The sequence below is a fragment of the Chanos chanos genome, chromosome 6, assembly GCF_902362185.1.
Source record: "Chanos chanos chromosome 6, fChaCha1.1, whole genome shotgun sequence".
NCBI lineage: Eukaryota > Metazoa > Chordata > Actinopteri > Gonorynchiformes > Chanidae > Chanos > Chanos chanos.
Window position 1 is genome coordinate 27001515 of NC_044500.1, and position 144179 is coordinate 27145693.

The 144179-nt window shown below is 40.1% G+C and overlaps 1 protein-coding gene across 1 annotated transcript; it reads right to left on the bottom strand.

Annotated features, from left to right (window-relative positions):
* Window positions 1-36608: 36608 nt before the first annotated feature.
* Window positions 36609-100040, bottom strand: cdh22 (cadherin 22). The gene is made up of 11 exons (XM_030778201.1): window positions 99810-100040; window positions 93384-93678; window positions 80847-80966; window positions 77583-77750; window positions 74818-75005; window positions 74219-74475; window positions 71388-71524; window positions 65345-65466; window positions 51267-51384; window positions 44655-44906; window positions 36609-37126 (listed from the first exon to the last, which is right to left on the bottom strand). The coding sequence occupies exons 1-11, from the start codon at window positions 100038-100040 to the stop codon at window positions 36609-36611; spliced, it is 2406 nt and encodes an 801-aa protein (XP_030634061.1).
* Between the last annotated feature and the right edge of the window lie 44139 nt (window positions 100041-144179).

Below are 144179 nucleotides of genomic sequence, written 5' to 3' on the forward strand. Positions count from 1 at the left end.
ATTCAAATATAATGCATATGTCATCTTACATGGATTTCTTATTCAAAAATACCACATACATATTATTATACTACTTTTCATTCATCTTCATAGGAAAAGAACTACTGAATCATAAATATAATACACTTTATCTGTTTTGTTATATTCATCGATATTATGATCTATTTGAATATTTTGAACCACAAACTCATTTAATTATTTATTTCATGCACTTCTGGAGTTATCTGCAGAGAATACAGAGAGTATAAGGAGTTTGAAGCCATGGGAGAAATCCTCATATCAAACTGTGTTTTTGTTTTGTTTTTTTACCAGCTTTAGATCTGATCTGAGAACAGGATGGAACCTTCTGTATACTCATGGTGTTGAACAGAATGGAACATTCTATACTCATGTTGTTGTTTTGAATCTACTGTATGTCCTTGACTTTGCTTAGCAACCGTATTATCTAACAGAACCGACCAAGCCAAGAGATACATACTGAACATCGAATTATACAGAGCTGAGTCATTCCTTTTGTCAAGTTGCATTATGAGTTGCATTTTGACCAACGGTGCACTGATTAAACTGCTTCTTCACCATGCTTGGATTTCTTAACAAATCTTGGGTATTATTAAGGAATGCATTTTTTTTATTAAGGACATAATATCCAAAGGTCATCAGTTCTTTTCACTGTCTTGTAATTACAGCTATATGCTACATATGTTCAGTTCATGTGTCACAGCCTGCACCTCCATTTTGGACTTTTAGTTTGATATGTCTTTGTGCTCTTGTTCTGTGTCTGTCTCCGCCCCTCACCTGTTCCTGTTTGTCTCATTTATTAACCTTGTTAATTTCTACCAATCATGCTTTGCCCTGTTGAGTTCTCCCTTGTATTTAAGCCCTAGTGTTTGCCTTGTCCTTTGTCTATCGTTGTTTGTGTTTTAGAGCACACTGTTATGCTGCACCTTTTTGTTATCGGTTTTGTTTCAGTTTGTACTTGTACTTTGATCTTCATTTTAAGTAAAGTCCTCCGTTTTGTCACTTTCATCATCGTGTCTTGCACATGGGTCCTGCACCACACCACCAGCGTGATATCATGTAAAACTATAGCAGGCTTCACACATTGTACGGAGGCTTACTGGAGTTGGTTCAGTCTTCTTAATTCAGTCTTTTCAATAAATTTCATTCATTTAATTCAGATTTCGCTCTCAGTACTTACTGTTTCTGCCACATCGTGGATTATAGTTTCAAAGTATGGTAAACAAATGATATCAATAGCAATATAAAATTACTGTTATATAAAGTCAGTGTTTTATGTGTGAGAACATGGGAATGAGATATTCAGTGGTCATCCTGAGACAGAGTCTTTCATATGACTTGAAAGGAAGAAGATGGCCAATTCCCACCGCCCCACACCACCACTCACCCCCATGCAATAAATGTACATTTTGTCTGAGCAGTGCACTGCCTAACCTTGACTATAATTGCTGACCAAAGTCATTCAAATATGGTCCTTAGCTCGCACACACACACACACACACACACACACACAAAATATAATAATAATAAATGAGAAAGAATAAAGAGATAATCTCAAACAGCAAAGACTTCATCAGCAGAAGGTGAGTAATATATCTCTCTCTTTAAAAAAAAAAAAAAAAAAAAAGAGGGGTGGGTGTGTGGGTGGGGGGGAGTCCTTTATGAGAAAGGGAGGTGTCTTTTCAATGGCAAAGCTATTATCTGTCAGACAGTGAAGGTTAAAGGCAACAAGATCCATGGGAATCAGAATTAGAGAAGAGGTCACATTCACCTAAGGAAAAGCTTCTTTTTCACACATCATATCTCAGTTCATAACAGATGATCAGTGTCATTATGAATGATGAGACTGAGCCTGTGGTTATTTAAAAAAAAAGCTCGCAAAATGCCGAGCCCTCGGTTGCGTATTCATCCTTTAGCTAGATACAATCTTCTAGATGTAGATGAGCTGAGAAAGAATGGGTGGAAAAGAGATGACTGAAGGTCTAATATAGGTAGGGTCATACAAGAGGATGAAAGAATTCTGCTGAACGAAAGCACACCTCCAAGGTCTGACAGCCATGTTTCAAGGAACGCCATCAGTTGCATTAATTGTGTGTTTCATAGCAACACATGCTAACCAATTTTGCTCTTTTTATCTGAAAAAAAAAAACAATTAAAACAAAAACAGTGAACTTAGACAGCATCTAGGTAATAATAATAATAATAATAATAATAATAATAATAATAATATTTTCCTTAATAATTTTTTAAACTGTTGTCTCACTCTGAATCAGACCTGATCTTTTGGTACGGTTGGTTTACAGCCCAATCTGATTTCTTGGCCAGAGGACTAGACTGGTCTTCATTACTGGAACTCTATTGCTGACGTTACTACACTGTACAAGCCAATGGAAAATTAACAGCAGTGGTAGAATACTAATCCCAAGTCCTGGCTTTTACATCATATCTGAATAGCACATCATATCTGAGCATTGCTGCAGGTCATCTGACCTTTGAGATGTGGGTGGAAGGAGAAGCTCACCTTTATTGATGTGTGAGCTCATTATGCCCCTTAATCTTTGCTTCTCATGGCACCTGAGGCACTCCTTCCATCAAAAACATCTGGATTTTTCTTAAAAAAAAGAAACCTTATTAAATGCATTAACTGACACATTGATTCACAGTGCTTTACCATTCCCTGAATGGTCGTATATGTGCTGAAAAAAAGTGCTATTTCTTCTCTGTGCAATGTTTTCTGAGCGACGTTTAATGATAGTCGTCTAAGTCACTCTCACAGGGGGTGGGACAAAACAGCATCGCGTCCTCTTGGTCCTTAAGGCTGAAACACATTGCTTTTACCCCCCCTGTCAGTTGTGAATTAGTATAATTACTGAGTATCAACCTGTTAACATTTGAAAATATTGCTAAACACTGGTAGGCTGACATGTCTGCCCAATAAAAATCACATAGACAATTAATTATAAAGAAAAAACAGTCAAAAACATTAAAGCATTAATGAGCTCTGTTTTAGAGGGATGATTGCTCTGAGGTTTCACCCATGTTGCCTGGTTTTTGCCATTGCCAAAACTCTAGGACAAAAATCGTAGAAGAAGTAATAATAATTATAAAACACTTTAGCTATAATATAGAAGTGTATTGCAGTTGTCATAACAAGACACTTCCTATGTTAGACACACTGGCCAGGTTCTCTTCTCTCCTCCGACTGTCTGTGGTCTTCAGCTGTCATAGTGCAGTGGTGAAGAATGATTATGGTGAGCAGACTCCATATCACAGAAAACACATCATGATGCAACTGTAACAGGCCAATATTTAAAATATGTTTGTTAGTTATAATGTACTTGATTTAGTTCTACAGAAAGTAGCTATATGCAAGTCATGATGAGTACTTGTGGGAGGTGAAAACGGTACATGGTGTTATTATGGTTCAAATCAAAGCAAAATATGTGTGATCTTTGCCTGGATTTTCAGGTCATCAGAATATAATTCCGCTGAGGCCCGTACAGACAGTGTAAAAAGCTCCTGATTATATAATCAAAATGAGTCAAACTGCACTTTACGATTTTTTCTTTTTCTTTCTTTTTTTTTTTTTTAAGACAATGACTGCTTGCTTTATGCGTTACAGAAAAAAAAATATCTAGACTTGAGTGTCAGCGCAGTGTCTGTTTTGTTTATGTCTGTTTTTAATATAGTCATATTAGAATCAACATGAGTCAAGGTGACCCCATAGCACTTCTCATCAGCCCTGCCAGCACATTCCAACATCAGCGCCCTGAGTAGTCCTGTCACCACAGTATGAAAATGTGTCCACAGCCCTCCCAAGAACAAAGCACTGACATGCAGAAAACACATAAATAACCTTGTACCAGATAACCGCAACAACTCAGTGATAATGCTTAATCGCACATGTGTGCATGTGTGTGTGTGTGTGTGTGTGTGTGTGTGTGTGTCTGTGTGTGTGCGTACGCGCGCGCGCGTGTGTGTGTGTGTGTGTGTGTGTGTCTGTTGGAGAGAGAGAGAGAGAGAGAGAGAGAAGAGAGAGAGAGAGAGAGAGAGCGCGCATGTGTGTGTGTGCGTGTGTGTGTGTGTGTGTGTGTGTGTGTGTTTGAGGGGGAATATCCACACATTGAAGGCACAGATAGGAGGTGTATGACTTTGGGAAATGGGCAGAGATTAATAGCATGGAAGGATGGGCAGTTTTAAGAAGTGGATTTTTGACACCCTTTACATTTTTCAGCTTCAAAGAGAAAGAGAGAGAGAGAGAGAGAGAGAGAGAGAGAGAGAGAGAGAGAGAATGCACAATAGAGGTTTTTTTCCACTGACAGTTATTTATATATTATTGTTATGTGACTAGACTTGCATAGGATAGCACATATTATGGGATTATGGACAAATTTTGTAAACCTCAGAAAGCGTGTTTATAAAATATAGACTACTTACAATCTGTCTAACAGAGGATACTGACAGATAGTGATTTGCATTTGAAGATCGTGTTTTTTGTCTGCAGATCGATTGCATTTGCATTCAAAGATCACAGCATGTATTTGGGACTCTTCTCCTCCTCTCAGTTCAAGAAAACGGAAAACCAATGTCAAACATCACATGATCACTGAAGGACCTATTTAAAAGACACACATCCATGTTCAAACACATTTGGGTCCAGAGATGGATACATACCATTTACATGTTGGAGAATTGTCTTATCATACTCCCTTGAAAGATATTTCAGATATATTCAAACCACATTGTATCTTTGCCAAACTAAGAAATACTAAGAGACACTTTTCTCATTGTGAATTGAGGCTCACACTCAATGCTTTTTGCGCAGTTAATATTGAGCTTTTGACAGCGATGTAACTTCAAAGAATAATTACCCTAATACGTTTAAGGTCAAAATTTAAGGTGAGCATAATTTAAACGCTTGAATGCTTTAATGTACCAAAAACACCTACACAAAAAAATAGCAATATTTACTCAAGGTTGTTTGCTTTAGAAATCAGCTATGATCTTAACCTCCTCTTCATCTTTCATAATCATTTCACCCATATTACTCACACGGTCGACTCCGCTCCAGTCTGCTCCGCTCACCACGGCAGATAGGCCGAGAGTGCAGGACTCCCTGACTGGCGTTTAATTGGACTTCCTCACAAGTGGGCAGTGGAAATGAAAATTAAATCAAGACTAATGAGCAGTGAACAATAAAAAGGGAAGATGAATGGTTTGATGGCTGCGAGACAGGCAAGGTTGAGAGAGTCAAATCACTTTCTCACCCTTATAATTTCCTCCCAATTTCCACGAGAGCCGAAGCAATCAGATTCTCTCCTCTCCTCTCCCTCTCTCTCTTTCTGTACCTCTTACACCCGCTCTAGCATGCTCTTTTTTTTTTCTTTTTTTTTTGGAATATGCCATTCTACTTGTTCCATCAGGACCGTCCCTCACAGGATTCTGATGGAAGGCGGTCAGATAGAATCAGACGTGAAATACGGCCTGAAAAGTTGTTTGTAACTGATATGACAAAACCCCTCTCGACTGCATGACAGCATCTGTTTCTCCTTTCATTTCTCCCTTTGTTCATTGAAATAGTGGAAAGGGGTCTGTTTTGGTTTCCTGGAAGGTGTTTGAGGGATATTGTTACATGCTGGTTGAATTTGAAGGATACTGTCACATGCTGTTACATGCTCATTGAGTTTGAATGATACTGTTACATGCAAGGTGGATTTGAGGAATACTGGTACATGCTCATTGAGTTTGAATGATACTGTTACATGCTAGTTAAGTTTGAAGGATATTGTTCCATGCCAGGTGTATTTGAGGGATTCTGTTATGTGCTGCTTGTGTTTTCAGAATACTGTTAGATGCTATGGTAGTATGTCAGTCAACAGTGTCTAAATATGGACAGACCCAAACACCTAAATTCTTCAGAATATAGATATAAATATTGTATCATATGCTCATAAGAGCACTGGAAAATCAGCCAAGAGCAGGTCATGCTTTTTGTGTTGATCTGAATATTAAGCCCACTCACAGAGCATTTGATGATTCCTCCTTTACATTTTTGAACCTTAAAGTATTTAACTCCAGCAAAATACACCTGTATACAAGGAATACAATTCACATATTTACCGATTCAATATCAGAATAAGCCTTTGAAAACACCAAAAAATGACTTGGTCTTCTCATTAGATGTGGACAAGGAAAGGGGTCAGAAATCAGTTGATGTAAGGAAAGTGCTGGGAAACAGCACTCTCACAGGATTCAGTGGAACTGTAAGTGTTTCTGGTAAATGAGCTCTCTGCAACTCAAGCAAATTTACTTTGCCAAATCAATGCATGTTAACCATTAGTATTGTGCACCAACGCAGACTTTGTTATTGGCTAGCATTCCAAATTTGTATTGTCTGCGAGTTATTTGAATAGACAAACCAAAACATCTTTATTTGCACATTTCAATGTTTGTTCTGTTCTGCACAAAATGAATGTTGACAGTAAAACAAACTAATATGTGACATACATGTAAATTGTGTTTATCAATTATTACAGTCCCCCTGTAATTTCCTGTGCCTTTTAGTTCAATTAGACACCAACAGACAAGTTTCATAATGAAAATACAAGCATCTGTTTGGCTAATAATGCTAATATATGGAAATCTCCATCTTTAAATGCAATGCACAGTTTGTCTTAGATATCGCAGGATTGCCAATGACACAGAACAAAAACATCCAAAGTTGGAAAAGGTGCTGAAGAGTAAAGGAATTTAATAAAAAATGTCAAGGGCATTTTTTTTACAGCTCTGCTTCTTGATACAAATAGAACTTTGTCTATACAGAGCGCTAAAGGCAAACGTGCCCCAATCTGGCCTCGTTGTCAGTCACAATGACAAGAGATTTTGATAAAAGAAAAAAAAAGACCACAACATCATATTTATAAACAACACATTACACAAGCTGACAAGACATTGTGCTAGGCAGTAATCAGTGAAGCAAAGAACTTATTCTCTATTTGCCTGCAGACCTTCTTTTTCTTTCTTTCTTTTTTTTTTGCCTGTAGTTTTCCAAGTTGGCAGATGCTTCAGAAATGTCTTCAAACTATATTCAAGGGACGATAACGAGACAGCTTAACATCCCAGTCCCCTTAAGCAGTGCACAGCCAAACACAAGGACACGAAGAAAATTCAACCTATACTTGTCTGTGTTTCTCTCTCTCTCTCTCTCTCTGATTTTTTTCACACATAGCTGTTAACACATTTTGCCTGCTTCAAAAACAAAAGCCAGTATCATAGACACCTGCCCACGCATCAAAACTCTTGTGAACACAGCCATGAAGCATAGAGCGCTTATCCTAAATCAGAACGGGAGATTAGATAATCTGAATCACATTCTTTCGTACGTTGCTTACAACTTCTAAAAATAAATAAATAAAAGTAAATAAATAAAATGAAATGACATACAGTAATGTGTCTATAGTTTTCGGTCCCTTTCATAGACCTCTGGCTTTTCTCCCAGTTCTTTCTCACTGGGATCCCCGCCAGGTCGCCAGCAATGTAATGGAGCTGAAAGACGACAACGACAGCAACGGCAACAAAAAAAATGCTTTCTGATTACTCCAACTAAATTTCCCCCTTTTTGTATGTGTGTGTGTGTGTGTGTATCCTTGGCACGTCAATAAAATGTAATTGGATGAAGTGACGGGGAATTAATGTTCTTTTGCACAAAGCAATCTGCAGGCGGCCAGATGCTTTCCTCTTGGATTAATGCTATTATTATAGCCCAGGCCTCCACCCAGTCAACAATGCCAGATTGACTGCTCTCATTCGGCCAAAAGATATCAGTGAAATATATTTCCAAAGAGGAAAATATTTGTTCTTTCTTTCTTTTTTTTCTCCTCTTTCTTGATAATGGTTAGATAATTATGTTTCTGAGAGGATAACAAAATCAAAAATGCTGTGCTAAGTGGAAAAAATAGGGGAGGAAAGACCAGCTTTGATATCTGTGAAATGGGTTAGTGTTAGAGGACCCTCAGAGACACAGAAAGTATGCAAGGCCTAAGTCAATAGCACCACTAGCTGTGTCCCCCTACATGCTTATTGGATATTCAATTAGCTGAACAAGCTGAATCGACTTCCGTTTGGAACTCCCAGAAGTGAACCCCGCTCTGCAAATGCAAGTGATCAGTAATTGAACAAACTATTGAGAGCAGAGTAAAGTTCTCCTTAATCATGGGCCATAAATGTAGCCTGGAAGAAAATGCATGTGTTTATTGATTGTGCTCAAATGGGAAAAGCCTTATATGCTATTATACCAGAAAGAATAGCCATTAAATTTCACATCCTGCAATTCCTGTGTAGTTTCAAAAACATGCAGTGATTTGGATATTGCACTGTGTTCATACCTTTGCAGTATATTAATGTAATAATTAATAATATTGTTAGTTACTCTTTTATGACAGCATTTTGTCCCAATCATGTTAGGCTGAGAGCCCACTAAATTTCTGTAGCAATTTAATACATTTTTGGTATATACATTTTTTTAACAGATGTGCATTCACAGAATATTTAAATCTCTATAATGGTGTTGAAGCACAGCACAAAACCTCATCTCATATCATTACAAACAGAACTATTAAACGTGAGGACCATTATGGCATGCACTTATATTACATGTATCGACTCTTAACATTTGAGAACAGAGTTCTATAATGTACAGTGTGATATAAAGTATTACCACAACATGCAGTCATTGTACAACTGCTGCCAACAATCATTCTGTTCCCACCGTTACCAACCTGTGCCAAAGAGATCATAATGGGATTCAGAGGAAATGATTTTTTTTTTTTTTTTTTAAATTCTGGCGATTTCCAAGGGAAATTTCAGGAAAAGGCAAAAGGCAGATGCAGGACTGCGGAGAGATGGTTTCGGTGTGATGCGGTATCAGCTTTAATTGACATGTCAGATTACCACCTGAGCTGGGAAAGATAAGGCAGATAATGACGCCAAGTGTTGACTGAGCTCAGGAAGTAACTCCACTTCCCCAATGATCAGACCCTATCAATGTAGGATAGCAATTTGCATGCACTTTCATCTCCTATGGCTCCCATATCTCTGATTCATTAATCAAATGATAAAAACCCCAGCCATCTCAGGAGAAGTCTGCCTCACTCTCTCATTTAACTCACACTACCTCGTTTGGCTCTTTCTTCGGCTACAGTCATCTAGCTCTGGCACAGGAGGGTCTGTAATAATGCAAAAAATTGAAATGAAACATCTGCGTCGCAAAAGGCAGTAAAAAAAAAAAAAGTGCATAGTTGCTACTAGCTGACCGACATTCTGGTATCTATAGCGACGGTTAGTAATGGTAGCTTAAGATATAAGCATAAGATAGGCTAATGATCTTGTGTATCAAAGATTTGCAGATAGGCAAACTGTAACACTGAGATAACTCCATTTTAATCCCCTACCCCCCCCCCCCCCCCCCAAAAAAAAACAAAAAACAAATCAGTAAAATATAGTGTTCTATATAGTGTAAAATAAGGTACTTTATCTGCAAATCAAAAGGAGTAATACTGATGTTTTACCTTTTGAACTTCAAATACTTCTTTTTTTAAAAAAAAAATGTTTCACCTTTAATGTCAACGTTTTCAGGTGATAGAAATGCTAGGTGAAATGAATGGATAACTCAATGACATATCTTTTAAAAAATATATATGCTAAACAGAACAGTACAGTGAGGAAAAAAATCTGCATAATGTTATTATAAATGAAGGATTGTTCCAGCCCCCCTCACCCCCTTCATATCAAGGGAAAAATATCGATTATACAGAGTTGTGCTAACAGCCATCAACACAAGTCAACAATAATCTCATAACCATACAATGAGAATGTTCCAAAAACTAAGATTGACGTGTGATAAATCGGTCAACACTCTGCTTGAACCTCTTTCAATCTACATTGACAGCTTAAAAAAAAATAAAAAGGAAAATTGTTTAGAGAAAGCAAACCTGAAGGGGTTTTCTTTTTATCTATTTCACGGCTGGGTAGGATGACAGGTAGCAAAAGAATAGTATGATTGATTGCCACTTTGCTGTATGAAGAAATTAATTCCTGCAGTGGAGCTGAGCTGTGAGCATGCAGGACTGCAGTGTCTTAGATTATCATAATATGCCAAAGCAATGAGGGAAGACAAAAAAAAAAAACCCTGAAACAAACCACTAATTAAAATGGATGATTTAAAAAGAGATTGCATGCCACATTGCTCCTCCCTTATCAGTGCTGTAGATGGCTAAGATCACAGAGAGAGAGAGAGAGAGAGAGAGAGAGAGAGAGTTAGACGCACACCTGTCCACAACTCATAAACCTTAAACATGACAACCCCCCCCCCCCACCCCTCACTTAGTGGCCTTTTGGTTCACTGTATAAATTGCATCCAGTACAGAAATCAATAAAGCTGCATCAGTGAAGCCCAGTCTATGTGATTAGGCTGTGTCTGAGAATTGCATTGTCAATACATATAGCAACATTAATTGGAGCATCTGTGTGCCATCATCTTTGACATAAGTTTTCCCAGAGGGCATTGGTCTGACAGCTTAAACCTAGAGCTGTTAGATTTTAATTTATAGATAACCCAAGGGTCGAATCCGACTGGATTGAATGCCCTTGTAACACCTTGATGAAATTAGAGGATTGTCCATTGCCTCCAGCTTTCTGGATTACTCTAATTCTACACTTCACCTTGTGTTACCAGCAACCTGTGCTGAAGTCCTTTTAATAAGAAGGTCCTGACACATTAACAAGGCTTCTCAATCAGAAGGAACCAAGCAGATTAATGAGACTGTTTGACCCCCATCAAGCGGAGCACTACCTCCAATGAGCTGCTTTATCAATAAAGCTTTTTTAGTGAAAGACTTTGTTTGTCGAACTTTTACCTGTGCCAAAATTCAGTCAGAGACTTTGCAGTTTGTAATGTTTCTCTTTAAACCGCTTTTTTTTCTCATTCAAATGTGAAATCATTTTAAATATACATAGTCTTGGAGTTAGACATTTTATTTTTCTGCGTCTCCCATTCCAGTGCACTTTTTGTTACGGCTGCTTTAAATGAAATTTCAATAAGATCAACAGAATGTTATTCTGAAAAAGGAGGACAAGGAGAGAGAGCGATGCATACAAACAGGAATTTCAGCACTGTTGGACTGGCCTCTCTTGTAAGCCTCACAAGCTTTTTAATTTACCTCTCTCCTCCTATTCCCTAAACCTTCTGACAAATGTTCATGTTATAAGTGATGTAAAAATTATTTAATGGCGGAAACTTAATGAAGGTACACCACTGGGGCTTCCGAGTCAACCACGCTTAATTAAACAATGAGAGTCATGTACTCTACAGAGACTGTTTTTTTTTTTTTTTTCTTTTTTCCCCCCTCCTTCACTTTAGGCTGAAGAGCCATACACATTACAGTTAATAGCCAGAGGAAAAGTAGGCTGTTTTTTTGCTTTCTTTTTTTCCCCTCAGTTATATGAGTAAACTGAAAACTCTTTTTAAATCAAAAATGAGCATTAGGCTTCAAAATCAGGCTTCGAAGCAGCAGAAGGTTGGTACTTTCCTGGATTTAACTTTTAAACAGACTTCTTTATTACGAGGGTTAAAAAAATATATTCATTTCATGTTTTTTGTGTACTGCAAAGGCACCTGGTCATTATTTGCTTTCGCATCCTGGCAGGATGCTTATAATGTAGAAGGGGGTAACTTTTCAATTCAGATGTGAGAATGATCAGATCTAGTTAGTGAGCATTAATCACCTTATTTAACATTTCTCAGATGCCTTTATGCTACTTGTTTTTGGTCTGGATTTTCTGGGATCCTCCAGAAGAAAACCATCCCGTACACAGCGGGAGTTGTCCTGAGGGCTAGTTAGCCTCTGTCTGAAGCTCATTAAAAGTTTGCTGATTCACAGAGAGTGGGTGCGGGCGGTCTAACAAAGTCAAATGTCAGTGCAGGAAATACAAACCTCATGACCTTTAAAAGCCGGTTTGCCTTTTGTCCCGGTGTCAGTGGCTTTGGTCTGGAGTTCAATATTAGCACAGAACACCCTAAGCAGCAGCAGAAAGCTACTTATGTTCCATTTATCTGCATGCTAATTGGTGCTGAGGAGTTAATCCAGTCTCTGGAAAAAAAAAAAAAAAAGCTCATTTCACTCCTCCACGGTAGTCCATGGTTTCTGAACTATAAGAATATAAGCTTCAATTGACCCTAAAACAGAGGTACTCTGGTCCCATTGATTACCTTCTATGATGCTGATTGGTATTTTTGTTTGAGTGAGCTAAAGGTGTTTGTAGAAAAACATCACTTGTTTTTCTGGAGCCCTAGACTTTCTCATAGTTCTAGGCTGGTTTCATGCCAGTCTACAACTGTCTCAAACACAACACAAAACAAATGGCTTCAGAGGCACCGTCTTCTTCAGTGGAAGACTAAATAAATACATAAATAAATAACTAAACAAATGATAAAGAATCATTCTCAGATGAGTCTACTGATTTTACACCTTACAAAAGGTTAAAGAATAATGAGAAAAATATTCATGCATTCAGGTGTTCCCTTGCATCTAATATATAATAGTAATAATAATAATAATAATAATAATAATAATAATAATAGTAATAATAATAATGCACGCACACACACACACACACACACACACACACACACAATCAAAAACAGCATTGTGTAAGTGCCACCATTTATCTCACGCTGGAGACTTACGACCTTTACAAACCATACACCGAGAAAATAATTATCTTACAAAACAACAGACAAAAGACAAAGGATTGTCCTCAAAATCACAATGTTCTATGTTCAGACAGCGCAGGCAGATGGACAGGAAAAAGGGAGAGATAGAGGGAGATCCCTGTCTGCGTTTAGCCATGGGTTGGATCAAAAGCTATTACAGCCGGCAAATGTCTGCAGCCAGTGCAGCTAAGGAGAAGTGACAACGCTGTCCCCCGGGGAGGGTGACCATGGAGGACAAAGGAAAGTAAAAGGGGGAAAGCCAGGAGGGACGTAATCCAGTGAATAAAACCGAAGAGAGCTCTGATTCTGTCCCTTTCTCTCTCTCTCTTTCTCTCTTTCTCTCTCTCTCTCTCTCTCTCTCTTTCTTCTTCCTCACCCCTCAATATGCTAGAGCTCCTGGAGGATAATTGCTAGATGTAACCGCAGCTCTCGTGGCGTCCGGGCAGGCTGCGGTCCCACAGGACTTGCCGCTGGTGGAAAGGGGTAAATGAGAAGTCGGTTCAGCTCATTAACTTTAAACCCCAAACTTTCAGCAAGTGCTCATATTGAACCGTTCACATTATTTGAGCTGAAGAGATCGTTATTTTACTGTATTGGGCATTGCACAAGAACAGTCCCTGAATGGTACAATAAATGAAAAGGAATATTGGATCTGATTTCTCTCAAACAGAATTAAGTTGTCAGGAATTCAGTATCATTAATCTATTGGTAACTGGGAGTTCTCCTAAAAATGAAAGATTTAACTATATCAACAGGCTCCATGCATATTACATGAGTACAACTGATTGGTAAGATAATAAAATTATGCTATCCTAATTCAGTTAAATAAAGTGTGCCCATTTTAGTGTGATACACAATTTAGCTGTTACAACAAAAACAAGTATCAACATGAGTCACATTTATTCATGCACTTTAACATTTATAATACAGTTTAACAGAAAAGCTATGCAAGGATTTAGTCACAGTTACACATGTATGAAATTTAAAACTCATAATAACTGATAGCTTAAACATGAAATTATAACATGTTTACTAATACTTTATAACATGTTTACGACATAATTATGACGTTTTAGAGATTATTCATAACATGTTAACAGCATAACAACATGTTTAGTAATGTTTTGTATAATGCCTATCTACCCCCAATACGTATCACAATATACCACTTTATTATCCAGTGTGCATAACAACCGGATAGCATATGTCATATCAACACCTGTGATAATAATGAGGATGGCTGTTGATGGCATGCTGAAAATGTTATGGTGAATAATGTTGCCAAAGCCTTAGTGTATGAATCTGTTACTTTGATATGCCATAATTTGATTTGCCATAATTTGACATGCCAAATGAAACTTTTTGACTATTAAGATATGCTGATGGTGGTTAAATGCTAGTAACTTATAAACAAATATCTGATGAAGCTGAGGGGTATAAATGCTGGCTGATGGAGAAGACAAAGTAACACTTTATAAAGTGTTCATAATGAATAAACTAATGAATAAACTGATCCTAAACTATTCATAAACCCTTTATAAGGGTAGTCTTATTGTAAAGTTGTACCAGTTAGGAGAACAATTTAACACCCAAAAATGGAAGAGAGAAAGACAGACACAGATGTGCCAAAACCAACCTCATTGCTCAAGCTCTTGCCTCATTGAAACTGGGCCAAGATAATATTTACAATTCCCCCATCTTCCCTGGCATCTGCCTCACTCATCTGTGACAATGGTCATACTATATTACATTTAACAAGGAAATGGAGGCGCTCTCAACACAGTCATGTTATATTTTAGCCAGACTGTGGTGAACAAAAAAAACACAATCAATGCAAGACATTACAGAATGTATTCCTCAGACAACTGTGACCTCTCCCTATTTGTTGGAAGACACAGACTGATTGGAAAGAAAGAAATCTAAGAAAATTTGGCACTGAGCTGTCAAAATGATCAACACCTTTCTCTGTGTAAACAGCAATATTTACATAACCAGTTTCAGCATTCCAAATGTACATATGAATTCAAAGAGTTATACAGTCCACATTTTTAATAGAGTAAAACCGCAATGTATTGAGATATAGAAAAAAACAAACAAACCAAGAAGAGGCTGATGGCACAGTTCACATCCTTTTACTGATTTAATTATTCCAGCTATATAACGTTACATGGTGAGAAACATTGGTATATATCTTTTACATAAGGATAGAGGCAAATAGCCCCCATGATGTTAACTTGTTCAGTCATACAGTGTTTTTTTTTTTTTCCTTCATTTCTTACTCGGTCCGTGTTGTTCAGTTTTCACAGTGCAGAAATCAGCCACAAGATTATACTATCCAATATCCTCCACTCCACTGTAAACTGAATAGTCATAACGTTCCACAGCTTTGTGACTTCTGCAGAGGCGCTGGCTTTCTCGGTCAGATGTTCCTGGCTGCTATCAGCTCAGCCATGTCCAGACATTGATCCGGGGGTGTTTGGTAATTTTGGGGTGAGTTTGAGTAGTGCTCACAGTCTGGTGGAAATGATTATTTAAAATAATCAGAATTTGTGTTGTCCTCATAATCTATTGTAGCTGAACTGTAGCAGCAAATTCATAAATAAGAAAGCTAACTTATATGTGTCTCATCCACCCCATAAATTACTAATACCTGAGTATTAACTCCACTTTCTAAAGCACTTTCCTTCCTAACACATTGAATCAGACAGGTATACTGACCAATAGCTTACCACTAATGAAGAAATAGGCAGATCATTCAGAAGACAGTGAGTTAGGGAGTACAGTGCATATGTAAACCTATGTGTAGGTCAATCTAACTTTTCGAACATTCAGCAAAATGTTACTTACTTTAGATGAGATTCAGGCATGGATAAAGTAATTCAATTTACAGAAGTGAAACAATGAGTATTATTTTGATGCAAAATGGTTCCTCTTTTCCGAGAGCAGTGTGAATGCATATTCACCACATAAACACTAAGAAAAGGTGTATTGATTTAACTCAGTTCTATAATGATTCTTGACCTTAAAATAACTGCTACTGGCTAAAGCTGAGAGAGCTACATGCCAAGCTTAATGACTGAACTGTTGTTTCTTCGACCTAAATTACTGGGTTTTTTTTTTACTTAAACAGAAGTAGAGTTTCTTATACTCAATTAAAGCAACCACAATTAACACACTAAACAGATTTTTTTTCTGAAAATAATCTGAACATGGTACACCTAAACAGCCTGATAATTAAGGGAAAAGGAAAAGAAAAACTCTGTCTCTTTTATAAAAAGTAGAAGTCTGTCTATTGTGACCTTTTTTTCCCACAGCATCTTATTTCCTGCAAGCAACCCTTCAGGCAGGATGGAAATTACACATTTATTGAAAGCATTAAAAGCACAACTGGCCTTGGACATTAGCATCCCTGTGCCAAAGTTATTTCATAACGTTTTCATATAAACAGAGCGCAGAGTGTTGCTATAATATTTTTACAGAGAAAAGAGGAACAAAGTTCTTCCTAAACCCTATTTTCCTTTACATAATCATCTCTCTCGACAGATTTGTCAGCCTTTGGGTTTTAAGCATTGTTTGTGAGTTGTTTTGGCTTTCTTCGCACAGTTTTCCTGAGAAGATGATGCATGCAAGTTCTGTATTTCAGAATTGTACAGTGCTGTGTTGTCTGATGAGGTTGCCATGAAGAGAGAGTGCAATGCCTCAGGGGATTGGAGTCCCGATGATTTTTTACCATCACCTTCTAAGTAGGGATGAATTTCAACCTGGGAAACAGGTGTGTATGTGTTTTCTCTCAGAGTGGCAGAAATTAAAACCTGCCATGTCATGCAATCTGCCGGGTGGAATGCAAAAAAAAAAACCAAAACAACAACAACACCAACAAAAAAAACCTTCCATATCTTTTGCTTCTAGAGGGTCATATTCAACAATATTAGAGTGACAGGAATGATTCCTGCACAGGGGGAATAATACACCGATTAGACCTAGCTTTATCATTCATGCCCATTCTCTCAGTTTATCTCCAAGTATTACAGAGATCAGCTGCAACTAAAGCATTATCAACAATACAGAGAGAACCAGACCATTTCTCACCCCTCCCACGCAGTCCAAACTCTTCATCCAGGCCCACTCTCCCCCTCTCTCTCTCTCCCTCTTTCACTTCTCTTCTCTTTCGTCCATCTGGAGTCCCACATAGCATTCACTACACCCCATTCATCATCCAGTACTTAGCCAATCTATTCAATAAGAGCCCATCTGCACACCAGCACCCTCTTTGGGACACCCAGTGGTCCTACATAAACCCAACTGTGCTCTGCTGATGCGGATGAAGAGACTATCATGCTTTGATATGGTAAACTGTACATAATTATAGCGCATCAAAGCCTTAGAGGATTTAATATATAGAATAATCTAAAATGCTCGTTAGATTTAGGCCAAGATGCCTTGGAAAGTGACCAATTAAGCCCAGTCTTTAACTCATTTGTGTTCTTTGAGGAGATTCTCCATTCAAAACACAATTTGGTGCAGGATTAGCCGTAATCCATGTTAAAACCATACACAGAAAATACTTTCTAATGTACTCTAAGTATACCATAATGTTTCTCATAAGATGAATTATAATACCTGCTCACCAGCTCATTATGATCATGTATAAGCCTTATGGAAGACAGATATATTTAATATGTAATGTTTTACCAACTTAAGGTCAATGGATAATGACATTCAGTTGTAGACACTGAGTAGAGGGATATGAAAATTACTTTAGAGATTAATTTATTACTGAGATTACATTAAAAGTTAAAAATATATATTAGTTCTCTTGACAGGATGAGTCTCTTGTCAGGTTGGTGCTGTTGATTTTAAGAGTATGATGTACTCTGATGCTTCACCATATGCCGCAAAATCTATTCACTCTGTGACTCTGGACTGTAAAATTCTCCCCTTATCCTCCAATGGGGTTTGTGAGGCAGCAGCTTGCTTGTTCTCAGTGCAAGCCCTGCAGTGGTGGATTGAGCTAATTACTGTTGTCAGAACAGCAAACACTCCCCATTCCCACCTACAGAGGATCCTCGTGCTCTGATACATTATGTACGTGGCCCTATCTAAAGGAAGTGTTTCTTTCTCTCTTAACCCAGCAACCTTTTAGCCTTTTGTGTGTCGAGACAGATTTATACCCCGGTGCTAGACGCCTTGAGTTTGTTTGTTTGTTTGTTTGTTTGTTTGTTTGTTAAGCTACTAAGTGTCTTGGCCGTAGTAGCAGGTACAAACAGTGACAGGATAAGGTTAGTTGAGAAACATCACCCCAGAGCACCCTCTTCCACGCACACACACACACACACACACACGACCCCCAAAGCAAGCATCCAATAAACAAACAACCAAAATTCTCAGAGGCAAAATACAAACAAAACAATTATTTGTCGAGTATCACAACATGCATAAAAAAATGAAAATGTTAACACGAAACTCTCCGTTAAGCGCAAAAGAGCAGTCTCAACATGGTTATTCTTTGTACGGTCGAAGAGAAATGCAAATGTGACCCTTCTTGCCCGCCTCAGTGCCGTTTGACTTGGCGACAGAGAAACATACTGTCCCATTTACAGCACTAATGAGAAAATGTCTCACTAGCTCCTGGCTTGGCTCAAGGCACTTTGTACACGGCGCTCTACAGCAGTAATAAGCCTAGCAAGAACAAAAAAAAACAAAAAAACAACTTCAAGCTTTTCTCCAATTAGGATATTTTTCTCTGACAAACCTAATGCCTCATGACACTGACTGCCTTTGGCATTCTGAGCACGGCTTGCTGGTTTACAGATATATTTAGCAAATTATGAAGATTTTCGTGAGGGAAAACAGGAGGGCCTTGAGGGGGAAGGATCATAGTTGCGAGAGAGATAGTTGCGAGAGAGATGGCTGATGGTCAGATTAGGGAAGGGTAAGGCTTGGCATACCCCAGAAAGTACATACCTAAACGCAAGCATCAGAGGACGAAACATATTCCGCAGGCGGGGAGAGATACAGAAAAAAAAAACCCTACAAATAAATAAATAAATCAAAGAAAATAAAAATATTATATAAAAAGACGAAAAAGATCGCTTTAATAAAATCCATTCGAGCCAATCTTGAATCGCCAGCAGCATGAATTAACATTTCATTCATTCAGAGTTTGAGTTAGTCTCTCTGCTAAAGGCGAGCCAAGCTTTTATAAAACTTGGTGAATGCTCCAGGCTGCTATACTGGCATTTAGAGCTAGTGAAACTCACTCACTCTCTACACTCTGCTAAAAGATACTGTACTGCTCTTTCTCTCTCTGTTCTTTCTTTTTTCAATGCAATGTGTCAGAGACCTTATGGTATTCAAAACAAATTGGAGTATGTGACAGGGTTAAAGTCGTTAAAAACTGGCTATTACAGGGTGATGTCTGCTCATTAACAATGGCAGTTTTCAGGAATACGCTTTCTTTCTTTGGCAGTAACACACAAGTATTTTCACTTAGCCTCACTGAAATATACCTAAATCCACAGGAATTTAGCCAGTTAGGTGATGGCCAACAAGAATTCACAGGAGAAAATTCCATTTACATCTGATATCATGTAGTAAACAGGCTAACAATTCTTGCCAATAAGGAATATTAGCCCTCTGTGTAAAGAGCACCAACGTTTGCTGAGATCAAATGAGATTTACAATGGATTAACTAAAAACTGCAGTAAAAGACTGAAATTGACTGTTACTTTCATAATCTTGTCAGCTTAGGTAGGGTATGGCTTTTACTTCATTCCCATTTACTTACACATTCAATGTGGTTATCTGAGAAATCTACAGGGTGCCTAAACCAAAATACTTGGGTCTTCTATACTGTCTTCCTTGAAAGACTTTATCTCTCTTTCGTGTTGGTACAAGTAAAAGACCATATCTCTATGCTGTCTTTTGTGCAAGTGTTGTATGTGGAGAGAAAGTGTTAGAATTTTATCTGGTGCACAATGTGGCATGTAAATGAAGTCTTTTTAGACAAAGTGTAAAAGTAAAAAACACAGTAGAGCCTCCAGTTCGTCACACAGACACGTTAAAACAAGCGATCAGGAATGCTGCTCCACATTTTCCATTGTTATGTTCATTATTTTTCAATTAACATGAAAATGTGCAGAGCCAGCTAAAGCAGGTAAACAGTGATGTGACTGATTCCAGCAATTAATTAACCAGGACTCGTCGACGATGACAAACAACCGTGACTGATTACATGGGTCCCGGCGTGGTTTATCTGTTTACTGCAGGGCAAAAAAAAAAAATAAAGAAAGAAAGAAAAGAAAAAACGGACAACATTTGACATTCAGATCAAAATGTTCTCTACGGATCAAAGTCTACTTGTTTTTCAGCTTATGTAACTTCTTTCTACAACCAATTCATTTCTTTTTCCCCATTGAATGTCATGTACAACCAGGAAAACGTAGGGACAGTCAAAGTCAGGCAACTCTGAAAGTTGCTTGAATGATTACAGAAACACAGATGAGCATTGTGAGAATAGACTGTGGTTGGTATATTGGGTATTTAATAAACTGGTTTCACAGGTAGCCCATAGAACGTCAAAGAGAAATTGAAAATCAGTGTTGACCTTAAATGTAAGAAAAACTATAATTGAAAGAATGTATATGGGGATCCTCCAGAATTGATTCAAGATTGCTTCTGTGGCTTCACAGTCCATACATCTGAGCTATTTCCAATGGAGAATATTCAGAGAAATGTTCTCTGTCCCATTTGTTACATTTTCCTCCATTTAAAAAAAAGATTAAATTTTTTCTATCTTTTATTCATCATTTACTTCTGTCATCATCAACTCTAAATTAGTTGCCAAACGCCAGCCTCAGGGTCAAAAACCACCAACATATCTTTTTTTTTCTGCTCACTTTTTTATGAGAGAGGGAGTTTCGATTTACTGTTTTAATAAAAGTGCTGTATTTCCTTCAAGCCCTTGTATTTATGGAGCTCTGAGTTACATCCTCCAAACATTAGCTCACAGAGGCAGGAGTTATGGACACATCAGCTCCCATCACAAGCCATGTATCAGTACACTGAAATATCGCCCAAGAATAAGGCAGCATGCAAACCCACGCAAAGGATTAACTGTCTGCTGCCTGACAGAATCAGAGAGAGAGAGAGAGAGAGAGAGAGAGGGAGGTGGGGAGGTTGGGGAGTTTCTCTTCCCTTATTGTCTCACATTTATCTTTAGCCATTAGTCATCAGTCATTTCTGACCCCTGCAACAGGTCCTCAATCACAGAACAGATTCAGAGGCTGGTATTTACCAATGCTGAGCTCCAAACATTGGGCCTCACCTTTCAGTCAGCACCAGTGCAGCTTGGTTCAATTCACTGTCTGAATGTGGGGATATATTACACCTATTATTTCTCCTGCAGGAATAACACACATTATATAAATAAGTAAATAAATAAATAGAAAAAGAATTGGTCTGTACTGTCATTCTAGCTCATACAATGTTTGAAACAGAGCGGCATACAGCAAAATGTGACTCTGGGACACTGGTGACAATTTCTAATAAAGTATTCAGATTATAAAGAAATTGCTTTGCAATTATGTGTCATCACAAGGTCATAAGTGGTGATGGAGGATAACTTTTAACTTCACTCTGGTTTGAACCATAATTTTAGACCATAAAAGTGAAAAGAGCCAGTGTAATATTTTGTAATTAGGTACAACACATACTCCACAGCATGGGCACATTAATGGTAACTGACACACAGTACTGCATCATGCAAAACGTGACTATCAGCGTGGTCATATATATTTCTATTTAATTTATGCAATTCTTCAAGTGATGGAGTTATATTCCATCAGCACGTCACCTCTTGACAGGAGGATCTAACGTATTTTGTTCATTTCTTAAGTCAATTAAAGGCCAAGGTAAAATTTCAAACTTCTCGCTCTCTCTTTCAGCAAGAGCTTGAGGAGACTTAACTGTAGCACACACACACAAAAAAAGATATTGAGCGTGTTTATACCTAATGCTGAGGGCTCATTTTAATGCGCCGTTATGTGGTTCGTGGATGTCTCTGCTCTTTGCCTTAATCTGGCCTGGAGTTAATGAAAGGTGCACGGGCCTCTCGCAAGGAGACACCCGCCTGCCGAGATGCACTGAGAGCCAGGACACGTCCACTCTTGAAAATGATTGAAAAATTATAATCATGGCCCGCGCTGTTTGCGTTGGCAAGGTTCATTTCAGATGTTTGGTCAAGTGTAAAATGAGAGGTGAGGAGAGGGATGCACAAGTGGCTCACCGCGATCAGTAAACAAAAAAAGGGAAAATGACGAGGGAAAAGATCCCTTTGGCTCTGCATATGAGACGATATGAATTGTCGAAAAACGTCGAAGCGCTCGGACAGGCCCAAATAAAATTAAAAAAAAAGAAAAGAAAAGAAAAGAAAAGAAAAGAAAAGAGAGAGAAATAAGAAATTAGGAGTGCAACTTGACGTGATACAGAGAGCCTCAAATTTGTTTGCATGCAGAATTCTTCTTTCAACAGAGACACACACCAAGTAAGACAGACTTTTAAAAAGTTCTTCCAAGACTTGTCTTTCCCTAAACTTGTGTCATGGTATTGAAGCTGTACTCACATTGTTTGGGCAGAATGTAAATTTTCGTATGCAAATACTGCTGAAATGACGTCCTCACATTTTGATTAGAGCTCTATTGAGAAATGTGACAGAGAAAATGAACATCTATTTCAAGTGCATTACACAGCCCTTACCCTACTCCTCCCCCTACAGCTAACAGTGTAATGTCAAACAGTCCATGAGACTATTGTCTGATAAATAATTGAAAGAAAATTACTTTTTTGCTTCTTCCTTCTCTTTATTCATCTGGAGTCTCACAGGATCCGCACAAACCTCTCCTCTCTTGTTTTGGTTTTCAATTAATTTGCTTAATTCATTTTCATCCCGTTGCTTCAGGGCTGGGACTCAAAAGAAAACCCCTTTCCAATGTGCTGGGAGACAGCTCTCTCTCTCTCTCTCTCTCTCTCTCTCTCTCTCTCTCTCTCTCTATGAAAGTCATGTCTCTACCGTTTCCTCTCCTGGGGTCAACTTGGTAACAACCGAAGCTTTGTGTAGTTCTCTTTAGTGCTTTCTGCGTTACGGTTTGTCCTTCACACCCTTTCAAAATAACTTGCAACAAATTCCACTGTGCCTACACCCAGATTACTGTTGTATGACACATGGAATCGTAAAGAACAAGGTGCATTTGTGCCCAGTGTGGATCATAGTTTTTCGGATTAATTGTAGGTTGGACTTTAAAAAAAGAATGTGCAGAGTAATCTCACCACCCAAAGGGACGAACATTCGGTTTGGACTAGAACAAGTATCATTGATGGATTAGAGACGGATACATTTACCTCAGTCAGAACATAACATCTCGTTCCTCTGTTTTAAAGGTGCACAGCACGGGGGTCTGCTTACAAATCCACAATAGTGGAAGTCTATCGCACCTTTGCAGTGCATCATGGGAGACTTCATTCTGGCAAGATTAATATTTGATGTGTCGAAGTGATCATACTATTTGCACAGTTTATGAGCGTGAAAAATCCATCTGACCTGATACAGCAATTATGGCAAGTGGTGCGTGCTTTCCCTCTCTAAAGTACTGCAGACGGCCAGGCCCACCTTCTGCCATGAATAAGGATCAATATTGAATTTATAAAGCCGCGCTGAATCCTAAACAGACGTGCCGGCGGCAACCACAGAGTGTCTTAGCTTCCAACTACATCAATTACTTTCAAACCGCAACTCATCATTCTCACACAACTCATAACCGTTCATTTTGTCAAGTCTGGCATCTCACCGCGTCTGACGCATAGGGTTCTCTTAAGCTTCCCCGTGCTGAAGTATTAATACTGCTATGCATCGTATTAATATAGGCCTATAACTGATACAACGATAACATCCGGGACTCACACTTAATGCTGCGAGACTTTGCAGAAATATCGTTTAAGCATGTTAACATTCATGCTTGAGACCCTTAATGGTTGTTTAGAGACGGCCGAGGCCAGTACAAGATCTGCGAGCTGATGGATGTAATTTACTGTCCTTGGATCACTCGAGATACTGAAAACTATATTAATAATGAAACCCCCCCCCCCCCCCCCCCCCCCCAACTTCCTGTGTCGGCTTTCTGTAAAAGCACTGAGTCAAAGAAAGCAGGAAAGAAAAACATAAATAAATAAACAGATGAAAAGTTCTTCTTTTGTTGACTGGAAAGTGAAGAAGAGAAATTACATGGCCTAATGCCTGGAGAAAGAAAGCTTTCCCTGAATTAGGCTCTTGCATTGCTTGTATGATGTTCTCTAAGTTTCGCTGGTACAACTCATATATCAGTGCTTTCATCTTACTAAATATGAGAGAGAGAGAGAGAGAGAAAGAGAGATAGAGAGAGAGAGAGAGAGAGAGAGAGAGAGAGAGAGAGAGAGAGCAGCAGCTAACGGGCAGGAAACAAGTGCATTTTATTCAGTGACACGTTTGCTGGGTGCTCCTTAATGACCGTTATGTGTTGCAGCTGTCTCTTCAGACCGAGATACTAATCTTCAGCTGATTCATTTGCCATTGTGTTTAAATGAGGATGTTATTAGGAAAGAGATGGCTAATTATACTCGTCTTGTTAATTGCAAATATAATGGCAATTAATAACCGGCTTGAATACAAATAAGCAGAGTAGCAGGGTATTGCATAGACTGTGTTGTTGACACGAAACTGTGCTAGTTCACAAAAATATTTTAATTACAACTCCGTCATTGACTTAAGTATGTCAATTAAACATTTTCTTCAAATGAAAACTTGTGAAATCCTAGCTGAATGCTTGTTTGGATTGTTCTGGAACAAAATACCAAAATCCAAATGACTAATAGGCTAAGTTTAACGCATGGTAAACTGCCGCAGACAACCCAGATTGACAGAACACATCTCAGGCACACGTTGCATGGCGTATGATTTCACAAGGACACGCATACAGAGCATAAATCATAATAAGTAAGTGTTGAATTAATATGCTAATATGGAGATAAACCAAGTGGTGGTTCAGTCTAGTGAGGCATCCATTTAATTGGCATGGTTGTACACGTCTGTAATTAACTGCGAGGCCCAGTATGACAAGCCAGTTATTGATTTCACGACATAAATGTATAACATTAACAACATGAGAATCATAAAATTAATAGTGATTCACTAAACAATAGTCTCTGTTTTTTAAAAAAAATGAAATTTATGCATTGTAAAAATTAGGTCCTTTTTTATTTAAAGTAAAATTCCCCTATCCCTAACCCCTTCCTCTGTGACTTGCCCTTAACTCTGGTACTTTCTCATGGACAACATGAGTGTAATGATCTGTTTACTCCGATCTGGTGGAGCTTAACAGTCACATTCTCATTTGCATATCACTTAAATAAAAAAATGTAGCAATAATAATTAACGATGTACAAACATTCAAAAGTAATTGCATGGCGAGATCTTACGATCTCGTGTCTCTCTCTCTTTCTCTCTCTCTCTCTCTCTCTCTCTCTCTCCAGTTGGATCACTGTTTGCTTATTCAGCAAAAGGCAAATATATACTCTGACCAGCCATAATGAGCCTCCTCTTCAGTGCACGTTAAATTTAGGAGGCCAAATAAAATACGAGGCGAAAACGTGATGTGTTTATGGGTGCAGGTCCGGGCGGAGGAAGCAGCTGGATTTATCTAAGGACTGACGCTGTGAGGAATGTGATGCTCTTACTTTAGTTTTTATGCTAAAACTTCCTTTCGTACAAATGTCTTGAATGAAAAAAGGACAAACAGAAAAACAAAACAATTGGTATGAAATAAAATAGAATAAGAATATTTATATGTGTTATAGCAGCAGCAAATTCAACAAAGGGTGACTTCTCAGAATATATCATGTTAGAAACTTTTGTTCTAAGCAGTTTTCATTTTGAAAGATTTAGAGATTTCATTTAGAGATTTCTTGCATTGTATTTTGAATTTATTTAGAGTTTTCCTCTCAGAACTGGACCATCAAAGCACCTCTTATTAATTTCGCCCCCTGAATCACTCATTTCTTCAACATTTATTTGGGCTAAGAAATAACTGGAGGTCTGGCTTCCTCTAGGGTTTGGTTCTTTGGAACATTGCTCTTTAAAGGAGAGAAGAGCAACATGGAGGTTTTTTTTTGTTCAGCTTAACTTGGGAAGCTACCATTAAAGCACTGTTGAAGTTATACCGGTGAAAAGGTCAAAACCAAGCAATAATTTGAAACTTTCAAAAAATTATAGGATGTTTACTAGAATGCCGTTTTACCACAACTGAACAACAGCAATATTGAAACAGTCTTGGTTTGTCCCTCAGAAATGTCTGTGTCATTTTTCACAGCTGGCTGTGATGTGAGAAGATAAAGGGGCTCTTTGATCAGGTGTTAATGGCACTGATGGATGGACCATGTCCACTGTTGAACTGCAGAGGGAAGACGGGGGGAACCTGAGGTCATAGAGTGTCAGCAAATTTTGCTAAGTCTTAAAAAGGCTACCATTCCTAAGTGTAAATATTACATATGATTTTAAGCAGAATGTTGATTATAAACAAATAGTGGAGGCTTCTCATTGGTGTAGATGGGACTTGATGAGAAAAAGCTGAACAAACTCACAAACTGTCAGCTCTCTTCCAACCTCCCTACACTTTAACAAACAGAGATAAAACTACCTTAACATGAAGCTATAAACAAAATAGAACAACAGCGATTATGACAAAAACCCAAGCTTTACCTTCTGAATTACCCTGGGCTCAGGTGTGTAGGAGACTGATATGAACTCATGAATTTGTGGTATATTCTCCTTGGTCTGACCTGTGTGCTCTCTGAGTGTTGAGGACTTCTGTTCCTTCTAAAAGAGGGTCGACAGTGATTATTTTTGGCTTGCGAAGCCTCTCTGTGCAGACTGCAGATGAAGAAATCAGGCCTGTCCATACAGTGTGGGCTCTCCCCAGTGAGGTTCATCCACTCTGCCGCACTATTAACAGCAAAGATAAATGAGAGGACACTTTTTCTTTTTTTTTTTTGCCTGAAATGAAGTCCAGACTTCTCTCTGAACTTTGGATAGTCTTCATGTTTTATTTATAAACAGGTTTTTTGACTAAAAGGTCCACTGCTGGGGCAGAGTTTTGGACTATAACAAAGCATGTTTTAAAATCTCGGTGCGAAAGGATGAAAGACATCACATAATGAGGGAAAAAAATGCAACGTCACACTCAAATGAAGGTGACATTACAGGAGTAGTTTTAACCCAGATATTCACACTGATGAAAGAGAAGAAAAAGAGAAAGAGAGAGCATAAAAAAATAAATAAATGGAACCTCAGTCAAAATCCCAAACCAGAACAAACCTCAGGGTTGTAGCTCCACATTGTCATCTTACGCCCTCTTAGCCTTACTCAAAATTCTACTTGACTTTAATCAAGTCAGGGTTCTTTCTTTTCATTTATTTCCCCCCAAAAAGTGCTCAGTTAGCGGAAGTCCATTCCACAGACAGAGCCCCTCCCTCCCCACAGACACTCCAGCATTATCCTCATTATTTTCCATAAAGTCATATAGAGGATATCACAGAGGGAAGCTGTAACCTTGCCCACAGCGTGTGTGTGTGTGTGTATGTGCGTGTGTGTGTCCATGTGTGTGTGTGTGTGTGCGTGCCTGTGTGTGTGTGTGTCTGTGTGTGTGTGTGTGCGGGCTGTTTCTGTGGGCAGTCATGCTGAGACAGCTTGTACACAGCCTGGCGTCCAGCCAGCCACGTGTGGCGGGGGGCTGTGACCCCGTTCCCGGGGTGCCTGCTTTGATCAATCCAGACAGGCTTGAAAATGATTTGAGCTACACAGCCTGGCAAATTCTGTTAAACTTGATTGGGAACTGGGGATTCAAAGAACTCAGAGTTATCCTACTCAGACTGACAAATAATCTGCTTTCAGAGGAAAAAAACAGCGGCAAATGATATCTAATGGGATGCCAGTTTTACTAATAGCATCCAAAATTTGCTCTTTAGCTTTCAGGCCTAACCTTTGAGGCCAGATTGTTAATATAATTTCCACCGATGTGCTCTTGAGTACTCAATGCAATTTGTTGACCACTGACTGTCTGTGTTACTCGGTGACATTCGGACATGCCTAAAAAACTGCCCACTGTTCAGTGTCAGTATCGTGAACTGTTAAAATGTAAGAGTTAACAGTTTTAGAAGTATCTGCAGAAAGATGACAAGTTTGAGGAGTAGGACATCGAGGGCAGAGCGAGTTTTTTGATCTGTCAAAAAAAAAAAAAAAGCGGACCAGTGAGATTCTCGTTCCAATTTCAAATTCCCTTCACTCGTCTTTGTCATCAGTCTTTGTTCTCTTGTTCTGCACTTTTTAGCACGTATGAAATTTAATTTACATAATGAAAGACGATCAAATTTACAGTCTGAGAGGGAATAAAAAAAAGAGCGTGTTATTATAAGGAATTTTCTCAGCGGGGGTCTGACAGCAAAAGCTGTGAGAAACAAAAGGGGGAGAGCAGAGGTGAACGAGAGAAACAATGCAATGTAATTACAGACCATCAATAAAAGCGTCAATTCTTGACACATACAAATACGGAGATAGCACGCTCACATTCTTCCATTTAGCAAAGCCACAAAAGATCATTCAACATGGAGAACAGTCTTACAACATGACAATCCTGTTAATCAGAAGTATTTGAAAAGTGAAATTACAATGTCACCGTCTTTATGGCTCGCTTGGATCTCTTCAACCAGCCCCCTAACACCCTTCTCTTTTTGTCCTAAGGTATAACTAATTACATTCCCATTATTATGCTAATATACGGTTTCAGCCTAGAATCACATCTAATTATTCTGTTATTTGTTATATCTCTGTTAGGGGACTGCACAATTGAGGAGGGCTGGGGGTGGGGTATTATGTATGATGTAAAAAACCTATTGAGACCAACTGTGAAGTGAAAGAGAAGATACCGGTGAGAATCTTGGGAAATACATTTAGCTAAATCACTCGCGTGCAATCTTTTGAATGGCTGAATGTTCGTTTGATGATTTCAGATAAATAAATAAACAAACAAACAAACAAATAAATAAATAAATGTGTGTGCACGTGTGCATGTGTGCGCGCGCTTATGTGTGATTGAGTTTGTTAAATGGTGTCTTACAAACAACCTCATTAACAGCGCAAATTTAAAGCCAACAGCCATACCACATGCAAAATTACAGCTTACACTGATATACCACAAGATACTGCAAGTGCTTTAGATTTAAACTCAATAAAATCTCACGGATGAGACAGCCAAGAGGGGTGTCCGCACGCGCTCGGCTGTTTTAAAAACATTAAAGAAAAGCCTACGCACATTTAGTTAAAGACTAATCAACTTAATTTCTCCATCAGCCCATTTCAAAAAATAAAGGCACATTTTCTGTTTCTCTGAGTTAATGAAAGGGATGAATTACCTCACAGCCTGTGCTCTGTGCTAGGCTGTGTTGTTTTTTTACATAATGCATGAGGGGACTGATGAGAGGCCTGGCCCTGGTTCCTGTCCATTCTCCTGACAAATGCCAGAGGTAAGCAGAAGGGAAGGCGAAGAGTGTGAACACAACACCACCTCATATATCCAAAGTGCTCAGAGAAATGAGAGCCCCTCCCAATGCGCCACACACACACACACGCATGCACGCACACACACACGCGCGCGCACGCGCACACACACACACACACACACACACACACACACATCCACAGCTTACCACCCTCCACTGTCTCTCCATTAAATTGATGGGCATATGGATGGGCTGGGAGTGCCTCTGTCATAGCTCTCGAACTTTCCTCTTTAATTACGTTTGCATCCTCTGCCATACACAGTCTTCTGTCAGCCACACTCATACGCAGAGGTCTCATCTCTATTCTCTCACAAAATAAATAAATAATAAATAAAAGTAATTGAAACAAAGCAAAACAAAAAGAAGAGAGAGAGAGAGAGAGAGAGAGAGAGAGAGAGACTACGCCATGCTTTAAAAAAAAAAAAATCAAAACAAGACTCATTGCATGCATCCTCCTTTTCCAATTATTGGATGTGGATATGGTTTAGCACCTAAGTGCAGGACACTGGGATTAAAAGGATTGGTGTGAAGTTGAGCACACATGAATTTTCATCATCTGAGGCTCTTTCAAAACACTCTACTCAGGCAGATATGCACATTTGTTTGAAGAGCATCACCTCTAAACAATGAGGCATGATTTTTTCCTTTCTCCCTCTTTTTGTCCTTTGAGTGACACTTGATAGCCTTTATACAACGGAGAGAATAGGGGAATAAAAACATTTTCCTGTGTTTTTCCTGCATTTGATAAGAAACAATATATAATCCAACAGCTGTTATATATACAATACATATCAAAATTTCTATTCTGTTCTATTCTATTCTGTTCTATTCTGTTCTATTCTATTCTGTTCTATTCTGTTCTATTCTATTCTGTTCTATTCTATTCTATTCTGTTCTATTCTGTTCTATTCTATTCTGTTCTATTGTATTCTATTCTATTCTGTTCTGTTCTGTTCTATTCTATTACACTTGACTGCAGCCACAAAAAGGTGGGATTTTTTGTACCGTCAGTAAATAATAACATGATTACTGACAAGTGAATTAAAAAAAAGGAAAGAAAGAAAGCAAGGCACTTTGCTGATCACTAGCAGGAAATAAAGGTTCTTAGTAAATATGACCACAGAGTGGAGTAGCACTTATTAATTTTCATATGTAATCTTGGACGTTTAATCACCAGTGATCAGAGTTTATTCAGACACAGTGCAGGGTCTGGCTGAGCTGGTCCTGTTGAGTGATTGATCTATTCACTGCCTGATTTTAACTGCTGAATGAACCCTTTACAAAATAAACCAATTGTAAATCACCCCTAAAATAGTCAGAAGGCTAAAACTGTGTAAAACTGATTTCTAAAGGGTTGAGATAAAGATAAGACAGTCCCTGAAAAGATGTAAAGAATCAAAAGACTTAATGTAAACCTGGAAGGTCATCTTCAGAGGCCTGTCTTGTGATAAAAACACTCCGTTCTCCCTGAGTGCATTGATCTGAGATTTGAACTTGTGTGCCTCCCACGTGAAACCTTGAAAATCCAGCCTTCTGTATTGTCTGCCATCCCTACTGTGGAGAATAATGTGTCACTAAGGCTCCCTGGTATGGCACAAAACCTCCTGGGAGACTATATACAGGGAATCCTATTCATTTGATGATGAATTTTCGCAGCAGAAATCACTGATGAAGTGCTATATTACCCAGAAAGCTGACTGGACAATTCTTGGCTCAGTCTGTCACATTCTACCGTATTTGTTCTAGCTAGACTCTGAGGCTTTGCTTACACACTTAAACTCTTTTGAAAATGGCTATTGCAAAGATCATGAGCAAGATCTGGGAATCGATATTTGTCACAGTGGCAAACTCAGAGTGACCAGGTGGCCAAATTTCTGAGACACTAAAGCCTTTCTCTTTCTTTCTTTCTTACTGTCTTTTGTTTTCTTTTGGACAGATATAGAATAATTTAAGAACCAGCTGTGTCCCTGGATTTTGGTGATGATAACTGGTGTGTCCAGTTTATCATTGTAGAATATTTTTGTCTTTGCCACAGTGAAACAGACCAGACATTGTGGAGAAACATTTCTGCTAGATGAGAGAATGTATTGAAATCGATCAAAGCGAGGTTACCCACTCTGCCAATGTATTTGTGCGTGCATGACAAAAAAATAGTTCTTTTTGCCAGTCAGCTGTCTTCTCAACTTATCCAGTGTACAGTGCTTTATCGACCACATTGATTCTCCCCCTTCAGTCAGACGGTACGGCTATGAGTTACTTTCATTGGCTGGATGTCATTGGTTGTCGTGTGAACACTGCTTCATGTTATTCCTGAAAGGCTTGCATGGCTCTCTTAGCACGTCCCTCATTTCTACTGTACAGCATTCATTCTGCACCACTTAGCCAGGACCTAACATCCCTGTGACTTGAGATTGCCTGCTCTTCTGGTTGTGTCTGGTCCCGTGTGCATAGCTCCTGTAGCATTTGCACTGTTTGTTGATGACATCGAAAGCGGGGCCTTTTGGCTTTTACCTCCAGCTCTCCTCCGGTGGTTGGTGCGTACGCCGAGGGCAGATTGTGGTGGACGGGGTTATTTTAGGTGCACTGAATGCCTGAAAACGAGCGATGTCTAATTGTCTTGGCGAACGTGTTCTATCCGCTCACCCCCATTAACCGTGCCCCACTGTTTAATTCACAAAGAAGTGAACAGCAGTGAAGCTTACTCCTGGCTTTGGACTGAGTAATCTAAAGTATTGCCCTTTAACACAAGCTAGCTAGTAAAACTTGTTTACACAGCTAAGCAACAGCATTAAATACAGTTAAAAGCAACATTTTACCTCGTAATTACTTGTGTTTAGAGTAGCCTACATGTGTGGGGATGTTGGTGTAGCTATTTCTTGCTTTTTATGTGTCTTTGTACTTTTGAAGTGATATGAAAAACAGTATGTCTCAGCTCAGGACACCCCATCCCTGTTCAAACCACCAAGCATCAGCAAAAGATCGTATTCCAGACTAATTTTGAATTTTTTTTTTAACCTTCTTCTGTCTATCACTGATGGTGTGATGTTGGAGAACACGATGAGCTGTAAAATAAGCACAGCATGGTATAAATGCAACACTTTACACACGATCCACGGGGAGTGAGACTACTCCAACTGCTTCCTCTCTCTGTTCTTAGATTAGCACAGTGAAATCACAGACTGTACTGTAAGGAGGTACACATCTGTCTCACAGAAACTCCGACATTCGCACAGAGCACTGCGGACTACTTAGAACAACTGGTGGATTGTGAAGAGATATGTTTAATGATAATAATAAAAATAATAATTTATGTTGTTTTGATAATTTACTACTACTACTACCACCACCACCACTACTACTACTACTACTACTACTTCTACTACTGCTACTACTATTGTTGTTTTGTTGTTGTTGTTGTTATTTTAATAACTACTACTACTAATAACAATGATTATTACTATTATTTTAACAATTACTACTATTACTCCTTCTCCTCCTCCTACTACTACTATTACTACTGATTACAACATTACTACTACTAATAATTATTATTATCATTATTATTATTGTTTTTTTAATAATTACTATTACGACTACTATTACTAATAATGAAAGTAATAAAATAACAGTTGAACACATTATGCCGACATAAAGCAGCCTAAGTGTTGCAGAGACCATGGGATCTGGTGTTTATGATACGATGTACAGATGACAGAGCACACAAAGGATGTGTACAAGACTGCTGACAATGTGCAACTGTGGAATCTCCACATGACATATTGTGCTAGGATCACCTTAACCCTACCAATTTATACAACATGTATCTATTAAGGTATTGTTATCGCAGCATTTCAGTGTGTGTTTGTTGAGCGTGATTAGCACCCTTGGTGCATTGGAGTATATGGTTCCTGCCCTACCATCTGTTTAAGAAAACAGGTTCTTAATCGACTCCTGAGCTCCCCACTATCAAACAGCTGAAATCTGCATCTTGGCTCTTCGTGTTTCATGGCACCTCATCATCATGGGAGTGTTAACTGCCGCAGCCACTCCTGGAGCTCTCTCCACATGCTGGCCGCGTGGCCTCCTGGTCCGATGGAGCTAATAACCTCAACTTACTCGATTAGAGCATGTCAGCACCCTGACAATCTGGGTCGTTGTGAAAGGACTGATTCATGACCGAATTCGACTGAATTCCTCATCTCAGTCTGGCGTGTTGTTTTAGTGGAAATACACTTGCTTCATTGGCTGTCACTGTGTGATCACATAGGATGTATGAATTATGAAAACTTTGTTAATATGCAACTGTAGCACACCAAGGCTTAACTGTGTCCAAGATGAAGGGCAAAAAATGGATGAGGGATTAGATAAGGCCAGAAAATAAATTGTAACTGCATTGAAACCTGAAGGAAAAGAAAAACAAACTTGAAAAATATCTTTGAGGAGAATTTAAATATTCTGCTCCCTTTTCAAAATTGATAATTTTTCATACTGATGTTACTCATAAAACCAAACAGCACTTTTTTTGCTCGAAATAAATCTTAGTTTGTCTGCTCTGTCAAAACTTAATTTCATACCTGCTCTGTCGGCATGTCACCTCATGTCAAGCCGGATCCGTTCCGCCGCAGGTTCACATCTCTCACAGAGTGTGAGCAGTCACAGTTATCAATTCAGATGTGAGAGCACAGGGGACAAGTCAGCTCATATGATGTCAATCAAGTCTCTTTCGTTCACACTTAATGACCAGTTCCCCTCGCTTGTGGAGGACACAGAATGGACAGAATGCCTGAATTCTACCAATACATCAATATATGAGCAGAAATTCATGTTTTATGAAGTAAAAAGTTGAAAGTGAAAATCTTCATTCTGTGGAACAGGATGTGAAGCATAAAAAAGGTAAACACATCCTTGCCTTCAGCAGTGCATTCGCTCAGACAATCATACATTTCGTCACTGCTCGAATGTTGTCGCCTCTGACGTCTCCCTGACGAGGTTTTCATTGCTGACCTGAAAGAAACCCTTCTTCCACCCATACCAGTAATGATCTCTCCTCGACAACAGTCAGTGGTAATCTTGGCCAAAGCACACGTCACTCCAACTCACTGTCCCTCCACCAACAACCCCCCCCCCCCCCACGCTTCCAATAACGCATGAATAGCTCGCGTTCCGGAGCATCGCAGCTTAGTAACAAAGTTCTACTGAATGCTCCTATTAGCCTTTTTTATGTCCAACCTCAGGTAAATGACCCTCGATTGAAGTCCTCTGGGAGTGTGTGTGTGTGTGTGTGTGTCACAGGTTTTATCCCAACATGCTCAGAAACACCTGTTTGAATTAATTAGGTCAGTTCTCAAGCCAGGGAGATGCTAACTGCTAATGCTATTTGAATTATTTAGTACCGTGCATGCTTGGAACAAATACCCTGAAAAGCATGTGGCTTTCAAGGGCCAAGCTGAATATCTTGTTTGTGATATTGAAGACCTGGATGACTTGCTCACAGGCAGTGAAAATTTCCAAAAGGATAATATATCAAAGACAAACCATGACAAGCTTCAAAGAAAAAGGAAAAAAGTGGTCCATTCGTTGCTGAGCTGGAAAACTAAGCAACATCTTGCTAAGATTACAGCACCCTCATACCTAGCTCAACATAAAACCTCTTTCATCATCTGTTAAACAAGCATATCCGAGTCCACACTCTCTGAATTTTCCCTGTGGGTTGTAAATTCAAAAAGAGACATGTTCTTTTTTTTTCCTGGAAAAGTCTTAAATATTTATTGATTTTCATTTGTATATTTACAGTACATCAGCATGTTAGAGTTGACATTTATTTAAAAGGTTCTTGGGTATCAAATGTGGGTCCCTTAATCGTCACTTCATCAACCACAACCTAGAACACAGACTGAGCATAACAAAAGGAATCAAACCTCATAGAGAAGTAAACTGAATTCCAGTGTAGAAACATACTCACAGTTCTGGAATGAACATGAATTCCTTAAGCATGTTTGAATATGAACCCAATACCACTAATTAAAAAATAACTGCCATGTTCATGTCTTTAGCCTGTTTGTGTTTATTGTGCATTGTACTTATAAACTCATATAAATAAAAAAGAAATACAGGATTTTTGTTGTTTTGAAAATAATTTTAAAAAAGTAAACACATTATATCCACAACAAGTGAGCTCATATAGTTGGTTTAAGAGTTAACACAATACAAGACATGTATTTCAGGACCTAAAACCAATCCTTTCTTTGAATTGGCACTTTTTCCCTCCTTCGCTTGATCTCTCTCTCTCTTTCTCCCTATTTCCGACGTTGGGTTGTATTTTCTCTTTTTACAAAATTGCTCCTAAAAAATAAATACAAATATTTTCAAGACTGTATTGTTGCCTGTGACTCAAATGTCGCATCCATCATGGATTACGATGAAGTCCACGGAAAAATTCCTCTTTTTTCCATTTCTCTCCTCTGGATGGACTTTTTCATTTTTTTTTTTTTATCCGATCGACTTCAATGCTGTTCCATAATTATGTCCATTTTGGCATTCCATACCATGACAACGATGAATAAATAAATAAATAAAAAGCAATAAATACATAAATATTTTCTTTTGTTTTTTTGTTTTTTTTTTAAATAAATACATATTTATTCAGGGATAGGTTGCCTTGGCAAGGAGGAAAACATTCTTCCCCCACTCAGTTAAATTTGTTCTTCTCGAAATGTAAGTGTCTAGTCTTTGTCACTACAGATGGCAAAACGAGGGTGAAAAAAGAAATAAAAGAACAAAGGAACAGAAAAAAGAGTGGCAAAACTGCAGTTTTGTTTGATGCATATGGTGCTGCCTTGCGCTCCTTTCCCAGTCTGACAGGTGATAGGTTATTGGAGCTTCGCCCAGGTTTTTATCCTCTGTTCCAAATTACTTTCTACCACCCAAAACCCAGACAACAAATTTTCAAAAAAAAAAAAACAAAACAAAACTTTTTTTTCCCATGAAGTATGGCACTGAAGTCTCTCATGAGTGACTGAGTTTCTAGATCATCACAGGGGAGCTGTTGGCCAAGATCAGCCTGGAGATGTCACACTAAGCTGGGCTTGGATGGGGCTGTCAGAGGGACTGGATCTAGAGAGTTTTCTGGCAGCGTGTTATGGTGGTGGTGGTGGTGTTGGAAATAAGCTGGGAGGCAGTGCTAGGAGCCTTCCTCCTCAGGCTGTCCCGCCTGGGGAGCATAGTATCCAGCCAGCTGCCTGAAACGGGGCCCCCAGTCACTGAGGTAGGAGAAGTCCTGCTCTGAAATGGTGGACAGGGTATGGATGGAGCTTAGCGAGAGAGCGGGCGAACTGGAGCCCTCGAAAGCGTACGTCTGGAAAGAGTCATAGGGCGGCACGGACAGGTCAGCGTCAGCCTGCTCCACCTTCTTGCAGATGTAACCTTTGAACAGGGAGAAGTCAGCCGCTCCTCCATCACCAGACACCCGGCCCTGGATCCACTGAGGGAGGGCGCGTAACTCCGAGCCTGAATCTGAGTTCTTGACTTCTGGGAAGTCGTAGAGGCTACGAAGGGCACTCATGTCATAGGCCTGTGTGTCCTGCTCTCCCCCACCTTCGTCATTGTACTTAATGACATTGTCTCTCATATCCTCCTCATCCTCGGATATGCGCTGACCCTTTCTGTGCCGTTTAAGAGTCAGGATCAAAAGAACCAGCACTGTGAAAGAGCACAAGGAAAAAAAGAGAACAGGGTTAGGAAGAGAATTCAGTAGTATGTAAGTCCTCTGTATACGGTTGGGGATACCAAAGAATTCATTACATACAATTCTCTAGCAGACTGCTGAGAGATTGAGCTCAGATTCCAACAGAACACAGTGCACTGCTGATAATGAATTCCAAAATTTATAAATGCAAAATTAATTAATAAATTCATATGTGAAATGTCAAACATTTGTTTTATTTTTCAGAGGGTAGAAATCTCATATTGGCCATGTGTCTCTAGATAACTAGGCTACCAGTATCTGGCAAGTAAGACATTGTGTTCTATATATGATGGCTTTCTATTTGTTTCAGGTTTTTTGGTCAGGACCTCTGCTTAAAGAGGGCGTTTGTGAACTTGCAAGCTGGATGGGGCATACCGTGGAGTACAGGAATATGAAGTGTTTTCGATTAATAATTACGGTCTAATAACATCACGTTTATCTTCTTAGGCCAATAAGTAAGCAGTCGAATTAGTGAGCAAATGTCAAATGAGACCTCTGTGGTTTGAGTCCCCACTCTCTCCTCTGTGTCATTCTCTCTCTCTCTCTCTCTCTCTCTCTCTCTCTCTCTCTCTCCTCTGTGTCATTCTCTCTCTCTCTCTCTCTCTCTCTCTCTCTCTCTCTCTTTCCTCTGTGTCATTCTCTCTCTCTCTCTCTCTCTCTCTCTCTCCTCTGTGTCATTCTCTCTCTCTCTCTCTCTCTCTTTCCTCTGTGTCATTCTCTCTCTCTCTCTCTCTCTCTGTTGAACACAAGAAGATTAGCAGAATGACACTGGCATTGGTGAGTGGCAAGGGAACTTATTACTTGTATAGCTAAATTTGAGTGAGAAAATGATGCATTTTGTAACATTTCAGCTAATGCAGATGAGAAAGGCACAGTTTGTTGAAAAGATGAGAAAGAAAATGTAATTTATATATAAATATATCTAATAGGTAATTTATATATAATGGTAATGTATATATATAATATACAATGTAATTTGTTTATAAAAATATGAGTACAATATATACAAATGTAATTCAAATAGAAAAAATGATCCCCAGTTAGTTTAGTTTATGTACCGCAAAATGTTTACCTAACATCTTAAATGACAGCTAATCTTTCAATGTCAGCATATGCATAAGAAAAATGTATTTAGAATTACAATAGCATGAAACTGTACAAAACATAGCTCCAAGGTGGTCCACAGATATAATATAACGAGCACTCAATTATGTGTGAATTAAAAAGGAAAACAATTGAGAAGGATCATTTAATACACTAATGAGACAGTGGATAAACAAAAGCTGTATTCCTTCACATAAATCAGCAAGCTTTTAAGCTTGGCAGAATTCTCTTAATTAGTGCCTACATTAACGATTAGAAAACTCCCACTCATTCTTTCTTCGTCCCTGCTCACTAAATTCTATCAAATTGATCTGTTCTCTTTGGAAACAAAATGCCAAGAGAAATCACATTTTTACCACTGCTCTACCACTAACTCAAAGAGTTAGGTTTGAAATAAGTGTGACATACAGACAGAAGTCGCCCCAGACACAATTTGTGTTTATTCTGAGGGAATGCTTCAGTGAACAATGATATCTCAGTCAAAAACATGAGCGTTGTTGCTGGGGATAATCCTTTTTTCTGTGTGTACACACGTGTGTGTGTGTGTGTGTGTGTGTGTGTGTGTTTGTGTGTCTTTGTGTCTGTGTGTTTGTGTGTTTGTGTATGTATGTGTGAGTGAATGTGCGTGTGCGTATATGTCTGTGTGTGTGTATGGCTTTGTTGTGTGTGTGTGTCTGTGTCTGTGTGTCTTCTTTGTCCAGCAGTACAAGCGTGATCAAAGGTCATTCATTTGCAATGAGAACAAATGTGATAAGGACAGTATTGTCCCATGTGTAGGCATTCTTAATCTCAGATAAGAAAGATGTCTGGGGTCAGTGCTCCACTCTTTCATCTCTCTCTGAGTGACGAGAATTCTGGGAGATGAAAGCTCTTTGAAGAAAGATGGCCATTAGTTAAGAGAATAGTGAAATACTGCTCAAAAATAATTAAACAGATGGAGAGAAAAGGAAAAAGATGGACATTTCGATATGCATATTCTTGGGCTCATTGTCCTTTTTGTTTCTTCGTTTGGTCAACACTCATCTGAATTATTCATCACTCCACATTATAATTAACTGGTTTCTAATTCTTGTGGTACCTCTCTGGATTTGATACACCATTCTGAAATTAGAGCTGTCCAGTGTAGTGACAATTTCTCCACTCGCTAACAAACTCTACCAGTAATTCAAGTATTTTGCACTACATGTATTTGGTAGATGTGACGCTGTTTTGTTGTCATTGTTTGCCCCCGATGTTATTGTTGTTGTTGTTGTTGTTGTTGTTGTAATTGTTTTTATTCTCTATAATCACAGAGGTCTTCATTTCACATGGCAATCACCTTAGGCAAGGTGAATAAAGCTATCCTGTGTGAAGCAGATGATTCATTTTTCCACCCTGTGATGTGTGTAGCACTGTAAGGAATGTAATGTGTTTGAAGGAGAATACTGCTAGATCAACTCCGCCTGAAACTACATGTGCTCCTGATCAGTAGTGACCTCCTCTGATGACGATGAAGAGGGACCCTGGTTCATCTGCCATGCCCAATTGTATTCACCTGGACACCCAGCTGCAGTCAGCAAAATGTGCCAGAGCTGGGGTTTGAATGGTGACAGGCTGCCTTTACCTGCATGCATTGCTCTGAAGCCAAATGTAAACTGAGATTCCAAGTCCTTTTATTAGAGAAGCCTCTAACTGTAGTCCATTATTCCTAACACACACCTGATTCTCTCTCACACTCACTTGTCCAACAAGTGACTCATGATGGGCTTTTCCACCACCTTCAGTGAATATCATGGAACTGGTGCAACCACACTTAACACCATTCAAGCCTTAACTCATTACAGCCTACTTTGATGAGTGGAATACAATTGAAAACGTGAACTCTTTTGCTTTAGAATTCCATGGAGACGTATTTGGTATGCTTAAACCTGCATGAGTGCAGTAAAGGGGGGGGGGGGGGCTACAAATCAGAGCTCATTGTTAGGCAGAAACGCGTAGGAGAGTACGTTAAATTAGTCCCATTCAAGAGAAACTACGCTAATAAGAACAATCAGGCCTCGTACCAAAAGTCACAAACATGAAAGAAAAAGAAAAAAAAAAAACAGGAGAAAGGTAACAGTACAGATATGAAAACAATAATCTCTTGTGTTAGTTACTCCTTTCCTGGGCTTTCCAACTGTATCTGTTCCACTAACTATTCCCTTCTCTCTTTCTTTGTTTCTACCTTTTTTTTCCTTCTTTCGTTCTTGCCTTTCTGTATGTGGTTTGATACACTAGCGCACTAGCCCACCACCAGCTGCCATATGAAATATATGCAGATATGCAATGGCAGACGGAGAGACATATATCTCATTTGGAGCATTAGGGAAGTGGGCTAGGTTTGGACCGCTGCCAGATAGAAGAGCATACAAGTGTGTTACAGGCAAAGAGAACGCAACTGCTGTGTTTGCCATGCCGTTGACTTTAGCAGCTCTCATATAATATAGAGATTTGTAGTCCAGACTAGCCTTGAGAACACTCTTCCAGTTATACAAGCCATAACTGCAAACACACATAAACATAACATCAGCCCAAGCTTATGACGGTGAAAGATATCACTGTATAACACACCTAAATGGCATATTTCTGTGGTTTGCTTTTAAGGAAACAGACACAAAACACCAGCTTCATATCTTATACTGTGTTTTGCCAGTGGATTTTTCTGTGTCCATCTGTCATTGTTCTTACCCTTAAAGAGACAGAAAGAGAGAGATACTTCCTGCGAGTGTCCAGAAATCTAGTGACAGCTATGATAATGTCTTTAAATGACTTACGTATGAGAGTGTATGTAATTGTCTGTATCTAGTGCAAATGATGTGAAATATAACACTATGGGGGGTCTGGGGGAAGGGCATTCACACACACGCCCAACACACACACACACACACACACACACATTCACACACACACGCATGTGCACAAGCACACAAACACACACACAAAACCCTGAGCATCAACTTCCCCCATCTGTCTCCTTGTCTTTTCGAACGCTTGCAACAGATGAGACAGAAAATGAAGGTATTTGACCACAGAGCTCTTTTGTTTCATTTTTCTATCTGAGAACAATCGGAGACTCCTAATGGCTGGAGGCTGAGTAAAATAGGCTGGGGTTGGAACTCCTCATGCAGTCAGAATACCCAAACAGCCTGTGAACGTGTTTGTTAAATCTCTCAGAGCAGGCTCAGGGCTAGCTGAAGGCTACTATCTGATAAAGTGATCTGTGTTTCATGCCAAAATAATGCTTTCTTGCTTTTTTTAAGTATTTACTGCACATGCAGGTGTATCTGTGTGTGCGTGTGTGTGTGTGTGGTTTTTTTGTGTCTCTTTGTCCTTTCTTGCAAAACTGTTTTTAAGAAGATAAGCTGCCCTGACAAGACAGTTGTGAGTTTCACCCATTTCTGCAACAGACTTATCGGATGCTGTTTTAATATCTTTATAGCTGTTTGTGACAATGTGAATGTATCTGATGTAAAATGGTAAAGCTTAATCTGGATTAGCAATCAATCATAGAGTACAACATATTGTAATGTTCAACAGTAGTAGTAGACTGGATCTCAGAACATAACTGGTAAACATTTGTCACACAAACAGACATAGGCTTCTGTAACACCGATATGACTGACAGTCAGTATCACCACTATGACATGCAGTCTATCGAAATGGTAATATACCCTTCCTGCAATCGAAACAAAAGAGATCCGTTTCAAAAAGGACATCCTCTCTATCCAAAATTAGCAGCTAATCGCTCTCAAATCAGCTTTGATCGGGACCTCAGACCCCCTCCAGATAGTCCTGTCTCACCAACATCACCTCAGTTCTCCTGTGATACAGAAGCCCAGGGACTGCAGAGGTGAACCGTTGTACCTGGCTCTGGAAACACCTCCCATGCAGTAAGCAGTGCAGACAGGCTGGGGTCTAACATAGCCCTGAGCCACTTGCGGCTCACCAGGAGGGCTCTGGGCATCACGGCAGATGGGGCGTAATTGGGACGGATGTGCGCAGATGCCGCACCTCGCCCAAACGGATCTGTCACATCACGCTCCCAGTGAAACTGATGGAGAGAGTGTTTGTTTGGTGGTAATTAGATCCAAATTTGTTTTCATTTTGCCTCATCATCATGCCATTCTTGCTGATCTCACTGGGTGTGGCAAGGGACAGAATATGTGTGTGTGTGTGTGTGTGTGTGTGTGTGTGTGAGTGTGTGTGTGTGTGTGTGTGTGTGTTTGTGTGTGTGTGTGTATATGTGCCTGTGCTATAGACTGTCACACGTATAACTGTTGTTAGTCGTTGTTATTTGTAGGCGTGGGTCGTTGAGCAGGGGTGAGTGAGAGAGGTCTTACAGATTCACTGTGCGAGGTCCAGTTTGCTCTCTCTTTACACAGTAATAGTTTCACTGGCCCCTCTAGAGATGAGCTGTCCATTCTCATTCACCAGAGTCTCAAACTCTAATCCCTCTGTGATTGGCAATACCTAACCGGGCTTTTTGCCATTCAGACAGCATTCTGAGTGATAACAGACGCTTTACAACACATAATTATCATTTTCTACATTACATTATATTTTAATAGTTCAAATATTATTCTGTGTTTAAATAATCAATGTTCGCAATCACAGTCAAGTCATCTTACAGATCAAAGCATTGGTTTAGAGGTTTATTTAATATGATTATTCTGAATTGTCTAAGAGACACTGTGTGGCCAGTGACTAGACAGTTTATGATAATGATTTTGGATTTGAGGTGATGGCAGAAGTGTAATTAACGTGTTTTAAACAGGATTAAAACATAATTCCCTTTTTTGTCTGAAGGTTTATTAAGGTGATTTGAGGCGTATCTGAGAAGTTACCAAATCAGATGAGCTCTGAGCAGGTCCTTCATGGGTAAAAGAAAAGAAAAGAAAACAAAACATGATTGCCTTGACAATGTATACCAAAAGGAAAAGGAGAAGAAAAAGAGGAAGAGTGAGTGAACAGGAGGAACTCAGCTAAACTTAAGCTAAGCTTGAGTTTTTTTCTCTCTCTCTCTCTCTCTCTGAGACCACAAGGTTTTGGAGCAGAGAGAGAGAGAGAGACAGAAAGTGAGTGAGTGAACGAGTGAGTGAGTGAGTGAGAGAGAACAAGAGTGTTCATAAAACATTGAGAGAAGATAGCTCAGACCCTCTCTGCAGCCTGCTCAAAGAGAAGAGATTGAGAGGATGCTGAGTGCCTGTACGTGGGAATGTCTGGAAAGTTGGGCCTATTTAAAGCGGAGCGAGTATTCCGGGGGGACTGTGCTGCTGAGGCGGCTCTTTTCCGAGCAAGAGAGTACATCCATTCATCCGCTCTTTGGTCCTCCTCTTTCCTGCAAAGTGCTATGATGTCATTCATAGATCCTTACACTGTAGCGGCTATCTCCCTCAAAAACACACTCACTTTCTCTCTCTCTCTGTCTATCTCTCTATATCTCTCATACTTTCTCTCTCTCTCTCTGTCTCTCCGTTTTTTACCCACGAAAAAGGATGTCCAGTAAGCAAGTTGCTAAGCGTGAGAATGAAAAATTGATTGTCTTTTTTGTCATTTTGCTCCTACTTTATAACTTTCTGCATCCGATTCAAACTCACAAGGAAATCCAGCTTTCAAAGTGGACGTGAGCCATTAAAAGGCCACTGGCAAAGGCAGAGGAATCAGTGAAGTGGTGTGTGTGTGCTGATGTTTATGAGTATATATGAGAGAAAAGAGAGGGAGAGAGAGAGAGAGAGACAGACAGACAGACAGAACAAGAGAGAGAGGGAGACAGAAAGAGAGAGCATGTTTTTCCTTCTATATGCGTTAAAATATTTCTTATTCACCTGGCCGCATAGTCAATAGATTCAAGTCTGCATATAACTTAGGTCACTCTAAACTGTTGTAATTATGTGCAAAAATCTCAACAGAAACTCTGTGTAGACCATCAAAAATCATGTGTCACCAAGCTTGTGAATAGTTTTCACAATCATATGGGCTCTGTGTTAACACAATCATATGGGCGTACACTCAGTCTCTTGTGGGAAAACAACAAAATAAAACAAAAGCATTGGATATGTCATAACTAAATATTCACAACTTCTCCAAAACTAGCAGATTACAAACAAAAATAAATGAAGAGCCATCTTTTTACGGATCAACAAAAAGAACATACTGAATCATCATCTGTTTTCAGGTTATTAAATCATTTTAAATCTCAACTAAAAACATTAAGGTCGGTGCCGAGCCACTGAGAGAGCAGTCTCGCTGATCAGGATTAGACACGCGACAAGCTCTGATCAATTTTGAGATTATGTTTCAGATTATGCGTGAGTGAGATTAGATGTGGCGAGGTGATTGAGTGATGTTCTGAGGACTTACCGATGAGGATTAGTACGCAGACGAGGAGAGCGATGAGAGCACCGGGGCTCAGGGCCGCAGACATGACGTAGGCTGTGGCGTTGCAGGACTGGATGGCTCCGTCCGTGTCACATCCGCACACGTGGATGGTGAGCGTGCCCGTGCTGCTGAGGGCAGGAGGTCCGCTGTCTACCACCAGGATGGGGAGCAGGTAGATGTTCTGCTCCTGACGGTTAAACCCAGACCGCTGGGTCCTAATGCCCGCTGTGTTATCTGCCCATTAAAAATGAGTAGAAGAAGAAGAAGATGAGAAAGGTGGTAAGACCCTGGAAGAGCTCAGTTTCTGCTAATTGATCGAAAATTAACAGCAGATATGAGAGTTTATGTAGACGTGTGTAATGTGAGACCAAGACAGAGTTTTCACTTAGGTTTTACAAAGAAAAAAATTAAAAGTCACATTTTAAGAGCATTTTTAATTTAGTTGTCAGCTTCTGTGGTGAATAACTTACGGGCAAGTGCATCACTCAACACATTTGTTCTTGTTAATTAATGGAAAATCATTAAATGAAAAGATAAAACTGAGTATATTAAAACATTTCAAAACCTACAAGCCATTAGCTGATCTCCATATTAGTGAAAGAAACACATTTTACTGCTCTCTCACCCAATTTTCATGAGGCAAAGATGGAATAATGACTAGTAATTTTATAAGGAATAAAGCATGATTTGTCGAGTATTATTTGTCCATTCAGAAGTGTCAATTAAGCAAAATTCAAAGAATTTTCACTCATGATACAGATCTTCAAACTGCCTTCAGTTTTCCACTACTTCTCAGAAACATTTATATTTGCTGTTCAGTGTATTCACTTATTTAGAGGGGAGAATGATAGAGGAATGAAATGAAAAGAAAAAAAAAGGAAAGAGATAAGCTAGAGCCAAAATAAGCCCAAATGGTTCCTGAGCTTTGCAGATAGGGAGTGTAAGTGAAAGCAGTGAGATGAATGAGAGAGACACAATGGAGTTTCCACAAACCCAACCAAACGCAGTTTAAAAACTGCATGGCCCTAGTGATGGACTTGCATAGCAGCAACTCCGCCATCCATCATAAAGGTGGATATTTCACTGTCATTTTCACAGCCATAGCCCAACACCCTGATAAATAATGCTCGTTTTAGCAGATCTGTGTTTGGTGGAGGAGGGAACAGGAATTTTTTGCTGAGTAAAAGCTCGCTGACAACGGAGCTTGACTAAGTCTGTAAATCTTCTCACAAAAGGTGCTGTCGTTCTCATAAATACAGACTGCATGATACACGACCAAGAGAACACTGTACAATGAATCTAATCGCAGCACTGAATATCTCCTCTCTCTTATTTTAGGGGGAAAAAAAACAACCTCCCTGCCTTCAGGGTGGAAAATATAAGTTTTGACATGGGTTCAGAATTATACCAAGTTCAGCCAACATCATACACAAAACAGACTAAAAGTTAAAAAAAAAAAAAGTCATGTTATAGAAAGTAATGTAAAATGGTGGTGGAGCCAGGATATTGACGGTATCTGAATACACATTATATCAATATCTACGAGCATTTCTAACACTCCCAGGATGGCAGTCTCATGTTGAACTAATGTGGTATGAGCTTGTTACATGTTGCTGATGAGTTGACAATAAAATGCAGCAGCTCTGTATTCTTCATTCTGGTAACCATGTAATACTGACCAATGTGGTATTACTCAAACATTACACATGCAATGTTACTTTGATGCTGCTTTAAGCCATTCTTTGTGTTCAGAAAATCTTGAATAGAAAGATGGGCTACGATGCAGTTGTTTCAGAGTCTCTAAGTAAATCTACAGGTTCTTAGGGCAAATGAGGTGCAAATGTATATTTCATTTGAGAGTAGTGTTGCTACTGTAGCCCTGGTCTCTGAGACTGCCCCCAACCTGTGATTGGCTGCATACTGACACCAGTCCTGAAGTATTTTAACAGCTCCACAGTGAACGCTTAGTAGTCAGGAATGACAAGTATCCTCGCTTCCACATTAACTTAATCTGCTCAAACAAACAAGACAACAAACAAAATAAACAAAACAAATAAATAAATAAATCACTCTGCAGTTTGGAAACCTGCATTAGCATTAAAACCACTCTTGCATGTCCTCCAATGTAATCAACTTATAGATTTCTTTTAGAAGAGACAAACAAACAGCAATACCAATGGAGGACATTTTGAATTACCACCTGTTTTTTTTGGGTCAGTTCTAACTGCTTCTTCACCTTTTGAATTGGGGAAAAAAAGGTTTACCCGTTTCCAATCCCTCTTAAATTTCCAAAGTACAAACGTGAGATGTGATAGTGTATTGCAATAGTTCAGTAAGCATATGCATCTATTTGTATGTATATATTTGAACAGTGTGTATGCATTCATAGTCAATAATCACTGATCCAAGCTCGGGTTGGTTCATGCATGTGCAATGCACTAACCAGTGGTCATGGTATTGATTATGTATGGGCAAATAACGTTGTTTTCCCGAAGAACCTAGAACGCGAGTGTGACTAATCTGGATATTAAACATATTCTGGTGAGCGTATACCACAGAGATGAGCATAGAGAACAGAATTCATCCACAAAGAAACACAATAGACTATTGACAATATCTTGGTGGGCTGTCTGCAATGACAAGGCAAAATGGGTTTTGTAGGCTCGTCAATCAAAATCTGTGTATGTGCCGAGTGACTAACTCTCCGAGGTGTGGCATTGTCATTCAAAATCCTGCCAGAAGACTAATTTAATAATATCTCAAAAAGGAGAGCTCCACCAATGACAAAAACACACACACACACACACACACTTACACACAAAACAGAGAAAAAGTGATGTTAGTGATGACTGAAAAAGTTTTTGAGGCATGAGAAAAGCGTATGTTTGTCCTCATGTGTCAAAGCTCAGTGAGACAGAATGCACTGTGGAACCGCAATGGTGAAAGGAAAAAGTGACAGATCGCTTCTGACAGGTTGACAAATGTGTCCATGAAACAGAAGTATGGAGGGAGGGGAAAAAGAGGGAGGTGGGTGTATAAAAAAAAGTGTATGTGTGTGTGTGTGTGTGTGTGTGTGTGTGTGTGTGCGTGCGTGCGTTTACTTTGAGTGGAGAGGAGACAAAGAATTAGAGTGATAGAGTGTCTATTAAAGACTATGTCAGAAAAATGTTTTTTGGGGGAGTGAATACATTTTCAGATGTTTCCCAGCTGTGCTAAGAGAAAATGACAAAAAGTTTTTTACATTTACAAATGTATATATGTGTTGCGTCTGTATGTGTTATCTACAAACCTGGTGCCCCTCTGTGAAGGCCTTTGCTAAGGAGCATGCGTGTGTGTGTGTGTGTGTGTGTGTGTGTGTACACCCGGCTGGCCTCATGTACTGCTCTGACATTTCCGTTGCTCCCTCTCTTGACATTTTCATTGGGTCAGATCAATTTTGATTTACCCACACGTCACATTCACTTATGTACACGTCTCTAAAGAGCCAAGCACTCTTAGGGGAGGTTGAGGTTGGGGTTGAAGAGAGAAAAAAAAAACCACAGGAATTGAGGATCTTCTGTGTCAATTGAACAGACACTTGTTTCCAACACATAATTATTTCAATTCATTTGGACCATTAAGCAGCTAATACAGTGCTTCAATTGTCAGTCCATATCTTCATATAACAAAGAGATTCTGTCGAGGCAGATGGGCTTGTCAGCATGAGAGATGTTCTGCTGTGAATGAGGCATCACGAAGGTGTAAAGGAAAGCTGTCCATAAGCACTGAATTGAGTTCAGTCTCCAGTGCCTTAACATTAAACTTCATATGTTCAAACACTTATCTCAGACAAGCAGTCAGAGGTAATTCTAACTAAGACCCCAAAAAATTCAAACCATTTTGATCAATTATTTCTTAAAAACACTTTAAAGGCCAGGAAAAAAAGCCCAATTTTGTAAATTGCTGTCACTTTTCTTTTCATATATTCCATCATGCATTTCACTCAGTCTGTTCTGTACTGTCCAATTTTCACGTGGAAACACACACACACTGTGTTGTGTTATCAAGCTTGGAAGGTATTTCTGAGAGTCATGACTATCCAGGATATGAAAAATGCCATGATTAGCCAAACAATTTGCCACATAGTATAAAAAAACTCTTTGGGCCATGAATCCAAACCATGGGTCACAGAGAAGACCCACCTGGCTTGAGGACGTCTGATTCACCTTACTTCTGTTCAGGTTTGCCAAACTAGAATTTCACCACTATTTAAATCCTTTTTTTGTTCATCGCTCTTTCCACAGCATACATCCAATTTTTGTCACATTTTTTCAACTCTCATCTATGGGTGTGCCCCAGCAAAACTCTCCAATCTAAAATTTGTCATTGAAAGCATACGGCCACAACAAGTCAATGATTTCTTGTGGGTGAGGTCTATTTCACAAAAATATGTTTCTTTTTGGAATGAATTCTGCTACTTTCACCAGATCTGAGTGACATTTTCTGTGTGTGATTGCAAACTCACATGCAAAATTGTGTACATTTCAGCCACAAGGAGTCATTATGGCAGATAAATAAATGTAAAACTCTTATTTGTATGAGTTAGTGTTTAAGGATTAAATTGTATCCCTGATGTGCAAATGGGTACTTCAGGAACATGGTCACCATCGACCAATAAGATAACAATATCCATTAAGAGGATTTAGCAATGGCCAATCATCATGAGACATGGTGTGTTTCTTCCTTTATAAACGATCTATGACTTTGGAGTTCAGATGCAAATAGAGGGTATGACAGTGTTAAAGCAACTTTGAACTAGTGTACCCTTTCCTATATTGGACAATTTTCATCTTTGGCTCAGAGATTAATGATTTCATAAGGGTGCAAAATTTGTGAGAAATAAATTTCACTATCACCAAATACTACTGAATGATCACTGCTTGACTGTCAACAAAACTACATTGTTGCGCCTTCATCTCTACCTCCTTCTGACTTAGTGTATCCATGTTCAGATTCGCCAGTTTATTAATCACCAGTCAGATCAACTCATTGACTAATAGTCAGGTTCAGCTGTTCACTGTTCATAGACTCATTAAGACTACAGTAGTTATACAGACCGTTCCCTCTTCATGGACTCATTAAGACTACAGTAGTTATACAGACCGTTCCCTCTTCATGGACTCATTAAGACTACAGTATTTATACAGACCGTTCCCTCTTCATGGACTCATTAAGACTACAGTATTTATACAGACTGTTCCCGCTTCATGGACTCATTAAGACTACAGTATGTATACAGCCTGTTCCCTCTTCATGGACTCATTAAGACTACAGTATTTATACAGACTGTTCCCTGTTCATGGACTCATTAAGACTACAGTATTTATACAGACTGTTCCCGCTTCATGGACTCATTAAGACTACAGTACTTATACAGACTGTTCCCTGTTCATGGACTCATTAAGACTGTTCCCTGTTCATGGACTCATTAAGACTACAGTATTTATACAGACTGTTCCCTCTTCATGGACTCATTAAGACTACAGTATTTATACAGACTGTTCCCGCTTCATGGACTCATTAAGACTACAGTACTTATACAGACTGTTCCCTGTTCATGGACTCATTAAGACTACAGTATTTATACAGACTGTTCCCTGTTCATGGACTCATTACAACAACAGCATTTATACAGACTGTTCCCTCTTCATGGACTCATTAAGACTACAGTATTTATACAGACTGTTCCCTCTTCATGGACTCATTAAGACTACAGTATTTATACAGACTGTTCCCTATTCATGGACTCATTAAGACTACAGTATTTATATTTATTATATTTATTCTGTCTGCTCTTTGTGAAGACTCTTAATTCCTTGATCTTCCTGTTACTCTCCATTTCTGTTTTTAACTTATTGATTCTTAGCCTTACCTGTGAAAGTGTGATTCTCATATAACAAACTTTGGCCTGTTTTGTTATTTGATCTTGGACAGTGTCAAATTAAAAGATTTACATAGCGCATGCGTCTTGCTTCACTGAGTAACCGCGACACTGGCCTGCTCCCATTTTGTCACTAAGTACTCCATTAGCAGATGCATTAGTGAAAATGACTGTAACTATTATGCTGTTTGTCCAGTAGAGTTGAAATCTAGGAAAAAGGCATTTTTCTAACACAAATGTCAAAGAACTTATTTTTTACATCAGCCCATCAACAGGTGGAGCTACTCTGTTACTTCTCCCTAGCAGGTTATCTAATTGAACCCCATAACTGTTACAGCTATATTTAACAGTATTAGTTGCTGCGATACTAATAGTGATTGTTATTGTCCTAAGACAGTATTATATTATATTATTTATATTACATGGGTAATAATAATAATAATAATATAGTATTAATAATAGATAGATAATAGATAGTAATAGATAATAATACTGATAGTACTAGATGTAGTCCAGATGTTGTATTTGTAATAGATAATAACAATAACAGCACTAAATGTAGTTTAGCTGTAGTTTTAGTAGCAGCAGGAGGATTAGCAGAGGTGGATAGAGTGGTAGTAGGCGTAGTTCGGGTGGGGGTGAAATGCAGAGTATCAACACTCTTTATCCCTCACCTTTGACATCCCACAGGGTGAAGTGGCGGTTGTTGGAGGCCTCAGGAGCCAAGGTGAAGTAAAAACGATGTCCAGACTGTGGCTCGTCCCTGTCCACCACACTGATGGTGTGAATGAGCTGAAAAAGAGAGGAGGGAGAGAGAGAGAGAGAGAGAGAGAGAGAGAGAGAGAAAGAGAGAGAGAGAGAGAGAGAGAACATGATAAGTGCACTTCAGTGTCAGCTTTTCTTCTTTCTTTTTTTTTCTCTTCATTTCCAGACATGTTCTTGATGGTAATTTACACACTGGTGCTCCATTACTGGCAGTGGCTGAAATCAGGCTATGTCGTCAACCTCTGATGAATCCTATTCTCGCCATAAATCAAGGCACCACAGATCACAAAAGGGAAAAATAGGCACTTCTGTTGAGTATTTATGAAATCAGTCACAGTTATTAAATTATCAAGATCATGTAAAACAACTGAAGGATGTGTTTAAAGAGCAAAAGAGAGTCAGAGAGAGTGAGAGAGTGAGTGAGTGAGAAAGAGAGAGAGAGGGACAGAGAGACAGACAGAGAGACAGAGAGGGGGAGTGAGGGAGAGAGAACATGAAAGAGAGAGAGTAAGAAGAGAGCAGAGAGAGAGAGAGAGAGAGAGAGAGAGGAAAGGGAGACACTTGAGGCAAATCAGGCTCAGATCCCACACTGGGTTATTGCTCTTTTTCTCATTATAGGCGTGTCAATAGACTCATGCAGAATTGATGCCGCTCTTAGAGGGGAGGCAGAGGAAAATCCAAATTGGAAATTAAGGGAGTCCAAAACATTTCCCAGTGCAATTCTCCATTCCCCCTCCTTTTCTCCCCCTTCTCTATCTCACTTCTAAAGTCTGAACAAAGTCATACAGAGGCATTCTCTTACAAAGACGAACAGATACAAAAAAGGCTCATTCTCTCTCCCTTATTCTCTCTTTCATTCTATCTCTCACTTTCTCTCTCTTACAATCACTCACACACACACACACACACACATAAAGAAAAGGCAAGGACACGATGTTCTCAGTAGCTGCACATGCTAAAATGAGACTTGCGACAAACAGCCGTCGTCTTCTGAGTGACACTCTTCAGAGGGATTAAAGAGGGAGATTTTTGGAGTGACAAAGTGACGTTTTTTAATGCCATTTCTTTCCTGGAGGACAGGATGTGCGATAGGGTACTGTGGGTTTCGGCAACAGACAACTCCCAGGGCAGAGAAATCAAGCAATTATAGTATGCCTTTAAAGTCCTCACTTTTCAAAACCACTGCCTCTTTTAAAATCGAAGAACAAAATTAAGGGCGTTGGAATTTCTCCTCTCTGTCTCTCACTCTTTACACCACCTCTCGCTCTTTTCTGATCCCTCTCTCTCTCTGGCTTTGAAGTGTGAGTCCGGGTGAGAATTCAAGCTGAAATGTGATGTATTTTTGGCAGAGGTTTGCTGTTAATTGGACTAAACAGCTAATTAGAGATGGGAATAAAATATATTTGAGTGACAGTGTGGTGCAGCTGCAGTGAAGGCTTCCGCTGAGAGGAATTCAGCACCTTGGACAGCTACAGCCATCACTCTGTGCAGAATGTGGTCAGAGTGTTGTTCATTAAAGGCACAATCTCTCTCTCTCTCTCTCTCTCTCTCTGTTGTTCCCGTACACACACACACACACACACACACACATAAACATATCTCATGAATACAATGCTTAACTGATGCAAAGAACTGAACCGACCAAACTGACCTGATAGAAGCTTTAAGACGAGTAGTGTGTAGAAAAGTAAATGTAAATGTGAAGTTATATTTGGAAAAGTAAAAAAAAAAAAAAATGTTCACAGTCACTTCTACCAAATGTTTGCAAATCAAAGTCCCTGGAGTTAGCAGGTACTGTAATTGTTTGGAATATTAAAACGTCAGAGAGACATTACCCTTCGTGTGTTTGAATAGATGGATGCTGTGGATGTACTGAATGGTAATGTGGCAGGATGTGTTCTCTAAGGGAAAACTTCATTTTGTAGCGCTCCACCTTTGAACTCATAATATAGTCAGCAATCTCTCATGTGAGACAGGCTCCGCTAACTTCATCAAAGCGATAACGCTCTGCTTGTCTTGGTTATTGGGGGGAAAATTGCGTGGGGACTGCAAACAAATTCTATCTGTTGTCTCTTTCTGTGTTTCTGGATGCTCGGATGAAAATGAGTTAAGTTCTGTTTAAGATTCTGACATGTTAGGTTTTATTGCCTTTCCAAGCAGACAGCAGAGGAGTGTTCACATAGCAGACACCTGCTGAGGCAGCTCCTACATTAGAGACACCACTCCCCCCTCCCCCCCCAACACTCACTACACTCATCAAATTCATCTGAGCCCCGCACATTACCCTCGCAGACAAATCAACCTGCCTCTTAAATAAAGGTGTCGTCCTTTTTTTGTGTGGTTTTTTTCCCTCTGCACCGTGACATTTGAGCTAACTTGGTCTTATTTGTTGTCTACAAGAATAATGAAGTAAACAACAGTAATAGCGGTGGAAGGATCATACCCAAAAATATATATACATATGTGAAATCAAAACCAAACATGACTGTTGTTGTTGTTGCTGTTGTTATTGTTATTTGTAAGAATAATAACTGAAAATAATGTTTGTGTCAAGGACAATGAGAATAATGACAATCATTAGTCCCTGTGGTTTGTGGGCAAAAGAGAAACAGCAACAGAGAGACAGAGACAGAGAGAGAGAGAGAGAGAGAGAGAGAGAGAGAGAGAAGGAGGGGAGACAGAGAGCAGTTTATTGAGTAGCAAACAGAGCTCCCTAAAGCACATTCATCTAATTAGATCGCTAGCTAACACCCCCCACCTCCCCCTAACCTGTTAAGCCAGAGCAAAAACAGGAATTCAAGACTTTCCCGTCCTGCATGGCCGCCAGGGTAAGAACACACGCAGAAGGTCATGCCCCCGTCTTCACTCCCCCATATGAGGGAGGGCATTCTGCTCTGAGACAGATATAAACTGATAGATACAAGGGAAAGGAAGAAGGAATTTTCTGGAAAAGGAAAAGAAAAACAAGCATGAGCGGATCTCCTTAAGTATTTTACCTTAAGTTTGACTTAAGGGTCTTCTGAGGGAACTTTCTAGAACGCAGCTCTGTCAGTTTGATCAGGAATGTCATAGGCGTAAGTCAGTCTGTGCGAGCAGCTATCACCTTTGGTTCAGATCGAACAGGAAAGACGTGTATGTAGGGTTTATTTTTGGACGTGAGGAGCCGGAAGGTTCTTAGATTGGTTCTCATTCAAATGCATGTGACTAGGGGAAATATAGTTTGTCTGTGTGTGCGTGTGTCTATGTTTGTGTGTGTGTGTGTGTGTGTGTGTGTGTGTGAGAGAGAGTCTATGTGTATGAGAGTCCTTGTGCATGTGTGTGTGTGTGTGTGTATGTCTGTGCATCTTGCGTGCCCATGTTACATTAGTCATCTTTCTGGGACTGTCCCAAGGGAGAAATGAGCCCCTGTGATCTGTCACTTAGGAGCGGCATGCCACGTTTGACATCCCGCGTGGAACTGACAGGACTGCTCCTCCGCGGGCCATTCTTAGTATTTTCCTGTGCACCTGGCCTTTTCCCGCACACGCGCAACTATATGATATCTGTCTCTTTGTATCTGATCACATGCCACAGTCAAATACCACAAGGGTGAGTGACTGGAGAGCACTACAAAATGTCAGTCACACAAGTGCCAGATCAGGCCAACATGGAGAGATAGAAGAGCACCCCTGAGTCTGGGGCTTTCTGTGTTTGTTAGAGACACTTTTTTAAGGGCAGACTAGCAAAAGAGTAGGAACGCAGTAGGACAACGCAGCGAGACAGTAAGAGGAATTGCATTTGTTTAATTATTTATGAATATTTCCTGTTTTATTGTGAATGTTCATCATAAGAAAATTCATGCCTTAGAGAGAAATAGCCTCTTGCGCAGGGAAGTCAGACAAAAAAAAAAAAAAGTGGCAGAATGTTTTTTCTTTCCCCTTGATGAACCAGTCGGTGTTTTCCAGCGATGATGTGACTTCACAAAACATGTTTCTGAATAAGAGGCTTGCGAGGCATATCCGTCAGTAAATGACTGGATGGACAGATCACAAATTCACTGGAGCGAGAGAGTTCACTTCGTCTGATTTAGCAGAAGGTCAAAGCAACAAACCCAAAATTCACCTGAAAAAAATCGCCCTCCAAAGCACATAAACGGCACTTGACTGCATTGGAACATCATAGGATGGGTCCCCTGGAGAGACTAGAGTCCCCAAACTCAAAGCTGCTTACGTCCTCTGTTCACATCTTCTGCTTCTTCTCTCTCAACACTTCACTTTCCCCACTTTAAACACAAACAAAACGTCCCGTTTCGCCTTCCCTGAAATGGGATCAGACTCCATGCATTTAGAGGCTTAGGATAATCTGATTTCACTTCAACGCCGTTCAGACCTGAGCTACGCAGCTCGCTACAGCACATGCCGAGAGAAGAGGGATTCCTAACGCTACATTTTGAAAAAAAAAAAAATCTCCTGTAATTTGGGCAGCTGCACCATACAAAGCATTCCAAGAGGACCGAAATGCTTTTGGGTCATTTGCACACGGCAAGAGCCAATCACGGTACAGGAATAAGCTCTGTTGGGGTTAAAATACAAAAAAAAAAACACGGCCAAATGTAACATGCTAACAGCCTCTGTCTCTTCTACCCACAGTGAAGAACTTTTGGCAGAACATTTAATGATGCTGCCTCCAGCTGTAATAATTGCATTTTAAATCACACACACAGAAGATAAATGCTGTGGTCAAACAACGGGCAATGCTCCACGATTTGGTAGGGAGAGAATATTAGATTTGTTATGAACAAGTCAGAGCCCTCTCAGAAAGATCCATTATCTTCTCACTGCAATCCTGGAATGTTCTGCTCTGACAAGACATACGATAGCCTCATGAAGATCACATGGGTGATGGCTCTCAGATCTGTCGAGTTTTTAAAGGATAAGGAATCAGTGAAATACTGAGACCGATCTCCGTTGATCAATAAAAAGATCAACCAAACACGGAGACGAGGAATGGACATCCATCTCTTTGGACATTCATCCACAAACATACCAAAAAAGATTTCTTTCTTCTTTTTTTTTTTTTAGAGGCTCTGCTTCAGTATAGTTGTCTAAATAACAATTCGAATAAACTGCAGACAAAAAACCTTGGGAACAAGCATACACTTAAAAAAAAGACACTCATTCAGTCTAAGTGGAAAACAAGATTTAGCCAAGGCCAAGGTTTAGGTCACTATTTCCCCAGCAGGTAGCATAGGTGAGAGAAAAATAGAGCTAATTAAGCATGTTTCCAGTGAACGTGTTTCTTTTTTTTGTGTGTGTCCAGAGTCATGGAATTGATTAATTGTGTATCATAAAGGGGAAGCAAAGTTTGTTCTTGTTTGAAAACCCTAGCTTCCTTCGCATTTTTCTATGCCAATTTACTGTAGGAAAACAGCTCTACGGGGACAGGGGAAAAGAGGGGCAAAAAGTATGCTAACATTTATAAACATATGTTACCTATTATCACGACAGCAGATCATGTATAGTAAGGTTACAACAGAGGGGATTCAAAGCACTGTTCAGCTTTAATGGGCGCAATTTATTACCTTAAACTATCACAATCTCTTTTTTTTCACCTTTTAGGAAAAGGCAATAGAGATTGTATTTACATCATTTTCCCTATGAGTACGTTCATTAACAGCAGGAGGGCTTAACCCGTGTTCTTGGAGAACAGATGAAGTGTTAGCTAGGCATCCAAAGCTCAAGAAAGAACTGAAAACAAAGGCTTTTATGTTTTGTTTTTGTTTTGTTATGGTACATTAGCTAATTGTTTTTGCTTCACATCTAATGATTCATTAATTAAGTCAAAGCCTGTGAGAAAGGGTAATATTGCTTGGCCCAGAATAAAACAGAGCTGGAGGTAAAAAATCTTGGGCAATTCAGAGGAACACAGAAGCTGAGACCAGGAAAGCCAGAGCTGAGCCTAGATAAGATGTGCTGTTCTTCCACACTGAACTATGAGTCAGTCTACATCAAATGGATAAACAAGAGCAAAGTGACTGAAGATACAGAGCAAAAAATAAATATAAATAAAGTTGTTTACACCCAGACACAATGTGTGTTAACAGTCCTGACCTTGGTATAGCAGTCATTGAGTTGAGTTTACTGACTATAGTCAGAGGTGTGGACTCGAGTCACATGACTTGGACACGAGTCAGAATCGAGTCACGATTTTGATGACTTCAGACCTGACCCAACAAAATTAAAAATGACTTGCAACTAGACTTTGACTTTAATACCAGCGACTCGAGACTTCACTCAGACTTTACCTCTTTGACTTGACATAGGATTTGACATATTTCAGAGGTAAAAAATTTATTTATCTTATCAAAAAAGTGTGCAGCTATTTCCTGATATTGTTGCCCACACAGGACTTCAGCAGAGCCTACAATGAACACCGATGACGTTGCACAGCAAAGAAAGAGGCACTGGGTTATTGCATTCGGTTTCAAAGACTACTCTGCTGTAAACAGCCAACGGATGGCAATATGTAAAACATGCGGGACCAAAATTACAGATGATGAGGCAACAATGTCCAAGTTTGTGCAAGGTTGCACAAAGACCGGTAAATGAAGTATTCTTTAAAATTATAATTACAAGTGCTCCTCAACTTATGATGGGGCTACATCCCAATAAACCCATCGTAAGTTTAAAATACCGTAAGTCGAAAATGCATTTAATACATTACATCTAACCTACCGAACATCATAGCTTAGCCTAGCCTGCTCTAAACGTGCTCATGAACGCGAGCAACACAGTACACTGTAGAGTATCGGTTCTTTACCCATGTGATTGCGTGGCTGACTGGGAGCAGCAGCTCACAAGAGAGTATCGTTCCACTAGCCCGAGGAAAGATCAAAATACAAAAATCGAAGTGCAGTTCCTACTGAATGCGTAGGCTCTTGCTTTCGCACCATCGTAAAGTCAAAAGATCAATCTAAAACAATGAGCTGTTGGTACACTCAGTGTGGTAGCAGAATCTTTTCTTACTCATTCATTCTTACTCATTCATTCACTCACTGACACACCTCATTCACACAAAAACTCAATTCAAGTTGCTTCATTAGCATGCCTCTTAGGATACAGTGTTACCAAAGTCAGTACTCAGTAACACTCAGTGTTCAGAGGTCAAAGCCAGTATACAGTATTCACTCTCACTTGTTTCATCTGTGAGAAAATGAAGAAAATTTTGTTTTGGGCTTGTTATTGTTAGCCCTATAAAACGTTTCAGTTTGGAAAGTTTGAAAATATGATGTGTTCATTTGAAAATATGCTGTTTAATCAGTCTTTCATTTCTAAAGTTTATCGAAAATAATAAACATCTTAAAAGGCATTCGCTACTTGTGTTAATTTAGTTCACTAACTGTTACTCTGCAGGCAAAAATGCAAGAGCATTAAGTCAGTCGAAGAGTGCACAATGACTTGTTTAGGACTTGAAACACATGGTTAAGCACTTGGACTTTTCTTTGGACTTGGTAATCCTTGATACTTGACTCGGGACTTCATCATTAGGACTTGAGACTTACTTCTTACTTGACAAACAATGACTGTCCCATCTCTGACTATAGTCTATAAGAATCCTGAGGGAAAATTGAGGAAAGAAAGAAAGAAAGAATACTAGCCACACTGAGAAAGATAAGAAATGGGCCTCTTCAAATGGTGCCAAGGTAAAAAAAAAACAATACAAAAAAAAAAGTTTGATATTTTCACACTTGCCTTGGTTAAAAAGATAATCAGTGCACTAAAGAAAAAGAGAAGAGGGGATAGGAGGTTTATGTATTATGTATATATATTTTATGCAGTTTTATGTATAAGTGCACAGAGAAACACACCCATCACACAGGAACATTTTCACTTTGTCAAACAGACTGAGATTTCAACTGTCCCAAACCATTTTGTCTTTGAATCATTAGATATCCAAATCTAAATCTAAATAAAAACTAAATAAAGTTATGATTAAAAAGAATTCTACATCAAATGAACAGCTTAAAAGCATGAAAATAACTTTTAAAGATTCCATCTGTTCTGTTACAAATCTATTTCAAGCTCTCTCCAAAGCTTGAACATTGCAGTGCTTCATGTCAGTGTTGTTCCTGGAGTCAACGCTGCATTCAATATTGTTTAGACAGTTTGTCAAACTGATGGGACAATCTGATTTTTCTAAAAAGAAACCATAGTGTTTAAAGAAACAAAATATAACAACGCTGAGATAACATTAAAATTCATGTTAGCAAGCGAGGAGAAATTTGCTGCGTCTAGTTTAATAAGTGAAAAAAAGAGAGGGAAAAAAGAGACAGAAGCTACAGGGTGCAAACTATCATATTACAGAAAAATCTCATTTTCATAAAAATAAATAAATAAATACCACTTTTCAATCTTCTTCTTTTTTAAGGCTTTTAACCAAAATTGAAAGTCAGCAACTTCTAACATGTTTCTCTGAACGACCACACATAACACTCTCATCTCTTTCCTGTACTGAAGTCAGCCTTAATTACAGTTTCTCCTTTGTCTCTAGTCAGGGAGGGCAGACCCACCTGCTAAGAACTGTGATTGGATGAATATTTTTGATTGATGGCTGCGCTCTCACTGATTGTGTTCTGAAGGTTAATGCAGTGGTGCAGATGGAGAAGAAGGAGGGAACAGGAAAGCAAACGTTCTTCTGAGAGCCGCGAGCACAGGGGAAGATAAGTGGCTAAGTGTCTCTGGATTTAGAAGAAGGCTATGGCCTTATTACCCATGTAAATTTAGCTTCCAGCATGGAGGCTTTGTTTAAAAATCCTGTTTGTGCGTTTATTTATTTATATATGTGGCTTAATCACACCTCTGTTCTCACACATGGTAATTGGCTCCTACTGAGTCCAGAGCTGTTGACAGTGAGTAGGAAATATAACACCTTAATGACCGTGTCCACTCAAGCCTGTTGTTGTCTGTCTGAATGTGGATTTAGCATATCTGTTTTATTACAAAATCACCAACTGAACACACCTGACCACAAGGACAGAGTCGCTGGTGTGTTCATGGGAAACGTGATATAACAGCACTACACAGACAGAGAGAGAGAGAGAGAGAGACTAGTAGAGAGAGGCTAGTTTAATCACAGAGAATAGCACCCTAAAAGTTCCACTGGTAATAAGTAGTTTCCTTTCTTTTGAGCTGATTTGATGCAGTCTCATATATGCAGGATATAGATTTTTATAAGACTGAAATGTCAGAAAAAATTTAATAGGGGCTACATTTACAAATGAATGGAGATAGATATGAATTTTGGACTTTGCTCTGTGACAGTCGATTTGATTTTTTGTCTTTGGGCTCCAAAGAAACTTAATTGTTTGTTTGTTATTTCTCTTGCATTGATAACTATAAGACAAATACAAAGGACATTACACAACACTACTTAATTCATCGTCCCAAGCGAGTGTTTGCAGACCAGCAGTTTGCCAGGGAACATTTTGTCAAATTTTCCGCAAGCTAAAAGCAAGTTTATAAATTGCTTTTGGAACAAAATGTCAGACAGATCATTCTTTTCAATTGAAAAAGGCCCAAACTAGGAGTAAAGCAATAATGAAACAATTCTGACAAAACAAAGGAGGGGGGGGGGGGGGGGGAGTGATTGGCTTTGTACGAAAACTGACACAAATTGATTGCACTGCTTTGCTTCACTCACCTGAACCCCACCATCCCATCTCTGTTTTTCTTCTCTCTTTTTTTCCTTTCTTTTTTTCACCATGTGAGGAGGGCTTTAAGGGCAGTTACACACATACTTCCCAACCCCACTTTAAAACATCTGGGCAGAACTGTGGGCTTACAGTCAAACTGGTCAAACTGGACAGGATAATGATGTGTGTGTGTGTGTGTGTGTGTGTGTGTGTGTGTGTGTGTGTGTGTGTGTGTGTGTGTCTGTATGTGTGTATGTGAGGCCCTGGATTAGAACGAAACATCATCAGAAGTGCTGTAAAAATAATCACCATAATAAAAAAGTATAATAAAAATAACCCTCACATGATGAGAACAGCCTTCACAAAGTGAACTGTGAGTGTGTGTGTGTGTGTGTGAGTGGGTGTTTGTGTGAGACAGTTTATTGAGGGTTTGAAGGGGAAGGACTGGCAACATGAAGTGAAGTGTTTTCAAAACACAATTAGAGACACACCACTTTATCGTCATACACAACAGCTCTTCATCTGTACCCAACACCCACAGAGCCTACCTGATCATGACTGATCCAATATGACACAGTTTTATGTGTGTCAAGTGTCTTATGACATCTCACTGTGTGTGTGCACGCACGCACACACACACACACACACACAAACACACACACACACACACACACACACACACATACTTGTACTTCTATCTTTGTGAGGACACTCATTGACATAATGCATTCCCTAGCCCCTTACCCTAACCTTGACCATCACAACTAAATGCCTAATACCAACCCTTACCCTAACCCTAACCTAAACCTAACACTAACCTGAACCCTAAAGCCAAGTCTTAACCCCAAAACAGCCCTTTGAAGAAGTGAGGATCAGCCAAAATGTCCTCAATTTCCCAAAATGTCCTCGCTCCCACAGTCTAAAACTCAAACTGGCCCTCACAAGGTTAGCTGTACAAGTACACACACACACACACACACACATAGAAACACAGAGAGAGAGAGAGAGAGAGAGAGAGAGAGAGAGAGAGAGAAGAGAGAGAGAGAGAGAAAAGTGTGCAGAATATGTCTGACAGTACTATAGTTAGTAATTCCATCTGAGAAGCTGTATGTTCAGTCACAAGGTAGAAATCATAGGAGTAATTCTATCTAAACAAACAGTGTACGCAAGAGAACAAGTGATTCGTTAAATGTGTCATGTAACAGGGATGTTACTGCGCTCTAGCCTTCAGAAGTAGACATGATAGCATTTACCCTCTGTGTTACTGCCTCTATGGCCCATAATCACAGCGCTGAGTGACCTGCAAAAATCAGTTGTCCTGTAGAGTCACTGTTTGAGAGTAATGTTAAGTGCAGAACAACCTTCTCCCCTAATAATTTAATGACAGCAGTAAAATATGTGAGAAGTGCATTTTTGGTTGAAAATGTGTTTTAGGCCTACTTACTGTTCGAATTCATGCGTCTAAAGCAAGCTTCAAGTGTAATTCAGTATTTTAGGACACAGTGGAGGTGGCTTTGGAAATTCGTTTTCTGAACTGTCCTGCCAATAGTATGCAGAAAATCTGGTTAGTGGTTCACTGTGAATATTAGACTTAATACTAATATCACTTTGCTGTAACCATAACCTTATTTTGAAACCTGAACTCAGTGAAATTACAGATATTCTGAAAAACTCTATTTATAGTTCAGCGCTCTGAACACTGAACCTAGAAATTATTCAGAATAACTCTTCATTAGCTGTGCATATAATAAAAGCATTAAAGTAGCAAGTACAATAATACTCTTCGAATTCAATACCTCTAGCTAACTAAGTTCCTGAATCACCACATTCAGTAACCTGGAAATAACTTCTCACGTACTCAAAGAGTAGGAATACTAATGTACACGTTTAATATAACGATCAAATTCAAACGGTACAGAATGAATCTAACTTTGAATCGATTGGAAATCAGGTGGAATTTAGGCACATCCACTACACACACACATACAACAGCATCTAAACTACTAACAAGAAGATGAACAACTAACGGTAGACAATAACAATATCCTCGTTACCTAAATTATGTATGAATGAACAACTACGCGAGTATGAGGCATTACCCACAAAGAGGCACGCTTAACCAAAAGAACTATCTGAGTGATGTTCTAGTGGAGCTACTTACACATAAAAAGGGGGAGTGAGGAAGGGAGAGAAAAGGGATGAGGAAGAAGAAGAGCAGGCCCTGTCACGTTCAGGTAGGAGAAACCGGAGTTATTCAAGTTGGCAGTTGGAGACCGTGAGCGAGACTTCGTGTTTGGTGCCGGCCGGGAAAGTCTTTCAGCGTCGCGGATCTTCCGTAGTGGTGAGCCTGGGCCGATTCTTGGTGGAGACGAGCAGGACAGAACGCACGGACTTACATTACGGCTGATACAACCGGAGCTCAACTGGAGCTCAACTTTAGCGCAGCTGAACTGTAGGATAGCGGGGAGTCTGGCATTTTATCTGATTTGCAGACGGGGGGGGATGCTGCGATCCTTTTGGGGGTGTCTCTGCCTGAACGGAGGAGACACTCCTTGGAATTTTGGAAGTATTAATTTGAGCTCGGTTGAAATAATTTTACATAACTTTTTCACATTAAAGAATAGTACAATTGCATCCGTGTACTCGCATCTGCCGCATTTTATGCTCCCGAACAAGACCAAATATGGTTTCTTTACCATTAAAAACAGCACAGTTACACCGATGGTCATACAATTAGCTGCTCATGACTTGGCTCCTGGCTATTTTTAAGTTTTACCGCGCATTTAGGACTATACGAACAGTTATGACTCGATATGCATATTTAATTGATAATATCGTATGGTTAGTTTCATTTTTCTGTTGTTCTACATAGTTTGTGCCCGAGTGGAGCAATGCAGATGGGACCTGTGGCATGGTCTGAATTCCATTCTCACAGGGAAACTAACCTCCCAAAGATATCTAGTCTCCCTCGCAATTAAACGTTATCAGCATTTGACCAAATGGTCTGGGGGTTGCTGCGCTAAAACATCGAGCCTGGCGTCTGTTAGGTATTACCGCGAGTGGTCTCTGCTTTGATACGCATTGGTCCTGAACACAGGGAGGCCTGGGCCGTAAAAGAGAAAACTGGGATCAAAGGGGATGGGGATAGAGAGGCAGAGTGAGGGTGATAGAAATAGATAAAGAAGGGTGAAAAAGAGGGAGAGAGTTTACACAACTGCAACTTTAATTACTAAGGAACACTTAAGGTTAAAAAAATGTCCTTTTCCTTTCTGAAAGCTGCACAGTGCCCACACGACAGAACACTCAGGACATGGTTTTCACAGGGGTGTCAAACTGAAAGAATTGATTATGTTAGCTGATTAATCAAATTTAGGAACTTGGTTAAAGGTATCTCTAATTAAAGGTTTTGCTGTTTAATGAACTCTGTACTGGGTTGTAGATGTCCTGTCTTTAATTAAGAAAATGAAACAAAACAGAAATATTCTGCCTCTTTTACCATCAGTTTCTGAGGCCCACAACTGTGTGGCCTGATGTTCTCAAGCAGTTCTGTCTCATTTTCATTGTCAACTGAATGACTTAGTTTCGTACATGGTTCAAAACATATTTTGACATATTTTGGGGGAACCTACATTGCTGTGTTACTCCACTGTTGTATAAGGCAAATCTGATGGGTCACATGATTGCCCCAAAAGGCTCACACAGGAGGCCATACATGTTTAATGCAGGGAGCATTATCCTAGCATTTGTAAGGATCATCTAGTGCCGTTCCTTCATCTCTACAATAATCAACGTCACATCCAACACGATTATGATCTAAAAATGAAACATCTTAATGCTGCTTAAAAATATATATATATTATTTTGCATTTTATTTCAATTACTGTCAGCTGTCAGAGGAGTTCTGTAAACTTAGTGGGTGAGAATATACAGGTTGAGACTCTCTAACAAAGATTTTTTTTCTCATGTAGTCAAAAACAGAAGCCCATGAACATAATTCATCACAGTGGACGCTATATTCAAAAAATATAGATATGTTATTACTCATGTTCAAAAAGTAACATTTCATAGAATTTCACTTTAGCCAGAAAATCTAATATAAACGTGTATGTATAATTACTGAACATTTTGACCAGTGCTGGGGGTGTTACAAACAGCCAACAATCGCTGATCAAGTTAAAACACATAAACACACACACACACCCATACACACACACACACACACACCCACACATACAGGCTAAAGCTTGAATAAAAGAAGCAGCTGAAGGAATAAATCAGAGAGAGTAATATTAGAGAGAGAGAGAGAAGACCTCTTACCTGACCAGGTTTGGCGTCCTCACAGATAGAGGCCTCATACGGAGTGGCCAGTTCAGGAGGGTTATCATTGACGTCTAGGATCCGGATACTCACTGAGGTGTGAGAGGCCATGGACAGGTTATCTGTAAAAGAAAAAAAAACAAAAACAATGTGAATAAAACACTGTCTGAAATATTGCTCTGACTGTCAGTTTTCAATTTAATCAAACATTAATTGATGTTAATCCCACTGAATATTAAATTATGTTACATCATAAAAAAATAAAAAAAAAACTGTATGTGACTCATTTCGGTGGTGGAATAGTAGGTGTTCGGAGGAGGGGCAGGCCATTCAAATAGGCTAAAAATCAAAAGTCAGTTGGAGACGTTTTGACGGCCAATTAGCCAAAACAAAGTTTATAAAAAAAAGCAGTGCAGCCAGTTTAAATGAGTCACTTATGGACTTCCTTTTTCCGTTTTACTGTAGATGACTCATTCACACTGGTAAAGTCCATTAGCTCATGCCACAGCTCGAACGCACTTAAAGCACTGCAGGGCTCAGACACTTCACTTAGAACTTACATTTCTGGAGAGCAGAGACCAGACATTTTAGTGCACGTTGGATCTGTCCCCAGAGTAAAGTAAGCCGGAAAACATTCTCAAACTCGAGAGGAGCGATCCAATACTTTACAAACAAACAAATAAAACGTCATTTTGTTTTATGACGGCAGAGATGTAAACCTCTGGGAGAGTGTAAATCGACAGAAACATATAATCGTTTATGATGCGGACTGAAGACTACACACAAACTGTAACACACACAAGTACTAAACGTATTGTGTGTGTATGTGTGTGTGTGAGGCATCTTCAAGCAGTCGATGTGTCCTGTAAGTAATCACAGGAGGCTATAAGAGCACTCAGGTATGGCATTCATTAGGAAACTCATCTTTCCTCACTCACATTAGCGGGTAAATCATGAATTAGCTCTGCCCGTTTTCCAGTTAAGCCCGACTGTCACATGATGCAAACTATGTAACTTTAATGATTAGAGTGCTCCACCACTGGCTGACTTAATTGTATAAACATAGATTAATACATTCAATAATCAACCGCAGAGCGATTTTGCTCGCGCCTCTTGTTAAAACATTAAAACATGCGAGCACAAGTCCGTTTCTGCCGAGAAAACCTAACAAACACTCCGCTCAAAAACGGGGCCAAAGCGAGTGGGGAGTTTCTAATTAGTACAATCTCAAAAATCTACTTCATATTACTGAGACCAACTGGTAATTACCAGGGCTCCATGGGCTGGGAGCGAACTTACCCTCAAAATTAATTTTAATGTCTACTTATCTCATTAAGTTCAGTATGTTTTCAAATTTTACCCAAGTACATAAGTGCTTCTTACATGGTGTGGTGCTTATAATGACTTTTATTTAGTATTTATTTATTTAATAATCTTTATGATAATCATGGTTTGACATATTTTCTATTAAACTGAGTGTCAGTTTATTTCTGAGAACAGTTTTACATAATGTTCATTATCGCAAAATTTTATTGCTCACCGCAACAGGTTCATTCATTTTTTACGTGCCATTCCTGGTGCATTTCAACAAGGGAAAAAACATATACTTATATACTTAAAACAAGTCAGTTTTTTAACCTTCATCTACATTTTAATTTGTGATGAAAACATATCTATAAATCTGTTTCAACTTTTTTATACTCTCAAAGCTGCAGTACCGGGTACTGAATGTCGATCTCCTCTTAAAAGTATTGTAACAGCGCAATTTGAGCCAAATCTTTTGCTTCCACTCACTAGCTCATAAAAAAAAAAAAACCTGAAGCCATGTAAACCAATAGAGCCTTATGTTCAATTCTACTCATACTTTCGCATCGGCTCATAAAATGGAAACATATCCAATCATTTTTGCTGTGTGCCAGGCCCCAAGGAGAGCTTAATTCACTCTTTGGGCAAGTCCATGCAGGATCTGCTCTAAATTTAAACTCAGAGATGTGAGTCTTCGATATCAAGGAGAGGGATTTGACCAGATTACGGGGATGGGCTGCATCTGCTGCCAGCCCACCAGATGTTGGAGGGCCACATATCTTCATGACATATTATCAGCAAGGCGGCATATCGAAAAATAAATAAATAAATAAATGTGCTCCTTCGCTCCGGGAAAGAGCATGTCTACCAAGCAGAGCAAGTGAGTTACAAAGATAACAGCCAAAGCCCAGGAGAGAGGTGACGTGCCAAAGCCCACCTTTGGCCAAAAATCAATCAGTTGTTTTTAGTATCAAAAGGTTACTTTGAACACTACCACAAAATCCAACACTAATATGACCTGATGCCAAAGAAACATCTTTTGAGAAGGACAGAAATGGTTAAAGATTTGGATATTGTTGTTATACGTGTTTACAGAGGATTGAAAATGCTAGGCATATAATGGTCAGCCAATCATATATTTTGTATGCAGTAGCATGCAGGCTTTGCATATTAAGACCATGTTGGCTTCTGTTCAAAGCTTCAGAAACACTGTGGTTGTGTAGAGTGTTGAGATTTGGCATTCAGTGAGACAAGCATATTTAAGGATGAAATGCAAGACTGTCTCCATCTTAACGAGCCTTAACAATCTTTGTCATGATTGAGGTTTAGCCTCAATCTCATTTGTTTGTTTCAGTATGAAAGAAAAGCGAAGTGACTCTCTTTGTTTCCTCTCACTGAGTCACAGGCGATGAGTTTCTAGTGGGAGGAGGCTGAAAAAAGCAGACTTAGCCTCAATCTTCTATCTCACTGAGAGAGAGAGAGAGAGAGAGAGAGAGAGAGAGAGAGAACAACAGAACGACAGAAAAGAGCTCCAGACAGTAGCCCTGTGGTCTAAATATTGAATGAGAAATCCTTGTAACATCCCATATAACAGGCATGCTTGCATCGTGTTGCTCTCTCTCTCTCTCTCCTATAAAGTGCCCCTGCACATTCACAGCATTACTTCAAACCAAAACTGCAGGCCTCGAGGAACAAATGAAAATTGTTATGACTCAGCATAGTTCATCCTTCATATTCACATGCACTCGGTTTTGGCCAATGAAAAGACTATGATTACAAGCGCTCAGAATAGCTGCCTGTTTTTGGGCTTTTGGAGTCCAAAATTAAACTGCTTTTTTGTTATAATGAATGTTATATAGTGTGCCGTGAACTCGGGTGAACCCCGCTGAACAAACCCTTGCATCACATGACTGTTTTTCTGTGAGTAGTCTCTACAAGAGACGTAGGGACGTTAGTTAATTAAAACCACCGAGTTCTCCAGCTCAGTCTTGGATGCCTGCCTGCAAACGAAATATTATTGTCCATTCGCAGTCTAACTCGATTACATATCTTATTGAAAATGCACTTTTGTACATTGTCTTTATTGTGGTCGTCAGCTCAATTATTTTTCTTGTCATTTCTCATTAAATGAATAAATCAGACTCATTATTAAGTGGAAACTCATTTTCATGCCTTCACATATGCAAACTTCACTCAAACATAATAAGAAAAAAAACTGAACAAACAGATAGATCTGCATGTTTTTTTTGTTTTTTTCTCTTTTGACTCTCAGAGTATGAAACAGCGTGAAACAAGAACTTGGCCTTATTCAGTCTTTTCTTCCACCACACACTTTATTCCTCTGAGATAAAGACATTGCAGTTACTCTGGTACTGGTATCTCTTACCCTAAGGGAGGGACAGAGACTGTTTTTTCCACCTTTTACCTGTCGGTACAGATCATTTAGAGCAACAGTATAACACACAGACACTATCAGAGAAGCCCAGAAATTATATGTCATTCTTTTCCTGTAGATAGGATTCTGCCGCGCATGAGCAGTTTGTCAGAGTTAGACCCAGAAAATGCAGCTTTTGACACTAGTCATCAAGTTAGGACTCCTGTCTGCAAGAGCCAGCTCCTCTAAGACACCAACAGGGGAGAATTCAAGCAAATGGAAAGCCACAGCAGATGGGAAAAAAAAAGTCCTTTTCTTTGTGTCTGAGTGTCACGGTGTTACAGCTGAAGACGGCGAACACATGGTTCCAGCGGTTGTTTCCATAGTGCAGTCAGACTGGAGTTCCAGTCAGTCCCATTTTACTCTTTTTTTTATTTTCTTAGCCTGAGCACACATTGCTTCACACATTTCTTACGCTGCTCCTCCTCTGCGTGATTAAGATGAAGGGAAAGAACATCAGATGTCAAAGGTCAACGTCACTAATTAGTTTTACAGTCATCAGAAAAACTGCACAGCCACATTGCCTCCACACTACGATCTGCCAGTGCTAGCCTTGGTAAGACTACAAATATGCTATTGAACAGGGCACTGAATCTCACCGAATAACTGCTATGAAAAAATTGCTTGGGAAAAATAATGGAGAAAGAAAGAAGGAAAGAAAGAAAGAAGGAGAGAAAATGAGCCTATTTCCTACTGTTCTACTGCCTTATTTCTCCATGCCAGCTCAAGCTAATGTGTACTCAGAAGTGAACTAGCAGTGCAGTGCATGATGGGAGATATTTGGAAAGAATTTTGATGAAGTCAACCATTTACTTTTTTTTTTTTGGCGAGGAACAGAAAATGAAGACAGCCTTTATCTACGAGAAGCAGCCCTGTGTTTATCCCCGAGATTGAGGGAAGGTGCTTGGGAGGGGGAGCAGCCTCTTCTCCCGTATCCGCCAAACGCTCAATTAACATTAAAATGTGCCTATGACATAATTCGAGACGCAAGGAAGCGCAACACAAAAGCAAACAATTTGGCTAAAGAACTACAGCTCCTGAACAGAGAGTCCAAAGTCTTACAGCTTACCATCCAAACAGCTTGGTATGAAGTCTACTCACTGTGCATGGCATGTTGTGGCTTCCAAATGGAATGAGTGTTACTTCTATGCTACTGTAGTCAGTTCCATATTCAATAAACCGCAATCTACAACTACATAGTACTTTTTTTTTCATTTGGACCAGGAGGGGGGGGAACTGTTGAATTGCTTGGACTATCTGGTAAAAAAATGCACCACAACCAGTGTATCATGAGGTAAAAAAACAAAAGCAGATAACAAGCTAAGTAAGCAATCTGAGAATAAGACAAAACAAACTCAAACTTTCTTTTTTTCTTTTTTCTTTTTTCTTTTCTTTTTTTTTTCTTTTTTAATAATCCATTATAATGCAAGACATTATCAGCAATACGTTATTGGGACATAATTAGCTTTTTTGAGGGGCTTTTTTGAAACACTATTTTCTCTGTAGACTGCTTTCTCTCAGTAATATTCAGCAACTGCTTCCAATATCTTTTTTTCTTCCCCCACATATTGTTTTCAACAGCCACTGTAAGATGAAAATAATTGTGGGTGCTCTGAAGTCCTGACAAACAGAATGGCCAAGGTCTCAGTCATTAAAAAAGCATTGCAGGCCACATTCAGGGTCGTCTCTTTAATAAACACTAACACAACCTTGCCTTTTCCAAAGCTAACAATGGGGACAGAGGGGTTTACAAGACTTTTATTCTGATTTCAAAAATCACTCAAATTCATATAAGAGGGTTAACTTGCAACAGTTATTGTTTATACAGAACCTGCGTACTGTTTCTGGCTAACTCTGGGACTTTATCAACAAAAATGTTCTCCACAAACTACTTGTTGTGAGATCTCTCCCCTGTTTTCTTGAAATACCCAATTCTCAGTGAAAGGATGAAAAGTAACTGCATGAAAACAGCCCTTACATTTTCAGTCTCCTAATATTTGATGTTATCAATTAAATCTTTGGAGAAGACCATGTTTGTCCCTCAAACATAGTCTTACCCATCAAGAAAAGTAAGAAAAATAAAGGAATAACTGAAATTTTAAAAAGAGCTGTTCAAAAGAAATCTGAAATTCAAAAAATGGCACACAACACCCAACATCTGTTGTGGAAAGGAATACTGCTGACTTTTCCTTTATTAAACATGATGTGAGCACTTGGGGGTGGGGGGATGTGGGGGTTAAGAAATCTATTCTGTCAGTCTCTTTCAGATTTGATCAGTGCCACAACAGGAGACAAAGCCCATACCTGCTTCCACTGCCATCACGGTGATGTTGTGCCAACCGGCCGTCTCCCGGTCCAGAATCTGCCCCAAGGTGATGGCACCGGTCACGGGGTCGATGTTAAAGATCTGGTCCTGGTCTGTGCTGCGGTCGATTGAGTATCTGGCAGGAAAGAGAGGACAGGGATTTACTCTGGGAAACACTTCAAAACAAACACATACATAAATATTAAAACCATGAATAAATAAATCTAAAAGAACACATAATATGTGATTGTCTATATTATTCCATGAAAAAGTAAAACTAATCAGAGAGCCAACATGATGGTATAAATCTCTCTCTCTCTCTCTCTCTCTCTCTCTCTCTCACCCTCTTTTTCTTTGTCTCTTTCATGGGCATCAGCTGTATCGACACACGTGAGATAAGATTTAAACAAGAGTGTGAATCTGGTTGTCTGTTTAGCTGCTACTGAAATGCTGACCCTGTGTGTGCTTCACTGATACTCAGGCTAGTGAGCTGGAACTACCCACCTCGCCATTCCAAAACAAATAAATAAACAAATGAAGGAAGATTAATATTTCATACCACACTCCCATGAAACCAAAATACATTTTTACTTCTTCATGATACATAAGCACCTCACAAAAGGTTAGAGTCAACAGATTCAAAGTTTCTCTCATGTTCTTGCTCACTTTGAGAGAGAGAGAGAGAGAGAGAGAGAGCTCATTTGGTTTCTTATGCCTAGAGGGTTTTTGAATGTTGCCTTATTTTTCATTATTTAAAATGATTGGGGTATGAAATAATGTGTGTTAACATTTTTGCACTGTGATTATTTAAATTCATTCCTGTAAAAAGCAGTGATAGGCGACTTGTCAAAATGCCCTCAGCAAGAGACTATGAAGACTAGCCTTATTCCGGTCCTATGGAGTTTCATTCCTAAAAGAGAATTTCCATCATGGACACACATTCAATGCAGTTCTTATTTGTAACACAACACAACTCTTATTTTGTTGAGCATGTACTTCTTGATTCAGATTCTTTTCTTTTTTGGCAATAATTGGAGAAGGCAGCCACTATCAGCCTACAATTTTTTTTTATGAAGGAAGTGACTCAAGAGATGGCATAAAAACCACAACACAGAACGACACAAAAAACCCTTTATAAATTCACAAATGTTTGCACTCATGCAACTTTTACAAAGAAACAACATCTCTGAAAACCAGCAAAGGAAAAAAAAAACATAAAAGCAAAGAAAGGGGACAAAAACAGCAATAAGAAGATTGTTTTCCTTTTTTCTCTGCTATATAAAATGTCAAAGAAATCACACAAATATTTCATGTCCAGAAACACAGCATGGTGTGTTTTCCAGTGGCTGGCAGCGTGGTGTGTGTGTCCCTGGGGCCTTTGGTGCCCTTGCTGTTGTGTTGGAGCTGGGTGGCATTAGCGGGACTTGAGTGATGAGATGGCGGGCAAAGCCCCATTCCCACACGGTTAGCTTGGCCTGGTAGGGATGATTAAAGTCCAACCGACGGGCATGGGCATGGTGCCATGTGTGTGTATGTGTAGAGAGCGAGAGTGTGTGTCTGTGTGAGTGTGAGTGAGTGTGTCTGTGTGTCTGTGTGTGTGTGTTTCCACGCCAGCTCGCCTGCCAACCAGCCATTGCATAGTGCTTTACAACACCTGGAGTTCTCTCAGTTCATACTCATACATTTTTAATGCAAATCATTTGCACAGCCTCTTTGTCTGTGTGCGTGTGTGTGTGCGCGCGCGTATGTGTGTGTTTTCGTGCACACAAAGCTTTTTGGAGAGCCTTGCAAACATTCCGACACATCTGAGCTCCAGTAGAGAGGGAGTGTTCTTTCTGTGAGACTGTGATATTAAAGAAAAGTCTGCCAACTGTTCGACATATATCTACCTTCTCATGTGATCCTAATGCAACAAGGTTAGGAAATGCTAGAATAAATCCTTTTGTTAGAGCAGAATGATTAGACTAAACCTCAAATATTGCTGCCATTTTAAAAAGATGGAAACACTGGAATGGTCTAAATATGTATGATTTATTTTAAAGAATTTGTATTCCATCAGTATATGGTGTGTTTCATTACTGAAGTGTGTGTGTGTGTGTGTGTGTGTACACTGACCCTGCTTCTTGTCTCTCCACTCTAACAGTCTCTCTCGGTCATGGCCTTATAACTCCCCATGTTTGTTATAATGGGCTAGTTCAAGAGTCATGTGTGGAGCACAGCTTGAGCATAGAGGCCACACACACACACACACACAAAAACATACACACACACACACACACACACACACGCAGTCAAGTGCAGTGCCTCTCTATCCTCTTTTACTGAGCCATTCAGTCATTACTAGCCTTCTCTCTGGCTTATGCAAGCAGTGGCTATAGCACAGACTCTACTGCTGTAATGGACACATTTACATATCTGCCTTATGGAACAACTGCACAGCTTATCGATTTCTGCCCCAAACTTTTCTGCTTCCCAGTCAATTTTTTTTTCCTTTTCAACTTTCCACTCACATCGTCTTAACTAAGTAAAATAGACAAGGTATAAAACCTTGCTTTACACAGCTCACCGCAGCAAACCTACCCAATCAAAACTCTGACTCATACATCTACCTCACTCAAATCAATGACAAATCAATTGTCAAGAAAAAAGAAAAAGAAAGACAGGTGATGAAATGAGAGGTGATAAAAACTGACACATGAAAGCTCATGCCTGGCTCTCTCATACAGAAGAATAGCTCTAACCGTTACGTACTGGTCTGACACAGACTGTTTTGCTAACATCAATGTAGTTTTATGAAGGTCATTTTGAGGTCGTCCAGATGAAGCCTCACCTGATGGGAGCATTCTCGATGTCCGGATCCTTGGCAGTCACGATGCCCACCAGAGCCCCCAGCCGAGCGTCCTCCTGCACCTCCATGGTAGCACCAGTGGGCGGGAAGAATATGGGCGGCTCGTCTGCATCCGATACGCTGACCCTGACAATGGTCTGGTCACGGAAGGAACCCAAGTCCAGGAAACGAGGGTCCACGTGTTTATTCACTGCCTCTACCACCACGTTGTGCGTGCGCTTTTTCTCAAAATCCAGGGGCTGAAACAGAGAGGGGGAATTTTGGAGACAAAAAAAAAGACTAAAAAATTATTCTGATTCAGTTGACCCCTCATAGAAGGAAAAAAAGAAGTTGCAGTGAAACCTCAAAGACTTATAGACCTAACTCCAAACACAGCTGACAAATCAGGGCAGCTTAATAGACACAGAGCGGAAATGTACTTTGTATCCACAAAGCTCTAGGCTTATCTAGTTTCCATACCTTGAGGTGAACTGCCAGCAGGACCTGCGTACTCTGAATGACTCAGTGTGCTCACTGGGCCAAGTCATTCAGATAACAAACAGCACACGCTGTACTGGCGATCAGGCTGAATAAGACAGTACCTTTTTAATGGATATGACAGCTTCTTGTGTATTGCTGTCAGTGGAAACACGGAATAGCTCTCCTCCTTCCTCGTCCTTAATCACGTAGCTCATGTCTGTGTTCTCGCCCATGTCCGCATCCGTGGCAATGACTCGCCCAACCGGGGTCCCAACCGCAGCCCCCTCAGAAACCGAAAACTGGTACATCTCTGAATCCATGACACAGAAAGAGAGAGAGAGAGAGAGAGACAGAGCGAGAGAGAGAGAGAGTGTGAGAGAGAGAGAAATGTCAATCAACACCATACCTCTTATATCAATATATAAATCACATATAAATAAAAGATTGCAAATGCAAACATTTATTGCCTATTTATGGTATATCATGTATGCATATATGGCCATAGAACGAAGGAAATGTGTGTGTATGTGTGTGGGGGTGGTGTCAGTGACAAAGTCAGTGTGTGAATCAGCCTCTAATGCTGAACATCTACATCACCATACATAGGCAACTGCATCCATGTGCACAGTTTTGCTAGGTGTGTATTTATCATATATTACATTTTTTTATTGAATATTTACAGCATGAAGGACAGTATGTTTGACTGCCCAGGAACCATGGTCAGTGTGTGAACTAGCCTTTTATTCTGACCTCCATATAACTAAAGTAATCATCAAGATTTTACTGTAGACGAATGTTTGTGTGGCTTTGCTGGCAGCTAAGAATGGAGTCATTATGGAATTGCATGAAGCCATTAAGTGGAAGCCTCTGGACAGAAGATAATTGTTGGGGAATGGAACATGCGGGAGGGCTTTCACTCAGGATAAATCTCTGTGAACTGAATATAAATAAATAACAAAAGGAAGAACAGCATTTTGTGATACAAACAGAACAAAACATGACTGGAGAACGAATTCCTATTTCTGCTCCTAAAGTGGTCAGGAAACAATCAGTTTCTTTGATTCCTTATATACCTGCACCTAAAAAGCAACACAAGCAAGGCTAAGAGCCTTTCACCTACACATGGTTGTTCACGGCTCGTCCAGAACCCAGCTGACATCCAGCACAAAGAGGAACGGCCAGCAAATCAAACAAAACTGCCATACAGTGAACTAAATGAGTTTCTGAGCACAAGAGACAAGAAGAGAGGAACAGGGAGAGGAAAGGAGAGAGAAAATCACTGAGACGAAGGAGAAAAAGAAGAGACTTTGGGGAGTACCAGGACTGACTCACTCATTCACTATCGTTGCTGTAATAAAAGTAATAGCATTTCGTCTCAGGACACAAAGAGTACGAAGCATAGGAAAAGCGGTAAATGGAGGGGGAGAAAAAAGTTCTCGCATCTCTTTCACACATAACACATTAGACATATATGCTTTTTTTCTCATTCTCTTTCTTTCATTCTTTCTATCTCGGACACACACCCTGTGTTTCTGTCAGTCTCTCTGCACAGACTTCAATGTATAAAACACAACAGGTGTCTAGCAGGTGATGTTTCTGATGTGAATGAGCAGAAATACAGAGTGTCTGCACTGAAGAACTACATTTTCTCAGGAAAACATCCAAACAGAATCCAAATGCTTGTCTTAGTGCCTTTGGCGGATACTGATTGAACGCAATCACACACGCAAACAAATTCCCATCCACAGACAAACTCGCACGTTTACGACCTGTGGGGGTTAGGGGGAAAGACTTTGGGATCTACTGGTCAGGTCAAATCCCCCATTTGATCAGTTGCCTTCTCTGCCTGAATCATATTCTCAGTCCTCCAGCAAACCTGCCCCTCACATCTTAAGTGTGAACTCACAGCTCGAGATAGAAATGGTGCAGACATTTGGCATTGGAACTAAGTAATAGTCTAATTTGATCTCGCAGCCATGAAAAAGCATGTTATTTTTTTGCCCTAAAACGACACAGCAACAGACTACAACATGCAATTGAACCCACTGATATGCTGATGTTAAATTTACATTTTGCGGGATCTGTAAAGCAACCCTAAGGGATGATTAGAGCTCTATCTTCCATCCGACAACACTGAAGTCCTAAGAGATGAATAAATCTAACACTGAGTAGCATTTTCCAAGGTCATATCTTAAACTGCACGAATGTATCGGTTTATCTAGCGAGGAACTGCTCCGATTTTTCTTAAAATGCAAATCGAGAAAAAGAGAGAGAGAAAGAAAGAAAGAAAGAAAGAAAGAAAGAAAGAAAGAAAGAAAGAAAGAAAGGCATTTTCAAGTGCAGAATGAGGTGGACAGAACATTCGACCAAAATGGACTTGCATTTGTTTCTCGCAGTTAATTTGAAAGCTTCAATGGCCCTAATGAACCCCACCTAATTTGCTCACTGAGATTAAGAGCTTGGCTTCAAAACAGATAAATTCCTCAAGAAATATGCAAATCGCTATCTATTTATCTGTCTATCTAATGCAGGTTTTTAGTCTTTTCCTTTTTTTTTGGACTGTTTACAAAATGTATCTAAGTATCTCTGTTGCTGATTGTATCTCTGAAAAATAATCACAACGTCATAGGCCCTTCCCAAGACAGAAGCGTATGGCTCAGATATAAATAAGCCCATGTACATGAAGAGCAAGCTTAACATGTACCAAAGTGACACATGACCTACAGCGAGGGTGATGCCCCTTTAGTGGGACTCTGTTTTTTGGGTTCTGACATGGGCTCTAATGTTGAGCTGACGTTACGATAGCGCTACGTCAGAGGCTCCTGAGGCAAAGCCACTCATCTTTTGAACCCCGTGGTTGCCTGGTTGACTTTTAACGGTCACTCACTCTGCGGGAAACGCGGCGGGTTGTCATTAACATCAGTGATCACTATGGTCACCGTCGTGGAACCAGAGAGACCGCCCATCTGGCCTGCCATGTCTGTCGCCTTGACAACCAGCTCGTAGCGGTCTTGCGTTTCCCGGTCGAGATCCGCCACTGCTGTCCGGATCATACCTAGAGAGAAACGTAGCGGGGGGGGTGGGGGGTCGGGGGGGTGAGGGGAGGAGGGAGGGAGGAAGGAAGAGAAGAGAGGCCAGAAAGGGAAGGAGGGGAAAGAAAGAAAAGGTCACATTAGCAACTTGTAGACAGTACGATAGAGGAGATATTCCCAGTTTTTCATGTTGAATATCAACTCCAATTAAGTGGATTATTAGACAAACGAGTGCAGCTGAGCTTCTGTCACCCTGGAATGCATGGTGCAGACTCCTCCACTCTGTAGTTATATTACTAGCCTCAGCCAAACTGCAGTACATAATACAAACTACTACTGCAATAAAAAGAAAAAAAAGCTAGAGAAAACAGTGCTAGTACAGCAAAATTCTGTGCAAAAACCTAATAAATAAATAAATAGAATAGTTTGTTGTTGTCCCTAAACAGCCCATTGCTCAGTGTCAGACCTAATGGAATCCTAACCTAAGTTCCTAATCCTAAAATATCCCTCTCCTGTTCATCTAAGGTCGTCAGAGAGGAGGTCTGCCTTCTATTTCAATTAACCTTTACGACATCACTGTGCCAGAAGGGTGAAGAGGAAACCATGACAAGGTCATTTGAAGTAGTCAGTATACACCATGACCTGGATCTGATCTCCTACATGTCTAACCCACACTAAACAGGCCTTACTGGACAAGTATGGCCTCTACCATTTTTTTGTTCTTCTCTGTTTTGTTTTCCTGGTGTTGGGGTTCAGGTAAACATCCATCTCTGGCCACGGATACATGTGTGGCTTTTGTGATCATGTAGTCAGAGCTTACAGCTGATACAGCTTTTAACTCATTTATCTTCATCGGCATGTTACACCTGTCCTCTATTGGCAGTGCAATGTTCGGTAAAGACAGAAAATTTCTGGTTCAAAGTCCCTTATACTCTAACTCCTCAGGGGATTTCCTGCCAAATATTCTGCCAACCTTGCCCTTTTCTCTCTCTCTCTCTCTCTCTCTCTCTCTCTCTCTCTCCCTCTTTCTCTCTCTCTCTCTCTCTCTCCCTCTCTCCGTCTCCTTCTCCCTATGCCTGCTGGTGTTTTGGTAGCTGCACACCACACAGAGGTTTCAAAGGCAGAAAAGAGCTGATAGCTGCGGGCTATGTTTCTATGGGACAATACAGTGGTGCACACAGCCCTGTACAAGAGAGATAGGTTCGGCTTTTAAGAGACAAGCATATGCAGGGGGGAAAATAGGAATTCAGTCTCTCAGTGCAATGTAAAATAGAGGGGAATTGAGGTCTTATCCATTACAAGTGCCATGTGGTGTCATCTAGATATAAAATACTCCATCTAAAAGAAACTCGAAGCTACAGTGATTCTCTGTGGGAGCAGTGAGTAAGGATGGATTTTAAATGGCCAACAGTCCCAATGGATTCCATCTATTTCATATTTTGGGGGTAGAAAAACTCTGAAAAATTCGAACGACCCTAAATACAGCTCGTTAAAAAAAAGGACACACTTTTTTTTTTAAACACAATTTCATTTCTGTTTTCTCTAAAAGAAAAAAGAAAAAAACATGAACTACATCAAACACAAACTTATATAACCTACAAACGTTAGCCATAACATAGCTTAAAGTTCCTCCACATGAAGAGCATTAAAGATGTTTGGCTAAAACTCTCAGCCTAGCACCAGCTTCTTCCACTACTTGCTCTTATCCTCTCCCCTGCAGAATGATGAACATGGAGAGAAGGATTAATGTCTTTTTCAGAGTCTGAGACACATTAATGAGGTCAGCTGTCAAATATATAGATGTATATATACTGCCCTCAGCTTTTCTGCTCTGCCTAATCTGACAGAGTTCTGTCTCATTGGTTTGAGGGGCAAGTAAGAGGCGGTAGCCGAGAGCTCCGATTCTGGCAGGTCTAAACGCATGCCACTGCTTCCACAAACAATCACTTACTCATTACCTCTAGGAATGTGGTCAGAACTGAAAATCCAGAACCCCCCCCCCCTCACGCCAAAGTTGAGTGCTTTTCTCAAGGGGGGATATTTGTAGCCAGCAAAAGCAAATGGGTACCTGGGGGGGATCTGACAGTTCATTCGGAGCAAGGGGGGGGGGGGGGGGGGCGCAATGTGTGTACAGTAGACAGAACTGACTCAGAACATGTCTGAATTCATATGTCACAGAACTGACTCAGAACATGACTGAATTGTATGTCACAGAACTGACTCAGAACATGACCGAATTCATATGTCACAGAACTGACTCAGAACATGACTGAATTGTATGTCACAGAACTGACTCAGAACATGACCGAATTCATATGTCACAGAACTGACTCAGAACATGTCTGAATTCATATGTCACAGAACTGACTCAGAACATGACTGAATTGTATGTCACAGAACTGACTCAGAACATGACTGAATTGTATGTCACAGAACTGACTCAGAACATGACCGAATTCATATGTCACAGAACTGACTCAGAACATGGCTGAATTCATATGTCACAGAGCTGACACAGCAGTCAAGCAGTTTCATGTGCAATTTCACAGTTTGATTCTGAGGGACACTCTCCTTTGAGAAAACAGGACCTGAAAACAACATACTAGCTATGATAACAAAAATAAATAAATAAACAGAGATGCTCCATTATCATAAAAAACACAACGTTGTCCACCACAACTCTAATTGTGAGATCACAGCCAAAACCATTTGAAGAATTTAGCCTTGTGACAATATGCCAATCAAACTCAGACTGATTAATCAACTTGTGCTGTATTTGCTGACAAGTTCCAGGCACAAAATATGCAACCAAAATGATGGATGGTTTGATTCTGTCAGTCTGTCTCTGTGTGTGTGTGTGTGTGTGTGCGCGTGCGTGTGTGTGTGTGTGTGTGTGTGTGTGTGTGTGTGTGCGCGTGCGTGTGTGTGTGAGTGTGTGCGCGTGCGCACTCGTGCATGCATGCATGCGTGTGTGTGTGGTTTTGTGTGCGTGTGGGTGTGTGTGAATGTTCAAACTGAGGTGTCAAAACAAAAACGAAAACCAAAGGAAAAAAAAAAAAACATTAGTCAACATTAAAAAAAGAAAGCTGAATCCAAACTAAATTTCAAGTCAGTATTACCAGTGTTTCTGTCCACAGTGAAGAACTTCTCCCCGTCTAGAACACTGTAGACCACTCGGGCACTGCTTCCGTAGGTAGGGTCATCTGCATCAGAGGCAGTCACTTTCATCACAGAAGTCCCTGCAGACACAGAATCACAATCACTCATAAAACAACCACTCCAACCCTATTAACTCACAGTCAACCTCATTAAACCTCATTAGTCCAAAGTTTTACACTGTTCATTGGTCTTGCGTCTCCATAAGACTCTGGCATCGAACATTTACATTTAGCTCCAGATTTTTTTTTTTTTACATTTACTTTCAGTCACATACGTTTAACATTTACATTTAGTAATCAGAAGAAAGCTTAGAGCCTATAAAGCTTAATGGTTCAGTGTCTTTAAAGAGGGAAAGACCTTTTGTATTCTAAAAAGGCCTTTTTCTGAAAGGTGTAAAACAAAAAAACAGACACACACACACACACACACACACACTGTTCTCTGTGTTTGGGGACTAGGTTCTCACAGTAAGAGTGAAACCCCAAGGACAAAGCAGGCTGGCTGGGATGATCAGGCAGTTGGTAATTACTGACAGCTGGTGGTGTCCGCCAAAGGTCACATCTGCAGCCTCTCTCACAGACCTGTCATGCCACTGTCCGGCCGCATAATAGCGCTATGCTAATTAGGCTAATTAAAAGGAAGTGTCAGAGTTCTGTTTGTCTCCTGTCAGAAAAGCAAGCTCCCTGGAGGAGGACCGGGAGGGAGGGACACTGTTTTATCACTAAAGTCAGCCAAAAAGTCCCTCCAGCAGACTCTCTAATCTTTACCGGTTTAAAGATCTACACATATATATATGTGTGTGTGTGTATATATGCATATATATGCGTGTGTGTGTGTGTGTGTGTGTGTGTATATATATATATATATTCTATTAGGAACAGTAAAAGTACTTTGCTGCACCCTCAAACTCCCAGGCCAAACATTGTTCTTGTCACCTCTACTGTTCTCACTCTATAATCCTGGCAGTAGCCCAGGTGCTCCCTAGGGTTCCTTGGATCACAGAAAAGTGGATATTCTGAAAAGGATGAATCTGACACATGAGGGTTTATTGGAAAAGTTGGGGAAAAGTCAGTAGCTGCAGAGAGGCATCTGGCAGTGAGGCAAAACAAGGTTGACCCATTTTACATTTTTCCAAAACAAAGTTGCCCCTCTTGCTCCACCAACTCTTCAAATGGGAAGCCCCAATTTCATTTTTAACCCACACCTATTAAAAGCTCATTCATACCTCATTAAAAAAAACTGAACACATCATAAGAGATTGTCTCTTGATCGTCACCCCTCTCTCTCTCTCTCTCTCTCTCTCTCTCTCTCTCTCTCTCTCTCTCTCTCTTTCTCTCTCTCTTTCTTTTTCCTCACTGGAAACGGGGACGTGTTGGTGGCGCAGTACCTGGCTTTGAGGTAAAAACAGGGGAAGCTGTTCCTTTCATGGGATTATTTCCTTATCTTAATTTTCCCCGGGTAATAATCAGCGTGGCGCTCAGCTGATTTTCCACCCTAGTCTGGCTACTCCTTCAGTGGAAGAACTATATAAATGCAAATGTTGTCTTATTGTGTTTACATTTAAGCAGAATGGGGTAGTACCAGCTTTGGTCCCTTATTTATGCATTGCCTCAACTGTCCTAACAAAGTCATTAGTTATCAGATTGTGTGTCTCACCAGATTTTCAAAAGAAAAAAGAAAAACACCTGAGTTAGGGAACTAGTTATTTAAAATGCATAAAATGTGAAAATCTACTATATTTGCAAAAGGAAAGATAGAATCAGGTTAACCATTCCTGGTCTTTACTTGCTTTGATGAAAAAAGGTAAGAGAAAGAGAGAAATTTCTGTGTGTACTGATTCCATGTTTGAACTCAGTGTGTGCTCTACCTTAAGCCAATATTTTATTTTCCAGAGGTAAAAATACATTTCCCCAGCTTGTTTGCAGTCCCTGATCTTAGTCTTGCACTCCATACAACACAGAGTTAACTATGGCCCATTCCTGGCAGCTGCACAAGAATTTCATAACTCCAATAATTCTCCAGGGTGGACTGCAGACCCAATCTATCAGTAACAAATTATTCATTGTGCTTCCAAAAATACCCCCACCCCCCACCCCGAAAGGTCTAAATAGACTTAGAAGCAAACTCACAACCTGAAACTCAAAACGACCACTAATATTTATTGTTATATTAAACAACATTGCCTTATTCAATATAGTATTGGAAAACAAATGTTTGCATTACTAGAATATACAGCTAATGGTAACTTGGCATGTCATTACAATGTAACAAATCACTTATTACATTTTATTATACTGTAATTAGCAATGAAACATTAAATACATAAATATAATATAAACATGAATTATCCATTTCTCTCTCTCTCTCTCTCTCTCTCTCTCTCTCTCACTCACACACACACACACACACATACACACACAAATATGTCTCCATGTGCCTGTGTGAATGTGCATTTTTGTTTGTGTGCGTGTGTGTAAACAGTAAGCTCTGTGATATGATGGTGGAGGATGAAACTAATCCTTTGCTTGAATGATTTGGATCATCGTGTGTATTCGCCTGGTTCAGAACTAGGCTGAGTATACTCTGGGACACAGCATCCCATTAGAATGAGAAAGAAGGGAAATGTGTGATGGGTATGGCCAGGTGTCTGTAGCCTCAGGCTATAGACACATCATCAGAAGACAGCACAGACGATCCATTCAGCCAAAGACACTCTCTGTTTAATGCTTGCTCTGAGGATTAGACAGGGCTGGCATGGCGAGAACCTATGGTGTCTTCACACCTGCTGAGAGAATTAGCCACGACTGAAACGCTTATTAAAAATACATCACAAGGTGAATCTGCACTGATAAAAAATCATCCCAGCTAAACCATCCAGGCTAAAATACTTTACTGTGTTTAGTCTTTAGAAAGGATGGGCATGAAAAATCTATTAGTCGGTCAACTGATGCGAAGCTGATGTTGACGCTGATTTTATATTTTAAGGCTATCAGTCAATTTTGACTAGAGCTGAAGGTCACAACTCCACACAGCACCCACTGATGTTCAGTGATGTTCTGTGATGTTCAGTGCAGTCTGTGAGAAAAAGCATGTGGTGTGCAGGTTATTTAAACAAACTGATGAAAAAGTGGAGCGCACATTTTGCAAGCTGAAACATTTCAACCACAGTTCCACTGGTGCAATAAGTACTCACTCTTCACTTGGGCAGTGTCACATACCAAATAAAGAGGAACAACATAGGTATGGTTGCTTTTGCTACTCCTAAATGCAAATGTGACAGGAATAGAAAAGGACTAGAAAGAAATCACTCAGCTAGTCACATCAATGATCACTAAGGACATGCTACTATTAAGTTTCATGATGGAACATAGATTTCAGAACTTAATAGCATTTGTTAAACCTGAATACCCCATGCCTTTGTACAAGACTGTTTCTGACCAACAGCTCTGCTTGCCTTGACAGCTATGGTCATTAATAGACTGGTGCCTTCACATTCAATCAGGCAATTCAACTTGAAAATTCTTATTACTAGTCAATTACTGACACCAACTCAAAATTGCCATCTCTAGTCTTTAAGGTTTTTTTTTCCCCACAGTGCTGAATATTTCTTGGAAATGTTTTGAACTACATGGTCCACAGTGTATAGGCACGGATCTTTCTGAAACCTGGTTTGACCAGACACTTAGACACTTCCTCCCAACACACCCTTGCTCAGCCAACCACAAACCTTATGATTGATGTCTCTTCATGAAAGTCTCTCAAGCTATCAAGTTTATTGATGCGAAAAAAAAAAAAAACCCTCAAACAACCATAAGCTGCCACTCTTCTCTCCAGCACTGTAAATGGGGTATGAAAAATGCATATGCAGAAGATATGAGAGGACATGAAATTTCTAATGTAAAATAAATTTTAATGCTGGCACCCGCCCATCCACGAAGCACTAGATTTTAAGACATGGTTGGCTGAAGGGATGGGGTGGGGGCTGAGGGGAGGGGGGCATTCCCATGGTGCCAGAGAGATTTACAGCCTTGGTGTATTTAATAGCATCACAACACACAGTCAGTGTGAAGCAGTCTCGCATAGCTCTGCTCTCTCAGAGTGGGAGATGGTTCAATTACGCCAAGAGGACGGCATTGGAGAAGCCAGGGCTTGCACAAGATACGAAAGTGACAGCTATTTGAGAGCCAGAGTCGTAAAGGAGATTTGTGCTCATCTCACACACGTTCTCCTCTCTTCGCCACCACAGTCTCTTCCGTTTGTCCGTGCCTTAATCGCCTTGGAATTTAAGCTTCGCCTCCTTGAAATCTCTCCGCATTATGGATCGTTTAGTGAAGTAGTAAAAAGCTGAGGTGTTTCCACACGAAACGTTATTTCTCTGTAACCTCTGCCATCACTCACTCCACCCAAATAAAAAGAAAAGAGTGGAGAGATGAAACGAGCAAAAAAAAAAAAGATGAAGAGAAAAGAAAAGAGAAAAAGAGAGAGAAAACACCACACCATTAAAACCAGTGACCTGATTACTGGGATTTTGAATGAAGCTCTACTAAGATGAAGTCATTCTGCTTTCTGCTTTTATTTTTGCAACAGATATAAATCTTCTCTTTATGAGCCTCATCTTAAGTCTTTTATTGGACTGATCTATTATTTACATAAAGGCCAGGAATACAGAGGAAGCTCCTTCAGTTTGGGTCCAGGTAAGCATCATTTGCCCAACACTGCATGTGTGGGATGAAATTAAGTTCAGTCAATGAAGAATTGAATACAAAAAAGTCCTTCAACACCTGAATCACCACACAGATCCAAAAGTAGTTCAAGAGTATCCCATCAACTATTGATGTCGATGCATTTTACACATTAACAGTGCATATCAGCTTTAAAATCACAATTGTGTTTCTTCTAACAAGCTAAAACAAAATTTGGCAGGCACATATGAAAGTTAAAAGTTTTGTTTCCTTTTGTTTTGTTTTGCTTTGTTTTCTTTTGTTTTTCAGACAGTACCAACATTTTCACCTCAAATATCTATTATCTGGTCATAAAAGATATCAGGTACTTCTGAGGTTATTAAATGCATTCCCATAGACATTTTCCTATAATAAATCCCAAGCTAATGACACTTAATATAGCACATAGTCTTTTGATATGCTGTTCTCCTCCATCTGATTTTGGGAAGATATGTGTTTTCTTGATAACTGTTGCTGTTATTTCTCTGCAGTAGCTGTCAGTATGAAGCTCCTATCCGGGCAGGCATTGTCAGTCAGAGCAGATAACATCTGAGTAAGAGTCAGACGGCTTGGGCAGGCACCCCCGTGGCCCCACCTGTCTCCCTGTGGCCAAGGTCCCCTCAAAACAAGCCATCAATCAGACAACAAAGCCACAGCTATCTGTCAACCACTGCCTCTGTCACACAGAGAATATGACCCTGAGTTTGAACTGTCCTCTGTAGGCACAATAAGTCTGTGTCTGAAGAGAGAGTGGGGAAAAAATATTACCAACACACACACACACACACACACACACGCACGCACACACACAAGCACACACCCACAAACACACACACACACGCACATACACATGCACACACACATGCACACACACACGCACGCACACACACACACACTCACACACACATGCACACACACGCACACACATGCACCCCCACACATTTTACCATCTCAGAAGCAGAACCACCCACGTTTGTTTGACTCCAATGTAACCAAAAAAAAAAAAAGGAAGGAAGGACAGAGGCAGAGCAGAGCTGTACTCTGGTCCTCTGTTCACAGAGGGCCTACTGAAGCCTGAGAGACAGAATAGAGAAAACTGTAAGATGTCTGAAGCCTTGTGTGGGTCATGTGTGCCTTGAACAGTTTCAGGATAATCACAAAATTCAAAACAATCAAAGCAATCACTGATTTTATACCTCTGACCCAAATCCATCCCATTTTGTTCATAGTTAGAGCATGGTCTGATTGCATGTCTTCCTTGCTAAAGTCTATTTGTATATACAAGACATATTTTGCCATTATTATCGTCTTACTCTGTTTGATAGACATCTTGAGGATGAAGCCATGACACACTGGCTACCCTAACCCTCTCTAATGAAATAAAATACCAGATGTAAGACCATACATGCCAAGAGATAATTGGCTAAAAGGCCAGAGTACAAACAACACAGCATCCCAATAAATGATAGCATCCAGTCAGACAAAACCTCATGGATCACAACACAGTGTAACACAGCGTTCTTCACTGGTTCCACTGTGAGAATGTTCTGTTTTTTCTCCAATGGAGTGTCAGGCTTTTTTTTTTTTAAGTGAACTAACAGCATTCTGGGTAACTACGGCCTTATAAATTGCTTTTCAAATAAGTATGCAATTATGTCATGATGAAATTGAAATAGTTTTTTTTTATGCCTGTAAAAAGTAGAAACAAGTATAGCCGTACTGACTAAATGGTGAATGTGGAATGTCTGTTGCGTCTTTCTATTTTCAGAAGATAATTTTAAAATGGTTGCCACAAGCTTGTATTTACTTAGTTTAAGGAGAAACTGAAGAACCAAGACAAAAATAAATAATGAATTTTGTTCACCTGTCTTACCACTGAAGGGTGTCAGTAGCTTGATAAAGAAAATGCTCTAATAACCACTTTAGGCAAAGTGTCCACCACACTTAATAAAATGTTCGTATTATTTCTGTATATGCTGCACTTAAAAACGTCAGGCATAGTGAATTCTCTAAACCCTAAATATTTAAACCACTTCTTTGGCTAGCACAGAGAAAGACACATCTCTATCTTTAATATTCATGAGTAAACTTCGGGTAACACCAACAAAAGTCTAATCTGGTTAAATATACAAATCTTACACATTACTTCACTTTCTTATCAAGAGACATAGTGACAGTATCACAATTCATATAATATAATATAACATATAATATGTTTCCAAATGTTGAATAGCTTTGATCTGAGAGGTGAACTGCATGTGTCAAACCTAACAGAACACAGAAACACACAATAGCTAAACAATTCATGCATAAAACATCCATTCTATTATGAAGTGACTTTTCTCTTTTTCAGTGCAGCACACTGCCAGACAAAGCATACTTCACAGTCTGACGTGGAACAGTCTCGGTGCTTTTATCTGACTGCCATACAACATCTACTATGTGCTGTTACCCTCTGCTTTTCCTTTTCTCTGTTGCTTTTAAATGAGGTGAATTGAAAAAAAAAGCATACTTTTTTTTAAGAGTTTGTCAAGGCCAGCTACAGAGCTTTGACTCGAACAACAAAGGTGATGTCTGGAAAATGAAAATGTGTCAGGAATAAAAGAGGAGATGGAAAGGTTGAGCAGGCCATTTACAGGACTCAAGAGAAATGTGTGTGTGTGTGTGTGTGTGTGTGTGTGTGTCGGGGGGGGGGGGGGGGTGTTCATTTAATGCAATGCATTATTCACTTTATTACAACTGATTTGTGAAAGGAAAATGAAAAAAAAAAACAACAAACAAGAAAAAGGGTACTGCCTAAGAAAGTCAAGAAGTCTTAGCACCTGAGTAGGGTTTAATATATGAGATTTAGGGCAGTTCTTTCAGTTAGAGCTCACATTTATCAAAAACTTCACTGGATGATTTATAAATTTGCAATATTTATAGAGGAATATTCTTGGAAGTTGATATGTATAACTGAGTGTCAGTGGAGGTGGATAGCGATTGTCATCCAAGCAACAAGCGATACACCTGGACGGTTTGTCACTAGCCTACACAGGGCTCCTTGAACATGCAAGCTGTTCCCATCAAAGCAAGCAGGGAACCAGGGCCAAAAATCACTAGCCAAGCTACCACTGTACACATTGAGATACAAGTTCATGATACACACCACAATATGTGACATTTCTTGACTGGCTGGCAAACGTTGGACACATTTGGCCAGTGTTTGTAGGAGAAGAACTGCGGTTCTCTCCAAGGCAGACAGTCAAGTAATAATTGTAAGTGGTGGCTGCATCAGGCACAGAGGGGCAGAGAACACAGATACATACAATTCCAGGAGGATTCTGGAAGCCACCAACCAGCATTCATGGTAGCTTTCCACCTCAGAGAGAAGAGTGCTAAAGTGCCTAAGCGGGTGGAGATGAAGGAATCTACTGGAGATGTGGAGTGTGTTTTAGAAACAAGTTGTGCCATGGTGAAGACAGCAACCATGGCAAAAGCGAATGGCTAGAATAGCAGGACCTAAGTGATACCTGGCTATTATAAGAGAAACATGGGCATAACGAAGGTTATACTGGGCCACAGATGTTCTGAAATAGAGAGCTGAGGCAGGCAATGAAGAACGTTAGAAACAGCTGTGATGGTCCTGAGAGAAGCAGAGATGAAGAAGCCAGGGAGTGCAGGACTATTTCCAGACAGCAGCAGGTGGAGGCAGCTCGACTGCACGGCTGATAAACCATGAAGAAGCAGATGATAAAATCTAAGAGGGCTCTAACAGGCACGAGTGGTGGTAGGAGCGCAGCCTCCGTACTTGGAGAACACATTAGTGCTAAGAGGCCTGCAGCCACGAAGACGAGGTGAATCAAATAAAGCAGCAGAAATGCATCTTGGTGTGCAGAGTGGCCACAGAGACGTGGACCTTTCCAAACAACAGCTGGGGTCAGTGGATTACCTAAGTAGAAGGAATGAGTCCACTAGCGAACACTAGTAAGGTGTCTACAATACAGGCTGGGCCCTGTAATACTGACCTTAAGCAGGGAAAGAGAGGCATAGCCACAAGCTGAGAATCAAACCACACAGCCCAACACCAAGTGATTTTCAAGCGAGAGGCAGCCCTTGCTCTTACAAATGGAGGCATTTCCAAGACATAATACATAGGTGAGACATCGGTTCTGTTGAATGCAATTACCGCAACTGGTAAAGTTTTAAAAAGGAAATAGTTCACACAGATATGCAATTTTTCTTACACAAAGTAATTAAAAAGTAAACAACTTATTGATATAATGTCTTTGAGAACCACTCTGTATGAAGTGAGGTCATAAAAATATTTAATATTGAAACACAGGGAGAGATGTGGACCAGAAGAATCCTTCATTAGAGCTTCCTGCAATGGAACAGCATTGGTCAAGGCACATGATAGCATGTGACTGTTGTTTAGACATGTCCAGGTATTCCACGTTCAAATGTGTTAAGATAAGAGCAGCGCTTCAAACAATTTTGAAGACGAGACATTTTCGAATGCATCTTTAAGATAAGAGTATATTTTAGTCTGAGTGAAATGCTCCTGTGAAAATGAAATAATAAAGTGCAATCAGCAGAGGAATCCAACATATGGAGAGGAATGATGTTTCTTCAGTGGAATCAAATTCCACACAAAAGAGACGAAACTCATGGCTCTGTCTGTATCAATGGGTCGAGAACCTCGTTTGAGTTGCTCAAGTGGCAATGATAAAAGGAATACGTAGCTTTGCACGCTGCGGTAAAACGTAATGTAGTTATGTGAAAGCACACAATGACAATATACAATCTCCAAATTCAAGAGGCTGTACAGGCATGAATAGACAAGGTTATACAATCCCTGTAGAAACTGGAGCAAATGGACAAAGCTACTTGAAAATCGCTTCCCACTACTCTTGTGAAGACTGATGTTCTGATGAACAGCGAGAAAACACCAGAGAGGACTTTCAGGACACATCCCTGATCATGCCCAGCTGAAAAAGCAGCTGACACGTCAGAAGATAATCCATCTTATATTGCTGATTGGATGGAGCGTAGTGGATCATTTTCTTTCTACTCCTCCTCAGCTACCTTTTAAAACTCCAATTAACATACCAAATTCAGTTGTCTCAGGAGGATAAATGGCTTTTTAAAGCTTGCGTTTTATCACCTTGTGGCATTTTGGAGGGCTCCAACGGTGATCGCAGACTCACTTGCAGACTCTTGCATTTTTCACAAAACTAGTCACAATGGAGTTTCATGAGACAAAGAGTGCATTCGACAGAAATATGTCCCAGACTATATAGGGTAGGGCCACAACATTTTAGGCTGAACTGTGAGAGCAGGAGACAGACAGAAAGAGAGAGGGAGAGAAAATAGCACAGCATGAGCAGTGAGAGAAAATGAACTTACAACTGGCTCAACGGTGATCGCAATTTTTTCATAAATACTGCTGAGTGTACACTACTGCGGTAATAAAACTGAGCACTGATTATTTCTCAGGGTCCCCCATTTAGATTAAAGCTCATATCTCTATCACGTCGCATCCCTTCCGATGAGTCACGCTCACATGACCCTGCTGCTCTTCCATAGTATTATTTCTGCCACTGCCACTTTTGCACACCCGAAGACTGAATGGAAAATTAGCTCTTACCTGCCATTTAGTGGTTTGTCCCATTTTCTGAGGTTGGTGGCTGATTGACATGCATTAAAATTACTGCATTAAATACGTTCTTGGCTTTACCATTAAGTGTCTGTAGGAAAAACACATCTAATTTTTCATTTTTCTTTTCTTTTTTTTTTTTTGTTCAACCATCAAGTTGCTGAGTCTTAACAGAAAGGCGCAGCCTGTTTAAAGTATCAGATTTAATTGCCCTGACAATCCAAAAACGAGACAAGTTAGCCAAACACTGAAAAGGATTTGCGTGAATTCCCTTTATTTTAAGTGACACTGATTAAAAGAGAAATACAACACTGTTGAAGTGAGTCCTCCCTATGAACCTATAAAGCCTTATTTTTCAGACATACCTCAGCAAGTTTTTCAATCAGACTCAAGAAAATTGACTTCTTCTATTGTATCGTTCATCAAAAATCACCATTTAAACCAAAAGATTTAAAATGCATTCAAAACTACGACTGATTTATCATGCCATTTTAAGTTATAGATTAGCTGATAGTGAACTTCTCGATATTCGCCGGCGAAAATAATGTATCAGAAGGACCTAACGGTCAAAATGCCAATTCATCTCACGTTGAGCCTCTCCTTCAGGATGTCACACGATCACAAGTGAACTCCAAACATAGTCTTTTGAACTAGCATCATGACTCAGCGCCTTAAACCTATTCTGTTTCTCTCTCTTCAGTGTTTTTGTGAGTCACTCTCTTGTCTGACCAAATCGTGTGTGTCAGAGGAACAGAACATTACCTGTCGATCTAGATGATAATGACTGTGGATGACCTTGTCACCGATGAGGTGATGTTTGTCATTAGTGGTCGTTCCACATGACCGTAAATAGAAGGCAAAAGAACAAAAAAAAAAAAGAAAGAAAGAAAGAAAGAAAAAGAAAGAAAAGGAAGTGCTAGACTAAGCAGTGCTGTCTCATTAACCTCACTACTCCGTTCAATGTTTAAAACATGAACTGGTGCAATCTCAATGAAGGTGTAATTTGACTGATAGATGGGAAACAACACAAGAGGAAGCAGAAAGGAAAAGAGGGAAAATCGTAAACATTTGCTATCCTCTCTCTCTCTCTCTCTCTCTCTCTCTCTCTCTCTCTCCATCTCTCTGTGCAGGGTCAGGGTCTATGCTTTAACATGCTGAGGAAGCAGGAATTAATTCTAATCAGGACGTTCACTGGTACAGAGCACTACAGCAGTTACCGATAATGTAGACTGCTTTTAAAACAGCCACACACATACACACACATACCTGCACCCACATGCACACACACATACACATACATCCCTACATCAGTGGTCAAACAAATGTATAATCATGTACAAATATTTGCTGAGAGATCATTCAACGCTACAGGATTAATCCTGTAAATATGCAATGTTTAAGTCCATTCAGTATGTGGGAGGGACTAACATTTTACCCCCTCAGTTACCCCACATCAAATCAATGCTCCAGTTTAGGCTGATGCACAGAAACGCAAGCCAATTATCAGCAGAGGCAGCAAGTTCAGAGAGCTGAGATAAAATCAATAGACAACAAAACCCTAATCTCAATTACAGATGTGTACTTTAATTGGAAAACAGATTGGTTCATCATTATGCTAAACCTGCATTCTGTAAACAGTCCATATTTTTAGCATGACAAAATAACTCCACTGTAATCACACAGCAAAGACTAAACTGTAAGATACAAAACCTGTCAGCCACTCTAAAACAATGCCAACTGTGTAACATGACAGCACCAACAACACCATGTGGCAACACGGTCATCACAACCATTCAATAAGAATCACAACTTAGAAACCATACAACAGTAGAAGAACAGCTTGGTTATGGTGCAAAAACAGGACAACAATAGAACTGATTCATGTATACCAACAAATCATTAGTTTTCAGTTCTGGTCCAAGGAACCTTACTGGAGTGCTTAGATATAGTTTTAAAGGCTTTATGACCGGTGTGTGGATTGAAACAAGAGTTCTTGAGCATGTCTGTGCCAAACAGCCACCCTGTGGAACTCATGGGAGTGTAACTGGGATACGGGGCTAAAAGATGATATCACTGTGAACATATCACAACACAGAGCCTCTGGGAAGAAACGTCACCAGAGGGTTTTTAAGTCTTACCGATAGGAGACAGCTCGGCCACACTCCCGATGTACGGCCCCTCCAGGAACTTGGGCTCGCTGTCGTTGATGTCCTGGACCTTGATGACGAAGGCCGACTCGAGTTCGAGCAGTTCGCCAGTGTGGCGGTCTATGGCCTGAGCTCGTAACGTGTAGAACGCCTTCTCCTCGCGGTCCAGCCTCTCCGTGGCGTGGATGTCGCCTGTGACCTCGTCGATGATGAAGATAGAGCCCGCCCCCTCGCCCGATATAGTGTACTTGATGGCACCGTCTCCTTGGTCAGAGTCTGAGTGTATCTATCAATCAAAAATAATAATAAAGGGGGCGGGGTGAAAGAGCCATAGAGACCTTCGGTGTAATACAGTGCACTGGAGAGAAAGTCTTCGCTCTAATCCATCACTGAGGCATTTGTTAGGACTTTTGTGATAATAATCCGTAACTGGTTTCATGAAAAGTGTTAACTTAGGGGCCACATCAAAAATGTACTGTCCAGTGAGGCCTCAGTAATGGATGGGAAAAACACTGCTCTAGTGGTTTATCTATTACCTTACCTGTTTTTCAGTTAGTTAGGGGACACTGGGCTTAGAAGTTTGTATTTTTCTTTTTATTCGCTTTTTTTCTGAGGTTACTTTAGCTTCCAGGCTTTGAGACTTTTTTTTTTTTTGGTAATTTTTCAGAAATAACTTACCCTGAAGTTAGACGACATATAAAAAGACTAATAATGGAAATAAAAATGGAAATAAAATTAAAAAGTTTCTTTCTGTTTTACAAGTCCCATAGATTGGATAGGAGTAGCCTAGTTTTAGACCCATAATCTCACACTTTACACCTGTTTCCTACACAGAGTCATAGCAACTGCTTGCACTAACCAAAGGTAAAAGTATTCAGGGGGGAAAAAAAGAAAGAAAGAGAAAAACATACATTGTGGCAAATACAGTGTAACTACGCACATGCACAACTATGCACCATGTACTTTATGAGAAATGTCTTGAATGCTTGAGATCATAATAGAAGGAGCTTCAAAGAAATTATACAAGTTAAAAAAAAGAAGAAGAAGAAGAATCAGGTATGGTTTTAGTGTCAATTTAAATTAAAAGGAGAAAAAAAACATGAGAAAAATAGATGTGACAATGCAACTTGGCATCTTTCTTGGAAAACATCTGTAGTGCTCCTCCTCTAAAACTCAGTGCTGAGCTGCCAATGATCTGTATATTCCCACCTGGCATGCCCTTCTCTGCCAAAGAGACACAAATTACCCTCCCTGATTCATCTGGCCCGCTGCTAAAGGTGTCTCTGAACACGGGTGCAAAGTGAAGTTAAAGAGCTGCTATAAATCTGCCACTACTTCTCCTAATGTGATTGCAAGACATTCAGCCAGCTTCATAGCCCCTTGGCTTCATCACTCCATCCCAATTCTCTCTCTCTCTCTCTCTCTCCTTTTTTTTATCCCTACATCTTTTCTTACTATCATCATTCAGAAGCTTAGAGCCCCATATCCCAAAAGCAGCGGTGGACATAAAGAAAAAAAAAACCTCTTCTATTGCCTCTTGCCTTAAATATTTTATAAAGCCTTAATTAAATACAGGATTCCATCACCCCCGTGAGGGTTTTCATTAAGTATTTGTCATAAAACAGCCAAAGAATGCAAGCATGGCTTTCAATATTGCATTTCTCTCTCTCTCTCTCTCTCTCTCTCTCTCTTTTCATTTTAAATCATCCTAAAGTCAAATAAAACGACTCCTTTGAAAATCTACACATTTTGAGGTATCAATATTTCAACGGTAATAAAAAAAAGTCAGAAAAGGAAAAAAATAGAAGAAGAAGAGGAAGAAAAAGAAGAAATTCGTATACTCAGACAAAGAATTGTGGGTAATATCTGGAGACTTGGAGGAATGAGAGATGCTGCCCTGAGTAAGAACCATCTGAGGCTCACAGACTTTGATCAGCAAGAAAGAAGTGAGCTTAAGATAAAGCATATCTGTGCACATTAAGCTGAATGGTGAGACGCAGATCAACATCCACTCCGTGCTCATGAAAACAAACAGACAAATGTTGCCTTAATGCCAGCGGAGCAATGGACTCCCTAAAAGAATAAACGAGACAATGTGGTTTTTCCCCTTGATCATTTGGCAGTTTCACTCAGTTTCTCTCTCTTTATGCCTCTCCCTCTACCCCTCTCAGCAACATTCAGAAACTAAGAGAGAGAGAAATAAAGAGAAAAGAGAATAAAAAAAGACAGAGAGACAGATAATCACATAGACAGACAGTAACAGGAGGAGAGAAAGACTGACAGGGTGAAAGAGACCAGGAGAGACAGCTCTTCAACCAGAAAAAGGTACACCTCGTGAATGCGAAGCTTGTGAGAGAAACTTAGATACACACACAAATCCAGAGTTTTTTTGTTTTTTTTTGTCCTTCTCACACAACAAGGAATTGGTGTGAGCCAAGCTGAGCCTTGCCGCAGGGTATAGCATGTAGTTTCATCAGTCTAAAAAAAAAAACGGGGACTGGGCTAGGATTGAGCATCAAACCAAAGGTCAAATAGAAGGCAACTCTTGCTCAGTGGCAGTCACCATTAACAACGTTGATGGCCCCTTACAGTCAGGCTGCTCCGAGATTCACACGTCAGAGATGACAACGGAGCTTTTCCTTACAGCTTATCCGCCACAATTATTTGTTCCAAAATATTAAACTGCATGTGTCATTTTGACGAGAAATTGTGAGAATTGATTTTTTTTCCAGAAAAATCTGAAAACTGGCATGTTTGCTTCATTTTACAATCCTCTCATTAACATTGACATATGCTCTTTTTAAAATGTCAAATGTAACTAAGTTGTAAATTATTTGAGTTTGAGTTTCACAATATGCAAGAAGCATCCTCAAGTATTTGATAGTGTTTTCTGTTACATGACCACAAAAAGCCAACATCAAACACAACTTTAGACCTTCAAAGCTTTTTGAGAAAATGCTTCTGGTCTCCCATTACATCGGGGCATTTATCTGTAACAAAAAATGTCTTTCAGCAACTAAGCTGAAACGCCTTTATTTCTAACAGAGAAGAAAGAAGTTTTCATTCATTATGAAATCATTCAGTCCTTTGTTAATGAAAAAATGAGTTTGTTGCATGACAAGCAGAGCTGTGCGAATTTGTATAAAGGAGGTGAGAAGAGGGACTGGACTGTTGATTGGTTGGTTTATGCAGAGAGATGAGTCAGTCCTGCCACAAAGCATCATGGGTCAGCAAGCTAACACATTCCAGTGAGGGAGCGATGGAAATGTCCTACATCTGATCAGGCCTTGCGTAAGAAATGAGTCAATTAAGAGCACTGACAATGATGTCAAACAGCAAGAGAGGCAGAAAGATAAACAGATCGAGAGAGAAAAAGAGGGGGTGAGGGGAGTAGTGTTGTAGATGACTATGGTGAGGATTGTGCTATTGCATTTTATTTGTCTTTGTTGCAAAGGCTTTTTTTTTCTTAACTGTAGCATGAATATACAAGAGTTGTGTCTGAAGTTTTGTTTATGAACAAACTTAAAGCAATTAAGACTAAAGATAGAGGAGCATATTATAACACTCCAATCACAGATGCTTTTTTTAACTCGCTCTAACCTTACAGATGTAGAACAAACAGGCGCTCTATAAAGGACAAAGACAGTGCAAAGAAACAAACAACACTAGTCCCATAAAGACAGCCACATCTTGCTTTTATTGGCATGCTTTGATTATTGTCCCTGCTGTTAGTTATGGGTTAAATTTCTGGTTCATGCTGTTTCAAAAGACTTTTTTTCTCAAACCTGCGTATTTTAATTTGTTTCCATTTTAGAAACATGTTCATCAAAGTATTTTTTTCTTTTTTAAATGTTGGCATGCTTTGTCAGATGGTTTGCATGTTTTGCTCTGTTCTCATCACTAAGTCGGCACGTTTTTCTTAAACATCAAAGAGATTGAAAAATATGAAATGTACAGAGGTTCTGTTTTCTTGCCATGGCACAGAAAGAAAGAGAGAAAAACCCAACATTTAAACTCTTTGTTTGCGAAAAGAGATAGAGATACAGCATTTATGTTGTGCCACATTTTTAATCAGTCAGAAGTTGGCAGAAAGTCTGAGATGGTGGAGAAGATAGCAAGGTAGAAACTAATAATAGGCCATTAATTATTTAACCAGCTAAAACAGAAAGTATAAAACACATGATCTAAATGAAGCACAAAGCACCTGTCTCTCACAGCTTCAGAGGGAGAATTACACACAAGGGTAAAACTTGTGAAAATACCCAACAAACAATACCCATCTTGCGTCAGGTCTGTTTTTTTTTTTTGTTGTGTTGACTGGATCGTCCCATGGAGAATAATAATCATACTTTAACCACTGTCTCCATTGCCCGTGAATTTAGCTTCATTCACCATCTTACTGCCAAGAGTTTTTGTTCTCTCTCCCCTTTGCATCATTCCGTGCTGAAGGCACTAAACTTATCGGTTGTAAAATGACAGGAAGTCCAAAATTTGCATGCGTGTGTGTGTGTGTGTGTGTGTGTGTGTGTATAACCTTATTGTGAATGAAGCAGAAGAATTTGTGTGCAGGAACCTGGAGTTTACCGTGCAGTCAGGTTACACAAAAATGGTATAACACTGCTGGTCATGTACATTTAAAAAAAAAAACCTGTCTCTCTAAATCCACCAACTCATCTCAGGGGTATGATTTTAAGCTCTCCCTTCATCCTTTTTGCCCCCTCATCCTCTCTCTATCCCTCTCTCCATTCCACTTCTCTGATTACATCTCTCATCTCTCCCTCTCTCTCTCTCTCTCTCTCTCTCTCTCTCTCTCTCTTTCTTTTCTCACCTAGTCTATTCTTCTTTTTCCCACACTTGTTTTCCTCTATCACCCTATTTCCCTTTGTGTAAACGTGTTCATTCTTTACATATGCTGTCACTCTTCACAGCCTAATAACACTTTTTCCCTTTCAGCGGCGTGTGAGTTTTCACTACAGCGCTATCCTTTGGTCTCTGTTGGATATCATGCAACTTCCCGCAGGAGTTTGTGAGGACGCGCCACATAGCAACATCTCACATGCTCAGCATAAGGTTACATATGTGTGTTTCACAGTAAACTATATAATAGGACATTTTCCCCACTGTAAGTCCTTAGGTCACCCTGCATTCTCCCAGGAGTGATGTGTCCCTAAAAGAAAACGGGGTGGGGGGGACTGAGGTTTAGTACCATACATAGTGAGATATATATAGGTGAATTTCCAGAGCACATTCTTAAAACTCCAAGAGAATCAAAAGGATGTGGCCAGGGATAAATCCAACTGAAACACTACATCAAATTTCAAGATTATAAAGCACATAGTGAAAATGTTTTACTGACTCTAGGGTGAACCAAACCAACACCAAACTGAGAATAAGACATTTTAACGATGCTACATGACCATGCTCTCAACGGAATAGAACATCTTAAAAAAAATATATATTATATATATATATATATATGTGTGTGTGTGTGTGTGTGTGTGTGTGTGTGTATACTGTATATATAAACCACGCTGAGGTAATTCATAAGAAGAGTAAGGGGCATGGAAATTCATTATCTGAATGCACTGGACAAGGCTGCCAGTTTAAAGCCCCCACTAAGAGAGAAAGGGAGAAGGTACATTTAGCAGTAAAAGAAAACCATATTTCATGAACAGATTAACGAGCGGGTCAGTCTTGGCATCTTTGCTGAGTTGTTTTAAATGACCAGTGCTGATAAAAAGCCATGCTGGTCATATTTAATCCTATACTACCCTAATTAAAGCCTTTGATACCCTCAGCAATGGATGAGTCCAGCAACACCAGCAGCAACTATTAATAGTCTTGGCTCATGCCCTGGCTTTACAGGGTACCATAATTCTCTGTAACTTTTATTAATAAAATCATTTCTCTCTCTCTCTCTTCTCTCTCTCTCTCAATCTCTCTCTCTCTCTCTCTCTCTCTCTCTCTCTCTCTCTGTCTCTCTCAGGTATTATGAATTCTCCTGTGTTGGGTACTGTCCTATACTCTGGCCAATACCAAGGGGTAGACTGTATCCCGACTGTAGGCTAGTACCATGTTTGATTGACATCATCCACTGTGTGAAATGTATCGATTACTCAGGCAATCTGGACATGGCCTGCTTCACTTGTGTTTACACTTGAGTTGCATGACTGATAACAGATTTGGATTGGCAGTGGGTATCTCACTTCATACAACCACACTGATGTGGTTAACTGGTGATGAGTGATTCTAATGTTAACAGTGTTGTAATAGACAATTGGCAAATGTCAAAAGTTATCTATTTTGATGACAACCTGTACCTTCTTGCACAAATATACAGGTCAAGTTATTGAAATATCCTATTTCAATTCAAATTCAAACTCCAAAGTTCAAACCCTGACAGGCAGAATACTGTACCTTTCCAACGTAGAGTGGCTCCGTTCCCATGTACTCCTCCACCACAAAGAACTGGTTCCAAACCCAGCCCCTTTTCACCCTGCCATGGGATACAGCCCCCTGCTCTTGAGGCTTTGTTCCTATCAGCACCGCGTTAGTCCGTGTGGTCTGGGCCGGTGCCCAGCCGCAGCAAAGCAAAAAACCCAGAGCCATGACCAGAGCGGAGGCCCCTTCTCTTCTGACTGGGGCCATACTGGAACACCACTATCTCTCGACTCTACATGTGGTGTGGATCAAGAACTCAGTCAAAACAATGTTTTTCTTTTCTTCTCTTTTTTTGCCCTCTTTTTATTCTGCCAGCTCTGGATATTTCATCCAAAAATCCAAGGTCAAAGGTCCCGACTGAAAGCGTTCTTTCTTTGTCTAGAAATCTAGAAGATCCAATCAGTGTTTGTTTTCTCAAAATTCCTCAGGTTCTGAAATAGCGTCAAAGCAGGGTTCTTTTGGGTTTTGGAGGACTTCGTCTCTGCCTCAGCAGGCAGTTCATGTTGGATGTGCAAAGTATCTCAAGGGGAATAACTGTTGATCAGATACAGCTGGAACTTCTAAGATTTATCTTCATTTGATTCCTCTACTCACACTCTGATTTACACCGAAAGTGACAAGATCTGACGAGATCAAAAGCTCCTGTGCTTGACGGGGCTTCTATTACTCAGCATCACCAGATGTGTTTTAGTACCAGTGGATGTGGGATTGGGCGATGTAAAAGAGTGTAAGGATGTCTAGAGACTAAGACAGGACAATGAGAAGAATTTTGATGCAGACATGCTTTTGGGCTATATCTCAGCAACCTCATGTTTTTTAGGGACTTATGAACACACTGACAGAAGATGGACTTTTAAAGTGACAACACAAGTTAAAGCTCCTGAGAGTCATTGATTGATTTTCCCATCCTACAGTTGTTGCTACGGTGTCGTAGTTATATATCTGAAATCTAGTCTCCGACAGTGACTAAGTAAAACCAAATATTTCTAAGGAATTTCAGAGGATCTCTGCACTAATCACTCCAAGTTTTGAAAATATCTGGTTGTACTTCCATATGTGAATGTCTCTTGCTCAATGTGAAAGCAGTTCAATAGAGGTTCAATATCTGTGGGTAAAAATGACTGGCAATATACCCAAGATAAGCTTTGTTTAGACTCCTGATCATTAAACTACAGTCACAGGTGTTGGATTAGATTATGTTCCGGAGCCTGGTGTTGACACGGTCTTGTCCAGTGGTGTGGGTCCCCTGACGGTGCTCCATCCACTGATGCATTTGTCCCCTCAGAACTTACAAAAGGGTACATGGCAAGGAATTAGCAGCATCCACGAAGTACTGGGGAGAACCGTTTGACTGTTCACCTGAAAAAGAGCAAAGCGAACAGGGTCAAAATTACCACAGCTGCTGACCCCTCTGCACAAGCCGAGGAGCAATTAATGCACATTTTACTCTACAGACCGAACAGTGTTACCGTGTGACCTCAATCAGCTTTTGGACCCTATTAGATGGTTTTTTACAAAATAGTGGTCAAATTAAAAGAAATAAATGAAATAATTCACCAATCTTGCTTTTAAGCCACTGCTAAGGTGCATAAGCCTACAGTAATTCGTTAACTATGCTTCAAATAACCTTTTATCAGTAAATCAAAATTCAGCCGTCAAGTTACAACATGACATCACGGTTTTACTCAATTAATCTTTGGTACTGGCTGGCTAAGAACCATCCTCAACTGTCCTTTTCTTTTCATCTGCTTTTCTTCAGTTCTTTGAACCAACACAACCTGGCACAGGTTTTAATTTAGATAATATTACTAGAAGCATTTTTCAAGAGCACAATTGCCCTGCTCAGCAAGAATCCCAATAATGGGCTAAGCCAAAGAGCTGGTGCATTATGTGTGAGGGTAGCCAGGTGTGTGAAGAACACGAACGAAAGATGGCCATACATCAAGAGCGTGGCCCCCAAAGCATCTGTCTGCCTTGCCCAGCTCTGGCCGGCAGCCCCTGCTCAGATGACAGGAGGGCTCTGACTGATTAATTGCATGAGGGAGCACTAATTGGACAAAAGTATTAATCAATTAACTGAATCCATTCAGAGCTGCAACACTAATACTTCAGACAAACACTGAGGAATAAAGAGGGGGGAAAGATAAAACCATGCCCATTACCAGAGAGCATGCTTTAGGGGCAAAGCGATAACGATTAATGGTCTTCGCAAAAGGTGTTGGTGGAGGAGGAGGTGTGGGGGAGGGGGGTGCAGAAAAACAGTAACATATAGTTTATGTGAGAGATGTCACAACCTGCAGACCAAGAGGATTTGAGTAGCAGCAGAGAAAAAGCTCCTAAGGCTATTGCTTATTTAACCTCCTGCACATTCGTCGGCCCATGAGAGAGGGTTTCATTTCTGGCATGGCGAGACCCACAAGCAGTCCAATACTTCTGTTATAATGTGCCCCCAAAAGGTCTTCATAACTCATAAATACACTCACTGGGTCTGTGTAACTCCTAGAGGGGCCAGGCCACATGTTTCAACAGTACACTCTGTCATAGATTTAAATAGACAGAACCACATAATGCATTCTACCTTCTCACCGTAAGTGTCCTCGTAAACTACGCACTCACATTGAGTGTGTGTACTAAGAGGCAAGACGAACAATCATTTTAAGTGTTCAGTGATATCAACCTCAGCACGCGCAATTACGCAGCGCATTGCTTGGACAAGTTTATAAAAATCTTTTTTATTGAGGTAGTGGGGGCATTTAGGTCACTCTGTTTAGAGCAATTTCTATAAAGAAGGCTGGCTAGAGTCCGATGAAGAGACTGGTTAACAGAACAGATCAGCGTGGATTAAATGTTGTGTCACCACAAGCAGAACGTGCAGATTCATACAGCAACATACAACATGTCACTCTCAGGTTGGAGCCTACACTCGGAGAAATAATCTTTTTTTTTTCTCAACCATGGATAGCTTGTTAGCCTTCAATAGGGAGGCTGTTTAATGGGTTCTGTTCCCGCTGCTTATAGAAAGAAAACACACAGACACACACACACACATTGGAAAAATGGAGTTTGGACTGAAGCCACGCTGTCCACTGGGCTATAAGAGGCTCCGTCTCCTGACTGTGAGCTGCGTTTGATGATAAGAGTCAGTGACATCTCTGACATTTACGGGACAGACTCAACCGGTGGCTCAGGTCATAAATGTTCTTTTTCTTTTTTTCAGTTGAAATAGCATGAACCAAAAATAAAATGAAGAAAAACAGAAACAAAACACTGACAATCTTTATAACAAGCAGATTTTTTTTTCTGTTACGTAGGGAGAAACAAAAAACTGGAAAAGCTACAAAAGGATTACAAAGAGACTACAAACAGAATGCAATCACATGAAACAAAAATCTGTTCAAGCTCCATATAACACTCATATATGTGTTTTTACTGTTTACTGTGCAGCTCCAGTGTATCCAAAGCCTCAAAAGGCCCCCACTCACATTTAATTGATCAAAAATCTTATTTTTCATGTTTCCGACTAGACTTGTATGTTTTTCACTAAAGAGCCAACTTCAAAGTGAAAGAATGTTGTTTATTCCTTTTTTTCGCCTCAAAGGCAAACTACTTGGGAGGAAAAAAATAAAAAGATTAATTCATTTTAGCCTAATCTACAGTCCTCCTGCCCCCTTTAACTGTAAATTTTCAAACTGGGCTCGGCCAAGTGTGCATGATTAATTATAAACCATTTGTATCAAATAGTTTTTCAGCTGAACATATCCCTCTGAAGTAGTGCTCCAGACCGAAAGACTTGCTAAACTCAAACTATTTGGTATTTTAATGAAAAGCGAGTCGACTGAATCCCTCTGTATCTCTCTCTTTCTCTCTGTTATTCCACCTTCCCCCCACCGCCCACCACTCTTAAAAATCTTATTAAGTACATACAAATTTTGCTCCTAATTAAGCCAAGGGAGTGTGAAGTGTTAATTAATTGGCGGATGGGAGAGAGGCCACGTCCTTTTGCGCTCGGCCATGTTTAGGAGTCACTGGCCACAGCTAATTAGCAGTGTGTCAATTAGCAGACTTTGGGAAGGGAGGGGGAGAGGGGTTGGGGGTTGTGAGGGGAGGGGGGGGCACGGACGATACAGTTGTAACGCGTCCACTCCCACCCCGAAATCGCTATTGGCAAGCGCGACTCGCTCATTCGTGACCTATTAAAAACGTGGATTGATTATCAAGCAGGGTCCTGCTACTTCTCATCAGTGGCCAGTCAGGCTACCCAGACCCTGACAGCTGGCATGCACCACACAACCACCAGAGACTGATCACAACAAAGTGATGGGCTTAGGGCCAGTGGCAGTCCAGGCAGCCTTTCACTTACCTCCTCTCTCCATCTATCTCTCTCTGGCCTTCTTTTCTCTACATATATCTCCCTGATGTAGATTAGTAGGTGTCTACCCTTCCAAACGAACAACTTAGGCACAAATCAAGAGCCCCAAATTTAAAGTCAGAACAAGACACACACACACACACACACACACACATATATATAGATATATATATATATGAGTGTGTGTGTGTGTGTGTGTGTGTGTGTGTGTATACACTGTATATTTACACATTGTGCTGTTGTGGGAAACTACAATAACTAATAGCCTGAGGTTAATGCACTGAGTGAAATCCCCTCCTGGTTTCTCAGTTTTGATGTGGCGTTTATGAATTTGCTGAATGTTGTCCCCGTGTATAGCCCCATCCCATTTTCCTTCTCATATCTGATGGATGAAAGCCATCATCAAAGCCGGACCCACGAGGAGTTCACACAGCATGCTTATTCAAGAGAGGCCCCGGCCAGTCAGAGTACAATCCCCCTCCTCACGCTTATTAAAAGGCTCTATTTTGTCAGTGAAAATCCCAATTTGTCACAGTTGCTTGGCTGTGTGCCCAGTGTCCAAAAAAAAAAAAAAAATTAAATAAAAAAATAAATAAAAAGTAAAGCACACAATTTGAGTTCAAAAACACAAAAGGCTGGGGGGGTGGCTATGACTTTTAGAAGACTGTGCATCAGTAGTGTTTCTTCATCTAATGGTCAAAGAAGACTTACAATGAGATTGACTTTATAATTTAAAATCACCATAAAGGCAGAAAGGCAGTCCCAAGGCGCCGGGACATTTCACCAAAAACAATAGGCTCTTTGGTTAGCAAAACCACTTGCCATCATTTGAAATGCAAGTTTAGGGAGATGTCATGAAAGAGTAAGCATTTCAGCATTTGTCTTCAAGACACAGCCAAGACATGCTCAGTACTGATATCCTTTCTAACATGCCAAAATATTTGCAAATGAAACAGTAAATTACACCACACACACACACACACACACACATTACAAACACCTGTTTTAGCAATTAGCAAAAGAAAAAAAAGAAAGAAAAAAAGAAAAGAAAAAATGGGGGGAAAACAACAGTGATGCAGTTCTTTCATTTGCCTACTCATTCAGAACTCTTGAGGCTGGTTATCAGGGTTTTGGAATGAGCAAGGCTTGATAAACAGTCCTTGTCCAAAAGACTCTGTCTTTTGGCAGAGTGAGAGTCAGGGAGACAAGAGAGAGAGGGGCCCAGTGAGTGGAGTTGGTATTGGCATGCAGAAATGGCAAAAGCCTTAATGGATGGGCCATGTTAAGAGAATGGTGCTGTTCTTTTAGTCTGCTGTCTGGCATTAAACAGTGTGCTTGCTTACTGAACGTAATGAAAGGAGACATACATTGTCACGGTCTTGCTAAAGCTGGCCGGCTAATCACGCTAATTGCCGATTGCCGCCCCCTCCTCGCCCCCCCCCCCCCTCTCTTTCTCTCTCTCTCTCTCTCTCTTATTGTCTCACTCATACAGAGACTTGCTCAGAGAAATGCATCGTGCTGCTAGTATTGTCATTGTCTTCTTCTCTTTTCCTCTCTCTCTCTCTCCTCATCTTCCCCTTGTCTTCTCCCTCTCTGGCCACTGCCCTCTATAAACACCCCTTTTTACCTCTTCTTGGCCTTCTCTGCTTTTCTCATCACGCCCTGTCTCTATCCCACTCTATCACTCACACTCTCACACATGCTCTTCATCTCTCTCTACTCCAGTCGCGTCCTCTCTCCGCTTATCTCTCTCATGCTGTTTACCACTCTCTCTCTCCCTATCTGTCTCTCTCTCACACCATCTCTCCTGCCCAATCTGTCTCTCTCCCTCTCTCTCCCTCACACACAAACACTTTAGATTTCATTCCCACTCACTCTCTCTCTCTCTCTCTCTCTCTCTCTCTCTCTCTTTCTCATTTTCACCACTTCTCTCTGACTCTCCCCCTCTTTCTGATCTCTGGCATGAACATCACTCCCGCTCACCCTATAGCGTGCGCTGTTCCAGCTGCACAATTACTCAGTGGCTCGTCTCGTGGGTGGCTGGCACGGGGGCCTCCGGCATTGGCAAATCACCAGGCAGGGGAGGCAGGGCAGCTCCAGTGGCAAAGGCACCCTGTCAGACCAGGGCAGGAGCGAGCAGCTGACAGCTGTCTGTGAGCACTGGAGGCCGAAAACTCGCCCAACTAGGCTGCAGAATGGGTACCCAGGCACAGGCAAACCCAGACAGACACACAGTTTAAAAAAAAAAAAAAAGCGCGATCAACATCACGAGAGAGCTAGAGGCCGTGACATCTCCGAAGAGATGCCGATGAAGTTTTAATTAGCAGCCATCAGTTTACTGCCTCGCTATCAGCTATATGTTCAAGGCATTAATCAAGCACAACTCAAACTCAGAGTGATTTCTGCTTATGTATTCTCTGGCCTTGATATCTGTCTCCTAAACTCTGTGCAGTCTTCCATCACCCAGTCATTTCTCCTGCAACCTTTTTTTTTTCTAACCAGCTAGTGTAATCCTGTCACTCAAGCTGGAACCCGAGCAGAAAAGTCAAAATTTCCTATATCCTGGGTGTCAAGGGGGAGGCAAAAGCAACTTAATTAGGTGTGACCTGAACACAACCCTAACACTCACCACCTCAGGAAGGCCTCTCACTAGCAGTATTGAACTTCTAACCAAAACAACTGTGTATCTGAGCTGGAATCACAGGCTGTAATTAACACTGATTGATTTGAGTATTGATATGGAACGAAAACACTAAAATGTCAGTCTCTGGCTTGAGACACACAGAGAATGTCTCTCTCAAGTCCTTGTTTATCGTAGCTGAGTTCAGTATCAAACTTGTGTGAATGGTGCATGCTAATTATGGTGTTACATTCAATTTGGTCAGAGCCATGTTTTTTACAAATGAAGTAATACGCCTGGATACCATTTTAGATCCTACAGATAGAAGTAACAAATATTTATTGTTCTAAAATTCCTTGTATTACTCAACTCTAATTTGATAGAATGCAATGTATCCAGCAAATCTTTTAAACAGTGTGAAAATCACAGTCAACCGGAAAATAAATACATTTATCCATCTCAGATGACCTATTGAAACCAAACAAACCTTAATCTGACAGTGTGCCGAATTTTACAGAGATATGTACTAAGGTACAAAAAATTCCAGAACATGATTCGGGGGCACTGACAATGTCGTGGTACTTGTGGAAAATGTCAAGATGAAGGAGCAGTTCCAGACAGATTCTCTCTGCCAGGGAGAAGAGAAGGAAGAGGAAAAATGCCTTGCTGACGATTGTGACCACTTCATCATAAATCCCATCGCTCACCTCTCTCTCCTTCCCTCCCTCTCTCCCTCTCTCCCTCTCTGTCTCTCTGTCTCTCTGTCTCTCTCTCTCTCAAACTCTTTCTATTTCAGCAGCATTTCTGTCCTTCCCCACATCATTCTATCCCCTCCTGCACTCTTCTCCAGAGTGCAGTTCATTTTCTACATGTGAGCCACACAGCTGGAACTCTCTCTCTCTCTCTCTCTCTCTCTCTCTCACCAAGGGGCTGCCACACATTTCTCCACTGCAGTGCATCTGGCCATAACATTCCCATTAGGTAAACCGACAGCCAGCAACAGCCACTTCTGGCCAGTGGGCAGGACCACCGCTCTCCTCACCCACCACCCAATCTCTTCGCTGTATCTATCCCCTGACAAAAAAAAGTCTCTTGGTTCCCAAAGGAAATGTTCTGAGCTCAGTTTCTGGTTCAGGTTCAGGTTTTGCACACCCAGTAACTCAAATTAGGGGTAGCCACAGACATAGCTCAAGGCAAACAGGACAGCAGGTATGAGAAAACACCCTCAGGTTCACAAACCAAACATGCCAGCAGTGTAAACAACCTCTAGTGAGAGACTACTATAAATCTAAGGACAATATACAGGTCCAATTTAAAAAAAAACTAGGACGAGGCATGAAGTGAATTAGGATCATCCTTGTTGTTACTTACTGATTAACAGTACAGCATCAAAAAAAAAAAAATTGTCTTAAGTACAACTAAAAAATTAAAAATACATCATTAAGGCCTGACCTAGGGCATTAGCCGGAATTACTTCATACCGATCAACTGTTTAAACAGTGGAAAAAACAGTTACGTGGTGATTTTAAATGCTTATATTCGACACTAAAGCGAGAGACAGAGACTCTGACCCATTTTCCCAGTTTGGAGCACACACTTCTCCTCTGCCATTTTTACAAAATGTTTTGGGTTTTTTTTCCCTTTCCACACCCTCGTATCTATGATAAAGTATTGTAATAAAGATTGAATCCCATGTAAGCTGTATCAGCAAATTTACCAGCGGCTTCACATGATGGCCCCGTCGTAAAGCACGACTTCCAAGCCGTCAAAATGAAAGAGCTGTTTCACAAATCAACAGTCCGCTTGACGCTCCCTTGTACACCATAAACGCCAGCATTATCCACACGTTGGGACCTCATGGTTGTTGTGCCACTCTTTTTTTTCTTTTTTTTTTCTTTCCTTCTTTTTTTTCCCCTCACGACCAGCATTTTCAAGCCCCATAAATATTTTGACAACCTATTTCTAACAACACTCCAGGGACCAAGGAGGGAGCACAGAGATTGCAGGAACCTAAGGAAGTGAGATCCTAAATAATGAAATAAATAATCCATAAGGAAAAAATGCATTTCTCACCACAACTACTGATAATATTCTGACCAAATGATGAACTCTGAAGCGGAGTGGCGTGGATTGCACCATTTTGTACGAGCTTTGGAGCGAGATACTTAACCAAAACTGCTTGTCTGATCACACATCTTCTCCCTTTATGAGACAAACTCTGAGGATATATTACACTCAGGCTTTACGTCTGTATTCTCTGAAGGCTGTATTTCCCCATTCACAAACAATAGGTCTACACATGGAATTAGAGCTATACATAGCATTGACAGTCATTTTAAAATAAATAAATAAAGGTCTGGGTCTGTGTAAGGCTCACATATCATACAGCTGGCCTGTAGCTTGTGTGGATCCAAAATAAACCTCAATCTTGATGTTGGGAGATGACTTCCTCATCAGACTACCTCTTCACCTGGTGCCGTCTTTAGCTGCTCTGTATTCATTTAGCCTGAATGTACCAGTTATGACTCACAGCTCTATTACCTATCAAGACCCTGACCTTCAAATATGGCATGAGCCTCCAAAGACTCATATCCCAAATAAAACTCACTCCACTCATACAGTAAGCATGGGCTCCCTTCATTCAAAACACACATACACACACACACACACACACAAACACACGCACATTGCTCTCTAACAGTGATTGACATCCCCATTTCTCAGGTCGTCATTACAATATTGGCTAATAAATCTTTTTTTTTTTTTTAGGCATTCTTCCCCCAGGACAGAAAATATGCAGCTTACAAGAAAAAGAACCAAAATAACAAGGACATTGGTAAGGGGGGAAAAAACGATACATCCAGACTGAAACTGACAGATGTCATTTTCCAAATTAATGTGAAGAGATATTTTCTCTAGACATGCTATTCATTTATTTGTTTGTTTGCTTGGTTGGTTGATTAATTTTGTGTGTGTATAAATTTGTTTGTCTGTTACTCACATCAAAACAGCAAAACTTTTTGTTTTGTTTTTTGTTTTGTTTTGCTATATTACAGGTAAACAAGCTGTGAAGCATAATTCCATAATTCCTGAGTAAATTACACTTCAGACTCTATTCATGCAGCTCTTTGAATGAAAAGATCTTCAGGAGAACAGAAAACTCATGTATCTCAGACAGCTGATTTCTAGAGCTGTCGTGTTTGTGTCTATATGACAATGACCCCAATTCAGTCAGATCCCTCTGCAGGCTGCACTTAAGCTGGGAAGTTTTGGCATTTCTCCCACTCAATCCAAAAAAAAAGCATTAGAAGTCAATCCTTTCCATACCAAACAGATGAGCTGAACCAAGTTAAGCCGGCTTCCTGGAAATGGATCTGAATGAAATGACTCAAACTGAAGAACATAACACTGTAAAGCCTGTGTTTGGCCTTATATAGAGTTAACTGTCATTTATAACAATCATAATTATAATGTGAGTTGCCTTTAATGAATTTTGCCATTGAGAGCTGGTGGTATTGTGCTGTAATCTCAGCTGAAGCATGTATGAGATTAGCTCTCAGCAGGGTTAGCCTGGTCGCTTAAATCTTCACTCTGGTTGAAAAACAGCGTGAACAGAAAAATATGAAGACTAAATTTCGCCTTGCCTACGTTCTCTTTCAACCTCCTTCTCCTGCTTTGTGATGCAGAGAAATATCATGTGAAGAAGTATTCAGAACATTGCATTAAGTGTCCCCATTCATGTATCTTTACATTTTAAATCAAGCATACCATATCTGTAAAACATTTATATATTAAAATATTCTTATATTATTTATATATACATAATAAATGAACAAATCAGTGTAAGTTGTGGACCATTCCGTGAAAGGGTTGGTTGGGTTGTTAGTATCATAATACAGGGAAATGTTTGAATGTGTAGCTTTTTCTCGCCCTAGTTTGCGGCATATGTAATATACTCATTAATAACCCAAGCTGCCGTCATGTTATCAGCGCTAACTTCCTCAGCGGGTGCATGGCTGTGCAGACAAACAGCTTCATAAATTAAGATCTGATGAATCAGACAATGCTTTTAAAGTACAGCCTAGCAGAACGACACACAACGTCTCTTCAGGGAAAAAAAAAAAAACATGAACAAAACAACAACAACAATGTAGAACTGCTACCAACTTACTCAACACTGTTCTGAAAGAATAAGAAGTGGTCTGAATTAAGAGTGGAAAGTAACTATGTAAAAATACTAAAGCACAACACTTCCCCTTATTTTTACAGTGTTTAGAATCAGTGTTTAAGGGTTTGTTTGTTTTTTATTGCTGTTGTTGTTTGATACTCTTATTCAAGTACCATGTTCTATTTTTATCCTCCTACATGTACAAGACTCTGTAAAAGAAAGGGTTTTGTAACTTTCTCAGTATCACCATAATGTTAGTACTGGAGATGAACTTGGTTGTGTTTTTTTTTAGATGATGCATTCAAACCAGGCCGAGAGGCAGAATTCATTAGGCAGAGGGGCATCAGGAAGAGGGCACAACTATGTTCACTCAGCGAATGGCGTATCTGGTTTTATAATCACTAATTACACAACTGCTGTCTTTTGGCAAGATTTCCAATTACTGCAACACTTACTAACAGGTAGAATTCATAGTTCGGTAGCCTCAGTGGGCTGGCAAAACCACTGTCGAATATCCATATCACTAACTTTATAACTTTTTAATGAATCCAAGTTCTACTAAATAGGCTACTCCATCGCCAGCAGGCAGCAGGATGGTAAATTTCAATTTTCTTCAATGGTTTTTTGTTTTGTTTTGTTTTGTTTTTTTTCCCAGAAATGTTACAATTGGGCATGACGTTCTACCTAACGATGCTTGGTGGAACACTGTAGGAGCTAAACATTAAATATTAAGTTGGGATGATACATGTTGAAAGAACCTGAACCAAACTGAAAACGATAGCCTAGTGCTTAAATCTGACAGTCCGTATCCGGCCATACTGACTGGAAAGGTCTAAGCGTCTGTGGTTTGTTCAGCTCTGATAGGAAATGCACATAATTCACATGAATATAATTCACATGAATAGTTTGAGGGGTAGCCTAGTAGGAAAAATGGGAATGTAAAACTGAGAGGGGCACAAAATTCCAAATGGGATGGAGCGTAGGGTCAGCATTGCTCAAACAGCTTTGCCTTTTAATCAAATCACAACAAAGATAAGAAAACTGACGCATTTGGCAAACTGGTAAGCTTTGAAGCAAACCCTCAGCAGAGTACACAGATGCGTTGAATGCCTTCCCTGCAGTGATGAAGACTTCGCTACAACACAACACACCATGTCATGCTTCAGGTCAGAACTCTGAGAGGCACTGTCTGTTGTAACTAATCAAAAAGTTCTGTAAGAATATCAATTACAGAAAATGCTTTTGGGGTGTGGTTATAATCTATTTCACACTGTTTTATGCTGCTTTTGAATATTAAAATGAAAGGGACTGCTGCAGGCTTCAGAATGCTTCACTTTACTCCCTTTCTACTTTTACTTCTTAAGTACATCTACAAAAAAAAAAAACATTGAAATCCACTTTTTGAAGAACATTTTACTTTGACTTGGGTACATTGTGACCGCATTAATTATTATTTCACAAAAGCACAGGATTTCAAAACTTTTTTTACAGCAGAGAATACAACATAAGTTCTCTCCAGTGTCTACCACAGAGAGACAGCTTATGGTTTTGTTGGGTTACTTCCAAAACAGTCTAGAACAGGTGCTCCGCCACTTCTCACCTCCTCTTCAACGGCCGCTACTATATAAACAGAGAAAGAAATAAATAGCTGCAGTTTGTCATCTGGCAAAAAAAAAGCAAATTAAACTTAATCGACTTAATGGAAAACCAAAATGTCGAGATAGAAGGGGAAGTGGAAAGATTAGATAAAGATATTATTCCGCTGTCATTGTTTCATCTGTAATTATGTGCACCTCACCCCTGTCTGAAAGCAGAACGCAGGCCAAGGAAGTTCTTTCTGGACTCAGGTTCACTAAACAGAGCAAGAGGAAGGACCGAAGTGACAATGAAAACTTGATAAGATCCAAAACTGCAGACAAAGCACTCTTTGATTAGTGTTCCAATCTGTTCCATAAAAATGTATAATCATTCCCTAACGATCCTTAATGATGAGTAAAATATTGCATTCCCCATACGGAACCACTGTGTGTTTTCCGGAACGATCAGCCTGCGTTGTGATAAAGGACGGGAGAGAAAATGCAGCGGCAGGTTTCTCGAGAGATGTGAGTCTCCGCTGCACTACATCAGTGGGACAACCTGATTAGCACAGATACCAAAAAAGAATCAGCCACACACACCTGTGTTTCTCCACCAAAACACAAGGCCTTGTCACTTTGCTATACATAAACAAAGTCATTCACTCAAACAAGAACAAACACACAGACACACGCAATCTCTTTATACAAATAAATCCAAACTGTCCACACACACCTACACACACAATCAAAACTACACTCAGCCCGCTCACTCCAGCTGCGCTCGCAATATGTACACGCCCCACACAAACAAAAAAGCATTACACACTCAATTAACGACAGATAATTCAACCCTCAACTCTCTTTCTGTTTCCTGTATCTCTTTCTCTTTTCTTCCCCCTCTACACACACACACACACACACACATATCTCTTCCACACTACAGCAGGCAAAATCATAGGTCTAAACATTGAGAATCACACAACCCTGCTGGGACGATGACAGAGTAATCTGCAGCCTGTGCCGTGGCTCACTGCTACCCAGGGGGAGCTGCCATTACTCTGACCACTGTCATTACGCTACTATTACTACCATTATTACCATCATAAACAGCATTATGGCCGGCCGCGAAGCCGTCATTACACAGCCCTGTGTGTGTTCAAACTGCAACCACAGCCCCAAATATTCCAACTCAGCAAATAGAGAAATATATATATATATATATATATATAGAGAGAGAGAGAGAGAGAGAGAGAGAGAGAGAGAGTGCTGGCTGTGAGGTCACCAACTATTAACTTTTCCTGTCCGTTAGGTTTCTTGCAGTGAAATAAAACATGAGATAGATGTTCTGTGTTGATTACCTGCCGTAGAGTAATTGGTTTTAATCATTTGCTTGAAGCTCAGACTAGCTAATGCATAATGTATGCGTTTTGTAATGCAGTATGGATTATGTATGTCCATAATGTAATGCAACACTGGTTATACAGTAGGAAAACAGGACACTATCAATGTGATACGGGTACTGTATTATCACATGCTAATGAGTCATAATCCAAAGTAATATTTTACATACAGACAAGATAAAAATGATCACAAAACATCGTGAAAGTAAATACTGATCTGGGAAAAAAATCAAACATTTCATGGAGTGTGCTTTTGGAAGAGAAAACAGTCATAATGCTGTGTTCGCTAAAGCTAACTATACCCAAAGGAGACAATTAAGACTACACAACCAAATGCAATATCCCCTCAAAGCAAAATCCATTGTAGTTCAGAATAAAGTTACTCAATGATGTTTCAGGAGCACCAATATTTCATCCTCTTCTTCACCCAATCACTATGTGATAAAATTAGAAACTGAGCAGGCCTTCTGGAAAGATCTTCTTGGTTTTTGTTTTTTGTTTTTTGTTTTTTTTTTTGCTGTTGTTGGAAAGCAGCACTCCATTCTCTTCATTAGAAAAGCTTTGAGCAGGTCTCTATTACAATCGATATGCAATAAGTGTCTTCCTGGAGGTTGGTGGGGGGACAGTGTAAATTGCGATTTGCGGTTGACAAATGCATTTTGAAGGGCGTGTCAAAGTAGCAGAGGAGGCAAAGAACAAAGGGCTGTGGAATTAAGAATAGAAAAAGGGGGGAAAAAACGGAAAATACAGGAGAAACGCTGACCTAGAACAAGCACCTCAACCTCATAACCTCATTAGCTGCATCACGGCAGAGGCAACGTTCAAGTTTCAAAAAACAACGCCCATCCAAATGTCCATTACCACACAGTCACGAGGCCTTAATTACACGTCTGAGGTACTAAGGGGCCAAGGAAGTAGGGAAGGAATACGGAGTGGAACTTAAAGAGGCGAAAACAATTATAGCATACGTATCAGCCTCTGCTGGCAACGCCCCTCATTCTTCTTAATTACCAGGCAAATATTCGCTCTCCTCTGCTTCATTAGGCTCTTTGTTGAGCAGTTAGTGATGTCAGATGGAAGATGGAAGAACAGGGCTGGGGAGCAATGGAGCAACGGGATTTTGAAATATAATAAATAGTGTTCCACTGACAGATCAAGGACCTTGGAATTACCTCTGCATAGAGTCTTTCTGACCTCTACATCTCACCACTGGTGGAAAGAAAAATACACAACTGAGAGCTGTATATCTGGTGTTTGAGGATATAATTCATAATTCCTGTGACAGAGAGAGAGAGAGTGCTGGCTGTGAGGTCACCAACTATTAACTAAAGAGAGACTAAACTGGAGAAAAGTAGAAGGACGTCCAAATCAAAACTCCACGTGGACTTGTGTAACAGACTCCTGTACATGTCTGATATCAGTTAAAGTGAACAAAATTTCACTCAAACTCTCTTAGCTCAATTGCCTGTCCACTCTGTCAATCTGCTCATCACTCTCTCTCTCTCTCACTCTCTCTCTCTATTTAACACAGTACAGGGTCAGGATACTGGTACTCTCTGTCATTATCGTATTTGTATGTCTCCAGGAAGCCCTGAGATGCTTTAGGTCTTCCTCTATCATCTTCTCCGAAGGGACTACCACACTTCAATCCAGCACCAGGGCTCCTTCACATGTCAATCAATGCCTGCCGCATCCACACAGTTTAAGGAGCTATCAGAGGCCAGAAGGAGGAGGCCGGGAGAGTGGAAGACAAGAGCCCAGGCATGGCGGGTTGCTTGGAGGCTGCCACAGGATCTGCACGTCAAACGAGATAGCTCTTTTCAGCCTGGGTTTTTCTTTTCTTTTTTTTTATTTCTTTTTCTTCATTTTTTTCCACTCAAACTGTAGAGATAAGACTGGACAGGGCCCAGTGGCCTGAGATTCACTGAGTTGTAATTTTAACTTTCTCTGGAGAAGTCCCAAAGGGTGAGGCTAGATTGAAAAGTAAATAAGAGGTGTGAGGAGAGTCTGAGCTCAGGTGATGAGAGCAGAGTTAACAATAAAAAAACGTTTAAGACTGACTCCGAATAGATGTGTAGGGACTATTTCATATTATATGTCTGGTAATGCATTGATAAGCTATGCCATACAAACATCTTCTGCGAAATCAATAAGTACAGTGTGCTTTTCTTATTCTTACTGCTGAAGGATAAATACCACATATGCATTCTTGTCTTGCACTTGGGCCTCCCAAAGAGATTTTGGATTAGGATATTAATGGAGATATCAAACAAAAAATCTGAATTTTCTGGTGTCATTACAAATATTGCTTTGTATGAGCATAATGAAAAAGGGGGCTTTCATCTGCGTTTTGTGAACATCAGCATCCTTCAGCTGTTTGATCTGCTTCAGACAGAGCAGTGATGCCCCTGTTTTGTTTCAAACTGCTGTGTGTGTGTGTGTGTGCGCGCGCGCCCACGAGTACAGCATGAAAATAAGCTGCTCTTGCTAGCAGTCAAAGCCGGCCTGTCTCGTTGTATTAATCCTTCCTGGGTCAAGGTCAGTCACATTACAACATTGGCAGCACAGGCAATGAGAACATATAAAGATTTTTGCAGGGGGCCTAATTCAATTTAAGCTGCAAACCGGCAGACAAGGTAAGACAGCCCATCGCATGAATTAATGCGAAGGCAGCGCTGGTCCCTTACCACAACCTCCCATTCTGTCTGACCCATCAGAATGCTGCAATCACAGCTACGCCGCATTAACAAGAGCATTAGCGTGTTGGGCACAAACAATTAGCAGAACACTAAAATTGACGTGCGGGGAAACACAAGCCAGAGATTAGCGTCGGAGCTCACCTTTCCTCAAGCAGACATCAGGTACCCCGAGCAAAACCCCGGCGCTAGCTCAGGGAAATGTACACTTAAACGGGGCAGAAATAGCCGCGTAATGAAAGTGGACATGGCCGCAGCATCCCCATTACTCCCATCTGCTAGCTTATTTTATTTGTTTTCTTTTCATGAATGATAATGCCTGCCGTTTCTCCCAAGGGAGGGAGAGTTGTTAGCTGCAAAGATTGAAAGTCTTTCTCCAATGCTCCCCACGCTGGTTTGGGAAAACGCTGGGCAGTAATTGTTGAAGGCCAAGCCTAGCTCTGAACTGCAAATAAATTACTCCAGTGCTTTTGGCATGAGCTGGAGGTCTGAATATGATTACCACCAGCAGCTTTGTATGTGCCCGAACAACACAGTCAACACCTCCATAACACAATGTCAACACCTGAACGACACAGTGTCAACACCTAACCAACACAATGTCAACACCTGAAAAACACAATCAGCACCTGAACATCAAATCAACACCTGGACAACACAAAGTCAACAGTGAACAACACAAAGTCAACAGTGAACAACATCAAATCAACACCTGAACAACATAGTGTCAACACCTAAACACACAATGTCAACACCTGAGCTACATCAAATCAACACTTCAACAACACAGAGTCAACATCTTACTAAAACAGTTTCAACGCTTCAATAATACAAAGTCAACACCTAAACACAAAATCAACACCTGGACAACACAATGTCAACATCTGACTAACACAACGTCGACACCTGAACGACACAAAGTCAGCACTTGAACAATGTAGTCAACACCTGACTAACACAATGTTAGCACCTGACGAACACAATATCAACACCTGAACAACACAAAGTCAACACCTGCACAACACTTTTAACACCTGACTAACACAATGTCAGCACCTGAACATCATAAAGTCAACACCTGGACACAAAATCAACACCTGACTAACACAATGTCAAAACCTGAACAACATCAGGTCAACACCTGACCAACACAGTCTCAACAGCTGACTAACACAATGTCAACACGTGAGCAACATAATGTAAACAAATCAAAACCTGTACAACACAATGTCAACACATGACCAACACAGAGTCAGCAAAAAGTCAATAACTGAACAACAGCAAAGTCAACATCTGAACAACACAAAGTCAGTACCTGAACAACACAAAATCAGCACAAACACCATTAAATCAACACCTGGACGATACCAAATCAACCCCCAGAAAATACCAGATCAACAGCTGGAGAATACTAAATCAAGCTCACTGATACCATGACACTTGAGGGGGACTAAAAAAATATTTCACTGTCATTTGAGCACACCTTCCATAGCTTGTTAGAGCTTGGCAAGCCGGAGTGACATGCCCCAATTGTACATTTTGTGTTGGAACATAATGAAGACAGACAGTGGCAAGCAGCGAACATATTCTAATAACCAAAAGTGACAGAAATCTAGACACAACAAGGAAAAGCACAACTTCATAACATATTGAAGAAGTCTTTTCTCAATAAACATTGTGCCTGAGACTGAGATTAAACTTCAGAGAACTGATCTGTCATACTGAAATAAAAACCACTGTACGCCTATAGAGAATGTATGTATTTTAAACACATTTGTTCTTGCTGTACTGCGCTCAGTTTACAATGCTAATACATGGGACTCCTTAGCACTCTCTGTCTGTGAGTGCCAGCATGTTAGAAGCAAAATCCAACATAACACTAAATGTTAGGGGTAAAACAATGAAGGAAATTAGTAATTGTACTGATATGTCTAAATTGAGGGAACGCATATACATACAGAAGTGTGTGGGGGGGGGGGGGGGGCATTGGCATTAATACACAGAAGACTGAACAGCCCATTCAATCATCACAGTGCAACAGTATATTGGTGTACAGCAGTGTTCAGCTCATTACTACAGATTGCAAGAGTAACAAAGAGTTTCCAGACAAATCAGACACAGTGTCACTGTAAGTGCTTCCACCCTCTTTACGCCTTGGCTTGCATTGGTCTTCATTAACGTTGGATTCACTCTTCTTACACAGGATTTCCACTCAATCTGTTGCTTTGGATAATCACAAGGACAGGCTAGAACAAAACTGAACTCTTAAACTGTTCCCTTTCATGAATTTTCCCTAACCAATAAACCTTAAATTACCAGACATTAATCATTTTATTTTGCTTTAAGTCTAAAAAAATAAAAAGAAGACCAAAAAAAAAATTAAGTCTTAAATTAGCACAGACGTTTTTCAAGAGCTTGCCTCAGCTTTTTATCATATCTCTGCTGCTATAAGTGAAGCTCTATATTGATTTTTCATTGGAACTGGTTAGCCAGAATAGGAACCACATCCAGTGTTTGGCCAGAACCCTCGCAGATGGGAATCCTGTGTCAGAACTTCAGCTTAGAGCCATTAGCAATATTAGCGAGGACTTGAAGTAGAGCTTTCCATGCATAATTGTAATTTATTGGCCAATCCTTACGGTTCGATTTAGCCTTGCCATATTCTTCCTCTAAACCGTAAGTGACGCGGGATGAATGAAAGTGGCAGAGACTGGCAGCACAAAACAGGAATTAGCTCACAGGCACATTTCATAAGCATGGTAATTACCCATAGCTCTAAAGACTTAGCATTCAAATGCATTTTCATTCCTCCTGCAATGGAGAGGCCAAAACCTAAGCCTCTTTTAATGAGCGGCTGACTCAGGTATTGTAGACAACATCATTTGTATAGGCAGCAGAACACCGCCACAGATTGCATCACGCGGGTTTGAATAGTAACTTAATAATATACATTCAAATGCCATGTTTACACGCAAATACCAGGTTTCAAACAGAACAATTCGTCAGAGGATTCTAAGCTGAATGGAAATATGAAGATATGAAAATAGTCTCAGAGCATTTCACAAAGTTAAATACCCTCTCTGCTAGGTTCTGAAAATAAAGAGGGTGAAAACAGCAGCATAGACTCAACGATGGAAACCTGTCTAAGGGAAATTGGCAGGCACACTTCCCAAAGGTACGGAGACTAAGTCTCCCACAGTTTCACGCCTTTATGAAAACTTGCGAACTATGTAAAATGAATGATTTGACTTTGCTGGGACAACTCTTCAGTTGAACTTTCGTTGCTAACATAGGCCGTGTGTGTTGCTTCATTTATGAGTCTTGATGAAAACACAGTCCTTCTTCGCAAACTCAATCCCAACCAGACAAACAACCCAGGCAAACAAAAATCTGACATAATTATACATTACAAACAATCACATCTCACACCTAAATCAAATGTACTCGTATATGACTCAATTCATTAGCAATTTCCAGCCTTCAACACCTTAGATCCGCTCAGCAATAGTTTGTTTGTTTGGAGACAATGTTAGCCTGAGGGCATTTCCCATGATTCCTTGCCCACAATGCTCCTTTTCTGAGTCGGACACTATCTCCACAATATTGCATGGATCCTTTTCAGACCTTATGATGCTTTTGACTATTACTAAACTACAAAAAAATCAAATCATGTAAAATTATATACTCGTCCCTTTACCACAACGCCTTACGATACTTGACAAATTAGATATAATATTTAGTTTCTTTTAACGGACCTTTTTTCAGTTTATGATTACTTGCAGAGAAGGCTCACCTAGGTTTTTATGAGCATATAGCAGATGGTGTGTGCATGCAGCTTTACAAAGAAATATCACATGGCATACGTAAAGACCTTTTTTTTAAATCTAATTATAAACATAGTGAAAATGGGATTAAAAAAAACTACTAATTGCTGGTGTCAGAATCAACATTATCATGAGATCAACTTCAAATATTTTCTATTTAAGGTAGCAGATTAAATATAGATGAATATTTGGATAGGATGAATGGTGATTTTTAAACATGTTAGACATGAACTAACATGTCGCTCTCTAGACATTTTGATTACTTTTAATTACCATCGGAGAGTCTGATGTGCCATTCCAGAAACGCTGTTTGCATTAGTGTCTTTGAGCAAAGGGGCCAGGGGTGGGGGGGGGGGGGATGTTAAAAGGTGACTGCTGTGAAGGTGTGGGGAGTCTATTTGTACTGGATGCACTCCCCCTCTGATTAATTGGACCGTGTGGTACTGAATGTCATAGAAAAATGACTGACAACGGTAAATTAAAAGCAAACAGGAGCCGGCACAGATCCCATCCTCTTCAACAGCTCCACCTCTCCAGGTGCAGCCAAACACCCCCTGCTGCAGAACAATATGGTCATCCAGACAGTTTCCCCTCACTACTCACTCTTCACTGCTCTCATCTATGAGCAAAACAAAACCAACAAATCACTTTCTTTTTTACTGTGGTCAGAACATTAAGAGTGTGGGTCTTTTCAGAGAAGGAGAGAAGAAAGAGAGAGAGAAAGAGAGAGAAAGAGAGAGAGAGAGAGAGCACTGAGAGAAAGATCACACCACCACAGCTTTTAACTCATTGGCACAGAATTCAATCAAATGCTGTTCATTCTTCGCTATGTATTAGCTTAGCGAGCATACATGGCCTCCGTTTCACTCCCTTCAATTAAATGCCTGCTCTCAAATAATTAACAGATGTTTTGTCCACAGATCAATACGGGAATGTTCATTAAAGGTTCCTTTGCTTTCTTAGGGACTCCTGGCAACTTTCTCTAATGATATGAAAAGCCACAGGCAAGAATTTGCATTTGGTGAATGTAACTCAGAACGCCTTCAAACAGGAAGAGTCGAACAGAAAAGCTACAGCTCGCAGGAAGAGGAAGTAACAACACCAAGAAACAAAAGCTGTTCCAAAACCGCCACTGCGGAAGCCGTCCCCACATTCAGATTTTCATAAAAACCGTAGGAAAATAGTTTTGATTAAGCTTTACACAGCCTAAAGCTTCTGGTTCCCTGAGGCTCTGCTGTGGTATGGTGTGTGTGTGTGTGTGTGTGTGTACATACACATATACACTTTATGTATGTATGTGTAAAGAATGTTTTTATCTGATTTAGTCAGCTCAACTAGTAGCCTACCTGGGGGGATTTTGTCAAACCTCACAGTATGTGTCCATGTGAAAGCACAAAGGGATACTGCATTCCATTAATATCATAAAACGCAGTAAAAACACAGAGGCTTTCGCTGTACTATCTTTATGGATAGAAAATCAATAGCTACCAGAGAATCTCAGTCCGTCCCTGTGCCTGGCAGCTACTGTAGGGGCTACAGATAACACTGGCGCTTATTAAAAGCACCACAATGTTTATGATCCACTCCAGCTTTAATCAGATTTTAGAACTTGTTAGTGCCTTGTTCAGTATAACAGATCTACTCTATTCAGCCGTTCAAGGACAACTCTCCTAAGTCAATACCGGCCAAAGCTTTGGGTCCCACAGCAGTGCTTTTGTCAAAGGACTGTCACATTTTAAGACTGTGAACATCTCTTTACCTCAGCGCAAGAGCTTCTCCCAGCTGAAGGCAAAGTCCTTTCTTACTGGCATATCCTAATTTAATGACTGCCTCCCTGTAATTATATTGTTAATGCGATTTTTCCAATGCACTATTTTAGAAGGCCAATATTTACCAATGTTTTCTGTCTCTCTTTTTTTTCAGTGAGAATGTCAGTGTGCATGGTGATATATGTGTTGATATATGTTGTGATTTATGTGTTGACAGAGTGAAAACAGTTTTACATTCTGTTTTAAGGACCAGTCATAAAACATGCTACTTCAGCCCCGCCCCCTGTGAGAATGAATGAGAATAGTAATTCAGCATGATTATACATCACTCAGAAAACCCTGGCAAGACACAGACCTTTTGGCAGCCTTTTTTTTCATTCGACAGTTGAAAAATTCACTGTAATCACTATTAATGGCATGTTAAATCAGTGGAGTTTGAGCATGCTTCAGGGTGTTCCAGAGAAACTTGTTTCTAGCAAAATAAAAAAAAAACACAGAAACTTGAAAATCCTAAAAAAAGAGGGGGGGAATGCTGATAAGATACAGATAAGGGTTAGCATAAACCTCTGTGTCAAAGGGACTGAAACTCTTCTTTCAGTCTCTTGCTGTACAGACGCACAGTCATCTGTCTGTTAAGATAACTCAGAGCTGCCCTCTCTTGTGTTCAGAGACACATGTTAGCCTAAGTACGCAGGGCTGTTTAAGCCTTTCTGAACGAACTTTGACGCAGATATCTATCTTAAGGCTTAAACAAGAACTACAAACTAAAACCCTAATTAAATCATCAGAAAATTATGTTTACAAAATAAGGAGGGAAAAAAGTTTGGAATATGTTTTCCTAAAAGGCTGCTGCTAATCTGCATTTAGTGAGGAGAAAACACACACACACACACATACACACACAGTGTGTAACTTCAGGACTCTTTAATCCATTGGTATTTTGTTTGACAGTAATATTGATCCTTGTAGGACTGCTGATATACCGACCAATTACGACTCCATGTACATGCGTTCATTGTTAGTGTTTTAATGCGAGAGTTAATCTCCTTGTTTTCAAAGTGGGCAAAGTCCTTGCTTACAAAGTTTTCACTCATAGACACTATGACAGTGACCAAATGCAACTCAGTAAACTGACTACGGTCTAAACTTGAAAGGCTTTCCAACTGTGCCAGAAATATGCAAAGATTCCAGGTACTCCAAAAAAGAACTTGTTTTCTTAAAACCCACATCAGCAGGACATAGCAACCAGCTGTGTATGTGACAAAATGTCTCCCAACTCTCCTTTAATGTTTAAAGTATTTATGCATAAGACAGGTCAATGCCAGACACACTTTATCGACAGAGCGGTCAAGGCACTGTCTGTTTTGATCCTGAAAAGTAGCTCTTTTGAAATTCTGTTGTCAGTAAGAACTGGAACAGTCTCATGCAGATGGTTTGGAAAGTCCCAGTGACATGCTGGGATCGAGCGGACCCTGACACTTACAGATTGATTCGCTGGCCAAACAAGCCCTTGGACAGGGGTTAGGCACATTTTGCACTGTACAGTTTATTAAGAGCTGGACTGTGCAAAGGCTAACATCTGTGGAAACATCACACTTAATCTCCATCACCCCCCCCCACCCACACCCCTTCTGTAACCACACACAGATATTTGACTAAAACATGTTATTTCTCTTTTTCCTTCCATCTTTTTTCTCTTTTTTTCTTCTTTTTCTTCTCACTTTCTGCTTCCCACCCACCCCTTCACCCATCACCTATGCACACAGTGGATTGAAAATCTAAATGCTAATATGGAATAAGGCTAAATGAGATTCCACCATTTTCTGTGCAAGGTAAGACATTTTCTCCACACTACATTTTGAATTATGTATGTGATAAAGAAGGTGCAAGATAGAATGGTTTTCATTCTTAAATGATGAGCTTGTATATTATAATATGTAATTCTGAAATTGCATATCTTTTTTTTTCTTTTTTACTATTATCCATTTTTGAAGTACCAAGGCTTTCAAAACCAATTTGCAACCATTCTGCTCTGGTCAGCTAGACAATTGGCTTCTCTGGCATGCTATTTGGAGATCTTAGAGCTATCTGGAGTTTTCAATTTAGTTTATGCTTCTAAACGACTGTAAAATTCCCTTTTTACTGCAGAAAACACATGCGCTCATCTCTGGGCATCAAGTCAAAAAAGCTTTATGTTGTGTAATTACAGTGCTGTACTGTCTCTATGCAGTGAGATGTTCAAACACACACAGGGCCAGGGAGACTGGGAGGGACTTGTTGACTGCTTTGAAATGGAATGAACCGTCTGCATGAAGGCAGAGATCAAGACGCTGAACTTGCGTCAGTTACGTCTGTGTTCAAATAGGCCACTGATTTTTTTTTTTTTTTTTTTTTTTACTGAGGGCTGAGAGGGTTCTAGTGTCACTACACAATACAAAGCTCCACAGTTTTGCAGGGCATATGTAGACTCGGATATCTGCAACTGACGCTCAAAACTCCTCCTTCAGATTCAAAGAAGCCTTGATTGTTGAAGGTTGGTCAATATAACAGCATTTAGTGAGTGTAATGCATTTACCTTGCCAGGAGGATCCAGGCATGAAATCTAATTCATGGTGACTGATTCCAGGATGACCATTTAATGTACAACACTAAAACAAATACACACAAGCAACTCTATACAATTCTACACATACCACCCTATTAAAATGACATGCTGTTGTCCTGAAGTCAAGCACCAGTATTCATTTCCATTCAGCAGCCGGTGTTGAAAAGAGCTTTGAGTTTGTTTTCTGAAAGCTAGCTTAGGGTCTGTGTGCTTACATGGAAGCCACTCCACTTCAGGACACTCCTAAAGAGGAACTATAAGTTGAAATCAGTGGTGTACAATATATGATTAGAAATATATCATTATTGTACTTAAGTATGTTTTAGGAATATTTCTACTTTACTGAAGTATAATTATTTCTGAAAACTTTCACTTTTCTTCACTACATTTTCAAACACAAATGGCTGCTTTTACTCTGATACATTTCCCCAGACACGTTTGTTATTTACTGCAGTATTAAATCGGCTGAAAAACAACAAATGCACAATGCCTCACTGTGTCAATCATTCAGCATTACATCCTCCTTTAGACTGGAGGTTACAGTGGTTCAGGGTCGTTGTCACAGCCTATTCACTGGGACTCGAGCCCCAGTGACATTAGACTGTGCCCCAGTATATGACCATGAAAAATAAAGAGGTTTTGCATTTGATCATAAACTGCAAGTTTGTATTGATGATTTGTTGGACTATCAAAAAAAACCAACTTTTTTTAATCTCTCTTCACAGCATGGGCGTATCCAGGGGCGGGGCCAGAGGGGCACCGGCCCCAGCTAAAATTTGATCGGCCCCTGAGGTGTCCCTGTCCTGTCATTAGTCGCTTGACATGAACGCAGCATGTTTCTGAGCAGGAACATGGCGATGCACTGTAATGATCGTATTTGTAGGATAATTTAGCCCTCTGTACGATGTACGATCAACAATGCCAAAAGTTGCATAATGTACGATAATTTGATCATTTTGTGATACTTAGTATTAGTAGTTGTAATCAGTCCAGGGTTATCTCATTTTAATTCATCTCCCGACACGATCAGTATAGTAAAATCCTACGTCTGTGTTTACGCATTTCTTCTCACTTGACGTCTTTCCAGCCAATCATGTTTGTTGTGATGATGAACGTGACTCACAAGCACAGCCGTCATTAACTTAATGATTAATCAAATCCTCTTTACAAATCAGAAGTTTTGGGTACTTTATATTGAATGCAGTAACTTACAGGTCAGTAGGCCTACTGTATTTGCCCAGTGCAATGCAGTTATCGTTACAACATTACAAGTTAAATGAGCTCGTCAAATGACCAATGAGCGGCGGGAGAAAGATATTGAAGAGAGTTTGCACGAGAGATAACCAAGAGAACAAAGGCTATGACTTGCGAAGGATAGTATCCCTTAAAATACGATGATTTTAAGCCTTTGGTACGATACTTTAACATTTCCCATCTGGCAACGCTGATTCCGATTAGACTTAAACGCGGCATGAGACTGCATGGAGGACCGCTCAGCTTTTGGCCCTCCACGGAAGTTTCAAGTCATGAATCGTTAGTGTTAACATGTGAAAGAGCGTCGGTCGCTCAACTTAGGACTGTAAAACATTAGGTAGCAGCAAGCTACTAGTATCACTACTTAGTTAACTACTCTATTGTTTTAACCTTAATACTAGCTGGCTTGCATTAACTCGTTCCCTATTGCTAGCTTGCCTCACGTTAGGTCTTTTTGGTTAACTTCACTCACGAGCTCACTATCTGAGAGACACTAATTATTTGTGAAGTAGTGTTTCAGTCATGCCACTGTCAATACTACGTAAATGAAACTAATGCTGCGTCCCAGGCACATATCAGAACTGGGGAAATATCTGATCTCCCACTTGAAAAGGTAATCAAGTCCGGACTTGAACTCACCATATCACTAATGTTAATCCATGTAATGCTTAGTAATTTGCATTTTTATGCTAACTATAATGTTCGGCAGAAACAGAAAGTTTGAAAAGAAAGCGACAGGCGGATATTCAGTTTTTGGCCAAAAAGACACCCAGCCTGCCAGCCACTGAAAATGACTCAGAGCAGGGTGAGAGAAACAGAGGGCCGTGAAGAGGCCAGCCAAGGTCAAGACCAGGGCAGCATTCAACCCCTCTTCACCAGGGCAGAAAACATTTAGGCACAGCAAGATAATAACAGGCAAACAGAACTGCATTGTATAAAATGACACTGAAGTTCACAAATGAACATACTGATGAGTGAAAGATTATGTAAGCAAATACCTGAATTCTTGTCCCTTCTGGTGATGAGGTTTAATGGCTTTGTTTTGCTGAGCAGTATATTCCCATGTCTACCAGAGCTCTCATTTTAATGTTTCAAGCATTGAGTCTGTTCCTTAAAATTTTTACTCCTAGTTGTGGTTTTATATTTGTCAGATAACAGAGAAGTTGTTAGCTGTCAGGTTTTAGCTGAATACAAGCGTGGATTTTGTGATGTGTATTTGTGTTTCAGCTACAAACTGGGATAATGTTCACAGTTGATGCTCACAAGCTGCTTTGTGAGTTTGTGTGTTTTTGTATTAAATATTTGAAGGGTTTAGTGTATTATGTTTTCTATGCACCACAGTTTAAATAAATATAAAAATTAAGAGTTTTTATTTTCTAAGCTTTTTTGAAGTACACAAAGTGTTTGAAAAGGAACAATTTGCAAAATACATTCAATGATGTATCCTTCCTCAAATCTGAAACTGTAGCCAACAGCAAACAAGGAATGATTGGTGAAATGTATATACACCTTACTGAACAGGGAATTGTGCATGGATGTTGGACATATACTTGGTCCCTCTGTGTAAAATGCAAGCCCTTTATGGCCCCTGACTTAGAAAAATCCTAGATCCGCCAATGCTGTCGGTGACTTGTCACACCTCATCACCCACGGGTGCCTGTCACTAAGTAAGAACAAGGCTGTGGTGGTTCTTAGAGTCTGGATGCAGATGACTCTATGTAAGTAAGAAAAAGATAGCATTTGTTATTGATTTGGGGGCCTCTTGCTTAACTTACCACAAATTTCAGTCAAAAATGCAAGATTTTATTTTATAGATGGACAAAACGAGACATTAACTGATATTAAATTCAGATATGTGGCACCATAACCTAATCATAACATAATCTAGATGTTGCTTCTCCTTGTAATCACATAATGGCAGTTTTAGCCAGACAACTCATACTTGAGCTATTTTGAATTTTAGACTGATTTCATTAGAGTAGTAAGTTTTCTACCTTAACCTCAAGTTCTAATGCTGAATTAAACATCTAAATGCACTTCAAAAGCTTTAAACAAAGAGGCAATGGATTAACAAGGCCATTTAGAAGAGTTAAGGTGGGTTAGCTGTGGCTAAGCTAATGTTATTATTACAAAAACAAACATACATCTTACTATGATGGTCACGCTTGCATTCCGGAAACAATCGTGGAAAATCCTTTGGCTATCCATGACCAGTTGAGTCTGAATCAACTGATCAGCCACTCTGCCAGACTCAAGAACATGATTTGCAGTTTATTGCTCCTTCTTCTTAAAAAATACGAAGGGCAAGAAGACTGAGACTCTAGAGACAGATTAGAGAGACCTTCATATTAAATATTAAAGACTTGTCACTGGGCAGTTTGACACTCTGTTTGCTGCTTCTGTCTCGGAATGCCTATGTCTTAAGACGTATAGCCTATTTTGTTAGGGGGCTATTTCAGTTTTGGGTGATGTGAGGACAAGAGGCCCGTGGCCCAGGTGTGATTTGAATCTAGCCACACCCCTGTCGTGGTTATGACCAGCTCACACTGCGTGGGTGGTATAAGTATGCCCCAGCCTCTTTTCAGCCCTACTCAGCATCAGTATCTCATTTAGATCACTGTATTAGCTAATGTATTTGGCAAAGTAGTGGTTATTTCACCCACACTTAGGTGATTTCTATGCATTTGTGTAAAGCTACCAGAGTATTTAAAAAAAAAAAAAAAGAAAGAAAGAACATCAACCACCAGCATCTGTCCTGTAATTGGCCCAAAGAAGATGACTGACTGGATTTTTTGTTTACTTTGTTTTGGTACCAGTTTGTAAGAAATATTCTGGTTTTGACCATATATGAAACACATAAAACAACTAGGGAGGTCTCACTGCTTTTTCAAGATTTGTGTTATTTACTTGTACTCCTGATATTTAAGTACATGTAATATCAAATACTTTCAAACTTCTGGTTGAGCTGTACTTTCACAAATTACCTAAACTTGAATCATTTTCTGTACTTTTACTCCAGTATGGCGACAGGGTGCTTTTATATAACACTGGTTTAAACAGCCAGCCATGCTACGCAGAAATCAGCTGTGGGCACCAAGCCTTGTGGGAGGAAAACCCTTACATAAAGTAAATTATTTGGACAGCACAGTGTTACCTGTTCCTGTGAAAGTGCATTCAGCGTAAACCTTTACACTGTAAACACAGAAAAGGCTTTATACAAAAATCCTAAATTACATATTTGCACTGTATGAGTTCCTAGTGTCCATAGGAAATGAAATAAGAAAAATGTAAAAATATATACTAACAGTCTGCTGTGGTTAACACTGTATGCCTCAGGTAAGTACACAGTGTTTGCTATGGAAAAATTCTATGCAGCAAAATGCTGATTAATTACATTAGTGAAATTCAGTAAGAGCTAAGCTTTATCATTGTCCTCCACAGTTCCAAAGTGTATGAATCTCTGGATTGTGGAAACACCTGGGAAATTCAGATGCGTCTTCGACAACTTTCATAAACCAATGAAGTGCAGAGACGCGGGTCAGTGAGCAAGTAACAGATGATTCTGTTTGCATGAATAAACCAACATATGGACCAAAAACTAATGCCACATTCTCCCAATGCAACTTGTTCCAGAAACCCATATTCAATGTACACGTAAGTACAGATTTCAAAAACTGGGTCTTCAAATCATCTAACTCCTAAAGCCTTTCATTGGATTATGTTTCATGACAAAATGCAAAAAGAAATATAGGGGGAAAAAACGCCAGAAACTACTGCAGCAGAGCTATGAAGTTTCCAATTATGATCCAGAATCAATTAAAGAAAATGACAGATGGTGCGAGCAAAAAAAAATTTACATGCATAATCTAGAAGATTGGAGTCTTCGGTATGGGCCGTTCCCCTGATATTAAAACCACCCCCTCACACAGACAGACGCATTAAAACACATTAAGTCAGCTGGGGTCACTAATCCACTTGAGTCAGCAGATTTTGGCCATGTGTTAATCCAAGGCAACCGCAGCACATTATAGCTGAACTGCACCGACAGCGGGATTTTTTTTTTTTCTGTTTGTAATCTACTCAACAACCCCCTCCTCTCCCTCTGCCCCTCTGCCCACTGAGTTGATTATGGTAATCAGAAACTTGATCAACTCAACTTTATTTACTCATTCAAAATGCTGTACCCTGGATCAACCCCCTTCCAAAACACACACACACACACACGCATGCACGCATACACACACACACCCTGCTGTGGCTGTATCATCTTGTTTAGGACAATGTCTGATGGGAAAACATGGTGGAAGCACAATACAACAAAACAAAAATACATAACAGACATTTAAACACTGGAAAAACAAATAACACATGCATATTAATGTTTAAAAAAATCATTTACATTCTCAATCACAAGGAAAGCACAACCTGTCTATGCTTGATTATTCCTCTCAGCAAGGGACAATAATTTGCTATTGCATCTGAGTGACTGACAGGTAAAATTATTCCAGGACTTATGACAGAATGTGACAGAACACCGTCCTAGCCCTGGGAATTCAGTGTAGGTGCTTTTTTTCACTTTTTGTTCTTTTTTTTTTTTTTTTTGAATAACCATAATCACACTTAAACAGTTAACCATTTCAGTGATTTTTCTTTTTTCTTTCTTTCTTTCTTTCTTTCTTTCTTTTACCACAATATTTGTTGTTCAAATCATGTCTTCCCTAAATGTAGCTGACACTTACCACATGGATCAAAACAAGTGGACAAATGTTGAATACTGAATATGCTGTCACTATGACCAATGACACTAGAGTTCCACTGGAAGACATCAATTCAAAATGGGCCTGGTCGACAGATTAAATGAGCTCTGATGTCATTTAGCCTTTTGCTGAAAAACATTAACATGTTGGCATACCGTACAAACCAAAAAACACTGAGTAGTGTCAAGTTAACATGCATAACAAACTCATAGTTCTACTCACATACGTTTAGTGTCAATGAATTGCATCCGAAGACACCGAAACACACCATACATCATGCTCTTCAGGGTGCCGTGTTTCCGCGAGTACGTCACTGATTCTTCTCCTTGCCCTCCATTCTCTGCAAAATAAACATGCCCATGCACACGCGCGGGCGCATACACGCACACGCACACACACACACACACACACACACACACACAAAACTAAGTCAACTTAATTGTTTACTACAAAGGCGTACATTAATTTTAAGGGAACATACATCTAATCACAGTTTGGGGAGTGAAGGTAATTTGCTAATGGACTGGGGAGAAAAACGCAGGGTATCCACAGATAAAAGAGACATCTCCAGTCTCTTGTTAGTGAAGGACTGAGGGAACATCTCTCCAGTGCTTTTAAGAAAGAGTCATTAGGTTGTCTTTCGCTCTGGGCCCGATAGAAGAAGGGGCTTGTAAAGGGAGGGATGTGTGGAGCAAGGAAAAAGAAGCCATCACTTTGTTCGCCTAGCACATTCAATTACTCACAGACTCCATTTAATTACCAACCTACCCACCCCAATCTCTCCTCTCCCCCCAACCCCACCACCCTCAAGGAACACTACAAGATCCCCAGAGACAACCTCACGTCTATTTAAACTCCTTTAATTACACTTTAACTACACTCTAATCATACAAACTTTGTCTTGACAGAGCACTTAGGAAGGAGCTACATGCCGTCTCAAGCCCTCAGTCTTACTTTGAATATGTAATGCCATCAGTTAGCCCCACTAGCTAGCGCTGCAGCGTTATTACCACGGACATTACACACACACACACACACACACACACACAGGCCTCTGTCACCCCTCTGCTGAGGCTTGGCGCTAATGGGCTATTGTACACACTTTCAAGGCAAGGCCAGCTCTAGCAAGTGCATAAGTGGTTGCCTCCGAGTTGTCATGGCGACAACCACGGCTGCAAGAGCTGGTGGAAGATTCTGGATCCCTGTTCTCCATCCCCACCACTCATGTTACTTTTAGCTCTCTCTGGTTGTTTTTACTATACATGTAACTTCATAAAACTTCCTAGACCTTAAAATCAGTTAGGGCTTCTCTGTGCTTTGAAGCTCTTTGAGCATGTCTAAATACTTCAGCCCTGTCAGCAAAGCTTTCATTTTTGTCTGTAAGGGGCTTTCTCCCTGTTCTTAAGTCCAAAGCCCTGGTGGTCTTCCCTGCTTCCACTCAGCCAATCCATGTTGCAAAGATACCCAGGTTCCCGCATTTAAAAAGCAACATCCTTCACTGATGTTCAAATTGATTTACCATTGATTTTTCTCAGTCCCGTTGTATTCTAAACAGATCTCCAGTTAAAATGTATGACTGGAAACACCATAAGATGTTTCATGCTAAAGTTGAGAGAGGAGTTAAGGAGTGAGGTAGAAAGTTATTTGTCAGGAAACAGCCCAAAAGCGTCCATCACGGCATTAAAGGCATTTGTGCATCCATATGAATCCATGTTGAGTTTGAAACAGAGGTCTTCAGATGTTAGACTAAGAGTTTGTTCAGTTTTCCTGTTCTTTGTTCCTTGTTTTTGTTGTATTTCACTGCGACTTAATAACTTCATAAATAGAAAATCATACAAAACTGATTCAAGATGTTGCAGACAATGGTGATAGGTGTGACTTCAGATTCAGTTCAAATCCAAAATGTAATCAATAATAACACTGAAATCATTTGTGGGATCAGGTAAAGCATTGCATTAAAAAACAAAAGAAGAAAAAAACAACAGCACATTTTTCTATCTGTGAATTGACAAGTTCCCCCAGACATCAGTTGAATGGTGCATTACTGCATTGACAAACAAAAGTAACCTGTCTTTGAAACGTGTTAAATAATTAAAGTTTGCATTAAGTGTGAAGAGAGAAGTCAAACTACAAAAACTGGGAAGGAGAGAGAAAAAGAGAGCAAAAACCGACCGTAACACCATAATAAGAATGAAAAGCAAGTCAAACAGATATAGTTAGCATTTGACTTTCAACACAAGACTGCTGTGTGAAAGCACAGAGCAAACCAAAGATGAAACGTTGACTCAAATGAAAATGTCTCGCCGGGACACAGGTAATATTCAGTGAAACTGCTGAATCGGGCAAATTCCCCACCTCGGCAGTTTGAACACTTTCAGAGACCAACTTCTGAAGAAAACACAAATGCTTGTGTAAGACATGTTTGGCTTTTTTTTTTGGCATTTTTTACGAATTCAAGCCTAGGATTCAGATCTCGTTCTGCAACGGCGGCCCAGGATTCAGTCAGATCAGCTGAATCATACAAACCTCGTGAGAGACAAGCCAGACGCGTGGAACTTATTTCTCAGCTCTGTGAAATTCTGACATATTGTGCTAAACAAAACAACTTCACTTCTGATTTATTGTCTCTTCTGTCTCTGTCTAACTGATTTTGTATATACACAGTGAGAACTGTGCTTTATTCACTGCCACGGTATCAAACAAAGAGAACTGCTTCACTGCTGAAAAGGTATAGAACATATTTGATGTCACTAAGGAAAAAAGAACATATTTGTAGTCTTTTCCGTTATACTGATAACTAAATCACAGGTCAGAGTTTTGACAAAATACTGGTCTGTGTCAGACTATTTTACAAATACATTAGGGCAGATTCGTCTGTCAGTAGGACCTGTTTTCCTCTTCGTGTTATACATTCCGGAACATTCTGAAGGACTTTTTAATGTGTTATTGTTAGCTTAGAGAGTACTCGAAGACAACCAGGAAAACCTTTTCTTTTTTTCTTATTCCCACTTGAACATTAATGGTGGAACACAATGGACCAGTTTGTCTTTTAAGTGGTTGCATTTAACACCCAAAGCCAAAGTAACTGAGACAGTGGGAGAAAATCCAGGCAGTACATAGAGAGCTGATCAGGATCCAAACCCAAGTGAATGCGGGCATTTTGGGTTGACAAGCGTACACAATGAGCAGCAGATGACTGGAGATCTAATCTCTTAATCGGGCTGCTAACTTTGGGTGGCTGCAGGGAGAGATTGTCTGGTTAGAGACGATATGATCCTCTGAACATCCAGCCCTCCGGTGGCCCAGGCACGCCTTCTGTGTGTGTGTGTGTGTGTGTGTGTGTGTGTAAAGCAAAAAATGCTCTTTAATGTCTCCTCCCGAGGTACTACTTCAGAAGGCATCTGCCGAGCAGGGATAAACTCACTCGGCCCAAAATACTATCCCTCTGGCCTTCAGCTTCCTCATCCTTACACACACACACATACACACACACACACACACACACACTTACACACAACCACTTTCTCTTTTTTACTCTCCTTTTCTCTTTTTTCTCCCAACACTTTCTTTCTCCAACTCTCTCTCTCTTTCTCTCTCACTCCCTGTGTGTGTGTTTCGCTCTCTCTCAGGCTCCTAGTGAGAGGCTTATAGCCAGACTCTCCTTTTGAATGACACAGGGGTCGCTTATGGCAACAGCATGAGCGTGTGCGCTCTTCCTCTGAGTGAGAACTTATCTGCCTTCTTGCTTTCGCTTTGTGGCCTCAGTCAGTATGCCTTTTGACAGCTGTGTGGATATGGATCAAAAGACAGCTTTCCTCTGCAACACTAAAAAAATAAATAAATAAATAAAACAAACAAACATGGCAAGGGGCTATGTAGAAATGGCATGGTATAAATATGTACATATTGTATCTCCACAGTGGTAAACACAATTCACACAAATAGGAATAGCAGCGAACAAATCCGTAGCCCCAAATAACACAAAATCCTGTGTTTCATCCTGTAGAGTACAGGAAAACCCAGAGGAAATGGAAACACACATTGTTTTCACAATTCTATAGATTTCATTACTCTTTTGTTCAGTGCTGAAGACTTTGCTAACTGAAGCATGATATTACAAATTAGGCCTTTTTTGGAGATCCAAAAAAGTAACAAAAGTGCAACAACTCTGAAGATAAATCCAAGGATACCACTGTGTGTATTTAAACAGGCTTGGGATTGAGTTTACTGTCTCCCATGGAAAGGATATTTATCACAAACTCAGCTGTAAAAAGACCTGAGCACACCATCAGCTATTGGTGTGGATGAACTGAATTTATGTCACCTCCGCACCGTCTCTGAGCCATAGTCCAGATAAAACGGGAAAGAAAACAGATCTCCTTCATCCAAACTTTATTGATTTATTAAGCCAGCTCTTTGCTGAACCAACTCAGTTTTGATGAAGAGAGTTGAGGAGGGGCTTCAGAGGAAGTCTAGTCTTGTATGGGGGAATTAGAGACTATTAGAGAGTCCACGAGTCAGTACAAAATTGACACATCTCTGAGACTAACAAAGCCCTTTTAAAGACTCGAAACCCTCACTCTCTAGAGCGTGAGACTTCAAAAGCCCAGCTTTAAAAAATACATTCTATCAATCACCTATTTTTTCACATACTTCAACATTCAGCTTTTGCTTCAATAGCTTTTGTGCAGCCACACTGGGTAAAGCAGCAGTGGAGAGAGTGATCCAAAGAGAATCATGTTTAATCCAGTTAACTCATCTTCAGCAGGGTCCGACGGAACGGTACGAAAAGGAGGCAAAACTAAACCACAGCATGGAAATGGGTAGAGGGGTTGATTAAATATCGCTAGAAAAAAAATAATAATGCCAGGAGATTTTGAAAAAAAAAAAAGTTTCTTATTTCACTCAGCCTTCCTGTTTTTGCTAAGTGCTTCTTCTGCAATGAAGGGATGGATCGGATGAAAAAGCATTATTTACTACAAGATAGAAATGCGAAAGAAGAGGCAAAGCAGGAGGGAAAAAAAACAAACAAATTCCCTTGCCTTTAAAGGGGAAAAAACATGCCAAAAAAACAGTAGCTGAGGGCAAGGCCACAGAGAGGAGGAGAGGAAGAAAAAAAAAACCCACGCACAGTGAACATGACAGAAGTAGTCAGTACAGAGAGAATACTTGCTCAGCATCTGAATAGCATGGGAAATCAGAGAGAGAAAGACAAACTGTACATTCACTCTCTTCCTCTCATGTGATATATTAGATTAGGAGCTGATTTAAATAAGGAGATTGGCTTGAAAAGTATTTTTCAGAATAAGTGGAAAAATGACTGATATGAGTTAAGGAGTATAAGAAATGAAACTAGGGCTGCTCGTAGTGCTTTAGTCATTTACGCTGTGGAAATGGAGAAGAGACAGGAGGCTTGTGGATATTACAAAGCTGTATAAGAAAGTGTGTGTGTGTATGTGTGTGTTGACTTAGCATTACTGTATGAGGCAAATGAAACTTTTATGTCTGACTTAAAACAAAGTCAGAATCTAGGCTGTTCACCACAGTTGAGGGGGGGGCAGTGCAAATCCTCTGCTTCAAGCAAGAATTTACAAAGCTTATTCAACAGAATCTCGGGTTTCCTTTTTTAGGTAAACTTTATGGTAATGATCACATTCTTAAATTGGCATTTCCTTTTCTCTATCTAAAAGAACTAAAATGATATTTACTTCCAGCTCATTCTTCTAGATTATTCTTTACTCCCCTGTACCACCTTAGACTAAGCATTAAGGAACCAAAACAAATTCACTTTCTCTAGCGTTGGGAAAACGTACAGCTTCTTACAAATTTTGACAATATCCTAAATTTCTAACATATACTTCCACTTTCTGAGTATAACCCTTACTTAACATTTTGACATAATTATTTCTCACTGAAATTACAGTCCACAAATCTTTGAGCTCTCCTGACTGTGAGTCTTGTGTCTCTTTTAACTTCTACACGCGGGTCAGGCAAACTAGGATACTGTGTAAACAAATGAAATTCAAAACGTTTTGCCGTGTGAACTACGCCATTCATGGTGAAAAAAGCTCTTCCTGCCTACAGCTAGCGCCATGGCAACAGACCAACGTTTTAATTCTCTCTGTGAGAGAAACTCTGCTGTGTCTTTCACAGTTCCCTAATTAGCTTTACTCCATTGACTGGCATCATAGTTTGAGTGACAGTGAGTTCAGGAAATAATTGCAAAAAAAAACCAAACAAATAAATAAATAGAGATGATGAGTGTTTTCCCACAACTGAGGGTCAGTCCGTGTTTGAGCATTCTCTGATGTGACCTTGAACAGCACGCAGCTCAGTCCAGGATGCATGCCAAGGTTTCATGTAGCCTATCTACAACATAATTTTTGAATGTGTTTAAAATGACTTTTAACTGCAGATATAATAAAAGAGCACACAACATGAATGAATTAAGGTTATAAATGGGTTGCTGTCCACTATACCTTCTGAACGAGTAAAATGTTTCACATAGTCAAACACCTCAGACTTGTAATTTAGACAGGCAAAAAAAAAAAGGGGCAAAATCTCAATTTTTCTTTATTTGAAGAGAATAACGTACCAGTTGAGCGAGCAAAACAGCGTGTTACAGTATGAAGCAGGTTTCTGGCATCAGAGTAATAACAGGGAAAGAAAGAAGGAAGAAAGAGCTTGATAAGACTTAAAATCGCAAAACAAACAAACTATACTGTACCTTTCCGGATCACAATGAGGTTAGCATTTTCAACAAAAATTTATCTTTGCCTCTTTCACCTCCAATAATTGCACTTCTGTGTACATAAAACTTTGCATGCTTTAGAAACTTCTAGACCATATTCTTGGAGCAAATATTTACAGCAATCGGAATGGTCATAGTTAATCTGTTTCAGACTGAGAGGTCTCTGCCCTGCCACTCTTTTATCCTATAGTATCATATCAGTGGTCTACGAATGTCACTACAGGGCAAATCGGAGAACGTGTTGTTTGCTAAATTATTTAATTGACTGACATTATATTTTCACTGAATAATTGATGGAAAGTGTCAGATGCAAGTCCAGATGCATAAGAACCGTGTTTTTTTTTTTTTTAATGCCCTGTAGAAATAAATTGAGAGCGAACAAACGGATTACTCGAGTCAAACAGCTGCGTAAATCGGACAGGCATTGTAGACGCCACAGATTATTCAAACCACGCTAATGTTCTCATTCACTTATACTCACACGATCAGGCTTTCATCATCACAGGGCATATTTGCGGCTCTGTGTAGCTACTGCACATGGGCTGTCACCCAAAGACAAGCTGGAGCCTTTGGAGAGGCTGGGTGTTTTACATCTATTACTGACAGAGAGCTTTGACGGTTGCTTTCTCTGCCTCCTGGGATCAAGGCGACAAAAACTCTTCCGTAATCACATCTGCATAATTGCATCGTTTATTCCACCAGAGCCTGGAACGTTTCAGACTTATTTCTTCATTCTGTGCGCATTTAAACGCAATTTAAGCGAATTGCCGAAGACAAGAGCAGCGGAAAGCAATACAGAGGCGCTAATTAACACGACGCATTAATGTAAGTCAAACTTTGAAGTTTTATGCTCTTTTTCGGTTTACTAATGAATAACTACTCTCTGTGGATAATCTTCACCGAGATATCTCATGATTGTTGGCCTAAACTGTTAGCCTCGTCCACTTCCAGAGAGCGAGAACTCAGCAATATTTTCCCTTTATGGTTCCTTCTGACGTGGCAACTGAGGTTAGTTAACGATGTTTACAAAACTACCTTAGCTTAAAACAACTAGGGCAAAAGACCCGTAAACAGCTGTTGGGTTTGACCTGCAGAGAGCTTTGCATCTTATGATTCGTTTTTTGTTTGTTTTTTTTTCCCTTACCAGAGTTTCCATGGGCCTAATAATGCAAACCTGAAGATTATCTTGGACCATTCTCCATTACTGGACCAGAAAGTGTAAGTGTGTGTGTGTGTGTTTGTGTGTGCTATGTCTAGCATCTGCCCAGTGTACTGTGAATCTCGCTAAATTCCATTACAGTTAAGAAATAAATCGGTGACCAGCTGTTGTATTATAGGGGCTGATGTTCATAAAAGTTTTTAAAAAATGTCTAAAATTATAAACTGAATATGAGTCATTTTCAATAATCTGATTTCCTCCAATGGTATTAATGCTTGGTCTTTATACTAAGCTACAAAGGGGCCTAAACAGGAATGGAATCTTACTAGCTGCCCACTTAATTTCACAGCTGAGTGTGTAGCACCACCTTGCATTTCCTGTAATTCTTCCTGTTTTGAATTCCCACACGAATTAAAGCCCGTCTGGTTGTGTAATTCATTTGAAGAAAGAGGAGAAAATCTACAGATGAATAAGTCTTTGCCAAAAGTGAGCAGTTATATCGGTCACAGTTCTCAAGGCCAAGAATAGCTTCACATTATAATGGTGTCTATTCAAAGTACAGACATTACCAAAACTTGCATTCTTGGCTTTCAGATTTTGCCAAGAAGTTTATAAAGCAGTCAGCATTGGCAGAAATGTGTGGAATTTTAGCCATCTATAATTAATGCACAGAGACAGACCGTACAAAGTGTAGGACCTGAGTCATCACACAGAGAGAGCAAGGATGAATAATATATTACAATCCCCCTTGACACATGGTATCAAAATAATGTCAGTGAAAGAGAGGTGCTAACCAAGTGACTGTCACAAATCAGACAAGCAAGAGAGAGAGAAAAAAATATATATAAGCAAAGGAAAGTGAGGCGATGACAATGGCTGAGATTGGACAGTCAGTGAGAAAAAAAAAAAAGTCGTTACCCACTCTTCACGCTCCCTGTATTGACACAATTGATTCCCCATTTGAAGAGGTGTCTCTTTGCCCTGTAGGGAATTCATACTTTTTTTTTTTCTTGAAGGCAACGATGCCTAACTCCACAGCGTAACAACTTGTCATAGAATATGAGATTTGAATGTGAATGGCTGGTTGCGGTGTGAAATATCGGGGGGGAAAAGGATTTTTTTTTTATTCATATGTAAAACTTCAAGACAGTTGACGCATCTTTTCAAATCATTGTCGGAGGCTGCTCATTCCACGTGAGTGCAGGCTGTGGTCTCTGTCGCAGTACTCTCTGTTCTGAGCTTGTGCCTACACTTTTACAGTTAACTGTTCACCCACAGTGACCTGTCTGGAGAGTGCACTGCAGAGAGCCAGAATATGGCTCCATTAGTCCAGCTGGTCTGTGTTTAGTGGACCTGAGATCTTTCTCTCTCTCTCTCTCTCTCTCTCTCTCTCCCTCTCTCTCTCTCTCCTCTACTTTTTAATTTACATTTTATGAGAAATAAACAAAAAATGCACTCAAAGCCTCTAGCTTATTGGATCAATAGGAAAGAGACAAGAGTTTTATGGGGAGAGGGGGTATGAGAAAGGGTAGAGTGGTAGGGAGAGGTTGGGGGATATTCTGATAGCAGACACTGCAGTATTTAAATGAAATGATAGCTTGTTATTGAACTGGTACCGAATATTGAAATGAAAAACCTCACTGAAAGTCAAACAAAGAAAGAAAAAAACAAATTCTTTTTTTTTTCCAAAGAAGACAGCCTATCTTGTCACTGGGTAACAGATGCACTTGCAAATTACACAACAGAACTCCTGTTGTAGCATATTGGTGATCTAATTCAGTTTTATCTGAATTGAACTAAACTCTAAGTTTGAGTCAGGGGAACAGAAAAATAGATGAGGAGGAGAGGACAGAGAGAGACAGAAAGAAAGAGAGAGACAGAGAGAGAGCAAGAGATATTGATCAGGGTTTGAGGGAATGACTGAGGCAGGAATTTCGGAGGCCACAAGAGAAGCCATGGAAAGATGGACAGCAGTAATAACAAGCTAGCACACAGTTGACATCTTCTTTACAAATTTTCCTCCTTAATCATCAAACTCCAAAAGAAACATTGGTAAGCCGCAGGCCACGCTATAAGATTCTCTGGAACCACTCTACACTAAATCCTTTCCAGGACAACAAACCAGCAACTACAAATGAATAATGTTGGGTTACATTATGTCTGTGTTGAAATTAATTTTTGAAGGCTATCCCTTTGATTTCTTTTTCCGCAGTATTTTTCTTTCTCTCTGTATATGACCAATGAGTCATGCATTCACAAGAGCTTTCAATCTTCACACCGTTTACTCACACTATTAAAGGGATCATTTTCATGGAAATTAATATGAAAACGAGTATCTCGACGTGACATGAACATAAAAATCAAAGCTTGCCAACATTCTTAATTTTGTGCGTCTGTGAGAGCACAGTGAGTGTGACCCCAATCCACAAATTTGAGATCCAATTTCTTTTCCTCACCTCAAAACCATCATCGATGATACCAATCAAAGCTGTATGTCTCATTACGCACAATGTGTCCTGTTTGGTCATTCACATTTTCCCAAACCACTAAGAGATATATGGCGTTTGCATGTAATAGACTGAGTGCCTGGAAGAAAAAGAATAACATAAAAGAAAATCTGATGTTATTTGTGGTCTTTGCTCTTTCTGGCCATAAATACAAAATATACGTCTCCTTTTTCCTTCTTCATTTTCAGTTGCCAAACTGTTCGATCGCCTTCTCAAAGGCAGGCTGTTCCACATTGTAAAACCACTTTAACGGTCACAAGACAGACCGCTGGATCTGTAAAACCGGGAACTAAGCAACATTGACTGGAGTTAAAGTCCGTTCAGCCAGTCTCTAGTCTTAGCTAAAGCATGAAGTCTCGCCGCCAAGCAGGAGCAAACCTCTAAGTCTCCGATTAACAAGGGTTTCCTAGCACAGAGAGCTCAAAGAGTTAGAGCAAAAGCCTTAGAAAGACTTTAAGACCAAGAAGAGAAAAGCACAAAACGCAATGCACCTTTTATAAGGCCGACGTGAAAGACAGGGCACAGACTAGAACATGCGATAATTGTTTTATTTTATACCGTGTAATTCTCTCTCTCTCTCTCTCTCTCTCTCTCTCGCTCTCTCTTTGGCTATTACCGGATGGTCAGAGGACTTGTTTGTAATGTAGCCAGCACACACAGGTTCTACCCTTTGCATGGGCAATCCATCACCCACTGAGCGAGACGACGGCCAGCCGGAGATGTGGATGGAATACCTACGAGGGCACACTGGCATTTACCGCATGCCCAACTCAGGGCCTTAGTTTTTTACAGTAGCTGCCAATGCTTGAGTACCATGAGAGAAGACATATACCGTTGAGAACTTAATAAAGGTTACTTCATGATGAAATTAGTCTTCTTTCTCTCGCAACGCACACACGCGCGCGCGCAAACACACAAACTATCCTTATACTGTGTTATGAGTGCTGTGTATAAGCTTTTCTCATTAAAATGCTTCAGGGACTTGGCACATCGATTATGTTGGGTTTGATGAAGAAAATATGTTACCATGTGCTTTTGAAGAATTAGTTCTCGGCAGTCATTTTAGTGAAGTGACATTTCAAAGCCTATCAGGCTATTATTAATTCTTCGGACAGAACAGTGTGGAGCGAATTCATTAAGAATAAAACTTTAAAAAGGGGGGGGGGGGGAGTCATATTTAGCTGTTTTGAGGCTAAAACTCTCTCCACATAGAGTCGATTTCCCAGGGGAAGTGGCCTGTTTTGGCCCACCCCATCACCCATGCCCCGTCTCTCTTCCTCCTCCTCCTCTGACTCTCATTCGTACCTCTGGTGCACTCTCACCTGTCAGATCAGACACGGGCTCCAAACCCACACACCTTTCAAGCACTGTCAGCTCCACTGAGACATCTGAATGAGCACAGCAGCTCTTTTCAGGTGGGAAGGTTCAAAACACAGACGCCAAAAAACATAAAATAACCCCCCCCCCCACACACACACACACACACATCCCGAAAAAGAAAAACACTCTTTGTCTCGCTCAGGTGTTCACACAGACCCAGGTACACATATATATTGTCTCTTAGTCACACTCTCAGTGGATCCACATCAAATACACATTCAGATCATGTTTGGGCTCAAACACAGCAGTACACACTGTGTACACATACACAACCACACCACACACACAAGCACACACACCCATACACACATATGACACACACACACGCACTACACACAGGGTTCTCAAACAGTCTAGAGAGATTGCCATTATCCACTCCTGACAGACTAGTAAAAACTGTGGTGTTAGTATTGATCCAGTCTTCTCCGTGGTTCTCCCCGCCCATTTGAGCAGTCAGTAAGTCTGGCAAGCCGGAATAATTAACCCAACCCGACATGGCTGTGCATTCATTAGAAAGAGGATCTTAGCAGTGCCTTTTTTTTTTTTTTTTTTTTTTGGATAAGGGAAGAGGGGAGCAGGTCCGGTCATTACATCTGTATTTACACAGGAGTCTGGCAGTCAAACATTCAATCAGGGAACTGAAAATTGCGTGTTCCTTATCTGGCGGGTGTTCACGGAGAGTGAGTGGAGTTCATACCTTCAGACCTTGCCCACTTTGGCCATTCATCATTCGTAATCCTCCGGTGCTATTGGCTGCTCTTCAGAGATTATGGCTCTGACTGATATTTACCATTCTAGTCATTATGGGCTGGTATTACATAGAGTAGAAGAACTGAATGAAGTTCTGCAGAACAGAGATGTGGTTGTACCATCTGGGGGAGATGTCCATAACTCTGATACTGTTTTGATGGACCACTTGTCCAACTGTGTTTAATGACACAATGTGAGGGGAGGTGGGACAGCATAGAGGAAGCATGCTGATTGGATAACTGATGACAAAAACCCCAAAGGTTTGTCTGTCTCTGTCTTTTCCTTTCTCAGTTTTCTTTCTCATTCTTGTCTAGTAACGATTTTGAAGGAGTCACGGTCATAATTCCCTGACTGATAACAGTAGGGGGTTGAAAGAGAAGATGCCAAAACTATGATTTAAAAAAAAAGGAAAAATCACGCAGGCTTTCCCACTTGTAGTGACCTTGTTAATCTGATTTTGGTCATGGCTTCTTCACGCATCTTTCATCGTCCCAGGAGCCCGCTTCATTCATTAAGGGATACACAATTCTCAGAAAGACAATGGAATACTGCAGACACGTGTGTACAGTCTAGCGTGTCAACATCAGGCATAGCTATGTTTGTGGGTGATCACTAACAATAAAACCCTTGAATATTATCATAATTTCATAATCGTGACCCCCCCCCCCCCCCCCCGCCACACACACACGCACACACACCCATCCCCATCCCCAACCCTCACAGTCTGATAGGCTGGATATTACATTGAACACCTCCCCCC

What these genes read in the sequence shown, in the direction of transcription:
- cdh22 (XM_030778201.1), bottom strand. Translation starts at nt 100,040, where the DNA reads ATGGCCCCAGTCAGAAGAGAAGGGGCCTCCGCTCTGGTCATGGCTCTG. An exon ending in CTGTCATATCCATTAAAAAG is followed by an intron (nt 74,476 to 74,817) that starts GTACTGTCTTAT and finishes TCTCTGTTTCAG; the next exon opens with CCCCTGGATTTTGAGAAAAA. An exon ending in CACCCTGTGGGATGTCAAAG is followed by an intron (nt 44,907 to 51,266) that starts GTGAGGGATAAA and finishes TTTAATGGGCAG; the next exon opens with ATAACACAGCGGGCATTAGG.